General features: G+C 34.1%; 19 protein-coding genes across 20 annotated transcripts; 13 read left to right on the top strand and 6 right to left on the bottom strand.

Annotated features, from left to right (window-relative positions):
- The first annotated feature begins 1,040 nt into the window (after window positions 1–1,040).
- On the top strand, window positions 1,041–1,801 carry LOC120115211 (60S ribosomal protein L5-like). Its single transcript, XM_039135978.1, has 4 exons — window positions 1,041–1,055; window positions 1,189–1,323; window positions 1,438–1,649; window positions 1,696–1,801. The coding sequence occupies exons 1-4, from the start codon at window positions 1,041–1,043 to the stop codon at window positions 1,799–1,801; spliced, it is 468 nt and encodes a 155-aa protein (XP_038991909.1).
- A 1,345-nt stretch (window positions 1,802–3,146) lies between these two features.
- Window positions 3,147–5,124, top strand: LOC120115078 (mitogen-activated protein kinase homolog MMK1-like). Its single transcript, XM_039135834.1, has 6 exons — window positions 3,147–3,390; window positions 3,478–3,611; window positions 3,968–4,104; window positions 4,173–4,505; window positions 4,595–4,775; window positions 4,886–5,124. The coding sequence occupies exons 1-6, from the start codon at window positions 3,170–3,172 to the stop codon at window positions 5,059–5,061; spliced, it is 1,182 nt and encodes a 393-aa protein (XP_038991765.1). The 5' UTR covers window positions 3,147–3,169; the 3' UTR covers window positions 5,062–5,124.
- A 604-nt stretch (window positions 5,125–5,728) lies between these two features.
- Window positions 5,729–7,286, bottom strand: LOC120115210. Its single transcript, XM_039135977.1, has 2 exons — window positions 6,728–7,286; window positions 5,729–6,243 (listed from the first exon to the last, which is right to left on the bottom strand). The coding sequence occupies exons 1-2, from the start codon at window positions 7,284–7,286 to the stop codon at window positions 5,729–5,731; spliced, it is 1,074 nt and encodes a 357-aa protein (XP_038991908.1).
- Window positions 7,287–9,406: 2,120 nt separating this feature from the next.
- On the top strand, window positions 9,407–10,189 carry LOC120115209. The gene has a single exon (XM_039135976.1). It carries the CDS (start codon window positions 9,407–9,409, stop codon window positions 10,187–10,189), a length of 783 nt encoding a protein of 260 aa, XP_038991907.1.
- Window positions 10,190–13,795: 3,606 nt separating this feature from the next.
- On the top strand, window positions 13,796–14,758 carry LOC120115208. Its single transcript, XM_039135974.1, has one exon. The coding sequence runs from the start codon at window positions 13,796–13,798 to the stop codon at window positions 14,756–14,758; it is 963 nt and encodes a 320-aa protein (XP_038991905.1).
- A 5,781-nt stretch (window positions 14,759–20,539) lies between these two features.
- On the bottom strand, window positions 20,540–21,703 carry LOC120115207. The gene has a single exon (XM_039135973.1). It carries the CDS (start codon window positions 21,701–21,703, stop codon window positions 20,540–20,542), a length of 1,164 nt encoding a protein of 387 aa, XP_038991904.1.
- Window positions 21,704–38,472: 16,769 nt separating this feature from the next.
- LOC120115206 lies at window positions 38,473–39,444 on the top strand. The gene has a single exon (XM_039135972.1). It carries the CDS (start codon window positions 38,473–38,475, stop codon window positions 39,442–39,444), a length of 972 nt encoding a protein of 323 aa, XP_038991903.1.
- A 7,881-nt stretch (window positions 39,445–47,325) lies between these two features.
- On the bottom strand, window positions 47,326–47,981 carry LOC120115161 (BAG-associated GRAM protein 1-like). Its single transcript, XM_039135934.1, has 3 exons — window positions 47,827–47,981; window positions 47,634–47,695; window positions 47,326–47,541 (listed from the first exon to the last, which is right to left on the bottom strand). The coding sequence occupies exons 1-3, from the start codon at window positions 47,900–47,902 to the stop codon at window positions 47,419–47,421; spliced, it is 261 nt and encodes an 86-aa protein (XP_038991865.1). The 5' UTR covers window positions 47,903–47,981; the 3' UTR covers window positions 47,326–47,418.
- A 3,081-nt stretch (window positions 47,982–51,062) lies between these two features.
- Window positions 51,063–58,514, bottom strand: LOC120115157 (BAG-associated GRAM protein 1-like). Of its 2 annotated transcripts, none has more exons than XM_039135928.1 (18): window positions 58,124–58,514; window positions 57,183–57,233; window positions 57,009–57,106; window positions 56,077–56,152; window positions 55,042–55,170; window positions 54,895–54,941; window positions 54,621–54,744; window positions 54,377–54,493; window positions 54,066–54,095; window positions 53,817–53,916; window positions 53,205–53,311; window positions 52,510–52,653; window positions 52,321–52,425; window positions 51,952–52,098; window positions 51,730–51,783; window positions 51,517–51,580; window positions 51,324–51,385; window positions 51,063–51,231 (listed from the first exon to the last, which is right to left on the bottom strand). In XM_039135928.1, exons 1-18 carry the CDS (start codon window positions 58,322–58,324, stop codon window positions 51,109–51,111), a joined length of 1,779 nt encoding a protein of 592 aa, XP_038991859.1. In that variant the 5' UTR covers window positions 58,325–58,514; the 3' UTR covers window positions 51,063–51,108. The 2 variants fall into 2 exon arrangements, with proteins under 2 accessions (XP_038991859.1, XP_038991860.1); XM_039135929.1 differs by having other exon boundaries at window positions 51,064–51,231; window positions 57,183–57,252; window positions 58,124–58,250.
- Window positions 58,515–60,365: 1,851 nt separating this feature from the next.
- LOC120115204 lies at window positions 60,366–61,334 on the top strand. The gene has a single exon (XM_039135970.1). The coding sequence runs from the start codon at window positions 60,366–60,368 to the stop codon at window positions 61,332–61,334; it is 969 nt and encodes a 322-aa protein (XP_038991901.1).
- Window positions 61,335–70,067: 8,733 nt separating this feature from the next.
- LOC120115203 lies at window positions 70,068–71,036 on the top strand. Its single transcript, XM_039135969.1, has one exon. It carries the CDS (start codon window positions 70,068–70,070, stop codon window positions 71,034–71,036), a length of 969 nt encoding a protein of 322 aa, XP_038991900.1.
- Window positions 71,037–74,071: 3,035 nt separating this feature from the next.
- Window positions 74,072–79,094, top strand: LOC120115202. Its single transcript, XM_039135968.1, has 3 exons — window positions 74,072–74,465; window positions 78,141–78,279; window positions 79,076–79,094. The coding sequence occupies exons 1-3, from the start codon at window positions 74,072–74,074 to the stop codon at window positions 79,092–79,094; spliced, it is 552 nt and encodes a 183-aa protein (XP_038991899.1).
- Window positions 79,095–81,649: 2,555 nt separating this feature from the next.
- LOC120115158 lies at window positions 81,650–83,127 on the top strand. The gene is made up of 3 exons (XM_039135931.1): window positions 81,650–81,864; window positions 82,795–82,881; window positions 82,986–83,127. Exons 1-3 carry the CDS (start codon window positions 81,727–81,729, stop codon window positions 83,109–83,111), a joined length of 351 nt encoding a protein of 116 aa, XP_038991862.1. The 5' UTR covers window positions 81,650–81,726; the 3' UTR covers window positions 83,112–83,127.
- A 2,521-nt stretch (window positions 83,128–85,648) lies between these two features.
- Window positions 85,649–86,617, bottom strand: LOC120115201. The gene has a single exon (XM_039135967.1). The coding sequence runs from the start codon at window positions 86,615–86,617 to the stop codon at window positions 85,649–85,651; it is 969 nt and encodes a 322-aa protein (XP_038991898.1).
- Window positions 86,618–101,984: 15,367 nt separating this feature from the next.
- Window positions 101,985–102,947, top strand: LOC120115200. The gene has a single exon (XM_039135966.1). The coding sequence runs from the start codon at window positions 101,985–101,987 to the stop codon at window positions 102,945–102,947; it is 963 nt and encodes a 320-aa protein (XP_038991897.1).
- A 3,037-nt stretch (window positions 102,948–105,984) lies between these two features.
- On the top strand, window positions 105,985–106,359 carry LOC120115199. The gene has a single exon (XM_039135965.1). The coding sequence runs from the start codon at window positions 105,985–105,987 to the stop codon at window positions 106,357–106,359; it is 375 nt and encodes a 124-aa protein (XP_038991896.1).
- Window positions 106,360–108,906: 2,547 nt separating this feature from the next.
- LOC120115198 lies at window positions 108,907–110,331 on the bottom strand. The gene is made up of 3 exons (XM_039135964.1): window positions 109,767–110,331; window positions 109,307–109,722; window positions 108,907–109,239 (listed from the first exon to the last, which is right to left on the bottom strand). Exons 1-3 carry the CDS (start codon window positions 110,329–110,331, stop codon window positions 108,907–108,909), a joined length of 1,314 nt encoding a protein of 437 aa, XP_038991895.1.
- A 504-nt stretch (window positions 110,332–110,835) lies between these two features.
- LOC120115197 lies at window positions 110,836–113,397 on the top strand. Its single transcript, XM_039135962.1, has 5 exons — window positions 110,836–110,950; window positions 111,284–111,410; window positions 111,507–112,095; window positions 112,352–112,502; window positions 112,613–113,397. Exons 1-5 carry the CDS (start codon window positions 110,836–110,838, stop codon window positions 113,395–113,397), a joined length of 1,767 nt encoding a protein of 588 aa, XP_038991893.1.
- Window positions 113,398–117,605: 4,208 nt separating this feature from the next.
- On the top strand, window positions 117,606–118,577 carry LOC120115196. The gene has a single exon (XM_039135961.1). The coding sequence runs from the start codon at window positions 117,606–117,608 to the stop codon at window positions 118,575–118,577; it is 972 nt and encodes a 323-aa protein (XP_038991892.1).
- Window positions 118,578–125,670: the final 7,093 nt, after the last annotated feature.

Below are 125,670 nucleotides of genomic sequence, written 5' to 3'. Positions count from 1 at the left end.
TATATAGAGAAATGAGCCGAACAACTGATTATCGAAAAAATGCTATAGATGGATGTCTCATTCTTCTGCAGTCATGAGTGTGGTATCGCATGTCTTTTTTTATGTCCAATCGTGAAAAACCCGTTGGTCTTCATGTTATTATTGAGGTAATTTCAATACTGAGTTCATATATAAATAATTTTTTGAGTATATAATGAATTTTTTTTATACTGAATAGATGTTCATGTATAAGGAAAGATCATCGTGATATACCAGACAAATTGAAAGAAATTCGGCTACTCATTGATCAAAAGGCTGATACACGGGTATGTATTTAAATTTTATTACTTACCTTTAATTATCGTTATATAATTAAAATATTCTTTCGATAAGAATTATATATATTGTTTTATTTTCAATGGACTCCTTATGCTATTGAAGAAATGAGGCATTGCATCCCACCTCACTTGAGTGGCCCATTAGATGTATGGATGGCGGTGGTCCCTCTGATATGTTATGCTATTATCGAGTGCCATCCCATTGATCACGTGCTCCGCCAATTTGGGTTCCATACAATCTATTACTGAAGCACCTAAGAATCTCAACTATTTGCATAACATTGATAGACGGGGCAAAAAAGAGGTTAACTGGCTGATGAAGCACAACAAATGGGTAATGATTTGGGAGGATCGACGTTGACGTATTCCCTGTAGGGAGCTGATTTATATGGATCATTATTCAGTTGCAGATGACTATTATCAGTGGTTCAACACGAATGAGAAAGTGTTCCTACTTTTCGAGGAAGCATGAGGTAGGAGCATTCATCAGCGTCGAGAAAAGCGTCCACCGTCACAACATCATCGTCCTGTGGAAAGAGAGCAGGTCTTTCAGTTCATCCTCAGTTGCAGCACCAAAACCATCATAGCAGCTATCGTCTACCACGGTTTACATTCCACAGCTGTTTGAAATGCCACCGTAGCCTGGTCAAACGCCACCGCATCCATTTCAGATGCCACCACAGTCAGTTCAGATGCCTCCGCCATAGGGTTTTATGACACCTCATGGCAGATATTATGGTTCCATGCCTGTAGATCCAACATGGGCTTCATATGCTATTTATTTGGCGGGTGATCCTTCACCACAGACTCAAACATTTCCGACCCAATTTTCGCAAACGGAGTTAATATAATTTTCCTTTCATCTGGACAGGAAGCTTTGGATGTTGGTTTGGATATTCCTCATAGTGACAAGAGATTTGTAGGGTGCTCCAAGGATAGCAAGCAACTTGACGCTGAGGTCCATTGCAAGTACATTTTTGGTGGTCACGTTGCTTCATATACGAGGGTATAAAAAGCTGTCCATATCATTACTCATCTTTCATTGAATTTAATAATATAATTATCCATCCCTTTTCTTTGGCATAATTTATTGTTTTGTTATTTTGCATTTATTTTGTAGGCTTTGATGGAAGACGAACCAGAGAAGTACCAGTCTCACTTTAGTGAGTACATCAAGAGAGGAATCGAAGCAGATAACATTGAGTCCTTGTACAAGAAGGTTCACGCCGCAATAAGTGCTGACCCATCTGCTAAGAAGTCTGAAAAGGCTCCTCCTAAGCAGCACAAAAAGGTTGGTTTTCACATGCAGCCTGACTTGATCGGATGCTTGAAGTTCCATTATGCTTTGTCTTATTGGCTTCATGTTTTCTTATTGCAGGTTCAACTTGAAGGAGCTGACATATGAGGAAAGGAAAGCCAAGTTGATTGAACGATTAAAGCCGCTTAACGCCGCTGTCGGCGCTGATTCCGAAGATGAGGATTGAATGTAGAATGCTGATCTTGAAATACAGAATCGTTCCCCACTTCTATTTCGCTGTTGTTTTATGAAGAACTAATTACTCGGCTAAAGTTATTTTTTTGTTTAGGCCGAACTTATTTACTTGTCATTTCAGTTTTGCTTTAGGATTTTTGCGCTTTTAATAGTTTTTGATTAATATGAGAAGTTTTTATTTTCTCCCCCCCCCCCTCACACAAAATTTAGAGAGTTTCTTACACTGTCAAGTTAAATATAAACTAACGTAATCATATAGAAGACATTATTAAAATCATAGAAACTAATTTATATTAATATTTGGCTTAATAATGCCAAAATAAGTGTTGAAACTATACCACTTTTTACGAATAGGTGCCTAAAGTATTTTTTGACTCATCCCAGCACTTAACGTTATCATTTTAGGTGTTCGGACCGTCAATAACGTTAATTTCTTCCGTTAAGTGACATGAGTTATAATTTGGTGATTTTGGAATTTATTTTTTAAAAAAATATTATTATATTTATTAAAAACACTAATTTCTCTTAAATTATTAAAAAACTCTAAAATGTCTAAAACCCCTAAATCTTAACCTTAACTCGCCACCACTGCTCTTTCCAGTCACGACCACCGCTGTCAATGTAGTTGTTACCATCCTCCTAGTAGTATGTTGTCATAGTTGCTACTGACTGGCCGTCGGAATCGCGTGGGATTGTGATTTTATCTTAGGGTTTGCAAGAATAAAATGTCGATTCGCCGTCGATCGATCAATCATGATTTCATAGGGGTTTTGGTTGCCAGGGGAGCTGAGGTCGGGTGGAGCTTCGTCGATGGCAAAGGGCGATGGCCAACGTGAGTTTAGTAGTTGAAATAAAGATTTTCAAAGTTTTGGAGTTATTTCAAAATGTTTATGATTTTTTTAAATATATATAATTTGAATTTTTTAATTTTAAATAAATTTTTTAAAATTACCAGATTACGACATGTGTCACTTAACGAGAGAGATTACCATTAACGACTCGAACACCTAAAGTGATAATTATTGTAACGTTAGACATCAAAATAAGTCAAAAAATACTTTAAACACCTATTCATGAAAACGATATACTTTATACTCTTATTTTAGTATTAGCGTTAATATTTAGACAATCATTTAATGCACCACAATATTTTTATTATTTTAAGAATACTAGGAAAACCGACATGAAGAAAAATGCTAAAAAAGGAAAAAATAAACAGAAAACTGATGCCAAGAGACAGCATGCAATGCAAACTCACCAAAAATAAAACAGACCCATTGACCAATAAAATACTAGGTACCCTTCGAAACCATTCCACACACCCTGCAATTTGTTTATTCATTCTTCTCGTCTTGTTCAGATGACGATGGAAGGCGGTGGACAACCTCAGCCGGCGGACACCGACATGCCACACCACCAACAGCAGCAGCAAATGGCATTGGGGTTGGAGAATGTTCCTGCAATTCTTAGCCACGGCGGAAGGTTCTATCAATACAATATATTCGGTAACGTTTTTGAGGTGACTGCTAAATATAAACCTCCTATTATGCCTATCGGTAAAGGAGCCTACGGCATCGTATGGTAAACTCTTCTTCTTCTGGTTATTATTATTATTATTAGTCAGTTATTTGATTTGTTTTTGTAATTAATCAAGTGTTTTTGGGATAGTTCGGCATTGAATTCCGAGACGAATGAACAAGTGGCATTGAAGAAAATAGCCAATGCATTTGATAATAGAATTGATGCAAAGAGAACGCTTCGTGAGATCAAGTTGCTTCGTCACATGGATCACGAAAACGTCAGTGAGTTGTTTATATGGGTGCATTCAGTTTTTTGTAAAGATTTTCCCCCTTATTTTTCAAGGAAGATATCGATAACCCATTTCCATTTTGAGGCATTGATCTGTGACAGATATAGGTGCTTTAGTAATTTATTGAATCTGTGTTATTTCGTATACAAATAGCATCTGATGTAAAACATTGATGTTAGATCTTGCAGTGGCTGCATTGATCTGATCATTGGATATAACTAGCATCTATGTATATATGTGTTGTCCGATCGAAATTGGTTGATGAACTCTGTCATCATATTTGTGTTTGCTGTTGGTTTTTGCTTAAAGCTCATTGTGAATTAGTCTCATTTGCATCTTTCATTTCAGGTAATTGCATCAAGGATATAATCCCACCACCCAAGAGAGAATGCTTTAATGCTGTTTATATTGTGTATGAACTGATGGACACCGACCTGCATCAGATAATCCGTTCGAATCAAGCTTTATCGGAAGAGCATTGTCAGGTTGGAATGTTAACATTTTGATTGCTCTTTGATTGCATATGAGCTGATGTTTATTTTGTATTGTGCAGTACTTCCTCTATCAAATCTTACGCGGGCTGAAGTATATACATTCTGCAAATGTTCTGCACAGGGACTTAAAACCTAGCAACCTTCTCCTCAATGCAAACTGTGACTTGAAAATATGTGATTTCGGATTGGCTCGTGTCAACTGCGAAAGTGATTTTATGACGGAATATGTTGTTACAAGATGGTATCGTGCTCCTGAACTGCTGCTAAACTCTTCAGATTATACTGCAGCCATTGATGTGTGGTCAGTGGGTTGCATTTTTATGGAATTGCTGGATCGGAGGCCGTTATTTTCCGGAAGAGATCATGTGCATCAGCTCCGATTGCTTATAGAGGTAAATTCGTTTTGTCCTCCAACCGGTATAATATCATCTGAGATTCAAATAAATAAGTTGATAAGTAGGTAGAACACTTTACCTTGCAGCTGATTGGCACCCCATCAGAGTCTGAGCTGGGGTGTCTGAATGAAAACGCTAGGAGATACATCAAGCAACTTCCTCTTTATCGCCGACAATCTTTTACCGAAAAATTTCCGACCATCCACCCTTTAGCTATTGATCTTGTTGAAAAGATGTTGACATTTGATCCCAGACAACGGATTACCGGTGAGTTTGTTGCAAAAGATTAGCTAGCTCTCTATCGTGTGTAAAGTTTGCCAATGTATGCAAAACTGTCACTTTTAGGCTAATTTTCTTTTCCTTCCCGTATGATACAGTTGAGGATGCACTTGGTCATCCCTACCTAAGCTCACTGCATGACTTAAGTGATGAGCCGGTCTGCATGACCCCGTTTAACTTCGATTTCGAGCAGCATGCATTAACCGAGGAACAGATGAAGGAGCTAATATATCGGGAGGCGCTTGCACTCAACCCGGAATATATGCGACAGTGATGACTTCATATATGCCATTTACTCATTGTGGCTTTGATCATTATTGAATGATTGTTTTCTTCCTGTATATATGTTTCGTCCACAACAAGGTATTGAGATACCTTGATTTCTTGCTTTTATTATTTGTTTTACGAGTGTTGAATACGAATATGAATTCGATATGAATATATTTTATTTTATTTTCACTTGAAAGATCCTTGCAGCAAACGATAAAACCTTGTCCGAATTCTTTAAGGAACGTACAACAGAGCTATTGATAAACAAAACAAAACAATAACGTAACATTATAGAACACCTACATAACTTTTTTTTTGTTATTATTATTCTCATAATAAAAGTATATGAGATTTATTAATACATAAAAGGAAAACAGACATTAGGTTCCTACATTAAAGGAAATGGCAAGTTAGGTTCCATGAAAGGAACACTAATTTATTTTATGCAGTTGCAGGCAGAACTAGATCTCAATAGAGGGCAAATCTTTTTAACAGCTTTAAGTTATATATATAATTTTATTTTTATTATTTTTTTATTTCAAAAAATATAAATGATAACATTAAATATGCATAGTTCTATATTTATATGAAATAACAAGCTAAAAATTAAATTAAAGTAAATAATAAAAAATACGATTTTAAAAAGTGCAAAAGATATAACTATCACATAATCACAACAAAACACGCCATTCCTTCAAATCTTGAAATGCATCCACGAGCGATGTTATACTAAAGCTCCTTGCAATATCACTTTCAATGTCGATAAGCATGCAACTCTCAAAAAATTCATGCTCCATTTTGATGCGAAGTGTAGTCTTGATGATATTCATTGTAGAAAAATCTCTTTCAGCACTTGCTTTAGAAACTGGGAGAGTCAATAGAAGTTTTACCGTTCGGAATATATATGGATAAGTGTTCACTTTCCTAGTATCCACCAACCACTGGCATAGGTCAGAGATTGCTAACAATTTTCTTAGACATGAATTCCATGATAACTCCACCTCATAATGACGCAATTCTGTTCGTAAATGATTCTTTTCAACTTCCGTGAAATCCTCCGAATAGAATTTATTCACAAGATTGAAAATTTTGTCACTATCTCTTGACTCCAAAGCACAACCAAGAGTTAATAACTCTATCGACTTCTCATTAAATCTACTGTTTAACTCTTGTAGTTGAGCATCAGCTGTAGCATAAAAAATTTCTACTCGATAATGATGTTCAATTGTAAAATGATCTTGTTGGGCGACGAGCGCGACCTCCTCTTTTTCTATAAATAGAACTCATATATGGGATATCTATGTGGTGACTTTCACAAAATGAGACAACCTGCATAAAAAAAATATTCCATCCATCATCTCTAAATTTCTGCAAAAGTAGCTTTGAACTCTCAACAAGATATAGTGAATTCAAAATATCCTGAGATTTTCGTTGTAATGGTTGAGAAAGTGAATAAGTGATTTCTAATATTTTCTTCATAAGATGTAAAATGAAGACAAAATCGAAGTCAAAGTCTCTAATGTTGTCTCCTTTTCCATGTTCAGAAGATGTACTTCCTTTATCAATGAGTTTATATAGAACAACACAAGTGACACTAAACATTTTTATCAAGCTTGAAATTGATCTTAAGTAAGAACCCCATCGAGTATCACATGCCCTCTACAAATTACTTGTTTGATTCAAACCAGTTCCAATTTCAAGTTTTTCTTCTTCAATCAAATGATTTATCTCGTTAGAATAAGCATTTTTTAGTTCATCGATGCACTTATATGAGGCAAGAACAACATTGCTAATAAATGATAAATTGGAAAAAAATTGATAAACATGTATGACCTCTTTCGCTGCAGCTACTAGTGCCAACTGTAAAAGATGGGCAAAACAATGCACATAGTAAGCAAAAGGACACTCATTGCTAACTAATGTTTGTAACCCATTCCACTTTTCTCGCATGTTACTTGAACCGTCATAACCTTGGCCTCGAATATTCTTTATGTCAAAGCAATAACGAGAAAGAACGTAAAATATCTCATATTTTAAAGTCACTGCTAAAGTATTAGGAACATGAATAATGCTAAAAAAACGTTCCTTTACTAGACCGAAATTATCAACATACCGTAAAATAATAGCCATTTGTTGTTTTCTTGATACATCCCCTGCTTCATCAATAATAACACAAAATTTTTCTTCACCAATTTCTTCACGAATTGTTCTCCTAATTTTCTCCGTCATAATATGTAAAATCTCCTTTTGTATCTCAGGCGAAGTGTAAGAGGCATTTTTTTTATGAAATTTACTCAAGCATACGGTTTATGAAATTTACTCAAGGGTCGAGTTGCCTCAGCTCTAACAATAAGAGTTCATCCATTATGCCTTAACCAGCATCGAGATGTATTTGCCCTAGAGAGAGGGACTCTCTCATCGTTTCTATGAAGGCGAAGATGGCTCAATCAACCTGCACTGTTACTCTGGGAGCATGGTTACTGAATTCATTGTAATTATATCGGTGGGAGATTACTTGTTGATTAAATTTATTTAGGTAAGAAAATTTATGGAGCAAGGATTCTTAGTGATCGAGTTTGTTTTCTTTATAAATATAGAATATGTTATAGACTTTAGAATTACGAAAATTTATGGAGCAAGGATTCTTAGTGATCGAGTTTGTTTTCTTAGTGATGGAATATATTAAAGATATGTAAGCAGTGTTTTACTGTAACGAGAGATAGGGAAGATCCCTTGGAATATGAAAAACCGGGTTGGAATATATTCCACTTTGTCCATACTCTGCTTAACACGTCTGTTGTCATTAATACAAGTCTTCAAATGGGTGCTGGGTTTGTGAGAACGATTTTGGATTAATGCAATTCAAATTTTAATAATACATGTACATCAACCTCAATGTCACGTGTTTGTTGTTGGAATTTAATATAATAAATTAATGCTATTAAAAATATATATAATAATTTAATTTAATTATTTGTTTGCAAATATAAAAATGGTTGGAAAATAAGTAGTTCAAATCAAGGAGAATTAGTTCTTGGTGGTAAGCAGCTTTATATCGTTTAACTAAGATTTCTAGTTCGAATCCTTATATATGCAGAAAATCCTTGTTAGGATATTCACCTACCAAAGTCAAGTGTGCAATGCGGGTCGATCCAAATTAGTCAGAGCGAAGTCTTGGAATCGGTGGTACAAAAAAAAAGTTCAAACACATAAGTGGAAACAATTTTATGGATTTGTTTTGGCATCATACATCTACTTATAAATTTATAAATATATTTATTAAGCATTTTATGGTCTTAATGTTTTGAATTCTTTTATATTCAAAGTATTATAAATTTATAAAAGTTTTACAAGTTATAATTCGTTTTATATAAATTTCAACTTTTTACGTATTTATTGTTTTCCCACGACGCTATTCATTCATATTTTTAAAATTTATCATAGCGATTTGATTTTAAATATAAATTTATTCTATATACGAATGGAATTGTTGTATCTTTCCATCTAAAATCTAGTTAATTTCCAAGTCAATTTAATTTAATTCAATTGATATTATTATTATTATTATCAGTATGATATAAAAAAAATATAATATTAGATATATTTAAACATTCAAATATTTTTCTATTTATGGATATAATTTTTTTTGTTTAAAATATAATTAGATGCTCGTATTGATGTGAATAACTTAAATTGTTTCTTAATTATATTTAGATATAAAATTCGTATGTCTCGACTAATCACGTCAATACTTCACATAAATATAGATGATATGACCGAATGACAATGAAATAATGTTTAATATACGTACATGTATGGTATTAAAGTGTATGACATCTTTAGGGATGGTTGATATATATATGAAACTAAAACCATCTTTAGCGATGGTTGATATATATTATAATAGCATTGTGTAATCTCATTCCTTTTTTTTTCTATTTAGGTTTAGAGAAGTTTTTAATGAACCCTACCATGTCTTTATTTTGCATGTATTACAATTTAATCATACAAAACACCTTTAAAAACATGATATTGATATTTATATATAAGATATCAAATTGATAGTCTATAAATATTAAATTTATTACAGACCAAGCATGTGATGTACCGACGAAAGACTATTTTGCTTTTTGACAATTAAGATATGGATGAGTCATTAACACCATTAAAAGAAGAAAAAAAAAATAATGTTTCTTTCCATGTTTCGTCGTTTCTGACTGGACAAACCACATGTTCCACGAGAGGCAAAAATGGGCATCCATGTTTTGGCTATAAATATCATACCAAAATGGTGAAGCAGAATCACAACTACTTGCACCAACTTAGAAGAGTGAAAAAGAGAGTGAAAAATGGCATCCGAATTGACATTGGCATTGCCCAGGTTTGTGGCTCTGAAAGGAGACAATGGTCAGTATATGTGCGTTGGTGAATTCAAGGGGCGACCACATTTGCAGTTTACAGCCAGTGATATCAGTGATCCAAATGTAGCTATGGAAATCTTGGCTGCAAACGATGGGAACGTCCGCATCAGGCACATTTCTTCAGGTAAATTTTGGAATTTAGGTAACCCTGATTTTATTTTGGCAGATGCAGATAAAACTAGCGATTCCGACAACAACACCTTGTTTCGACCCTTCAAAGTTAACACCAAATCAATCGCTCTTGTAAACCTCGGCAACAATCGGTTCTGTAAGCGCTACACAGGCTCTTTGAAGAGCGGCTTCAATGCCATGATCGATATTACAGACTTTTTTGCTCGGCTAAAGGTGGAAGAGACTGTCACCAAGAGGGAGATTTCTAATATCAAATACCGCCTCGATAAATCCAGGGTCTACGACAATGAAACCGTAGTTTTGGTTGAGAATTCTGCAATCAACCGTGACCCCAATTCTAGCACTACCGTGGACTTGACGCTCAGCTATGAAGACGTCAAGTCTAATATATGGAAGACTAATCTTTCGCTCAAGTTGGAGGCGAAAGGGACCTTCGACATCACCAGCTTTCCGATCATCGTTGACGGTGGGAGGGTCCAATCACTCAATCAAGGACAACGAGGAAATGTTGGACGAGACCATGATTACGACCACAATAAAGAAAGTTGTGCACAAAGTTGTTGTGCCTCCCAACACTAAGGTGGTGCTGAGTTTGACTGCAACAAAGGGTAAGTGTGATGTTCCCTTCACATTCACGCAACGTGACACTCTGATCAACGGGGACACTTACACAACTGAAGTGGAAGATACCACTTACACTGTTTCTAACTACTACAACCTCCGATTTCAGACCAGAGAAGAACCGATTGACGCCTAGGGCATAACATAAGCACACACTGTCTGTTTGTGTGCATCTACTGGATAAATTAAATTAGTGCTCCTTTCATGGAACTTAATGTGTGTTTTCCTTTAATGCATTAATAAATCTCATGTACTTTTAATGTGGGTTTACCCCACAAACTACTACTATCATGAGAATAAATAAAAGAAATTGTGTGTGTTATGCAATCAACTGTTTTTTCTTTTGCATCTTTCCTTTATGTGTGTTATTAAATTTTTAATAAATTGAATTGAAAACTACAATCATTATTTCCTTTTTTTTTCTTATGTTGTTTCGCTCTTAATGAATTGAACTGAAAATTGAATTGAAACGAAGCATCTTAATCTATACTTTTTTTTTTATTTCTTTGATGTATATAAAGGTCAAGGAAATATGAGAAAGCACATCATGGATATGTTTCATATTGCTTCAAGACTTAAATCACTTAAGATTGTGTTTTTCTGAAAAATTATTTGTTCTTATGACTCAGTACCGCTTCCTATATAGTTTAATCAACTCAAATGGAAAAATGAACTCTAAATGAGTTCATTTTTCATTGTTTGCAAGAGGAAGAAATGTTGAAGCATAATAAGTTTGAAAGTACTAATTTTAAAAGTGTATATAAAAATAAAAGCAAAAATAAAATCAAAATATAGTTGTTAAGGGTCAAACTCAAAAGAGACAACAATATGTTAAAAATAATTTTTCTCTTTTGTAATAAATTAGGAGATCAAGTTACTATGGTTATTCTAAGTGATTTAAGGGTTATAAGTTTTATTATCTCATAACTATAAATATTTTTTAGGTGAGACTTATAAAATTATTTTTGAGGATGTTGAGTTTGGAGAGAGAAATATAGATTTGAGGCATTACTTTTGACATGGAACTGGATTTTAACGCGATTCATATTATCACTTTTGATGATATTCATGTGTTTTTATATGTCGTCATCAAAAAAATAATCTAGGACCTCAACAGGATACAACAACCTCAAAGAACAAGTATCATTAAGAAGATCCACGAGATGAAAGAAATGCTATTTAAATGATTATGTTTTATTTCTCTAAGAAATAATGATGATAGTGGAATGATGGAGGATGATCTAATTAACTTTTGTCGTGTTATAAAAGTTCCTACACTCAAAAGTCGATTAATTTCATGTAAGAAGAGTAAAATTCTTTACAATATAATGTTTGAGAACTTGTCTTGTAACATCCTAAATACTGGGTTAGTGACCAGAATGTAAGATTTTGAAGCTTTGTGATCAATTTCTGATAAATTGAAAAGTTCAGGGATTATTTGAAATTTCTTAGTGTAGGATTGAATAGAAAAGTTTGGAAGTGGAAAGGGCATAATGATCATTTGATAAGGAAATAAATTTAAAATTCATAGTGGGGTATTATATATACAAGTGGGAAAAGGAAAGAAAGAGTTAAAGATATCCAGAAAATTCCTCATCTTTCTTCCTCCTCTCCGTCGTGATTTCATGTCTATGGTAAGGGATCTTTAAGTTTGTTATTTCTTGTAGATTTTGAGTGGTTTTGATGAATGAACTAGTTTAACTAATGAACTAACTTTATTCAATGAACTAGATGCATGAATGAAGTAGCTTACTAAATGATCTAAATATGCATAAATGAACTACTTCCCTAAATGAACTAGATGCTTTGAATGCAATGCATACTTAATGAACAACACACTTATGAAATGCAATGAATGTCACGCAACTAATAAAACTCATGCAAATTCATGCAATGAATGATATCATATGACAAGTATATCCTAAGAGGTAAATACAAACATATGATAAAATATAGTGCATAAATGAGTAGGTATAGGATGAAGTCAGGTAGAACTCCCTTTAAATCAACCTTGATGAACTTCAATGATTTAATCAGATCAAGACGAAAGGTAGGGCTGATTGGGATCACATCATGCAGTGTGACCCAAAAATTTTAAAATTGATTAAAATGTTAAACATCTCTGATGGAATACATTCAAGATATGTAAGCAGTGTTTTACTGTAACGAGAGATATGGAAGATCCCTTGGAATATATTCGGCTTTGTCCATACTCTGCTTAACTCGTCTGTTGTCATTAATACGAGTCTTCAAAGGGGTGCTGAGTTTGTGAGACAACGATTTTAGATTAATGCAATTCAAATTTTAATAATACATATACAACAAATCTCAATGTCACGTGTATGTGGTTGGAATTTAATATAATAAATTAATGCTATTAAAAATATATATACTAAATTAATTTAATTATTTGTTTACAAATATCAAAATGGTTGGAAATTAAGTAGTTCAAATCAACGAGAATTTGTAAATATATTTATTAAGCATTTTATGTTCTTAATGTTTTGTATTCTTTTATATTCAAAGTATTATAAATTTATAAAAGTTTTACAAGTTATAATTCGTTTTATATAAATTTCAACTTTTTACGTATTTATTGTTTTCCCACGACGCTATTCATTCATTTTTTTAAAATTTATCATAACGATTTTATTTTAATTATAAATTTATTCTATATACGAATGGAATTGTTGTATCTTTCCATCTAAAATCTAGTTAATTTCCAAGTCAATTAAATTTAATTAAATTGATATTATTATTATTATTATTATTAGTATGATATAAAAAATACAATATTAGATATATTTAAACATTCAAATATTTTTCTATTTATGGATATAATTCTTTTTGTTTGATATATGATTTGATGGTCGGATTGATGTGAATAACTTAAATTGTTTCTTAATTATATTTAGATATAAAATTTGTATGTCTCGACTAATCACATCAATACTTTACATAAATATAGACACCGAATGACAATGAAGTAATGTTTAATATGCGTACATGTATGATATTAAAGTGTACGACATCTTTAGCAATGGTTGATATATATATATATATGAAACTAAAACCATTCTTTAGCGATGGTTGATATATATACTATTCGGAATTATAATAGCATCGTGTAGGCGCACTCCTTTTCTTCCATTTAAATTTAGAGTGGTTTTTAATGAAGTCCTACCGATGTTTTTATTTTGCATGTATTACAATTTAATCATACAAAACACCTTTACAAAAAAAATGATATTGATAATTATATATAAGATATCAAATTGATAGCATCTATAAACATCAAATTTATTACATACCAAGCATGTGATGTACCGACAAAAGACTATTTTGCTTTTTGACAATTAAGGTATGGATGAGTTATTAACACCATTAAAAGGAGAAAAAAATAATCTTTCTTTCCATGTTTCGTCGTTTCTGACCGGACAAACCACATGTTCCTCGAGAGGCAAAAATGGGCATCCATGTTTTGGCTATAAATATCATACCAAAATGGTGAAGCAGAATCACAACTACTTACACCAACTTAGAAGAGTGAAAAAGAGAGTGAAAATGGCATCCGAATTGACATTGGCATTGCCCAGGTTTGTGGCTCTGAAAGGGGACAATGGTCAGTATATGTGCGTTGGTGAATTCAAGGGGCGACCACATTTGCAGTTTACAGCCAGTGATATCGGTGATCCAAATGTAGCTATGGAAATCCTGACCGCAAACGATGGGAACGTCCGCATCAGGCACATTTCTTCAGGTAAATTTTGGAATTTGGGTAACCCTGATTTTATTTTGGCAGATGCAGATAAAACTAGCGATTCCGACAACAACACCTTGTTTCGACCCTTCAAAGTTAACACCAAATCAATCGCTCTTGTAAACCTCGGCAACAATCGGTTCTGTAAGCGCTACACAGGCTCTTTGAAGAGCGGCTTCAATGCCATGATCGATATTACAGACTTTTTTGCTCGGCTAAAGGTGGAAGAGACTGTCACCAAGAGGGAGATTTCTAATATAAAATACCGCCTCGATAAATCCAGGGTCTACGACAATGAAACCGTAGTTTTGGTTGAGAATTCTGCAATCAACCGTGACCCCAATTCTAGCACTACCGTGGACTTGACGCTCAGCTATGAAGACGTCAAGTCTAATATATGGAAGACTAATCTTTCGCTCAAGTTGGAGGCGAAAGGGACCTTCGACATCACCAGCTTTCCGATCATCGTTGACGGTGGGAGGATCCAATCACTCAATCAAGGACAACGAGGAAATGAGTTGGACGAGACCATGATTACGACCACAATAAAGAAAGTTGTGCACAAAGTTGTTGTGCCTCCCAACACTAAGGTGGTGCTGAGTTTGACTGCAACAAAGGGTAAGTGTGATGTTCCCTTCACATTCACGCAACGTGACACTCTGATAAACGGGGACACTTACACAACTGAAGTGGAAGATACCACTTACACTGTTTCTAATTACTACAACCTCCGATTTCAGACCAGAGAAGAACCGATTGACGCCTAGGGCATAACATAAGCACACACTGTCTTTGTGTGCATCTACTGGATTAAATAAATTAGTACTTCTTTCATGGAACTTAATGTGTGTTTTCCTTTTACGTATTAATAAATCTCATGTACCTTTAATGTGGGTTTACCCCACAAAACTACTTCTATCATGAGAATAAATAAAAGAAATTATGTGTGTTATGCAATCAACTGTTTTTTCTTTTGCATCTTTCCTTTATGTGTGTTATTAAATTTTTAATAAATTGAATTGAAAACTCTAATCATTATTTCCTTTTTTTTTTCTTATGTTGTTTCGCTCTTAATGAATTGAACTGAAAATTGAATTTAAACGAAGCATCTTAATCTACTTCACTATTAATCTTTCTTATGACATTACTTTTTTTTTATTTCTTTGATGTATATAAAGGTCAACGAAATATGAGAAAGCACATCATGGATACGTTTCATATTGATTCAAGACTTAAATCACTTAAGATTGTATTTTTCTGAAAAATTATTTGTTCTTATGACTCAGTACCGCTTCCTACAGAGTTTAATCAACTCAAATGGAAAAATGAACTCTAAATGAGTTCATTTTTCATTGTATGCAAGAGGAAGAAATGTTGAAGCATAATAAGTTTAAAAGTACTAATTTTAAAAGTGTATATAAAAATAAAAGCAAAAATAAAATCAAAATATAGTTGTTAAGTGTCCAACTCAAAAGTGAAAACAATATGTTAAAAAGGATTTTTCTCTTTTGTAATAAATTAAGACATTAAGCTACTACTTTGGTTATTCTAAGTGATTTAAGGGTTATAAGTTTTATTATCTCATAACTATAAATATTTTTTAGGTGAGACTTATAACATTATTTTTTAGGATGTTGAGTTTGGAGAGAGAAATATAGGTTTGAGGCACTACTTTTGAGGTGGAACTTGATTATAACGCGATTCATATTATCATTTTTGATGATATTCGTGTGTTCATATATGTCTTCATCAAGAAATTAATCTAGGACTTCAACAAGATACAACAACCTCAAAGATCAAGTGTCATTAAGAAGATCCATGAGATGAGAGAAATGCTATTTAAATGATTATATTTTATTTCTCTAAGAAATAATGTTGATAGTGGAATGAAGGAGGATGATCTAATTAACTTTTGTCGTGTTATAAAAGTTCCTACACTCAAAAGTCGATTAATTTCATGAAAGAAGAGTAAAATTCTTTACAATATAATGTTTGAGAACTTGTCTCATGTGAATGTACAAGGTTGATTGGTTGCAAATGGATATTTAAAACCAAGATGGATGTAAATGTTAATGTTGATAGGTATAAGGCATGCATTGTATCTAAAGGATATACTTAGAAAGAAGACATCAATTTCGTAGAGATTTTTTCTTTGATTTCGTTGAAAGACTTTTTCAGGATAATCATGATACTTGTTGCTCATATTTAATCTTGAGTTACATAAGTTAGATTTCATAATTGTTTTTCTCAATGATAACATTGATTAGATGATTTATATTGTGCAATTAGACAATTATATCTAATGATAAAAATCAATTTTATGCAAATTAGAGAAATCCATTTATGAGCTTAAGTATGACTCTGTTAAATGATATAACAAAATTTTATTAAGTGACTATTTCGTTTGATTTTGAGATAAATTTTGTTAACGATTGTGTATACCTCAAGTTCAGTGGAAGTAAATCAGCATATACCCTTGTTATCAAAGGAAACAAGTTTAGTTTTAATCAATGCCTTAAGAATGATTTTGAACTAAGAAAATGTAAATATATTTCATATACTTACTAAATAAATAAAGAGCTTAATGTATATTCAGGTTTGTACACATTTAAACATAACATATGATTTTAGGATATTAAGTAGATATTTAAACAATTTATGTATGGATTGTTAGATAGCAGTCAAATTAATTCGTACGATACATTTAAGAACAAAAATATTATACGCTCACATATCGAAGATCTTTCTATTAATAAATCTCATGTGCTTTTACTATGGGTTTACCCTAAAAACTACTTCAATCATGAGAATAATAATAATAATAATAATAATAATAATAATAATAATAATAATAATAAATTATGTGTGTTATGCAACCAACTTCTTTTATTTTCAAACATAATTCTCCGCTGGAGATATATATATGGCCCTACACCAAAAAGATTTTAAATTGGGCTCGATCGAACCACTTTTCTAATTTTAGGGCCTTAAAGTGGTCAAATTGAAACTATCTTATAATTAAATGATCCTTCTTGCAATTTACCCCTAATATATAGTATAATGTATAGAAAGAAATCCTACATCAACGCTTACTCCAAGAATGGCAAACCGTATATGTATTAAATTCCAACAACAAGCACGTGACATCGAGATTGACGTATATGCATTATATAATATGTGTTTGAACTACTCGTTTTAATCACCAACCATTTTGATATTTGTATACAAATAATTAAATTAATTTAGTGTATATACTTAATTTATTAAATTAAATTCCAACAACAAACACGTGACATTGAGATTGATGTACATATATTATTAAAATTTGAATTGCATTAATCCAAAATCGTTGTGTCCCACAAACTCAGCACCCCTTTGAAGACTTGTAATAAAGATAACACACGAGTTAAGCAGAGGAAGGATAAAGTCGAATATATTCCAACTGGGTTTTATGTATTCCAAGGGATCTTCCATCAGGGTTGTTTAACATTTTAATCAATTTTAAAATATTTAGAGACCACCTGGAATAGGGATTCTTACAAGAAGATATTTTTTTTTTAGTGTTGCTTATATCCTTCCCTGGATTGGCTGTTGGTTTCATCATGTATACAATAGAAATCGGCAAAGCCGAGCTTGTTTCCCTAACCCAAGATGCCAAGATCCCAAACAATTTCCTATCATTCCTATAAAACACATCTCTAAAATATAAACCCCGATAATTACAGAAATCACAAAAAAAATTGTATCCCTCTAAAAAGAACTTCGAGACCACTTGGAATAGGGATTCTTACAAGAAGATAATTGTTTAGTGTTACTTATATCCTGAGAAACACAATTAAAATATAACTTATGTAATTCAGGATTAAATATGAGCAACATATATCATGATTATCCTGAAAAAGTTTTTCAACAAGACTAAAGAAAAAGTCTCTACAAAATTGATGTTTTTCCCCCTACATATATCATTTAGATACAAGATATGCCTTATACCTATCAACATTAACATTTATATCCATCTTGGTTTTAAATATCTATTTGCAACCAAATAGCTTTATACATTCAACTAAGGAGACAAGTTCTCAAACATTATATTGTAAAGAATTTTATTATTCTTACATGAAAGTAATCCATTTTTGAGTGTAGGAACTTTTATAACACGAGATATTTTGATGTATATGGGTAGAAAGGTTAAAATATAAATTTTTTATTATTTTAATTTTAATTTATATGATTATCTAAAGGATTATCAAAATTTTGTATATTTTAGGGGTAAAGGTGTTGTTTTACCATGTCCTAATTTTAAAACATTGTAAGAATCAATTTACTTTGATGATTAAATGAATTGTTGATGTTCTTAGAGGACAGGGTGATTAAACGTTTATTGTCAAATGGTTTGAGAGTATTTAGAACATATACTACTTTGTAATCACCTAAGTTAATAAAAAAATTAAAATATTGTATGTATCAACTTGCCTCAGTGGTTGAAGGAATCGTTGATTTTCCTAAAAATCACATGTTCGAACACTAGCGATTGCAGTAGGGTGTTCGTAGTCAAATAATTTGAAAGCCTTTTAATTAATTTTGTTTTAAAAGCATTACACCATGGACACAAACCATACTCCAAGGAATTAGATGAGATTTTGTCCTTTTATAGACACATTTCAACTTTATGGACCAAAAGAAAACTCGCTTGAACCCAACCCGCTGAAGAATAACAACAGTACCACAACCCCAAAAGACGACAATCTATAACGATTCTTACTAACCATAGTGAAGGCTTCAAATTTCCTCAAACCGCACAAATTCTTCAATGATGTCTTCCTCATTTCCCTCAAACCGAATCGCTATATTTCTCCCGAGTTCTATTGTCTTTTTAGTTTCTCGGATCAAAACATTCCTTCTATTAGACAGGTCCGATTCCAAAAACAAATTCCCAGAAATATTTATCATGTTATCTCCGATGCCTTTCGATTTGCTTCTCTTGATCGCACAATCTCTCTTTTTTCTCCTGTTTCGAAAGTATCTTATCTTGAATCTCAAGCATAGAGTCGTATTTCTTAACTAGTCTTGATTTTAACTGGAATTGAGGGACCCTTCTTCCAGGCCTAGAAACATCGACGACAAACATCCAAATGGAGAATCATCCAACAAACACAAAATCCGACAGTGCATTTGTTTCCAGTGCAACCAAGGCAACATACAACACAAACAGAGGATTCCACGGAATGAAACTGGACTTAAGACGGACATATAAATAAGGTTGGCGTGAATACACATGCCTTCTTCTTGACAAAGTGGCCCTAAACCCAACATATTGGCCTTTAACAACAGTTACATTTAGCTTATTTTGAGTATTAGTTTCTTATTTATCACTCCATCATTTTGAGAATATTATAGATCGTTTTAAATTTCTCATGGAGTAAAATATAAAATCATAATTTTATTATTCAAACTTTTGATCCTACCAATAATTAATATAACCTATAGTTTTAAAATTTTCATTATTTCTCAACAGTTTCCGTGACAACTCCTCTCAAATAGACACTGGGCTAAAGCACGGCTCAAACTCGGACACACTGACTTTAAAAAGCCCTTTCCCCACCTTCATGTCGAATCTATCTTCCACTCGACTTGGATAATCCGTGGTAATTTAAAGTAAAACCTTTTCGAATGAACTCGAGATCAAGGTCTTGTCATCGATAGAGATAAATTCACCCTATTTTCTTGCTATATTTCGGAATGTTTTTTTGGCTTAATGCAAATGTCAAGATTCCTTTACAAGACAACCATGCCCAACGGCTCCGTCTCCTCCGACCTGACTTCCACCTGCGCAAACCACTTTTTACAACGAGTTTTACTTTATCCTTGCTCATTTTATCTTAAAAAATGATTAAAATAGCATACCCACCTCATCCCATGATTGTTGGACCTTGAATACCATCTATATGAATTTTGTTTACAAGGTCTTTTATGAAATTCTTGCGCCACCTATAATTCAATATGTTTACACGAATTTATTTAGTATAATTGAATAAGTACGCAACACACACAAATGACGACCCTACAAGCTCATTACCACTCAATGTTTCCACTGAGGAAACATTAATTTATTTAGTTTAGTTTAATAAGTACGCAAGACACACAAATGACAAACCTACAATCTTATTAGCACACAATGCTTCCACTGAGGAAACATAAATTTATTTAGTTTAATTTAACGAGTACGCAAGCAAACACGAGCCTTGAAGTTCCTCTCTTGTTCCTTGGTTCAAGAGGTAAGTGGTTCTTCTTTGACAATGAAGTCTGTGTTGTAGTAATTAGAACCTTTGAAAGTGTTACCTTTTACCACAGTTGTCACAACTTCCCCATTATAAAGAGCGTCCTTTTGAGTGTACGTGAAGGGCACATCGCACTTGCCTTTGGTCATCACCATATACACCGTCACCTTCGTCATCGGAGGCACAGTAACTTTGTGTGTCACTTCCAAGACAGTGCTGGTGGTGGTCGTCTCTCCCCATTCGAATACCGATTCAGCACTAGCTGTTATTTCAATGTTCACCGTCCGCGATGATCGGAATTCCGAATTCAAAGGAGGCTTTTGCTTCAAGACTTAGAGAAACATGACTTTCCCAAGTACTAGTCTTGGTGTCTGTATACTGAAGCTTCACCTCCTGCGTGTTGGATTCTTTTGAATGGTTAATAGCGGTACTCCTGGCCACTATTTCGACTTTTTCGTCGTAAATCCGAGAATTTTCAGTCAGGTACGTGATATTTTCGATCTTCCTAGACAACACAGGCTCTTCCACCTTGAGGTAGGTCTCTTTGGTAGCAGATGGGATGCCTGCATTAAGACAGCTTGACTTTCCCTCGGTTGTGAGGCGCTTGCAGAACATATTGTTGCCCAAGTTGAGAAGAGCAATTGTCTTGCTATCAACTTTGAAGGGACGAAACAGAGTGTCCTTATCGTTACCAACCGTGTCATCGGAATCGACCCAAATCCAGTTTGGTCTACGCCTCCAATATTTTTTTGAATTAATCGGCTTGATGCGGATGATTCCATTCGGAGTATAGAAAATCTCCATTGCTGCAGATGCATCACCAATATCCTCACCCGAAAACTGTAAATACGGGTAACCTTCGATCTCAATAAGGAGCAGGTACTTATCATTGTTTCCTTTAAATGCCACGAACTTAGGAAGGATCACCAACCAGTCCCAATCAATAACTCTGAAGATATCATTGCCATCGGAGTCAACTTTAGTACTGTTGGCCAACACGCCTGCACTAACATCCGATGAAGGGTTCAAGCGTAGGCATAAGTAGCATCCAGATTGAACATGAACAAATCGGTACGTTTTATTAACGGCGTCTTCCTCCACGGGCTTGAACAACGTGCACGACTCCTTGGATTGGTCTTCTTCCTTCTTCTCCGCGGTTACGGTGATCCAGTACTGCTCGTCCGGCTTCCCGGAGATGGAATCGTCTTCCGTTTGCTCCAAGTAATTGTTGGTAGCACAGCTTCTTATGTGCACAAGTCCACCTTTAGCCGATTCCACTTCGAATTTTGCATCCGAGCTAACAACCAAAGGTTCTGAAAACTTGGCGTACCCGCTGTAAAGATCATTCTCTTTTTTGAAGCTAGGGCATGCTTTACCGGGGATCTGAGCACGATACACCTTGGCAATGCCATTCGAATCAGGATTAGTACGCATACATAAATGAACCAGAAGGACCCAAAATATAATAATACCAATCATTCAAAAACATTAAATTTACATAGCATTCAACAGTAAATATGGACCAGGAAATAAACACACCAAGTGTAAATGGCTGAAATGTAAATGCCTGAAATTTAAAGGACATAAATTAAAGTACATAAAATTAAAGGACAGAAATGTAAATAACAGAAAATAAAAGCAATAATGTAAAAACAGAAAATGAAAGGACTGAAATATAAATATGAGAAAATAAAAGGCATAAATGTAAATAACAGGAAAAATAAAGTACGAAAATGTAAATAACAGAAATGTAAATCGAATAAAAGTTAGTGGTTAGTAAGTTAGAAGTTAGCAATTATTTAAAATTTTATTCGAACCATAAATATTGGGGATCTTAACCTAAAGCAATTTACCACAAGGTTATAGAATGATTCGAATGTGTAAATAAAATAAATAAAAAAGTTAGTGAGTTAATAGTTAGTATGTTAGCAATTAGTGGATAAACGGTTAATAGTTAATAAATTAATAAGTTAGAAATTTAGTGATTAAAATAAAATAAAATAAAATAAAATACAACAAATAAACTCAAAATAAATAACATAAAAAACGAACGGCGCAAGCTGAGATGTTGACCATGACAGAGGAGCGACCAGGGCCGTTGTTCATTCTCCATATCCGAAGGCTACAAATTAGCGGCGTTGGGAAGTAGGGTGAAACCCTAAACACACTACATGTTGAGTCAAAAAACTGATGGGCCTCAGCGTTTGGTTTTATATTGGGTTTTGCTTGGGTAAGTTCAAACGGGTTATTAAGATGTGAAGGTCGGATTGTAACTTGGGTTGTAAAATAGGTTTCTGGGTAGCTGGAAATGTATTGGGTTTAAATTATTTGTAAATCTATTATGTTGGGTAATTGGTATTTAATTTGGTATCCAATGAAGGTTTCAAAATTGAATTTTAATTTGGATTCCAACTTTGAAATAAATGGTCACCCAAACGTAATTAATCAAGCATTTAAACTAGGGATGGCAAACAGGTACAATTTCGTGAATTCTGTATTGTACCCCCTCCAATTGGGGCGAAGATGGGTATAACTTTAGTGGGTAGTGGGAGGGTGTGGATTTAGAAAGTGATACCCGTCGCGGGTAGTGGGAGGGTGATGAGTTTGAGACCTTACCCGTGCTGCATCCACCCGCCCCACATCCGCCCGCCACTAAATACCCATTAAATTTTGGATCATTATGAATTTAGGTATAATTTTAGAGACTAATTTATAAATCTTAATATTGTATAAGATATATGCTGTCAGGCGGGTCTAGCCGGGTACGTCTCCAGCTGAGTAGTGGGTGTGGGGATATATTTGAAAAATGTACCCGCGTGGACATGTGTGGATTTGAAAAATTTTACCCATCATGAATGGTGGGCAGGTGATGGATTTAAAAATATTATGTGGGTATAGGAATGGGGGAGGGGGTATCCGCACCCGACTCGCCCATTTACCATCCCTATTTTGAACCCATGCTCAAACTTCCCATCGCCTTAATGCCTATGACTTTAAAATGCTCTTCAATCTAATTCACCCCTCCTTAATTAATTAATGCACAAACACCCAAAAATTTTCTTCAATCATGCTCGACCCAATTTGAATAGGGCAAAATTAGGATATTACAACCGGACCTCTAATAATTTTTCCATACGGTATATTACTTTTTTCATATTTTGCAAATGATTATTGATGAATGATGAAGACAACAACAACCAGTAAAAATGGGCGTTTTCTCGAAATATCACCTATACCCTATATATTTCCCTGTCAGACATCCTTCAGACTATATTACAGTAAAGCGCGTCCCCTACAGTGCGCTTTACGCTGATATGGCACCACGTGGGGTAAGGCGTGCCCCCTGAAGCTCGCTTTATGCTGAGTTGGGATATACGTGCCTAAAGCGCGGCCCCTGGGGCGCGCCTTACGCCATGTAGGGCTAGAGCGCGGGGCAGGGGGCCGCGTTTTTCAATTATCACATGCTCAATTATCAGACATGCATAATGCAAGGCGCGGTACAGGGACATCACCTTGCATAATTTGTCGGAACTTCTCGGCTTTAAAGCATCCTCTCTCGGCTATAAATAGTCCTCTCCCTGTAAACTCTCTCACAATTCACTCTCAATCGAGAAATTAATACAACAATCCTTTCAACCAGTAAATAACACCTGGCAATCATCTTATATTTGATTCAGAAGTTCGTTCGATCTTTTGTTATAAGGTAATTTTGTTATAGTATTTTTTTTATTATACTTATTGTTTATTATGATTATTTGAAAAAAATATTATAGTAATTATTTTCAATTAATTTCTGTGCCAGTTCAAGGGGAAAGCGGGAGCATACGTCGAAATATTTTTGCAGTGCAGGTAATAATATAAAATTATATTATTTAAATTATTTACGTTTATGTGTAAAAATTTTATTGTGTTATATTTTCGTTCATATATTATTTATTTAAGCAGGTTTGTTTCAGTTGTTTTTTTGCAGATATAATATTGTCGCACTTTTAAACTCTAAGAATGGCGTGACTTTCGGCTATTGTTTATTATGATGGAGAAATTCGAGAAGATGAAACCGGCGTTGTTTTCGTATCAAATGAGCATGTTAAAATATCATTCAAGAGAAACATAACTCTTGAGGAGCTGATAACGAAGATTTCGAGGAAGGTTCATGTTGGAAGTAGTAGAAGAATGTTGTCGTTGCAGTACAGATTTCCAACATCATTGTTGTCATTAACTTATACAGTGTTCGAACTATCGAACAATGATGATGTTGAAATGATGGCTGATTCTCAAAGTAATTATTCAGACACCGATATTGAGATGTATGCAAAGTTTGTTCAAGTGTGTGCTGTTCGGGGTTAGTCATTAAGCTCCCATTATGAGCTGGCTGAACAAGTTGATCAAGTTGACAGCCCGACTACAGTAATGTGTAATGATTTTAATGCCATAATGGGAAATTCTCATCATGGTGCCGTCACATCAATTTTAATGGGGAGACATTCATCCGTAATTCCTTACGATATGTACCGAGGTGGGTCCACGAACAATCCATATGGTAACATCACGTCCAGTTCAAGGGGAAGGCATTCATCTGCAAATTTCTTTGACCTTAATATGGAGATGCCATCGACGCAACAATCTGTGCAGTTTCTATTTGACACGATGGCTTCAAGCCCCAAAGGGAGGCATTCAACTGCGAGCTTTTTCGATATCAATGTCGATATGCCTTCTAGTTCAAGGGGAAGACGTGCTAGTAGTAGGTTCTTCGACCTGAATGTGGAGAGCATGGAGGAACCATCATCTCCACCAGAAGAATCGCTTCATGATCCTGGTGTGGATGATGCTAAGACTAGACTATTCATTCACCCATAATCATCGAAATTCAACTCCGATGATGATATAGATGAAGTTCCCTCAAATATGGCACAAGCTGACCCTCCAGTACACATGTATGAAGCTGATTATGGTGCAATGTATGGGCAATAATTTGCTAATATGCCTCATCTCGGTAACTATGAATATTACTCATCAATAAATAATGGTGAGTTATCTTTAGGCATGGAGTTTTCAAGTAAAGAAGAAGCGATGATGGCTATAAAAAATTACAATATCCGTAATTCAGTTCAATCGAGAGTCGACTGGTCTACGATAGAAAAATATGTATGCTACTATGCCCGACGCGAAAACAGATGCAATTGGATGGTTCGCGTATCGAAGATGAAGAGGAAAAACAACAGATGAGAACTAACAGTATACAACGGTCCTCACACATGTTGTGCTGGAGGGGTCAACCAAAATCATCCCAACTTGAACTCTGAAGTGATATGCCAAGCCATCATGCCCATGGTAAAAGCAAGCTCTCATATAGCTGTTGCTGTGTTGATTTCAGCTATACAATCACAATATGAGTACACTGTCTCTTATAAAAAAGCTTGGTTGACAAAACAAAATGTCATTCTTAAACTTCACGGCGAATGTGATGTATCTTACAACGAACTTCCAGGCTGATTTAGGCTGGTGCGGAGGTTGAATCCTGGGACAATTGTGGACTTTGAAACCTCCTATGCATACCATAATGATCGAGTTCTTCGCGATCAATGCCAATTCTACCGAGTTTTTTGGACTTACCAACAGTGCATTAATGCTATAAAATATTGCAAGCTTGTGGTCCAGAACGACGAGACTTTCTTGTATGGAAAATACAAACAAGTTTTATTATTGGCAGTTGTCCAAGATGACAATCGCAACATTCTTCCAGTTGTTTTTTCTCTTGTTGAAGGAGAAGATACAGATTCTTGGGCTTTTTTCCTCCGAAACTTACATGCACATGTTATCAATGGGGAAAAAATATGTGTCATTTCAGATCGAAGAGCTAAGATCAAAGCAGCAATGGAGTCTTTGGGTCCAATGTGGCAACCACCCTTTGTCCAACATAGGTATTGTCTTCGACACATTGCTGCGAACTACCATGGAAGGTACAAGAAGAATGATGAGCGTCAATTAATTATGTGCATGGGTAAGTGAAACTGATGTAGTTTGTTTTCTTTCGATCATTTTAATTTTGCAAAGAAAACAAGTTAGTAAGTTATACATTTTTTGATCAGGTTACGAACAACTTCCTCAAATGTTTGAATAAATGCTTCAAGATTTGTGGGTGAAAAACGAGGAAGGATACGATTACATCAGCCTCATCGATAAAGAAATGTGGACGAACGCATATAATGGTGGATATCGATATGGACACATGACAACCAACTTGGCTGAGGCAATCAATTCAACCTTAAAGGGTGCATGTCACTTACCTATAGCGACTTTGGTGAAAACTATATATTTTTCGTTTGGGGGTGCTTTTTGCAAAGCTCGGGGGACAAGCTCAAACCTGGATGCAAGACGGTCATGTCTATCACCCTAGATTAGTTGCAGATCTACAAAAAGAATTGATGCATCAAATGGAATGTCTGTAACAAGCTTCTCTAGAAGACATGAAATGTTTCGTGTCACAGAGTTATCGCGACCTCTTCAAGGGATTGAAGGTGTGTCATTAAGAGTAAATCTACGGGACAGAATGTGCGACTGCGGGGGGGTTTTCAAGTTCTGAAGTATCCATGCTCTCATGTGATAGCAGATTGCTCGCATACACGTCAAGACTATAATTGTTTTGTGGATATTGTATACCTACTATCTGAAGTTTTTAAGGTACACGAATTTGAGTTCCCCCCCATAGGTAATGACAAAGACCTTGATGAGGTTCAGGATTGGCTTCCGATTGTACCAAATCTGACTTTATTGAGGGAGTGTGGTCGTCCAAAATCCAATCGAATTCATTGTGATATGGATATTCGAGAAAGATCTAGACAAAACAGAAGATGTGGGCATTGTAAAAACCCAGGACACATTAGAAAAACATGTCCACTTCTGCTGTCATCAAGTAGCAATTGATGAGGAACTGATGTAGTTATTTATCAAATAAGAATTCTTGTACTTTAATTTGCATTTACTTCAAGTTAATGTCATTCGATAACCGCTGATGAAGATTAAAAAAACGATACAAGAATGTGATTATAATAAAAGAGATAATAAGTGACAAATTGAAGAAAGTTATTGAACACAATTATTAAATTTTATCAAACTAATAACAATTTGGTATTTGAATATAATTTTAAATACAACAAACTTACAATAAGTATTAAATGGTAAATGATAAACAAATTACAATAACTGATATTAAATGGTAATAAACAAAATTAACCAAAATACATTAATAAAAAGTCCAACAAATTTAACAAAATAAATTAAAAATAAATCCAACCAAATTAACAAAATTAAGTAAGTATTAAATGATAAATAATAAAAAAATTACAATAAAAAAGTCCAATAAACAACTAATACAAATATAATAAAAAAACAAAATCTATCGATGCTTGCGACGCGAATGTGTTCCGCAGGGCGGTGGCTGTCGATCTCGAGGAGGATTTCTTCGTATCACTGGTTGTGACTCCTCGCTGTCATCACCATCATCATCGTCGTCATCCTGAGCAACTACATTAGGTTGATAAGGAGCTGATAACGATGAAGCACCTCCATAGAATAAGGACCCTGGAGGTGTATGACTGACTATCCCACCGGCCTGCAAAAACTGGGAAAACTCATAAAACCCAGACATCGCTGAGTGTGAAAACTGTACAGGAGGTGTCTGTGCTGCGACCATGGGTGATGAGGTTGAACCTGTCAAAATGTGGGCATATAAACCCCAAGTCGGATCTGCAAATATAGACCCATAATATCCTCCAGGAGGGGTCATAAAACTCTGTGACGGTGGCGGCAGCAGGGTCATAAAACCAGGTGACGGTGGCGGCGGTGGCATCAGGTAAGGGAACGACGGTGGCATCAGGTAAGGGAATGACGGTGGCGGCATCACATATGGTTGCGGTTTGTAAGTCGCTGTAGACGGTGGCTGCTGTGAAGGTTCTGCTGGTGCAGCTAAGAATGAACCGGAAGCACCTGCTCTCTATCCACGAGTCGGGGGACGGTGGTGTTATGTCGGTGAACGTCTCTGTCGACGTCGTTGAAAGGTCCACCGTCGTGAATACTCGGAAAGCAGAAACAGTTTCCCTTTACTGTTGAATCACTCATAATAACCATCAACAACCATCAAGAGGTCATAAAAAATGGGCTCTCTACGGGGAAGGCATCGATGTCGATCCTCCCACAATACGACCCACTCATGATACCTCACCAGCCAATCTGTATCGATCTTGCCGCGTCTATCTGTGCTATGTAACTCGTCCATATTCTGAGGTACTTCCGAAATTGGTTGAAAATAATCAAATTGTCGAAGCACGCGATCATTAGAGTGCCACTCGACGATCACATAACATATCAAAAGGACCATTGCCATCAAAAGATCTGATGGGCCCCTCAACTCAGGTGGGATCACCATCCTCACATCATCATTAGAATGTGGCACCCATTTAAACTAAAACAAATATATATAATTTTTATTAAAATAATAATCTAATTATATATCAAAATTATATTCTAATTATATAACTATAATCTAAAATCGATTTTTAAACATTAAAATGCATACATGTGTGCCAGCCTTCTGATCGATTAGCACCCTAATTTTTTCTAAATCATCATGTAGCTCCTGATGATTTTTCGTATCAGTAGACCACCTATTCAAGGAAAAAAATTTATTATACACTGTATAAAATGATTAATATATGAAATCAGTTTTATAATTACCTCAATAGTAGCGGAAATACGAATGTGTTCTTGACAACGGGACATAAAAAGGGCAATCGATACCATGCCCAAGACTGCAGCACTAAGAGACATCCGATGATAGCATTTTTCCTGTAATAAGTGGCTCGACACATCTCCCTGTACAGGAAAGCCAAAACTGCCGAGCTCCAACTGAGTGATCCAGCCAGATGAAAGTCGCCAAGATGTCGCAACCACATACAGTGAACTTGGTTGCGCAATTTGTCCGACATCAGCAACCCTCCTATCAGCTGCAGTATGCATGCCCGTGCATACATTTTAACTTCATCATCAGAGGCGTCCTCGCTCAACTCCTGAAAATTGGCATCTAACCAATTTAACGGTATCCGACCACCGTTAAAACTTTCTGGGACATGTCCTAGATACTCCCGGCACAAAGCAGTCCATGAACCGTGCGCCATCCCTGATATCACATCTCCATCCACCGGAAGCCCCAGGTGCATAGAAACATCCTCAAGTGTAATCGTGCACTTTCCGCACGAAAGATGGAATGTGTGGGTCTCCGGCCTCCACCGCTCCACTAAAGCAGCAATAAGGTATGGTTCTATCTTACAATGACCCTCATATATACCTATGTGACCGAATCCAACCTCTACTAAATACGGCAAGACACAACTAGGTATCACTAACTTAAGGTTCCTAATAAAAGGATCTAATACACGATCCATCTCCAAAAATTAAATAATTACAAAAATTAATTTTTAAACTAATAATCATGTATTAAATAAATAAATAAATTATTACTAATAATTTAAATTAAATTAAAACGTTAAAATGTTACTGTATCAGCAAAATGTCGCGATATATGATTTACATCCAAGCGAAGTAGACTGCCTTCCATTTTATATATGCAAAAAAATTGATTAAATAAAATATTAAAAAATTTAAATACTTAAATAAATTAAAAACAAAATATTAAATATAATAAAATATACCTTAACCAGTTATAAGAGAATATAAGAGTATTTGAGAGAAGTTGAGAGGATTTGGTGTGATGAAAGTGATTGAGAATGAGGATATTTATAGGGAGGGGTGGGGGGTGTGAACGTCCGGGGTAGGTGGGTAATTAAACCTAAAGCGCGCCACAGGAGGCTCGCCTTTCTGACGTGTGTCAGATTTAAAGGTAAAGCGCGATCCCTGCCCCGCGCTATACCCCTACGTGGCGCAAGATCAGCGTAAAGCGCGCTGCAGGGGGCACGCCTTACTGCAAAGAGTGTTAGATCGAAAAAAATAGTCTGAAGGGGTGCATGACAGAGAAATATATAGGGTATAGGTGATATTTAGGGAAAAAGGCCGTAAAAATGACAGAAAAAAGATTATATTATAGGTAAATTAAAAATATAAAATAATGTTATATTAATAAAATTTTATAAAACCAAAATTCATATATATTTTCCTATGTATTAAAATTTCGGTATCGTTTTAAAACTTATCTCATAATTAAATAGTTGACGCTGACTCGTTAATGGACCACAGTAAATGACTAAAATGTGTCAAAATAGTAGATATATTCATATATGACTATCCGACAATATTCTCAAGAATTTTCAAAAACAAAAAAGGATGCACCCCTCTATAATTCGATAATTAAAATTTATCATCCGATAAGGATGCTCTAGTCTATCCTTCAGGTACTCTTCCACTTCACAGATCCAACCCAATCTAATTCAACAGTTTAATTCAATCTAATCTGGCTTCGATCAATTCGATTCGAGCGATTCAATGCAAGGTATGAGATTTGCAAACAGCTCACTGAAAAGGATAAATTAATCTAGAAATGTCTGGTCATACAAAAGTAAAAATTAATTGTTAAATTATAATAAAAAGATAATAAATTTATTATTGACTAAATAAAACTATTTTTGAAAAATGAGAAATCCCCCGACCACAAGTAACGAGTTTTATATCCTCTTCTCACTCGGAGTGATTGTAAAAGACCGAAAGCTAAAGGGTGATTCGGGACCACGTTCTAGAGCAACGAAACTTCTCACGTGCAAAATTAATATTTTTGTAAATATAAAAACGTTTATAACAATAAGAACTACTAAAATGCTTTTTCTTAGAAAAAATGATTAAATTTTTGTTCTGATTAAAGTATTCTAGATTTTTAATATTTTTAAATAATTTTTAAATTATATTTTTATTTTTTTAACCATTGAAATCGATGGATATATTCTGATTTATTATTTTATAACATCCGAAATTTTTAAAAATTTTATTACATATGTTTATTCTTTATGAAGTCCCTACACTAACCTTCGTGGATATTAATTGCTTCATGAAACTTTCAAATATTTGCAACACACTACCTTTAATTATAATCTTTAGTTCGCAAGATATTTCTTCACTGAAGGAGTATACCTTATCTATCATATAAGTGGTTTTTGTTAATAAAGTAAATTATCTGATAATAATAATAATAATTTGATAAAATATATCTATTAATATTTAGATAATTTTATACTTTATCAATTGAATAATAAAATTTTTCTATGATTTAATGAAACATATCGATAATATAATATTTTATCTTAAAAAATAACTAAAACAAGATGAAATTCTAAATTAAACTCAATTAAAATTTGGGTAAACTACACGGGTGACCACTAAACTATTGCCCCCTTTCATTTTGAATATCAACGTTTTGATTTCGTTAATCAGACCACCCAACTATTTAAATACTTTAATCAACCCACAAACCGTTAATTTTTATTGGAGAAGGTGAGGTTTTGGTTAATAAAATTGGGTATAATTATCATTTGGTCCTCAATATTTACATATTCTACTAATTTAGTCCTAATTTTAATCTAATTTAAAAAATTAACCCTCTAATGTAGAGGTGCCACATGTCAACTGATTATTGTGACACATTTCTAAGTTAACTAATATATTTGTGTGTGAAATATAATTTATTTGTTAGATTTGTTTCAATAATTTAATAAACGGGTGTGCGAAATAATATGAAATAAAATATATAAAAGAGCTTGCAATCTAATGACAAATGAAGGATTTAGTTCAGTGGTCAAATCTCCGAGGCAACACTTCTTTTAGAATTTGTTTTTTCTTACATAGTGAAGACACGTGTCACAATAATCTATTGACACTTGGCACCTTCGGATTGGAGGATTATTTTTAAAATTAAATCAAAATCAAGACTAAATTGATAGAATATGTAGGTACTACGGACCAAATGTATAATTATATTAATTTTATTAATTGACACATCACCATCTTTGTTAAAAATTAACGACCAATGGTTTGATTGAAGTATTTAAATAGTTGGGTGATCTTATTTACGAATCAAAACGTCAATGGTCAAAATGAAAAGAGGCAATAGTTGAGTGATCACCTTATAGTTTACCCTTCGAATTTAAAATAATTATCGATTAATGTTTTACGAGTTTTTGAATCGAATTATATGTGAAAATATTAATTTAATATTATAAACTAAGAAAATGAATGGAGATATATTTCTATAAAACGATACAACATATTTAATTTGAATTAGAAGATTAATAGATAAAATATTAGTGATTGTATCAAAATAAATATCGAATTGATAGCATCAACAAGTATTAAATTTATCCTCGATAAGTCTGAGGTATACCGACAAAATAAAACATACTAAAAGAATCTTATAATAAGATTCTACTTATTTAATTTAGATTAATCAATTAATGAGGCAGATACAAATAATTGTTATCGCACTCTTTTTTTTACCTAGATAAAAATTAGTTCGACATTTTTGAAGTGATGATGGGAGTCACTATCGAACTTTGGGTTAAGTAGGTCGGTACATAAAAATGTCTTTTAAAACAATTTTAAGAAAAATCATTTAAAAAGATAAAATGGGTTTTTGTATTACCATAAATTCGTTTTTAAGGCTCGAGAGTCGATTATGTGTGGGGAAGGATTAGCACCTCCACAACGCCCAAAATTGATACCTGATCACTTATACGTTGTTGTGACAGTGGAATTTGTGGATTCGAGTCAAAATTTAAAATATTATCCTTTTATTGAAAATTTATCAATTTATTTTGAATTATTTAGTTAAAATCTTACATTATACATGAATCAAATATAAACTAAAATATTAAAATAACATAAAAACAAACACTATCATAATTAAAATAAAATAATTGTTATTTCGTTTTTTTATCAAAAGCATACTCGATTATTTTCAAGTTCGCTTTCGTTTGAATGTTTTATTTAATCGTGTTACTTCTAGCAATTTACACTTTTCACGTCCATTCTACAAAAATGTGTTCTAGAAAATTAATACGGGCATGTGTAAAACTAGAAATCATTATTAATTAATCTAAGGACGCTTCACCATTTTTATGAAATATTTAAAACACGTATATCGTATTGATATTAACAAAACATGGATACAAAATAAATAGAATTAATGCACAAAATTAGAATTAAACTAGAATTATAGGTTCCTATTAGTAAAAGTTCATTCTTATTCCACATAACAATCATATTAACCAGTGACCATAACAAGTATTCAATAAACCTAGGTGATCCTAAAGCATAAATATTTCTATTCTAACACACAACAAACCAAAGATCGAAGAGTATTGAACTCAAAATGTAAAGGATCAAATCAGGCATTTGGCCAATCATAATAAAGCATGGATAGTGACTAGAATGCAAACAGAGCGAAACTTTGAAGTTCAAATTCAAAATAAGTCAAACATTCATTTAGTGACTAAACTGCAGTGTTACAAACTACAGATGGCTGAAAATGAGGTTAACCAAAGCGCTAAAACCCACAAATTTCCCTTTAAACGACGTCGTTTAACGATGGGTATAAAAGCCAAAATCAGGCCAAAAATGGCCATAGCCTTCTCACTTTAAATGCTTTATGACGCTCAGATTTATGTTTATGTTTTCTTTAAAATATGGATTATCTCAGATGATGCCACTTGTGATGTTCTCAAATCTCAGATGTCATTCTATCGACCAACTATAATGTTTGATTCTTCAAGCGAGCATCCTCCTTGTTCTCTTTGAGTTCCTCTTAGTCGTTGGTGCATGTCTCTATATACGATTACTTGATTGAAAACTTTTTTCTCCCTTTGAAAAATTTCCACTTAAATACTCAATTATGGATCGACATCTTTGCATTATGCCATGATGATGTGATGCAAAAAGGTGAAAATGACATAAAAACAAGAAATAAGTTAGTACAAGTAAGGTAATTGATGAAGGTAAAAAATGTTATTTAGAGATGATTTTAGCACCTACTTTATCATGGTATCTACCCAACATGCTTTTATTAAATAACAAAATGATTTTAGCATATTATACGCATGCTTTCATTCAGAAAGAAATTTACCCTATAAATTAAAAACAAGGGGCGAAGGTTTAGAGTTGTTTCTCCCTTGTGACCACCTATTTCGGTACATACTAATGGATAGAGGTTTAGTATGGCTTTACCTAGGGTGACCAGTCTATGGTTCACTATATGCATGATTTCACCTCTAGAGGAAAAGGTACTCGAATTATCCTTGATGTTGGTGCCCCTTGAGCTGCAGGACCCTCGATTCTCACCCATTACAGGCTTTAAATAGAACGAGTTTAATTCAAGGAGATCCACCTCCTTATACCCATACAAGGAAATGAATTCTCACTGAGGTACAAGATGTGTATCTCAGAGGCTAGTAACTATAGCTCATACGAGGAATAAATTCACCTCGAAAGCATAGTGTTCACCCCTACTTAATCGGGACAGAGCTCGAGTATAGAGCTTATGTCATGCTAGTGCACATAATGTGTGTAAGAAGGAACTCATAAACCTTCGATCAAACACAAAACAAGGATAAATACTTCCAGAAAACAATATCCAATGAAGATGCAAACATGAATTCAAACATTAATATAACTATTTACAGGAAGAATAAAAAACAAACTAATCAATGTTCAATGAAAATGACTACAAGCTAATTTTGGACTCGAATCCACAATTTATATCACTAAGATAACATACAAGCGACCAACTGTCTGACTCTCTAACTTGTCCCCAGCGGAGTCGCCAAGCTATCAACACCATGTTTTACCAAGATAAAAATTAGTTCAACATTTTTGAAGTGATGATGGGAGTCACCATTGATCTTTGGGTTAGGTAGGTTGAATACCTAAAAATGTCTTTTAAAACAATTTTAAGAAAAAAAACATTTAAAAGACAAAATGGGTATCCATATTACAAGAAAATTATTTTTAAGGGATAGAGAGTCAGTTACGTGTGGGGAAGGATTATCACCTCCACAACGCCCAAAATTGGAACCTTATTGCTTATATGTTTTCGTGACAGTGGAATTTGTGGATTCGAGTCAAAATTTAAAATATTATCCTTTTATTGAAAATTGATCAATTTATTTTGAAATATTTAGTTAAAACCTCCATTAAACATGAATCAAATATAAACTAAAATATTAAAATAACATAAAAATAAACATTATCATAATGAAAATAAGATAATCATTATTTCATTTTTATCAAAAGCATACTCGATTATTTTCAAGTTCGCTTTCGTTCGAATGTTGTATTGAATCGTGTTACTTCTAGCAAGTTACACTTTCACACCCGTTCTACAAAAATATGTTCTTAAAAATTAATACGAGCATGTGTAAAAATTAGTAATCATTATTAATTAATCTAAGGACATTTTACCAATTTTATTGTAATACTTAAAACACATATATCATATTGATATTAACAAAACATGGATACAAAATAAATAGAATTAATGCACTAAATTAGAATTAAACTAGAACTATAGGGTCATATTAGTAAAAGTTCATTCTTATTCCACATAGCAATCATATTATCAGTGACCAGAACAAATATTCAATAAACCTAGGAGGTCTTAAAGCATAAATATCTCTATTTTAACACACAACAAACAAAGATCGAAGAGTATTGAACTCAAAATATAAAGGATCAAATCAGGCATTATGCCAAACATAATAAAGCATGGATGGTGACTAGAATGCAAACAGAGCGAAGCTTTTAAGTTCGAATTCAAAATAAACCAAACATTCATTTAGTGACTGAAATGCAATGTTACAAACTACGGATGGCTGAAACGGGGTTAACCCATGCACTAAAATACGCAAATCCCCCTAAACGGCGTCGTTTGATGTTGGATATAAAAGCCCAAAATTAGGCAAAAAATGGTCATATCCTTCTTATTTGCTTGCTTCTCTGTTTTTTAACAAAGAAAGAAAAAAAATCTCTCACTCTCTCTTCCCTCTCTCTGTCGCGGGACAAACATCTCCCTCCGGCCACCTTCGACGGTGGTCGAAAATCCTAAAAACACCTAACAATGGCCTTCACCTTCTCTTTCACTTGTACCCCTTTAGGACCAAACCCCCAAGTTCTATGACCATAGAGACCTAACCGAGATCTAAAAACATTCAATATTTTTTTTGGCTTTACAAACTGATCTGGGTTAATCCTTAATTTTTAATTAGTTTCTAATTTCAATTTAAATTTATTTCTCCAATCAAATTATGACACATGTCACAATCTTGTGATTATAATTTGAATATTAACAATAATATAAATATATATTATCATTAATTAAAATATAATATATACTATAATTTTGAAATATTAAATTATTTTTTAATGATTTCATATATATATATATATATTAATCATTAAAAAATAAATATGAAAATAAATAAATTTTGTTTAAAAATATTAAAATCTTAAATCAATTATAAATAAACTATTAGATTTATTTTAAAGATTTAAGTGTTGTCATATTCTCAATTATCTAAATAATATGAAACATTAATTATATCATATTATTTATTAACTATATTATTTCAATTATATTTCCCTGACATCGCAATAATTTCATAATTAATAAAATTATCTGACTTCGCCATGAGCACTCCCCAACATAAGTTGCGAACTCATGTATATCAAAGTATGTATAGGAGAGGAAGAAGTTGATTGTGAAAATATGTTTGAATTCATATTTTATTCAATTGACAAATGACATTTTTTCTCACATCTAGGTTTTTATCTTTTGTACATTTTACAGTTTAGTCACTCTCTTTACTTCTTCAAAGTCCTATCACTAGGGGTGTTCAAAACCGAGTACCTGAAATTTTCGGGTATCAAAATTTTGGCTTGTATCTCAGCCCATTACATCCGGGTACCTTATTTTCGGGTCACAGATACCCGTTTTTTTAATTTTTAGAATTATATTATTTTTAAAAATATATAGAAAATTTCTAAAAATTAAAATTTAAAGGACTATAATATATAATTCACACCTAAAGTTTAAAAAATTCAAATTACATAATTGAAAAAAAATATTAAAATTAAAACAAAAATTATAATTAAATTTCAAATGTTTCAAAGTTAAAATAATTATTTTAAAAAAATAATTTAGAATGTTAATGTGAAATAATTTAAGAAATTAAGAATTTAAATGTTATGGTGGAAAAATTTAAGAAATTAGGAATCTAGAATGTTAGAGTGAAATAATTTGAGAATTATAAATAAAAATTTAATATAAAATAAAAATAATATATATATATATATATCTAATAAACCGAGTACCATATGTCGGTACCCGGTTAAACAACATTTTGTTATATTAAATTGAAATTAGGACCTAATTAAAAATTAATAATTAAAGTTAATCTTGGTGATCAAATTGATTAATTCTAAAATCTATATGATTTAATCTACAAATTTAATACATGACTAGAATAAAAGATTTTAAAGTTGATGTTCAAATTAAGGCATTAGACAAATTAAAAAAAAAATCAGGATCAAACTAGATTAAATGAAAATCCAAGGAAACAAATCATATATAAGTAGTGACCAAAATAGAAGAAAAGAAAACAGGGTGCCAACACCGCAAATACGTAACTTTACAAGAACCCACACCCTAATTATATCATTTTTTTATTGGCCATGTAAACACCTCCGTTGAATGTTAACGTCGTGGCCATTTTGAACTCATTTAAATAGTTCAGTGGTATATTCAGTTATCATTTATGTAGTTTACCCTTCTTCTTTTTTTGCCCTCCAGTTTTTAGGTTTTGTCATGCCTAATCTGGATCGACTTAGGTGGCACAGCTGACTTTGGTGGGTAAGTTTCCCGGTTGAGATTTTTCTGCATACACAAATACTTGAACCTGAGACCTTGCTTAAGTGATATCAAGCTGCTTACCACTTAAACCAACTCTGTTGGTAACATAAGTAATTATTTTAATATTGATTGATATTAAATTTTGAGTTGAGTGATGTACAGTTTTTTTATATAATAAAATTATGATATGGTGTAAACTGGGCAAACCACATGTTCCACGAGAGGCAAAAATGGACATCCATGTTTTGGCTATAAATATCATACAGAAATGGTGAAGCAGAACCACAACAAAACTTAGAAGAGTGAAATGGCATCCGAAATGACATTGGCACTGCCCAGGTTCGTGGCTTTCAAAGCAGCAGACAGTGGGCTGTATCTCTGTGTTCGTCAATTCCGGGGCCGGCCTCATTTGCAGTTTACGGCCAATGATATCAATGATCCAACCGTGACTATGGAAATCTTGGCCGCAAGCGGAGGAAACGTCCGCATCAGGCACACTTCTTCAGGTAAATTATGGAATTTGGGTGACCCCGATTTTATTTTGGCAGATGCGGATGGCACCAGTGACGCCGACGACAACAGAGCCACCTTGTTTCGACCCTTCAAACTTAACAGCAAATCAATCGGTCTTCTAAACCTGTCCAACAATCAGTTCTGCAGGCGCTTCACACAAACTTTGATCAGCGGCTTGAATGCAAACAGCCTGTTTACTACCTTGGTTGCTCGCCTAATGGTGGAAGAGCCTGTCACCAAGAGGGACATTTCTACTATCAAATACAACCTCCATCAATCCCGTGTCTACGACAATGAAACCGTCGTTTTGGTTGAGAATTCTGCCATCAACCGTAACCCGAATTTGAGCACTACCGTAGACTTGACGCTCAGTTATAAAGACGTCTGGTCTAATATATGGAAGACTAATCTTTTGCTGAAGTTGGATGCGAAAGCGACATTCCGCGTCGAAAGCTTTCCGATCATCGTCAACGGCGGGAAGGTCGAATCATTCAATCAATTACAAGAACTAAATGAGTTGGATGAGACCTTGATAACCATCACAATAAAGGAAGTTGCACATAGAGTTGTTGTGCCTCCCATGACTAAGGTGGTGGTGAGATTGATTGCAACCAAGGGTACGGCTGATGTTCCCTTCACCTTCACACAAACCGATACTCTTATCAACGGGGACTCTTACACAACTGAAGTGGAAGATGCCACTTACACTGTTTCTAATTACTACAACCTCGAATTTAAGACCGAACAAGTGCCGGTTGACGCCTAATGCCTCTGGGGCATCTATTGAATTAAATAAATTAGTGTTCCTTAGAACCTAATGTGTGTTTATTATGTATTAATAAATCTCGTGCTATGTACTTTTATTATGGGGATTACCCAAAAATGTACTGGTATGAGAATAAATTAAAAAGAAAGTTTATGCGAGTGTTATCCAACCAGCTTCTTTATTTTGCATCTTTCCTTTATAGGTTCTTTGTTTTATAATGTCACATTACATTTTAGTGATATTTATCAAGCGAGACGTAACATTATCCATTTAGGAAGATTGCTATTCGATCAGATAAATTCAAACTGAATACAAGGGTCATAGTCTAAATGTGTTGTGCTCTCCAAACCGTGCCTTCTTAAGCAAATACAACATCTTCATTTTATATGACGAGTTTTATTTTTCAAATATATTTTATGGAACTTATCATCTTCATGTGACAAGTTTCAACTATACTGTAATAAATGATTTAAATCTCAAAATAAATTTAAAGGTGTCTTATTTTACTCATTAATTATTCCACCTGCACTGTTTGCCTAAGTTTACCACCTATCAACGAATTTTTGAGTTAATGAAAATGAAATAATTTTTTTTTGTTAAAGGAAGAGCTCAATTGGATACACTTTAATTCATACAAGTTTAAATTGAGGCACGAACATACTTACCTCAGTGGTTAAGATTATTCTTAGAAGTTACAGGTTCAAGCACTATCGATTACGACAGGATGACTGAGAGTTCATTATCAATTTGTTGAAAGAATTAGAATAAATATTATTTTATAATCACCCCAGCTTAATAAAAAAAATAATTTTGAAAGATATTAAGGTTGTGTGTATAGGTGTAAGCCCCCTCTCTTATTGTCAGGATTTTGGTATCTACTTCAGAATAAATTATGAAATTAATACTTTATTAAAAAAAATCGCTCAGCAATGTATGGTTTTTATTGAAGACTGACAATCCTACAAGATCACTTTTTTCTCATTAAAAAATCCCATCAAATAGAAGGTAAAAAGAGTACATAATGATGATTTGTAATTCTTATCGGTGTTTCAATAGTTTGATCTCCTACTGTGGTTCGTTTGTCGATGTATTCAGATATGTTCATATCTACTTTTTATTCGATTTTTTAAATGTGTTTTTGACATTTTTTTGTATGTTCCATATATATTCTCAAGTGATTAATTTCTTTTGTAACCTTATTATGTTTTGTTATAATTTTAAATACATTTTTTATAAAAGCAACTAATTTTAATCAAAATAGGAAATATGTCAAATTAAAATAATTAGAGACAATTTCCTATAATCATTGACACAAAACTAATAACTTAAAATTACATAAGGACCATACAAGGAAAGATTAAAATCTAACCAATAAATTCAAACATAAATAGATACAAACATATCTGATCGCATCTACGAATGAACCACAAAAGAGGATCAAGCTATTCAAAGACCAAACAAACTGAAAATCAGACTCGAGTGACGTGAAAAACTATTCACGAACGCAATATAGGTATCCAAATCCTATCCAAGGGTCCAAAGCATGGAAGATCAACAAGATATTAGATAAGCGTCATCTTGATCAGTCGTGGTGATGTCAAATCAATCATTGGAAAAAGATAAATGAAATAAGGCCAAGCCACCGGAAAAACATGTCAAAAGACAAAAGATAATGTGTCATAAAGACAATTGAAATCGTGTCATAAAGGTAGATGAAAATGTGTCATAAAGACATACTTATTGAAGATTAAAAAACAAAAGAAAATAGAGATGTGATATAAGAAAAAGAAAAAGATAATAAAGAATACCGACCGTCGACAATTAACATTAAAGTTGGTGTCATCACTAATCAACAAAGACGAAAAAAAGAGATAAATGTTACACCAATAAAAAGAAAATTAGATTTTTATGAAAAATAAGATTTTTAATGAAAAATAAGATTTTTATGAAAAATAAGATTTTTCTGTTTATATATATATATAAACATATAATAAAGAGGTGAAAGGACAATTTAATAATCTTCTTATTATAGAAAGTACATGTTCCGTAAATTAAATGTCTCCTAATTATAAATAATAATTTTGTGTTTGTGAAAGGAGATGAGGTAGCTTTCTGTAAACTATGTCAAAAGATAAAAGATAATGTGTCATAAAGATAATTAAAAATTTGTTATAATAGTGGATAAAAACGTGTTATAAAGATAGACTTATTGAACATTAAAAAATAAAAGAAAATAGAGATGTGATATAAGAAAAGAAAAGGATGCCATAAAGGTAGATGAAATCGTATTATAAAGGTAGATGAAAATGTGTCATAAAGACATGTTTATTGAAGATTAAAAAACAAAAGAAAATAGAGATGTGATATAAGAAAAGAAAAAATAATAAAGACAAAAAAAAGAGATAAATGTTACACCAATAAAAAAAAATTACTTTTTTTATGAAAAATAATTTTTTTTCTATTTTTATATATAAAAAAACATACAATAAAGAGGTGAAAGGACAATTTAATAATCTTCTTATTATAATAAGTATATGTTTTGTAAATTAAATGTCTCCTAAATATAAATAATAATTTTGTGTTTGTGAAAGGAGATGAGGTAGCTTTCTCTAAAACGTGTCTCGGAATCACACTTCTTTTTACAATCACTCATGCGGTATATTACCTTTTCATATTTTGCAAATGATTATTGATGAATGTTGAAGACAACAACAACATGTAGAGGTGCGCAAAAAATTCGAATATCCGATTTTGTCTAAAAAATATCCGAAATCGGATTTTGGAAAAACCGGTTTTTTTTAAACCGGATCGAATATTTAAAAACTGGATAGTATAACCGGTTTGGGAAAAAATTGAACGATCGGTTTTTTTACCGGATTAAAAACTGGTTTTTTTCAAACCGGATAAAAAAACCGGTTTTTTATCCGGAAAAAAAATCCAGGTTTTTTAAAAAAACTGGATTTTTATCCGAAAAAATCCGGTTTTTTTTTAAAAAACCGGTTTTTTTGCAAACCGAAACCGGTTACACCGGTTACACCATCCGGCCCTCCAAACCGATTAAGATCCGATCCGGTTTTTTTTAAATCCGGTTTTTGGGTTGGGAGAAAAAACCGGATCGGTTTTTATCCGATCTGGATCGGATTAAAATCCGGCTTCTGTGCATCTCTAACAACCAGTAAAAATGACACAAATAAGATTATATTATAGGTAAATTAAAAAATATAAAATAATGTTATATTAATACAATTTTATAAAACCAAAATTCATATATATTTTCTTATATATTAAAATTTCAGTATTGTTTTAAAACTTATCTCATAATTAATTAATGGATGCTGACTCGTTAATGGACCACAATAAATGATTAAAATGTGTCAAAATAGTAGATATATGCATATATGACTATCCGACCATTCAACAATGTTCTCAATAATTTTCAAAAAAAGAAAAACAATGTTGTCAAGATTTTATCAATTTGGACCACAAGAAGGGATAGTTGAGGTTTTCTGTATTATTAATTAGCTGCTCTAAACCTTCTCAAATATAATAATATTGATAAGAAATGCAATATATTATCATTTTTATAAATTCGGATTAAGTATAAGATAGTATCTATTCAAGAATTCCGCTCAATTCTTTGTGTAACTAATATCCCTAAATTCGACCTAGACGTTACGACCAGATCTCAAAGATCACACTGACAAAAAATCTTCAAATCATAACATCTTAAGATAACATTACATTACATAAATTCATAAGATGATTGATGTCAAAATAAAGTTTAATATCTCACATAAAGAATATCCCCAAAAGTTCAAATACATGATTATTCAAAACTTGATTAAAGAAATTTAAAATAAAATAAAAGTTCGGTAATAATCATATTGTGCTGAATAAAAAAAATCGCTAGTTTATCATTCAAGTATCAAAACGATCCCAACAGTCGAGAGAATCTGAAAGGAAGGAAAACTAAGGATGTGAGCTACAGAGCTTAGTGTGTCCTGTAAGTGCGAGTCAAACAACACACGATATAACAAACAATTAATTACACAAATGCCGATCATACAAGTTAACACAAATTACATAGAGTTATTACAGCAAAAGTCATACAGATGCGACTATATGTTTTTCTATTTATTAAAATCATTTTGTCAAATTCCGATTTTCAGGGCCAAATTTAGAATGATTTGAAAATTTAATACCGATTTATAGTTTATCTAAAGTAGAAGGGTTTTTAACATAATTAGCCCATGAGTTGTTTAAAAACAACTTTCCCTCTTTTTCCAGTCGTACAACCTCCTCCCCCAATTTTATTTCTTTCTTTTTTCTCTCTTTATTTCTTTCTCAAGCATTCATTGTTTTGGATTTTCTTTGATTCATCGCAAACCGAGTGGAGGTGTGCGACACCTCCAGTACCAGTGTGTTCGTCTCATCGATCTCGTTCGTCCGATCTTTGGTTCATTGTTTGTTGCCGGCATTATCGTTTTCGGGGAAGGAAAAGATTCGGGTTTTATTAAAAACCCCATCTCCGTCGATCGTTTTGAGAAATCGACACTTGTAAGTGACTCCCCGAAGTTTAAAATAATTTTATTCAATTTTTTCATATTTTTCCAGCCACCGTAGGTAGCCCCACACATCGTCGTGCGCGTGTGGGAATGTTTTGGAGGGTTTGAACCGCTGAATCAGTCTGCTTGGACCAGTCTGCCTGAATTGGTTTTGACCCATTGACTTTGAATCGATTCGACCAGTTGACTTTGACTGTTAAATTTTTTGTTTACTGTTGACTTTGATCGTTGACTTTTTTTTGAATACCTTTATCCTGACGATTTTCGATGTCATGAGTTCGTTTCTGCAGTCCGTTTTGCCAAATTCTGACTTGAAAGCATTGTTTTTACATATTTTAATACTTTACAATATAATTATGTTAAGTAAATTTTAGTACCAGTTTGTTCATCTCATCGACCTTGTTCGTTTGGTGTCTTTGGTTCATCGTTCGTCACCAACGTTAGTGCTTTCGAAGGAGGAAAAGATTCGGGTTTCATTAAAAACCCCATCTCTGTAGATCGTTTTAAGAAACTGACAACTTGTAAGTGACTCTCCGTAGTTTAAAATAGTTTTCTATAATTTTTTTCATATTTTTCCGATCGTTTAGCTAGCCCAAGCGCATCGTGCGAATTTGGGACTATTCTGGGCGGTTTGAACCGCTGGACCGGTCTGCCTAAACCGATTCTGACTTGTTGACTTTGAGTCGACCTGACCAAGTGACTTTAACTGCTGAATTTTCCGTTGATTATTGACTTTGACCGTTGACTTTTTTTGAATTACCTCTATCCTAACATATTTGACGTCATGAGTTAATTCTGCAGTCTGTTTTGCCAAATTCTGACCCAAAGGCCTTATTTTTACATATTTTAGTACTTTACAATATAGTTATGTTAAGTAAATTCTGAACTTTATGAACTTAATATATAATATTAATATTACATGGCTTTATATATCATTAGTATATCATCTCAGCTTAACTCCGCTTAGTTCCGAGATATGCATGCATGCATGTTCTATTGATCGTGGGAGACGTAAGACCTAGCCAATATTGATTATCTCTTATAGGTGTGTTCTCTAGACCTATTCAATACTTTTGTCGTATTATACTATTAAGTTATATGTATTGTTTGTAAGCATGTTCATAGTGGTTACAATTAACTGAGGCATTTCTAATTTATGAATTACGAGACATCATTCATGATCTGCATATTGATGCATTACTAATTTTGCATGGGCTTAGTCCCCGTCCTGATTCTGCATGGGAGCTCGTTCCTCGTTCTGATTCTGCATGGGCTTAGTCCCCATCCTGATTCTGCATAGGCTTAGTCCTCGTCCTGATTCTGCATAGAACCTCGTTCCCCGTCATGACATCTACATGGGACCTCGTTCCCCATTTTGTCATCTGTATGAGATTATATCCCCGTTCTATTTTTGTTGGGATACTCTACAGAGGGCTAAATCCTCATTCTGATTTTTATTTCGGCTGGAAACCTCTACGAATGGCTAAATCCTCATTTTGATTTCTGTTTCTGCTGGAATCCTCTATGAAAGGCTAAATCCTCATTTTGATTTTTGTATTCAGTTTTGGAATTCTCCTTGTAAGATAATATTCATAATCTATTGTTTCGGAACGAAATGTAAGATTGTGAGTTTCTGTTGGGACATTATGCTAGTAAGATATCCTAATTTTAATATTGTTTGATTATTATTTTGTTATTATTTTATTCTTGAATTTTCTGCGTTGTTAATATTACCTGATTAAATCTAAAGGAGACTCTGAGCTTTGTAACTCACTTTTTGTTTCTATCTTTCTTTTTCAAATTATCCATATAGGACCAGTTCGGCTATTGGATGTGTGGTATCGATTATATAATGTATGGGGTTTAATATTTATTTCTCAACCTTTTTAAAATGTGGCATGTGTTTATTTCTGATTTGTATTCGGTAAATATTTTCAAAATGACTTATTAATGTTTTTCGTTTGTGGATCATTTATGAGATAAACATGGCCTCCTTGATTCAGTTGTAACTGTTAGGTTGGGTCTATAGGGTTACACATTTTAAATAAATTCATAAATTTGTGCACATTTTCTTAAAAATATAAATTAGTTGAAAATCATTCGAAATCAAAGACAGACAGGGACAAAGCCAGGATTCTAACTTAAGGTGGTCAAAATATAATTAATTAGAGAAAATGAGGGGAGCAAAGTATAATTAACCATAAAAATGAGGGGGCAAAATCAAAATAAACTGAAATTTGGAGCCCTAATTTCATATTTTCCCATACATTTTTTTAATAATAAAAATTTTGAGGGTAGTGGCCCCCAAACCTAAGGTAACTTTGTCCCTAAAAACAGATCCAACAAGAAAAAAATTAGCTGACTCTATTCCAATATTTAATGGGGTAAAGGGGAGGTAGGGTAGTAGGTTGCCCCCAACGCTAGGTTGAGAGCAACTTTTGTGGAAGAACTCCGAAAATTAGGAATTGCCCATCGTGGGACTCGATCTCACGAGCACAACGTTAAGAGCCTTGCGCACTACCAACTGAGCTGGACAGGCAATTCTGAAAACAGATCCAACAAGAAGTTAGTTAAAAGAGAGGCTTTGGTCAAACTCTCTCTAAAATCTTTGAGATCTCTCGCTTGTTTCTTTTTTTCATCTTTTTTATCATGTGACAACACTAGTCTTAAGGTTAGGGTTGGTTGTCACCCGTTGATCTTCTTTAATTTTTTTCTTTATATTTTAGGTTTTAATAAATTTATTTTTTTATGTTAGGTATTTCTCTGGTTTTATAACAAGATTTTCTTTGTCTTTTAGCATGCTTTTTATTTTTTCTATCAATAGTTGATCGTGATTTAATTTTCTCGAGATTATTTAACATCATCTCCACTGATTATGATATTGTTTATTTAGTATGCTACTGATCTTCTTGGTTTGGACCCTCATATTAGATTTGAATTCATGATTTACGTTTGGAGATAGTTATCTCACGACACTCAACTATGATTTACGATTGTCAATGATCTTTCAATAATTTCATCTACAGTTGTGACTCATTTATCGATACAGTTGAATTTGCTTGTATCGATTTTTAACTTTTTGAATGAGTTTAACTTTTTTTTCTTGTATAATCCTTATATGATCCCTAATTACGAGTTTAATTTACACTTATATTTATAAACTTCCATTATAATTTTAGATATTTCCTCATTTAAAAAAATAAAACTAATGACTTCTATTTGCATAAAAAAGACAGCTTCTATTACGAGAATAAATTAAAAAAAAAAGGTTATTACATTTTACACCACTAGGCCTTTGGGGTAAAAAACTCGGTACCTCTACATGACTTACGCTACTTATATTAAAGGGAAGAAAAAAATAGATTATACAATAAAATTACAGGAAATAAATTATACCCCAACTTTAATGCTAGCTGGTAACTTGTATGACCGGGGGTGAGGACGATGAGTTATCGGTCTCGCCACCAGTGACCGTATTCGATTTGATATACGAGCGGGCAACATCCAGCATGACCTCTACCTCTTTCTTGTACTACACGTAACGAAGGTAAAAATATTAAAATGAAACATGATTATGATCGGCAAAGAGCATGGTTCGAGTGTTCCAATTAGAGCTATACTAACCTCGTTGATGGCGCCCGACTTGATTTTCGACTGCATCACGCACCATTTCTTAAAATGTGCACCTGCGAAAAATGTCATATTGGTCTAAATTGGAAATCAAGCAAAGGAAATACAAATCTCTTCATTTCTGGTTCTTCCTTCGTATGTAGTCAAAAAAGCGTTGTAAAGAGATGAAAGCCAACAGAAAACTTACCCACTTTTATATCTAACACGGACGAATTTTCACCATTGTTCTCCATACACCACCGGCAATGTACCTGATACATCATAAATGAAATACTCTCTAATAAATCTAGAAGTTCAGAGACAAATGTATGACAACGTAAATAGTTCTTCCTTTAAGTTAGAACAGCCACCGGAACTGAAAACACTAGCGTCCTAATCGTAAGATTCACCATTGCTTTGTTTTTTTCCTCCATACTTTTTGGTTTCTTTTCTCTTCAAGAACCAAAAAAAAGTTAGGATCTTTAAGAAATTCAAGACTCCATTGTGAATTCTAAGGTAAGATTCACCATCTTCATCCTTCAAGCTTTCATTCAAACCCACTTTGGTAAGTTTTGGCCAAGTTTCACAAACCCAGGTTTAGTGGGGGTTTATGAGATTATAAGTTTTGGTTCGTTTTATGGGTTTTGACTGGTAAGAAAATGTTCTTGGCTTCTCCCTAAGGTTAAAAATGAGCTAACAACTCATTAAAATTATTTTGAATAGTTCAAGAGCAAGGAGAGACCTCCAAGGCTAGAGGCAAGGAAAAACTTACCCTTGGGGTGATTCAAAGGTGTTTTCAGTCACCTAAACTCAAGGTAACACGATTCTGACTTGTCCATACCACATGTAGTTCATTGTATATGCATTATGGTTTGTTTAGTTCATGAAGCATGCTAGAGTAATTTCTATGAAAATATTTGTATTTGTGTGTTGCAAGCATGAAAATTAGTACCTTTTGACCTCTAAGACACTAGATAAAACGTTAAACATGTTTTCTAGTCTTAGGGGAATTGTTGGGTTGATTTTTTGGGTGGTTCACAGGCTTAAGTAAGTCATTCCCAGAAAAAAGGATCGATCCCTAGACCAAAGGGATAGATCCCAAAGTTTCTGTCCAAGAAAGGATCAGTCCCTTTTCAAAAGGATCGATCCCTCAGGAAAAAAATCGATACCTCGACCAAAAGTATCGATCCAAAACTTTTTGTTGTGCATAGGATCGATCCTTCGGGGAAAAAGATCGATCCCTTGAAAGAAATGATCGATCTCTTCGTTGTTTTGCTCTATGAAAAAGGGTGAAATTGCATTCTTTAAGGGTCTGAAGTATTGAGAAATGTGGTCGTGACCTCAGCATGTTTGAATGAGTTCAATTTTGTCCATTAATTAATTTGCTTAAATACTTAAAGCCTTAATTTGGATATCATCGATAATGAACAACTAGACTAATAACATTACAAAATAAAGTGACATAAAACTAGCCTTTGTTAGATGCTCGGGACACGACTAGGAAACCTGAGTTACTCTAGTATTATGATGTTTGTCTGTTATGTTATGTTATGTTGATATCCTGATATCTTTTGTTTGGGTATGCATCTGATGCACGTAAATTTTGGGTCGTACCGATACGAATTTTGATGCACGTAAATTCTGAAATTGTACCTTATGCTCGATTAAGTAAGAGATGTGAGCTTTCGATGTACGTAAATTATGGACCTCCCCCGACCTCTAGAGGATCCGAGGTAGACTAAGGGCTTTAAGTTCCGATGCACATAAATTCTAGTTCTCACCTAAAGCTATCATGTTCTAGATAAGCTAGTGTGTTGTCTGATATGCACGTAATTCTTCTGACCACATTACTTGGCCTATCTCATGTTTGATATGTACTTATGCATGTTTATGACTCTGCATACCAACATGTTCATGTAGCGAATGCATGTAGTATCATTTAGTTATTTTTGTTGCACTGAGCTTTTGAGCTCATCGTATGAAATGCATTTTCGTACGCATGCTTGTTGAGGGGATCGCTGAAGAGGCTTTAACATTTTACATTCCAGACCAGAAGCTTAGCAAAGTATGATTTGAATTTATTTTAGATGACTTGTATTCAGTATAGACCTTGTATAATAATGTCATAACTCTATTCTGGATTTTTAAACTCTATGGTTATGTTGACTCATATATTTTGCCAACATTGGATTTGATTTCTGTTGCAAGTGTGATTTATTCTGATGTTAAAAATTGTTTTCAAATAAATTTTTGGGTTGACCATTTCGATGGTTCCGTATGGCATCGTAATCCATATATATTTGGTTCGGACTGAGTTAGGGTGTTACATTTAGTGATATTAGAGCATCTAGGTTTAGTCATTCCTAAGACCCGCGAGTCAGAGTCAGTAAGTGTCTGTGTGAGTACATGACCCTAGAGTGTCAATGGTACTTAAGATTTTGGAATGGCGATAGTGACCTCTCTTTTCCCTTATATTGCAGAGATCCGATATGGCTGATGATGATGTCCCTAGTTGAGAGGGCCAATAGGAGATTCGCACCTCCCTGGCTAGAGATTTTGGTGATGAGGTACCCCCGATTCTGAGTAGGGGATACCTACAGATGCAGGAGTCGATGAGGTGACCTTTTTCCGCAATCTAACCTCGACCCTTAGGCAGATCGTTCAAGATATTCTGAATCTGTCTGCTATGCCACCTCCCTCATCTGTACCCCTACTTCAATCGATCGCGGTGCCTCAAGAGTCTCCGATTGAAAGACTTCATCATTATAAGACGACCGATTTTTATGGATCTGGAGACAATGACCACATCTCCGCATACCAATAGCTTTGGGAGACGCTTCGTACTCTTCGTCAGTTGCACCTCACTCCCGAGGGCAATTTGGAGTGCATCACTGCCCTTCTAAAGGGTGACACAATTGACTGGTAGGAGAGTGTGGAGTTCGCGATGGAGCCAGAGAGACCCAACTAGGAGTACTTCTTGTCCGATTTCCATGAGAAATACATCGGGAGCTCATGTCGATGAATTGTTTGACCAGTTTTTGCACCTGACCCAGGAGGACAGAATCATACTCGAGCATGAGAAAGAGTTTCTCAGGCTTAGCAAGTACGCACCCGAGCTTATTTCGACTGAGGTTCACCACTGTAGAAGGTTTAGAGATGGCCTTCATTTGTATATTCAGACTCAGTTAGCAGTCAATCCCCCTCGCATATTTGCAAATTTGTCTCGCCATGCAAAGGCAATAGAGAGGATTTTGAACAAAAAGTTAAAAAAAATACAGCTTCTATTACGAGAATAAATTAAAAAAAAAAGGTTTGTGGGTACCTTCAACCTGCTACTATGAAAAAGGTTATTACATTTTACACCACTAGGCCTTTGGGGGTAAAAAACTCGGTACCTCTACATGACTTACGCTACTTATATTAAAGGGAAGAAAAAAAAAGAGATTATACAATAAAATTACAGGAAATAAATTATACCCCAACTTTAATGCTAGCTGGTAACTTGTATGACCGGGGGTGAGGACGATGAGTTATCGGTCTCGCCACCGGTGACCGTATGCGATTTGATATACGAGCGGGCAACATCCAGCATGACCTCTACCTCTTTCTTGTACTACACGTAACGAAGGTAAAAACATTAAAATGAAACATGATTATGATCGGCAAAGAGCATGGTTCGAGTGTTCCAATTAGAGCTATACTAACCTCGTTGATGGCGCCCGACTTGATTTTCGACTGCATCACGCACCATTTCTTAAAATGTGCACCTGCGAAAAATGTCATATTGGTCTAAATTGGAAATCAAGCAAAGGAAATACAAATCTCTTCATTTCTGGTTCTTCCTTCGTATGTGGTCAAAAAAGCGTTGTAAAGAGATGAAAGCCAACAGAAAACTTACCCACTTTTATATCTAACACGGACGAATTTTCACCATTGTTCTCCATACACCACCGGCAATGTACCTGATACATCATAAATGAAATACTCTCTAATAAATCTAGAAGTTCAGAGACAAATGTATGACAACGTAAATAGTTCTTCCTTTAAGTTAGAACAGCCACCGGAACTGAAAACACTAGCGTCCTAATCGTAATATCCAACTAATACTTACCTCGAAGTAGGTGCCGAATGGAACATCATGTGCCTGCTGTACAGTTTCAAAAACCTTGAAGAAGAAAGAAAATTGACTAAATTAAATTAAATGGGAAACAGTAGAATCAACGAAACCAAACAGAGAAAGATGCAAAATGCAATGACTTTTTAACAAAGAAATTGAGATGAGTCTAAGTTCATTAAATTAGAATTGACGAAATGGACGACAACGAGGTCGTACAAGCTTTTTCTTATCTGGTGATAAAACAGAATGTTGATATTCTGACATGGCAGTGTCTGGAGGACACATTGGACTGTTACAAATGGTTCTGAACGTAATCTCTCTCACTAGGCCATCATATTCGTCAGCGGCATGCCACTGTCCCATCTGAAAGTAACAGAGGAATATTAAATTCGAATTAAAGAATCGAAAACATAGGAGATGATTTAAGCATCCCAATATTTTCCCGTCAATTTCCAGTTAAAAACTCGTCAATCGGATTTTACAAAATCAGTATAGTCACTTTTAAAACTTGTGCATTATAAGAGCAGAATAACGCTAAAGGTTAATAGAATAAGCATGGAGGAATACTAAATGACCTTCGCTTACCGAAAGATTGGTATCCTTCCGTACCGAACGATACTCGTTAGTAAAACTAGAGCCGTCACTTAATAATATATTAAAGAACTGCTCAGCGGTGCATGGAAATACATCCTGCAGGAATAATTCACGAATCATAAATATACCGAGTCACAACATAATAAAACAGGAAAAGGCAGGAAAAGATGCGATGCATACGTTGAAGATACCAGCAAGAACTTCTTCTTTGATGAAAGCTTTCGATTTTTCAGGTTTAGATGCATTATCTTTGGGAGCCGTAGCTTTCCTTCTACTACCTCTAATAGAGGTGCTATGTGCTCGCAACGCAGATTCTGCCCTTTCCTACACGCCAACAAAATAAATGAAATAACAATTTCCTTGAATTGATAAATCGGTTTAAAAGGATATAATTTAAGCATAAATACACGCAAACAAGGGAAAAGATAAAAAAACAAAGGCATTAGTACAAATCAAAAGGTCTCCTTTTTCTCCTACCAGTATACACATCACCATAAATTATCCACACGACATTTCATATTTTCTACCTAGTGCAATACTTTGAAGAAATTGCTGCACAGCTACATTGGGTCTAAAAAGAAAAGGGACGGTCAACATTACTTCAATCAAGTTTATCGGGGTTTCCTTATGCACATACCTATGAAAAGGATCTCTGTGTTGGTCCTCCAAAATCATTACAGCCAAAGCAAACAAATTTGAGAAGAAAACAATCGGTTAAAATCATATTTGTAAAAAATATTATGTTTCTAAGGATGAGACTAATGTTTCTCATTGTATCAAACTAACAATAATCAGGACTACAGTTCAACAAAAGTTAAAAGAAAATGAAAGAATCAAAGAATAATTCATAGAGCATTGAGCATGGAAAAGAAAACCTTCTTTTCAGCTTCCAACATTGCATGGTAGTTATTTGCCGCACGCTGTAAAGCTCTTAGTGCATGATTCCTGTTCCAAAATGATGCAAATTTATACCTGACTCTACCTGAAAAAAAAATAACAGTAACATAAACAATCTTTACAGAACTCGTGCTAAAACCAACTCTCGCCCTTGCAAAATCAATTCTTCCTAATGATGTAAATAAACAAAATTTGATCTATAAGGGAACGATCTATGAATGCATAGATGAAGACATCAACCTGTACAAACGACCATAAATCCACATAATTTTCACAATAAGGAGTTCATTCAGAATGTAAAACCTTGCTTTATTAAGACCAAAAGAAAGAAAAGGATTTTTATTTCTACCAGGCAAATTTTTATGCCGTTCAATAAAAAATTAAGGAAAAAATCCCAATATGAAAAATGAAAATCAGCTAAATGCCAGTATACTGGTCAAAAAAGTATCCCCATAAAGCAACCAAAACCTCGCATTTGGTAAACTCGAGTTGGTACCAATAAATCAACGGTGCTCTTCTAGTTGAAATTACTAAAAGATATAAATCCCTCAAGCTTCCAAGAAATCAGGATAAAGAATATAGTTGCTCACCATCGGAGCTCCCCAATGGTGGTACACCATGCCCACCAGCACCCATCCGAAGAATAATTGTAATGGCAGGATTAATGAATGCATGCTGACTTCTACGAATCTGCAAAAACCAAATAAAATTATAAGCACGGAAACATAAAAAAAATATTCCATCATGGTCAAGACAATGCATGTAAGCATTTATAAAGTAATTCTTTTTAATGTCACAGAACTAAATTGAAGAAGTACAATTAGAAGAAGAAAGTTTACCTCGTCTATATCCCCCAATGGTATCACCACCTGCCATGTAAACAAATATTGTTAAGATTTGAAACACTGAGCATGTCCTTTCAGTTTATAATACCACAGAAGGTGTCAACTCTATACATTTTTTACCATCTCTACATGGTTTACTTGTTTTCCCTTCAACTAAGGGAAACGAGGAGATTTTATGTGAAGTTCACGTCTCAGGATTCTACTACTAGTAAACTCACCACTACCTTCAGCATATCTTTTGACAGGGTTACCAACACTCAATAGGCAAAACCTTCATAAATTATACAGCAATATGGCAATCTAACCTTCATTTGTTTGGAGAACACATTAGAATGGAAACAGATATGCCATGCGGAGACATACATACGACCATGGTACAAGAATGATCTCTCAAGTGCACATGAGTAACTATGCTCCACAACCTGAAAGAAACTGTCTGTTATCTAAAGTGCAGCTTGAAGTGATGAAATGGGATTGCCAAGAACTCCTACCTGTTAGTTTAATCATATAATGCTTAATTTAGTTAGATATACAGTTCAGGAAACTTGCCTCATCCGGAAGGAGGTTAAATATTGTTTGTAAAGGCCCTGGCTTTTGATGAACCACCGTAGGTCCCTGTTTATCTGAAGATATCCTTCTTCGAGAATTAGTTCCAGTATATCCATTTATACCCCTGTCAGTAGAATCAAACTATTCAACGACATATAGTGAATAAAAATAACTCCACCAGGAAGTATATATCATTAAGTGGGTTCAACCTAGGAAAAACGCTTAACACAAATATTCAATTTAAGACAGAGATACTGAAAGCTGCAAAATATACCTGGAACAATTCCCAGGGAGTTTTATAGTTTTAATATCTAGACAAACCTGAAAATCAGTGAAGCCTTTTATTGATCGTTATAAGTAGAAATATTGTAAAAGAGCCAGAAGATTGTGATAAATCTGGAACTTGGGAATAAAATATCACCTGTCCTGATGTGCTATCTAAGGTATGCCACACTGCATTACTTTGACCTTCACTGTCAACTGAAACAGTAACTGACCCGAGAACTGCACTCTTCCAAATTATATCCCAGTCATATATTGTCACATTTATCTGCAGGAGTAAGAAGGATTGTGTTAGACACTGTGTCACAAAAGAAAATAAAAAGGACTGTTAATTGAGGTCTCTCCATTTATTTGATTTTCTTGCAAATACACCCTTGATTGAATAACTCTCACTTATTTTTCAATAATTATGCAAGCCAATATTCAAATTACAATAAATAAAGTTCCCTAGATCACAATGCCAAGAATTAGGAGAGGAATACTGGCAGTTATATTATTTGGAAAATTCTTGATACCTGGCTTTGAAAAGAGAAAACATAACCACAATTTGTAGAAGCAACTAAAAGTAAAATTTGTACAACCAAGGATCAAAGTATGAATCCAATTGAAAATAACTCCTTTGATTCATAAAGGATGATTAAAGAATTTCAAAAAATAGCATGGTTGATATTCAATATATAAAAGTCCTATAAAGAAAAGGTTAAAGGGTGTTACTTGTAGAGATTAGATAAAAACAAAAAGAGAGAAAGAGGTGATCTTTCATCACTGGTAAGAGACTAAGCACATGAGCGCCCACGTAAAATGAAGATCAAAGAATATAAAAGAATGAAGAGGGCATTTTTTTAAACAAATCCACAGTCTCTCTCCAAAACTTGGAAGAAAAATCAATCGAACCATCACAAATATATATAGGACAAAACCATAGTTCAAAAGCTGCTATAGATCTGGCAGTCCAACCAAAAGAACTCTCACTAGTCACTTCACCTCAAGAATGAAAAAAATGTAAATCAAAGAAAGAAGATTACTACAATGCTGTTTGTTAGTGAAAGTATTTAACCAAAAGCACACAAGTCGAAATGGATCCACAGGGTGTATACAGCATAATGTTCCAAGAAGAAAGCAAAATGAAACATGTCGAATACCCATCTAAAACAATAAAAATCATAAAGTAAACCTGGACAGGAAGCTGATCTACAGAGAAATTGAACTCCTCTCCCCACATGGGGTTTCTTGAACCAGGGACCATTGAACTGCAACAGTAAGATGAGTAAATTCATTGGAACTTTACATCTATTATAAGAACTAAAAAAAGCCGAGGACTTATAAGGAAGTGAAAGGTGTATATCTCGTCATTTACTACTTTCTAGACAGGCATGGTGGAAAAGAACTGGCATGGTTATCCAGTCCAACTATATAATTTAAATAAGGCAAAAGGGTAACTTTTGCCCCTGCAGTAGACCCAGTTTATCACTTTCGCCCCCATCGTATTTTCGCATCAATTTATCCCTCGAAGTTGCTCGATTGCATCATTCTATAACCCTAACCCTAACTTAAAACCCTAAATCATAATCTATAAACCCTAAACCATAACCCTATTACCTCTAAACATTAACTTAGGGTTTATAATTTAGGGTTTTAAGTTAGAGGAAGGGTATAGAATGATGCAATTAAACAATTTTGAGAGCTAAATTGATGTGAAAATACGATAGGGGCGAAAATGATAAATTTGGTTTACTACAGAGGCAAAGGTGACTCTTAAGCCTTTTAATAATTTACCAAAACTGCTAGACTCATAAATTTAGTAACAATTTTGAAAGGTAAAGTTAACAAATAAGTTTGAAAATCCTTATGATCGAAAGGGGCAAAACTAAATTTAGTAATCTACTAAGGCCAAAATAGACCGAAGTACAAGGTGAGATGGGAATAACATGGAAAGGACAAAAAGAAAGGTAAAATGTTGCTTTCCCCTGCAAGTGCTTCGCACGTATGTTACTTGTATAGCTGACTGACAATCACGAAAATCTTAATCTTATATAACCAATTTTGCTAAATTGTTAGATGTCATCAACCTTTGGAAACTTGCACTGAGGACGAACAAAAACTAACCTGAATCTCTTTTCAGAACCACAAGTAATGATAGCATAAGGATCTGATGTTCCATTCAAGTTAGCACCAATGAGATTCTTAGCTGCCAGCAATTCAACCTTAAAACAAGAGCAAACGCAATCTCATTTTGGGTTCAAAACAAGACGCACTACATGAAATAAACTCCCAAGGTACCTTGACTAGATATGGAGAATTAGTTTGAAGATCTCCCTTAGACTGGACTATCTACAAAATAAGTGCACAACTGCATGTCAAAGAAGTGAAAAATTACTCCATGAAAAGAGCACATGCTCCGTTTTGTACTGTAATAGTGTGAGGTTGACAATGTTCAGATTTCCAGAGATGGGATTTAGTACAAAACAGATTTGCCCTCCATCAAAAGAAACCCCAATTTATGGAAGTTCTATTGACAGATGTAGTAAACATAAACTTCTGGCAAACTTGCTTAGAGAATTCACATGAAGAAACAAGTGGCCCCCAGTCTCTTCTTCAGTTTTGCACAAAAACATGTAGCGGAATGTACATTAACAACCCTAGTTATTTGTTTACACAGAGCGCCCAACATATAAAATATGGCAAACCGAGTAATTAACAAGAAATTAGGCACACACAAAAACAATATGAATCAACTGTCACAGACATCAATATATGTTGTCTTCTTGCGAATTTTACCAGGAAAAAATAATAACCAGCATAACAAGAAGAAATTAAGCAACATTGTGATCACACTGCAGAATTGTACTCTACTAGAAACCATATTGCCTACAAATAGTCTGTAAAGTTCCACACAAATGAGAATAAGAATGATAAGGAAACCCGATGAAAATTCACAGAAAAAGAACCTTTTTTCACCTAAAAACAAGCTACACACGATATAAATCAAATAATAAAGGGAATTAAAAGAACTTACTAACAAAATAAGGAAACATAGATTGAACATGTGTGTTAGAGGCACATTACTTCAAGAAATCAATAACAAGAAAGGCTTTAAATTTACATTAATACATAAAAAAGGAAAGAGTTCAAGACAGATACGAAAGAAATAAAAGAAGTTTACATGAAAATTCACAGAAACGAAACATCAAAATTCACTTTTAAAAAGTCAAAGAATTGACCTTGTCTTTATCGTCAAGAACTCCATCAGAGGTATTGTCCAAAAGCAGCGATCGATCACCGCCGTCGCCATCTCCGATTTGTAATGCAAAAAACCAATAAGAAACGATCACGAATACCGACGCCGCCGCCGACACTTTGATCTCCCACCATGACGGCACCAAATACTGAACCACCACCGCCGTTTCAATCGTCAGACACATACTTCGATCTAAAAAAATTACTCTTTCTTAATTTCAGTAATCACTGTCTATACGAGACCAAATTACAAACACTTCAATCAACATGTTGATTAAAATTCAAAAGGATTTAATATTAGGGTTTTAAATTTGTAATTTTCTTTTAAAAAAATTATTGGTTTTGGGAGTCAAAGATGGAGACTTTTGGACTGGATAAAATGACTTGAATTTGTAATCTGGATTTTATGGATTTGTTTTGGCATCATACATCTACTTATAAATTTATAAATATATTTATTAAGCATTTTATGTTCTTAATGTTTTGTATTCTTTTATATTCAAAGTATTATAAATTTATAAAAGTTTTACAAGTTATAATTCGTTTTATATAAATTTCAACTTTTTAAGTATTTATTGTTTTTTTTTTTTTGATAATTTTAATTTTATTATCAAAGTTGCAGAATTTTGCTACATAAAAATCCCATCACTTGGACAATGGGAAACCTATTTACGACAAAATTAATGGTCTACACCCCAACTATTACAGATGTAAGTATTGATACTATCTACTCTATTTATATTCCTTCCCCTTAACTGGATACATATGATCTCCTTAATTGAACTCAGAATTTCATTCTCGCTTCTTTTGCTTCCTCGGTACAGTCTTATATTTCTTTCCTCCCATACGGAATAGATTAAAGCGCACCAAGCTAGTTTCAAGGTAGTAGTGAGGAGGGACTTTCCTTTCCAAGCACTACCGGCCCAGTCTATCATGCTTATCCAAGGTAAAGCAGGGGTGTTTAAGCCCGAGAGGTTCAGAATAGTCTTCCATAAGGAAACTACCATAGAGCATTCACTAAATAGATGGTTTCTTGTCTCCATTGCATCGTTGCAGATTATGCAGGAAACATCGGTAACGATTCCCATTCGTCGCAGTCTCTCCCTAGTTGGGAGTCTATCCAGGAGAGCCATCCATGTTATAATGCTATGTTTCGGGACGTGTAGAGGAAACCATATCAATTTGTGCCATGAGACTTTATCTCCTTTCACCCGCAATTCTTTCCAGAAAGCTGTTATCTTTGTAGCTCATTTAGATAAAACAGGGATTGCAGATGCCCTTAGTTTAAGTAAGCGCCTGATACACCAACTGGGGTTTGTTTTCCCACACGCTATTCATTCATATTTTTAAAATTTATCATAACGATTTGATTTTAAATATAAATTTATTCTATATACGAATGAAATTGTTGTATCTTTCCATCTAAAATCTAGTTAATTTCTAAGTCAATTAAATTTAATTCAATTGATATTATTATTATTATTATTATCAGTATGATATAAAAAAATACAATATTAGATGTATTTAAACATTCAAATATTTTTCTATTTATGGATATAATTTTTTTTGTTTGAAATATAATTAGATGCTCATATTGATGTGAATAACTTAAATTGTTTCTTAATTATATTTAGATATAAAATTCGTATGTCTCGACTAATCACGTCAATACTTTACATAAATATAGATGATATGACCGAATGACAATGAAATAATGTTTAATATACGTACATGTATGATATTAAAGTGTATGACATCTTTAGCGATGGTTGATATATGTACTATTCGGAATTATAATAGCATCGTGTAGGCACACACTTTTTCCTCCATCTAGGTTTAAAGAGGTTTTTAATGAAACCCTACCGATATTTTTGTTTTGCATGTGTTACAATTAAATTATACAAAACGCCTTTAAAAAATGATATTGATAATTATATATAAGATATCAAATTGATAGCATCTATAAATATCAAATTTATTACAAACCAAGCATGTGATGTACCGACAGAAGACTATTTTGCTTTTTGACAATTAAGATATGGATGAGTTATTAACACCATTAAAAGAAGAAAAAAATAATGTTTCTTTCATGTTTCGTCGTTTCTGACTGGACAAACCACATGTTCCACGAGAGGCAAAAATGGGCATCCATGTTTCGGCTATAAATATCATACCAAAATGGTGAAGCAGAATCACAACTACTTACACCAACTTAGAAGAGTGAAAATGGCATCCGAAATGACATTGGTATTGCCCAGGTTTGTGGCTCTGAAAGGAGACAATGGTCAGTATATGTGCGTTGTTGAATTCAATGGGCGACCACATTTGCAGTTTACAGCCAGTGATATCAGTGATCCAAATGTAGCTATGGAAATCTTGCCTGCAAACGATGGGAACGTCGGCATCAGGCATATTTCTTCAGGTAAATTTTGGAATTTGGGTTACAATGATTATATTTTGGCAGATGCAGATAAAACTAGCGATTCCGACAACAACACCTTGTTTCGACCCTTCAAAGTTAACACCAAATCAATTGCTTTTATAAACCTCGGCAACAATCAGTTCTGTAAGCGCTACAGTACAGGCTCTTTGATGATCAGCGACTTCAAAGCAAACATCGATATTACAGACTTTTTTGCTCGGCTAAAGGTGGAAGAGACTGTCACCAAGAGGGAGATTTCTAATATCAAATACCGCCTCGATAAATCCAGGGTCTACGACAATGAAACCGTAGTTTTGGTTGAGAATCCTATAATCAACCGTAACCCCAATTCGAGCACTCCAGTGGCCTTGACGCTCAGCTATGAAGATGTCAAGTCTAATATATGGAAGACTAATCTTTCGCTCAAGTTGGAGGCGAAAGGGACCTTCGACATCACCAGCTTTCCGATCATCGTTGACGGTGGGAGGGTCCAATCACTCAATCAAGGACAAAGAGGAAATGAGTTGGACGAGACCATGATTACGACCACAATAAAGAAAGTTGTGCACAAATTTGATGTGCCTCCCAACACTAAGGTGGTGCTGAGTTTGACTGCAACAATGGGCAAGTGTGATGTTCCCTTCACATTCACGCAACGTGACACTCTGATCAACGGGAACACTTACACAACTGAAGTGGAAGATGCCACTTACACTGTTTCTAATTACTACAACCTCCAATTTCAGACCAGAGAAGAACCGATTGACGCCTAGCTAGGGCATAACATAAGCACACACTGTCTGTTTGTGTGCATCTACTGGATAAAATAAATTAGTGCTCCTTTCATGGAACTTAATGTGTGTTTTCCTTTTATGTATTAATAAATCTCATGTACTTTTAATGTGGGTTTACCCCACAAACTACTTCTATCATGAGAATAAATAAAAGAAATTATGTGTGTTATGCAATCAACTGTTTTTTCTTTTGCATCTTTCCTTCACAGGTTCTTTGTCCTAAAATAAAACAGTAAACGCTAACCACAGCAATTACCACCATGCTTTAACCATGTTGTCTTTTTACATATCAGATTTGGCAAAATAATCAGCTAAATTATTATACTTTGTCATCAAATAATTGAAACGAGTTTTCTATTAATTTTTAATAAATTGAATTGAAAACTCTAATAATTATTTCCTTTTTTTTCCTTATGTTGTTTCGCTCTTAATGAATTGAACTGAAAATTGAATTGAAACGAAGCATCTTAATCTGCTTCACTATTAAATTTTCTTATGACATTACCTTTTTTTTATTTCTTTGATGTATATAAAGTATAAAGGTCAAGAAAATATGAGGAAGAACATCATGGATATGTTTCATATTGCCTCAAGACTTAAAACACTTAAGATTGAGTTTTTCTGAAAAATTATTTGCTCTTATGATTCAGTACCGCTTCCTATAGAGTTTAATCAACTCAAATGGATAAATGAACTCTAAATTAGTTCATTTTTCATTGTATGCAAGAGGATGAAATATTTTGACGCATAATAAATTTGAAAGTACTAATTTGAAAAGTGTATATAAAAGTGAAAGCAAAAATAAAATCAAAATACAGTTGTTAAGGGTCCAACTCAAAAGAGACAACAATATGTTAAAAAAGATTTTTCTCTTTTGTAATAAATTAGGACATTAAGCTAATGCTTTGATTATTCTGAGTGATTTAAGGGTTATAAGTTTTATTATCTCGTAACTAACAATATTTTTTTGGTGAGACTTATAACATTATTTTTGAGGATGTTAAGTTTGAATAGAGAAATATAGGTTTGAGGCATTATTTTTGAGGTGGAACTGGATTATAACGCGATTCATATTATCATTTGTGATGATATTCATGTGTTCATACATATCGTCATCAAGAAATTAATCTAGGACCTCAACAAGAAACAACAACCTCAAAGAACAAGTGTCATTAAGAAGATCCACGAGATGAGAGAAATGTTATATTTAAATGATTATGTTTTATTTCTCTAAGAAATAATGATGATAGTAGATGATGGAGGATGATCTAATAAACTTTTGTCGTGTTATAAAAGTTCCTACACTCAAAAGTCGATTAATTTCATGTAAGAAGAGTAAAATTCTTTACAAGATAATGTTTAAGAACTTGTCTCATTACTTGAATGTGCAAAGCTGATTGGTTGTAAATAGATTTCATATACTTAATAAATAAAGAGCTTAATGTATATTCAGGTTTGTACACATTTAGACACAACATATAATTTTAGGATATTAAGTAGATATTTAAACAATTTGGGTATGAATCGTTGGATATCAGCCAAATTGATTCATACGATACATTTAAGAACAAAATATTATATGCTCACATATCGAATATCTATCTATTAATAAATCTCATGTACTTTTACTATGGGTTTACCCAAAAACTACTTCTATCATGAGAATAATAATAATAATAAATTATGTGTGTTATGCAACCAACTTCTTTTATTTTCAAACTTATTTCTCCGCTGGATATATATATATGTAACCCCCTAGACCCGGCCTATGCGTTTCGACTAAGTCTAGTGGATCACATTATGATTCTTAAAGACATTTTCTGAAACCGTTATTCAATCAATGTAAAATCACATTATAAATGACATGAAATTATAATAAATTATATTATCAAAACCCAACTTGTAAATATAATACCAATAAGTAATAAATTAATTTAAAACAGGTCTTCAAAATCAAAATCACGATAAACCGAACAGTAATAGCAAAAGTGTCATCATCATAAAATACGATACTTTAAAATAAGGTCCATGTCACCAAAATAAAGTCAACTTGCAAGATAAAATATTACAATCAGGTATACTTCAAGAGATATGTTGATCCTCCAAGTGCTCGTACCGAAGTATCTAACCAACATTATCTGAAAGGGGGAAAAACATTTTCGAAAGGTGAGCTAGGCTCAGTGTGTCCCAATATTACCTTAAAATCACAATAGGTACATTAAACAAATCATAGTCCAGTAAATCTCATAAATTCATAAAAGAGTTTAACTTTTGAAAATCATAGTTTAAACTCTTTTCTTGTACACCATCAGTAGTTCCCAAAACTATTTTCCATATAGCTTACTTTAAGCACACAGCAAAAAGAAAGTCAACCTAAGGATAAGCTTTAGAGCTTGTATCCTTAAGCCCGTAAGTCCAAGTCCATATAGCTTACCCTAAGCACACAGTAAGGGAAGCCAACCTAATGTATCTTGGGGCCCCAAGAGTCACATTAGGCCTGTTCTGTTTATTAGCTTGATCAGAGCTATACTATTGTAATTCAATCCAAAAGTTCAATTGCACCGTGACACAAATTCCATAAATCATCACATTAAATTGGTGCATCAATAAAACAGTAACCAAAGAACTCAATGTACCTCATATTAAAACCAATAAAACAGTTCAGTATAAGTAGGGAACACACCTCGATAATAGGTTCAAATAGTAGATCTACTGATTGCTGGTCTCACCACGCTCTGTTACAGTTTTCAAACCTAATTTATAATAACACTATATTACTAATGGGTAACATAAATAAATCTTTAAAATCATAAAATTTACGGGTCTTACGGTTGAATACTGGCACACGTGGTTTAACTGATCTAGAAGAGCTGGGTCGAGCTGTCGAACGATCCGGAGAGTCTCTTGTACCTTCAAACAATAATAATTTATCAGCCCCAAATCTTACTTAATTGTTCAAAGCTAAAATTCTTAACTATATAAGCATTTTCTGGGTTTGACTTTCAATTTGGAGGGTTTCGAGTCTGAATTTGGCCAAACGGATTGCGGAATCGGAATCAGGACGTCGAAAAACATAAAGTATGACTTTTCAAAAATTTAAATTCTTGGTCAAAGTCAAAGTTAACCACTTTGACCGTCGATATGGAGGCCTTCGGGTTCGAATTTGGCAAAACGGACTGTGAAAATGGATTCGGCACGTCGAAAACTATCAGGATAAGTATACTCGAAAAAGATTTACGATCGTTTAAGGGTCGGTCAAAGCCATTTAAGGTTCTGGTCAAAGAAAGTCAATGGTCAACGGTCAACGGTCGGGTCGGTCGGGTCAAACCGGTTCAGACCGGTCAAACCGGTTTGCAGCAGCTCACTCTCCCTACGGCGGCGCGTGCGGCGCGTGGGGCCTCCTCCGGGGCTCTAAAAATTACGGAAAAATTTCTAAAAATTATTTTGAGCGATTTCGAGATACTTACAACGATCGGTTCAAATTTTTGAACGGCAGAGAGCTCGAATCTCAACTCGGCCGAATCTTTGACTGCTCCACCTCCTCACGCGCCGCCGTCGACGGCGAACAAGGTTGACACCGGCGGACTCGAAACGGCACAAGGAACACGATGGTGCAGGAGGTGTCGTAAATGGAGCAACGATCGGCGGTGAATTTAAGATTTTCCCGGCGATAGAGCTAACAAAAACGTCGAGACTTTGACTGTAAATTCCCGACGTTTGGCAGCGTTTCGTTTCAATTAAATTGAAGGATTTGTTCCACGCTCGATGTTGAACACAACGGTGGTTTTAAAACGACGACCAGAATTCGGACGGCGTCGGAATCGGGGTTGGAAATGGCGTAGGGGAAAGGAAAATTGGGAGCATTTTGGTTCTGAAAATCAGAACCAAATGCACGCTTATAATCACCCAAAGCTGCCGACAGTTTTAGGGTAAATTCAGGGTTTGGTCCCTAGATTTCCTTTACTTCTAAAATGGCATATAAACTTTCATAAATTTTAATTTAGTATCCAAAACTATTCACCAATTTTCACAATTAACCTCCAATTTCAATTAAATATTATTTTGTAAATATTAGGGTTGTTACAATTCTCCCCCTCTACAAGAAATTTCGTCCTCGAAATTTACCTTATGAGAACAGTTGAGGAAACTGAGCCTACATTGACTCCAATGTCTCCCAAGTAGCTTCTGAGAGGCCTCGGTTACTCCATTGAACTTTGACCATTGGAATACGCCTATTCCGAAGAACTCGCTCATCTCTTTCTAAGATCTGGATAGGCTCCTCCTCATATGACAAATCAGGTCTCAGCTCTACATCCTCAACCTGAATGATGTGATCTAGATCTGGATGATATCGCCTCAACATTGATACATGAAAGACATCATGTATACGACTGAGTTGGGAAGGCAACTCAAGCTGATATGCAACAGGTCCTACCTTCTTCAAGATACGAAATGGTCCAATAAATCTTGGACTCAATTTACCCTTACGCCCAAATCTCAGTACTTTCTTCCACGGTGATACCTTTAAAAAGACCTGATCACCAACCTCAAATTGTATATCTTTCCTTCTCTGATCTGCATAAGACTTCTGCCTATCAAATGCCTCTTTCAAACAGTCACAGATCAATCTGACTATTTCTTTCGTCTCTCGCACTAACTCAGGTCCCAAAGTCTTCCTATCACGCAACTCAGTCCAACAGATCGGAGTGCGACATTTACGCCCATAGAATGCTTCGTAAGGTGCCATACGAATGCTGGTCTGATAGCTGTTATTGTAAGCAAATTCAGCCAACGGCAAAAAGTTCTCCCAGCTACCATGAAAATCGATTACGCAACCCCGCAACATATCCTCCAGTATCTGAATCACTCTCTCAGATTGACCATCAGTTTGTGGATGAAAGGATGTACTATAATCCAATCTTGTTCCCAAAGCCGTATGTAGCGCCTTCCAAAATCTCGAAGTAAATCTCAGATTAATTTCTTGATGACGACATGTATGAACACATAAATATCATCAACAGTGATAATACAAATCGCGTTATAATCCAGTTCCACCTCAAAAGTAATGCCTCAAACCTATATTTCTCTCTCTAAGCTCAACATCCTCAAAAATAATGTTATAAGTCTCACCTAAAAAACATTTCTAGTTATGAGATAATAAAACTTATAACCCTTAAATCACTTAGAAAACCAAAGTTGTAGCTTAATGTCCTAATTTATTACAAAAGAGAAAAATCATTTTTAACATATTGTTGTCTTTTTTGAGTTGGACCCTTAACAACTGTATTTTGATTTTATTTTTGCTTTTATTTTTATATACACTTTAAAATTAGTACTTCCAAATTTATATGCTTCAACATTTCTTCCTTTTACATACAATAAAAAATGAACTCATTTAGAGTTAATTTCTCCATTTGAGTTGATTAAACTCTAAAGGAAGCGATACTAAATCATAAGAACAAATATTTTTTTTCAGAAAAACTCAATCTTAAGTACGTGCTTTAAGTCTTGAAGCAATATGAAACATATCCATGATGTGTTTCCTCATATTTCATCAACCTTTATACTTTATATACATCAAAGAAATAAAAAAACGTGATGTCATAAGAAAAATTAATAGTGAAGCAGATTAAGATGCTTCGTATGGATGTCTTCGGGCTTATTTTGCATCCACTGTACGTGAATTTTATAATAAATAGAATTATTAATGCGCTGAGAAAACAAAATATAAATAATAAAACTATACCTATTTTTCTCTGTCTTTATTATATTACAAAACCTAAACATGTGTTTTAGTTTAAACGTAAGTTTCATGCATACGTCTTTATTATATTATCAAATGAAAACTTCTTTATCTAATATTATCAATTGTATTCATCGTTTTCGTTAGGATCAATAGTTGTTAATAAAAAAATTATAATATCTAAACGTGAGAATAAATGAAGTATTAAATGAATAATTTATCTTTATGATTAAAAATATTGATGATTTTAATATTTTTACATTTAAATTAATAAAATTAGCTGAGACTTATACACTCATAATTTGGACTTGAGTTTGAACACTTAAAAACCCAAGTTGGGACCATTGCCGGCACCGTCAATACCTCTTCTGACATCAATGCTTAGCTTTAATTTATTTAAAACTTCAAATGAAAACATTTTTTTAATATCGTTCATATTCATTGTTTCATCATCATCAATAATTGTTAATAAAAATTAATATAACACATGGAATGATTGTAAAATCCAAGGAAGCACGTTTTCCGCGCCTTGTTTTCGTTGTTTTTTCATTAACGGTTAAGGCTTTTTTTCTAGAGAGAAGACCAGAATTCAATTTGACGCAGGTTAGTGAAGATGTAAATTTAAGAGAAAATTGAAAAGTAGAAAACATAATTTGATTGAAAGTAAGGAGTCTATTCTATTTTGTGTTGATTGAATAGGTTTTTTACTATGTAATTTTTTTCGTAATCAGGTAATTATCCTCGTAAATAGATACTAACTATTAGGGTTAGATGTCAAGTTATTCATGGAGATTCCTCTTATATTATTCTATTTTCAACATTAGTGTAAATTTTCATCTTTTGTCAGTGATTTAACTCGAAAGGATTTTTCAAGTAAAATCTTAGTTTTATTTTATTGTGTGATCATTATGTTTGTCATTATCTTTTAAAAAAATTGATATGAGAGCGCATATGTTGCTTGTTTCGATCATGATAATGACATCCTTGAAGCATAAATGAAGAAAAACACAGAAGCAAAGAGGTCGTTCAAGAAGGCTCAACAAGAAGACAGATTTTCAAATGTGTTGCTTTCGGTATCAGTCTTTAAAAATGGTAAAAGAACAATTCGACGTCAAAAGCATTCCGATCATCGGTGATGGTGGGAAGGTCGAATTGTTCGAACTGGACCAACGACAGATTGAGTTGGATGAGGCCAGGATAATCTACCGAGGGCTATCGGGTACGAATTACGTGGTTTGAATCCGATTTCCATGTCACAGACAAATCTACTGAGGCGGGGGTTATTTTCACGTCCCGAGTATTTCTTCTCCAAATGATCAGAGGGATATTATTGCCGGACAAATCCGATAATTTGGCGCACACCTAGTATCTACGATATTTGGACAACTTCGATGTGTGCTGGAATACTAGTTGGGGCTCGACGATTTTGCCCTTTCTTTACCGGAAGCTTTGCAAGGCAGCAACTGTCCAGCGTGGTCGAAAAGCCGATGTAGCAGACTGTCTGTTACTGCTGTAGACACCCGTTTTCGTCTGAAGTTATTTTACGGTTCTTATTAATAGTATGATGTAATATGATATATATATATAATATAATATATAGTTCTTTTTTAAAATATATAGTTTTGAACATATATATAGTATATATCATTTTTGAAAAAAATATAGTTTTTTAAAAATATATAAGTATATGTACATATTTAATTATTATATATAATATATTATTATTATTATATTATTAATTTATTTTACTTTGTTTTGTTGGTCCAATCCAAGTCTGGTCCAGTCCAAAAGAATCCAACAAGGGTCCAAATACAAAATCCAACCGAAGCCTGACCCAACAAGCATGGTTACTCTGGGAGCATGGTTACTGAATTCATTGCAATTATATCAGTTGGAGATTACTTGATGATTAAATTTATTTAGGTAAGAAATTTTATGGAGCAAGGATTCTTAGTGATCGAATTTGTTTTCTTTATAAATATAGAATATGTTTTAGACTTTAGAATTACGAAAAAAAATTATTTTAGGGGATGTAATTCCTTTTGTGATTTCTGTAATTATCGGGGTTTATATTTCAGAGATGTGTTTTATAGGAATGATAGGAAATTGTTTGGGATCTTACATCTTGGGTTAGTGAAACAAGTTTGGCTTTGCTGATTTCTATTGTATACATGATGAAACCAACAGCCAATCCAGGGAAGGATATAAGCAGCACTAAAAAACTATCTTCTTGTAAGGATCCCTATTCCAGGTGGCCTCCAAAAATTTTAAAATTGATTAAAATGTTAAGCATCCCTGATGGAATATATTCAAGATATGTAAGCAGTGTTTTACTGTAACGAGAGATATGGAAGATCCCTTGGAATATGAAAAACCCAGTTGGAATATATTCGACTTTGTCCATCCTCTGCTTAACTCGTCTGTTACCATTAATACAAGTCTTCAAAGGGGTGCTGAGTGGATTAATGCAATTCAAATTTTAATAATATATGTACATCAACCTCAATGTCACGTGTTTGTTGTTGGAATTTAATATAATAAATTAATGCTATTAAAAATATATATACTAAATTAATTTAATTATTTGTATACAAATATCAAAACGGTTGGAAAACAAGTAGTTCAAATAAACGAGAATTAGTTTTTCGTGGTAAGCAGTTTGATATCGCTTAAACAAAATTTCTAGTTCAAATCATTGTATATGCAGAAAATCCCTGCTGGGAGATCTACCCACCAAAGTTAATTTAATATATATACTATTTTAATCTTGACAATTAAGATATGGATGAGTTATTAACACCATTAAAAGAAGAAAAAAATAATGTTTCTTTCATGTTTCGTCGTTTCTGACTGGACAAACCACATGTTCCACGAGAGGCAAAAATGGGCATCCATGTTTCGGCTATAAATATCATACCAAAATGGTGAAGCAGAATCACAACTACTTACACCAACTTAGAAGAGTGAAAATGGCATCCGAATTGACATTGGTATTGCCCAGGTTTGTGGCTCTGAAAGGAGACAATGGTCAGTATATGTGCGTTGTTGAATTCAATAGGCGACCACATTTGCAGTTTACAGCCAGTGATATCAGTGATCCAAATGTAGCTATGGAAATCTTGCCTGCAAACGATGGGAAAATCCGCATCAGGCACATTTCTTCAGGTAAATTTTGGAATTTGGGTAACCCTGATTTTATTTTGGCAGATGCAGATAAAACTAGCGATTCCGACAACAACACCTTGTTTCGACCCTTCAATGTTAACACCAAATCAATCGCTTTCCTAAACCTCGGCAACAATAAGTTCTGTAAGCGCTACAGTGCAGGCTCTTTGATGATCAGCGACTTCAAAGCAAGCATCGATATTACAGACTTTTTTGCTCGGCTAAAGGTGGAAGAGACTGTCACCAAGAGGGAGATTTTTAATATCAAATACCGCCTCGATAAATCCAGGGTCTACGACAATGAAACCGTAGTCTTGGTTGAGAAACCTGTAATCAGCCGTAACCCCAATTCGAGCACTCCCGTGGAATTGACGCTCAGCTATGAAGATGTCAAGTCTAATATATGGAAGACTAATCTTTCGCTCAAGTTGGAGGCGAAAGGGACCTTCGACGTCACCAGCTTTCCGATCATCATTGTCGATGGGAGGGTCCAATCACTCAATCAAGAACAAAGAGGAAATGAGTTGGACGAGACCATGATTACGACCACAATAAAGAAAGTTGTGCACAAATTTGATTTGCCCCCCAACACTAAGGTGGTGCTGAGTTTGACTGCAACAAAGGGCAAGTGTGATGTTCCCTTCACATTCACGCAACGTGACACTCTGATCAACGGGAACACTTACACAACTGAAGTGGAAGATGCCACTTACACTGTTTCTAATTACTACAACCTCCAATTTCAGACCAGAGAAGAACCGATTGACGCCTAGGGCATAACATAAGCACACACTGTCTGTTTGTGTGCAACTACTGGATAAAATAAATTAGTGCTCCTTTCATGGAACTTAATGTGTGTTTTCCTTTTATGTATTAATAAATCTCATGTACTTTTAATGTGGGTTTACCCCACAAACTACTTCTATCATGAGAATAAATAAAAGAAATTATGTGTGTTATGCAATCAACTGTTTTTTCTTTTGCATCTTTCCTTTATGTGTGTTATTCAATTTTTAATAAATTGAATTGAAAACTCTAATCATTATTTCCTTTTCTTTTTCTTATGTTGTTTCGCTCTTAATGAATTGAACTGAAAATTGAATTGAAACAAGCATCTTAATCTGCTTCACTATTAATCTTTCTTATGACATTATTATTTTTTATTTCTTTGATGTATATAAAGGTCAAGGAAATATGAGAAAGCACATCATGAATATGTTTCATATTGCTTCAAGACTTAAATCACTTAAGATTGTGTTTTTCTGAAAAATTATTTGTTCTTATGACTCAATACCGCTTCCTATAGAGTTTAATCAACTCAAAATGGAAAAATGAACTTTAAATGAGTTCATTTTTCATTGTATTCAAGAGGAATAAATGTTGAAGCATAATAAGTTTGAAAGTACTAATTTTAAAAGTGTATATAAAAATAAAAGCAAAAATAAAATCAAAATACATTTGTTAAGGGTCCAACTCAAAAGAGAAAACAATATGTTAAAAAGGATTTTTCTCTTTTGTAATAAATTAGGACATTAAGCCACTACTTTGGTTATTCTAAGTGATTTAAGGGTTATAAGTTTTATTATCTCATAACTAGAAATATTTTTTAGGTGAGACTTATAACATTATTTTTGAGGATGTTGAGTTTGGAGAGAGAAATATAGGTTTGAGGCATTACTTTTGAGGTGGAACTGGATTATAACGCGATTCGTATTATCATTTTTGATGATATTCGTGTGTTCATACATGTCGTCATCAAGAAATTAATCTAGGACCTCAACAAGATACAATAAACTCAAAGAACAAGTGTCATTAAGAAGATCCACGAGATGAGAGAAATGTTATTTAAATGATTATGTTTTATTTCTCTAAGAAATAATGATGATAGTGGAATGATGAATGATGATCTAATTAACTTTTGTCGTGTTATAAAAGTTTCTACACTCAAAAGTCGATTAATTTCATGTAAGAAGAGTAAAATTCTTTACAAGATAATGTTTAAGAACTTGTCTCATTACGTGAATGTACAAAGTAGATTGGCTGCAAATGGATATTTAAAACCAAGATGGATGTAAATGTTAATGTTGATAGGTATAAGGCATGCATTGTATCTAAAGGATATACTTAGAAAGAAGACATCAATTTTGTAGAGATTTTTTCTTTGGTTTCGTTGAAAGATTTTTTTCAGGATAATCATGATACTTGTTGCTCATATTTAATCTTGAGTTATATAAGTTAGATTTCACAATTGTATTTCTCAATGATAACATTGATTAGATGATTTATTTAGTGCAATTAGACAATTATATCTAATGATAAAAATTAATTATATATAAATTAGGGAAATCCATTTATGAGCTTAAGTATGACTTTGTTCAATGATATAACAAAATTTTATTAAGTGATTATTTCGTTTGATTTTGAGATAAATCTTGTTAACGATTGTGTATACCTCAAGTTCAGTGGAAGTAAATCAGCATATACCATTGTTATCAAAGGAAACAAGTTTAGTTTTAATCAATGCCTTAAGAATGATTTTGAACTAAGAAAATGTAAATAGATTTCATATACTTACTAAATAAATAAAGAGCTTAATGTATGTTCAGGTTTGTACACATTTAGACATAACATATGATTTTAGGATGTTAAGTAGATATTTAAACAATTTGAGTATGGATCGTTGGATAGCAGTCAAATTGATTCGTACGATACATTTAAGAACAAAAATATTATATGTTCACATATCGAAGATCTATCTATTAATAAACCTCATGTACTTTTACTATGGGTTTACCCAAAAACTACTTCAATCATGAGAATAATAATAAAAAAATCATGTGTTTTATGCAACCAACTTCTTTTATTTTCAAACATAATTCTCCGCTGGATATATATATATATATATATATATATGGTCCTACACCAAAGAGATTTTAAATTGGACTCGATCGAACCACTTTTCTAATTTTAGGGCGTTAAAGTGGTCAAATTGAAACTATCTTATAATTAAATGATCCTTCTTGTAATTTATCCCTAATATATAGTATAATGTATAGAAAGAAATCCTACATCAACGCTTACTCCAAGAATGGCAAACCGTATATGTATTAAATTCCAACAACAAGCACGTGACATCGAGATTGACGTATATGCATTATATTATATGTGTTTGAACTAATTTTAATCACCAACCATTTTGATATTTGTATACAAATAATTAAATTAATTTAGTGTATATATTTTTAATAGCATCAATTTATTATATTAAATTCCAACAACAAACACGTGACATTGAGATTGATGTACATATATTATTAAAATTTGAATTGCATTAATCCAAAATCGTTGTCTCACAAACTCAACACCCCTTTGAAGACTTGTAATAAAGATAACAGATGAGTTAAGCAGATGAAGGATAAAGTCGAATATATTGCATTACGTCGAATATATTAGTTTTTTTAGTGTTGTTTATATCCTGAGAAATACAATTAAAATCTAACTTATGTAATTCAGGATAAAGTCGAATACATTGCATTACGTCGAATATATTCAGGATTTCTGGCAATTCGAACCTGAAACTAATGTCAGCTGGGGTTTTAGACGGATTTTAAAGTTTAGGCATACTGCATTTCCTCTTATTTCTACTGGTTCGCTGCAGACTAAGGAAATATGGGATAGCATCTGGTTACAAGGGCAGAAAGTTTCTTGGCATCGTCTCATTTGGTACCCTATTCATATACCGAAACACAGCCTAATCACTTGGATGGCCATTTTGAACAGGTTACCAACCAAAGATCGATTACAAAAAATGGGAGTTTCCACATATGGTCTCTGTGTTAACTGCAATTCTCATCAAGAAACTAGAAACCACCTATTTTCTAACTGCTCCATGGCTGCTCGTCTATGGAATTCTATCTTAAATCTGAACGGGATGAATCAGAATTTTTCGACATGGGAAGGAATGGTATCTCGTGCTTGCTTAACTTGGAAGGGGAAGTCTCTACTCACCACCATTTTGAAGATCTCGTGGAATGCGTTTATCTATTACCTATGGCAGGAACGGAATCAGAGAATATTTCAGGCTCGTTTTCGGGATGTTGTTGTTATTCTTAAAGACATCATTGATACTGTTGGTATTCGACTTAGGGACAAAGTTATTAACAGACTAGATAATACCAACTCTAACCTCAGTAATGCTTGGGGTATAGTCTAACCAATCATTGATTTGTAATTAAGCTTTTATTTCTTTTGTTGATTGGTTGTTTGGTTGTAGCATGACTTTGCTATTTTGGGTAATAAAAATCTGAATTATCCAAAAAAAAAAATCATAATTATTTTGAAAAAGTTTTTCAACAAGACTAAAAAGAAGTTTACAAAATTGATGTCTTTTTTTTTTTACATATATCATTTAGATACAAGACATGCTTTATACCTATTAACAATTAACATTTACATCCATCTTGGTTTTTAAATATCTATTTGCAACCATTCAGCTTTGTACATTCACGTAATGAGACAAGTTCTCAAACATTATCTTGTAAAGAATTTTATTATTCTTACATGAAAGTAATCCACTTTTAAGTGTAGGAACTTTTATAACACGAGATATTTTGATGTATATGGGTAGAAAGGTTAGAATATAATTTTTAATATTTTAATTTTTATTTATATGATTATCTAAAGGATTATCAAAATTTTATATATTTTAGGGGTAAAGGTGTAGTTTTACCATGTCCTAATTTTAAAACATTGCATGAATCAATTTACTTCGGTGATTAAATGAATTGTTTATATTCTTAGAGGATAGGGTGATTAAACGTTCATTGTCAAATGATTTGAGAGTATTTAGAACAGATACTACTTTGTAATCACCTAACCTTAATAGAGTGTGAAGTCGTACTTACGAGACTCATTAAAAACTTCTCTAACCTAATTGGGAGAAAAGAGTACTACATAAATAGAACACTACCACCCACGAAGACAACTCAGTGAACAAATAACACCACCACCAAAATGTAGCAATAAACATCCAACAAACACAAAATTCCAGTGCATTTGTTTCCAGTGCAACCAAGGCAACTTACAACACAAACAGAGGATTCCACGGAATGAAACTGGACTTAGGACGGACATATAAATAAGGTTGGCATGAATACACATGCCTTCTTGACAAAGTTTTCGAATAACTCAAAGATCCTAGTACCTAAGTGGCCTCTAAACCCAACATATTGGCCTTTAACAACAGTTACATTTAGCTTATTTTGATTATTAGTTTCTTATTTATCACTCCATCATTTTGAGAATATTATAGATCGTTTTAAATGTCTCATAGAGTAAAATATAAAATCATAATTTTATTATTCAAACTTTTGATCCTACCAATAATTAATATAACTTATAGTTTAAAATTTTCATCATTTCTCAACAGTTTCCGTGACAACTCCTCTCAAATAGATACTGGGCTAAAGCACGACTCAAACTCGGACACACTGACTTTAAAAAGCCCTTTCCCCACCTTCATGTCGAATCTATCTTCCACTCGACTTGGATAATCCGTGGTAATTTAAAGTAAAACCTTTTCGAATGAACTCGAGATCAAGGTTTGTCATCGATAGAGATAAATTCACCCTATTTTCTTGCTATATTTCGGAATTTTTTTTGGCTTAATGCAAATGTCAAGATTCCTTTACAAGACAACCATGCCCAACGGCTCCGACACTCTATCTCCTCCGACCAGACTTCCACCATCGCAAACCACTTTGTACAACGGGTTTTACTTTATCCTTGCTCATTTTATCTTAAAAAATGATTAAAACCGCTAACCACATCATCTCATGATTGTTGGACCTTGAATACCATCTATATGCATTTTGTTTACAAGGTCTTTTATGAAATTCTTGCGCCACCTATAATTCAATATGTTTGGAGACATTGATTAGAAAATAATAATATTTAGATCAACAACTTATATACATCGTGTAAGGGCTTCAGTGTTGGTTGTTTGAAGCTGTATTGCTAGCGTTTATTGGTTAGATTCGCTTTTCCTAGTTAAGAGTACTATTTTCCTCCATCTAGGTTTAGGAAAGTTTTTAACGAGGCCTATAATTTAGGTTTGTTTAATAAAATATTCTTCCAGAAAATAAGCAACTTATATACAATACAAGAGCATTTATATAATCTGTTAGGTATGACTCATAAATATACCGGTAAAGAGGACAGGGGATGGAGCGGGGTGAGCGAAGCTCGTTAAAAATTCTTGTGTTCTTTCATTTTCTTTACCCGATTCTTCAACATAATCCGATATTTTTGTTGTTTTGAGCGGTATCTCTCATGCTTTATCTAGTGATTTTAAAAGATACTAAGATCGCTTGTATAGGGTAAGCCTATCAACTTAGATTTTCATATCGTTCTTCAACAAAAGTTAACTTTTCCTTAAAAAATAATAATAAGATAACAAACAGTGCTTCCGTATGAAGGAAACACGAATTTATTTAGTATAATTGAATAAGAACGCAACACACACAAATGACGAAATACCTAGATGATAAATTATGGAATTACCCTTAAGAGTCAAAAATAGCCCGGATTGACCCTGATTGAGAAAGTACCTTGAGAATTCGTATTTAATATGATAAATTACTGATTTAACTATTAAGTTCCTATTTTGTTCGGAAGATTTCTAATAAACAGTTTGTAACCTCTGAGAAGACACTAGACTCAAAATTTCTGATTTATGAGCATACACCCGAAGACTAACTTATCGAAAGTACTCTTATTGTCAGAATTGTTTGAAATGACTGAAATAAATGATAAGTTTGAATTAAATGTAAAGACTGAGCGGAATGAAATGATTGAAATACCCCTGAAATGTAAAATGACCCAAAATACCCTAAGCTCTTGAATGACTGAATACCCTTAAGCTCTGAAATAAATAAATCTACCTCGAATACCAGAATGATCTAAATATCCTCATGACTTAGATTAAGCAATGCCTTTGGGTAACTTCTGAAGATACTGGTGAAGTTTTAAATGCTGTAGCGCCCTTGAGGTTATAGAGTACGACCTAAGTAGATCGATCATCCCTAATACTGTTACATTACGGGAAGTAAATAAATACCGCTTAAATACATGTTCGTCTTCTCATGACTAGTCCAAAGATGGTTCTGAAGGTGATCATTTCGATTCTATAGTGCAGTCAGTTTTAAGAAATGAATATTCGTAAGTTTCTCTATCTACATAATTGATAAGTGTCACCTTTACTGGGAATTGTACAGTGCGATTGGAATTGAAAACCTGTTAAGATGCTTGAAATCTAGAATTCTGTAAATCGTTGCATACCCTTATTAAATTGATTTATCAAATTTCTCAGGAATTGAATAACTAAAATGCCCTTATAAGCCTAATTGATGGAATTACTTTGGGAATGTCTGAATCCTAAATAAAATTTTGATGCAATAACTCCTGAATACCTTGCTGATATATCTGAATACTATGATATTGATAAATCACTTCCTTAATGGCTGATGAATCCGCTAGCTATCAAACCTCCTTTTCATAAGGACCTCGTTTCTAAAATTCAATCAGTTTGCAGAAGTTTCGTGTTTCCCCCGCTTGATAATTGCTAAGTACCTCTGAAAAATATATGGATCCTCTAGTGTGTTCCTTATGTGCCATATAATTGTTTTACCTGCTTTAAACTGCGATTTTCCGAAATTACGGATTTATTGATGTATTGATTTATTGTTTATGAACTATGGCTACATGATATGTGTTCTCTGGTTATATAATCGTTCCTGATTTATGGATCATGGAATCTATTGTTTACTGTATGAACCAATTATTGTGATACTGTCTGGGTAAGATTATGGAGTATGTAGGTTCAGCTCTGATCAAGCTGGTAATTCCTCATGCAGGTTCAGTAATGATCAAGATGGTAATTCCTTATGGACCTAAGGCGACCCTTGGGTGGGCTTCTGGGCCCAATGAGCCTAGTGGTAAGACCTTATGGACCCCAAGGTACTCCCTCAGGGTGGCTCATCTGTTGTGTACATTGAGTAAGTCCTTATGGGCCCGAGGGCACACCTCTTAGGTGGGCACCTACGCTTCAGCTAGGGTAAGACCTTATGGACCCAAGGAGCTCCCTTAGGTTGGCACCTACGCCCAATGGACCTAAGGTAAGTCCTTATGGATGCAGTTCTGGGGAATTGCATATCGGTGTTCGTTGGAGGGTATTACTGTGGTTTTAAAATATGTTTTAAACTAATAATGTTTTTAAAGGATTTGTAAACATTTCTCTGTTTTGTTGGAACACACTAGACTCCCCAATGCAATCTTCTGAATCTGTCTCTCTCTGAATACTTCCTTCAGACCGTAAATTCATGTTTGTAACTGAAGACTTAGCTAATGGAATATAAATTCACCACTAGAATATGATGACTGTCCCGCTAAGGAATTTATGCTTTACCTTATACTCGATGACCTATTGCATTCATCTGGTAGTTCTGTATTACTGAGCTTCTCAAAGCTCACTCTTACTCACCATTTCAGGTTAAATGAATCGATCCAGTGCAGCTATCAACTTTAGTTTTGGGAGTTTTTTCGACTTTGCTTGCAGAGTACGATACAATGTGTAATTAGGGGACATGTAGGTCACATTTGATTTTTTTTTATATACTGAGTCTGAAACTTGTATGATTTTAATTTTGTTTGTAATATATGAATAGTTTTTTGAACTTGTATTTTATTTATAAATTGTTTTATGATTTTACATGTTTTAACAAAATTTTTAATTTTTCCTGGACTTTTATTGTAGGTCGCTCTGGTTGCCCTAATGTGACACCTCAGATCGGATCTGGTCACCCGCATCGGTATGAGGGTGTTACAGTTTGTTTGAAAGTGAAGGGAACATCACACTTACCCTTGGTTGCAATCAAGCTCACCACCACCTTATTCATCGGAGGCACAACTCTACGGAAAGCTTTCTTTATTGTGGTGCTTATCTTGGTGTCATCCAACTCATTCTGTCGTTGGTCTAGTTCGATTATTTCGACCTCCCACCATCACCAATGATTGGAATGCTCTCGACGTCGAAACTGCCTTTTGTTCCCAACTTTAGGGAAAGATTAGTTTTCCATAAAGTAGACTTGACATCTTCATAGCTGAGACTCAAGTCCACGGTAGTGCTCGAATTTTTGTCAGTGTTGATAGCCGATTTCTCTGCCAAAACCACAGTTTCACTGTCGTAGACACTGTATTTATCCAGGTTGTATTTGATTTCGGAAATCACCCTCTTGGTGACAGGCTCTTCCACCCTTAGTCGAGCCCACAAGTTGGTTAAACCCTCGTTTGCGTGAAGGGCGCTCGAGATTTCCGAAACCTGTGAATAGCGGGTACAAAATAGATCGTTGGCGGAGCTCAGAAGAGCTATGGATTGGCTGTCAACTTTGAAGGGGCGAAACAAGGTGTTGGGGTTGTCGTTGCTGGCGGCATCGGCATCTGCAAAAATGAAATTGGTGTCACCCAAACTCAAATATTTACCTGATGAAGTTTGCTTGAAACTGACATTTCTGTCGTTTGCAACGATAACCTCCACAGTGACCGTCGGATATCCGAGTTCAGTAGCTACATACCGCATATAGGGTCGGTCGTTTAGTGGGCTGAGACACAGATAGTCAGATACAGATCGTTATCTCCTTTCAGTGCCACGAACCTCGGCAATGTCAATCTCGATGCGGATGCCATTTTCACTACCTCTCTTTCTTCACTCGTTGTGTTTATGCTTTGGAAAATCCCTGGCTAGCTAAGGTATTTATAGCTGAAACATGGACTCTCTCTTTTGCCTCTCGTCAAACATGTTGTTTGTCTAGTTACAAGCAAAGCCAAACATTAGAGTAATATTATTTTAAGATTAATTAATTAATGTTGTCTAATTAAATAAAAGCTTCTAGGGCATATTCATTTCCTCACCGTCCGTTACAAGGATTACAATTAAGGACACTTAATTTGAATTGCTTGTACCTTGGGGGTTCATCTATTTAAATTATCAAGATCACGTCGTTTAACTTATACCAGGCCGAGTTTTGGCCTTTTAAATAAATGAATCCCCTTCATCTTTTTCAATAATAAATTCTTAGAGGACATATTCCACGTTTTATTTCTCTTACAATAATATCGTCTACTACGTAGCATATCTTCGAGATATCTTCACTGTACAACCAAAGCCGAGATGTCTCATCTCTGACCAAGAGTATTAAGGTGCTTCTACTAAACTTTATCTAAAAGGGCATCTCAGTTATCTCTTCATTAATGACCAGAAGGGTCTAGATACATCCGTTACAGATAAGTAATGTCGAGATGCCTCTGCCCTTTTACTACAGAAACATCGAGATGCCTCTACACGTCCAGCAGTCACATAAAAAAATGGTCGAGAAGCCTATATGAGGGCGTAGAGTTGCCTCCACCCACTAGCAAAACTGTTATGTAGCGGCGTTTTTTTTAAATAAAACGCCACAAAATTTGAATAAAAAGCGGCGCAACAAAACAAAGACATTAGCGATGTTTTTACTAAAAACGCCGCGATTGACTCAAAAGGCGGCGTTTTTGTAATAAACGCCGCAATAGTCATGCACTTTAGTGGCGTTTTAGATAAACGCCGCAATAATCATGCACTTTAGTGGCGTTTTTGAAATAAACGCCGCAATAATCATGCAATTTAATGGCGTTTTTTATAAACGCCGCAATAGTCATGCACTTTAATGGCGTTTTTGTAATAAACGCCGTAATAATCATGCACCTTAGCGGCGTTTTTATAAACGCCGCAATAATCATGCACTTTAGTGCGTGTTTCTAATAAACGCCGCAATAATCATACACTTTAGCGGCATTTTGGTAATAAACGCTGCTATAGTCATGCACCTAACGCCATAATTGTACAATCCTTTTAACCCATCGGGTTCCAAATCCCTAATTTTTCATTCCCATTTTTTCTAATTTTCCTCTAACGCCCAGCCATCACAGTGAAGCCACCACCGTGCAGCCATCACCACAACCGCAACATCACGCTGCCGTTCTCGGTTTTCGGTCACCAACAGGTTTGTCTTTCTTCTGCTTCACACTTTGAAAACCCAAATCAATGTCGGGCTCCCTTGTTCCTGAGGCTATTTTCTATTTGGGGGGAAGCCGAAGCCAACAGTTATATTTCAAATTACATGTTCAAGAAAGAAAGAGATTCAAAATTGTTTGTTTTAATCGATACTAAAACAACACAAGGATTTAACGCTGAAGCGAAGAAAATCAAGCAAAAGGGAAACACCAACTGCGGACAAGGTAGTGACCGTACTTTCATCGGCGTAGAAAGATACGCCCTTAAAGAAACTGACACATATAAAGAAGGGGGAGAACAAGGACGATCCGGTGGATGAGAGTCATTTGAGATCTATTTTTTGTTTGAAAAAGATCATCGACATGAAGCGCGTTGAGGAGACCGATGATTGCTTTATTCTTGATTTTAACCCTTTCAACCCCGTTGACGTTGCCAAGCTCTCCGCCGTCAATGATGGCGATGTTGATGAAGAACTCTCCGTGGTCGCCGAGCGTGGCCAGGTTTTTGTTATTTAAACTCATTTTTTCTCTAATATATTTGCTGAGGAAATTCACACTTTTTAAAAAGTAAAACTTGCTTGGAATTGGACCAAAGGCTTCAAAATTAGTTTAATTCAGCTCTCTGGGTATTGTTATTTTCCCGGAAAATTGACACTGAAGGAATCAAAATAGAATTTTGATTTAACTTCAATTCATTGTACAGAGGAAATTCACAGTTTTTAGACTTGAATTGAACAAGAAGTTGAAAATTAGTTTAATCTAATTCTGTTATTTTAATTGGGTTATGAGAAGTTCTGATTGCATTTCTTAGCTCGATTTGCTTTTACTTTTTTAAAATAAAAAATGTTTAGGCATTTCCCCCGGGTAGAATTTTGTTTATGGGTTTGTCGTATGCATTTTTTTGATGAGAATAGTTCTCAAGTCTTTTTGTGATTATGTTGATTTCGTAAGCTTAGCTTCTAAAATAATTTTAAGCCTGCACAACACTTTACTCCTAGAACATCCTAATGCTTTTATATGATTTTTCCCCCAGGAAACAGACAGCTTCAAAAACAGAGAAAAGTTCCAAATTTGGCATTTGATTCCAGTTCATGCCTTAATGATACTAGAGACCAGGATCAGGTGCGCTGGTTTCATTGTTTCTGTGATTTTACAGTACGATTTACAGTTACATACTCTGCAGCTTTACGTTCTCCCGAGTATTTATTTTAATGCAAAATATGGTTCTGGTTGTTATAGTTAATGTTTGATTTCGATTGGAGATCGTAGAAGAAATCAACTGGAACCCCAATGAAGAAATCAAACACGGATCTGCTGCTGAAATTCCTTGAGCAACCAGATTTGGTAGTGCTATTTTCCTGGAAATTGTACCAAAAAGCAACGATCTTTAGTTTTTTTGTTATTTTAATTCTGTTCTTGATGTTGTTTTAGGTGGCCTGCAGAGATTATCCACATTCAAGGCATCTTTGTCTGCAATTTCCATTTGATACTACACCTCATGACAAACACTGTGATTTGGTATGCAAAGAGATAATCTTTTACTTATTGGCGGATTAACTTCTAGGATGATTGGGATTGAGATGAGAGGAAATTGTAATGAATTTTGTTTGGATTTGATGCAGTGTTACTGTTATATATGCGATTCGGCTGCTCCATGTGAGTGTTGGACGACACATTTCCATGCGGCGGAGCATGTGGCGGATTGGCGATCACAAAGGCTAGTGAAGATTCGGCCTAGAACGCTGTGAAGAAACTCTCTGGAAATCCAATCTGAAACTCATGCTTAGAGTTGGGTTTTTGCTAATCAAACAGTTGAATTTGTTGTTTCAAAAGAGTACATGATTTGTTGAAATTTATAAATTCGTAAATTTCAAATTGATACATGTTTATTTCTACTTTATTTAACTCTAGTTACATCCTCTTTCTCTTTTCTTCTTAAATGCTTTCGTAGAAATTTTTAATGCACACATCTTTGGATAATGTATAGATACCATGATTACTTAACATTTGGTTAGAGCATACCTTAGCGGTTTGTGAATAAAATGTCACGACAAGTCATGACTATTAACGGCGTTTGGGTGAAAAATGCCACTATATATCATTACTATTACAAACGCCGCTAAATAACCTAACCTATTGCGGCGTTTGTAAAATAAACACTGCTAAAAAGCATAACTTTTAGCGGCGTTTGTTTTAAAAACGCTGCTAATTGACCTAACCTATCTACAAACGCCGCTAAAAAGCATAACCTTTAGTGGCGTTTACGTTCACAAACGCCGCAAACTTTTGCGGAGTTTATTTTAGCGGCGTTTGTTTTTGCGCCAGAAGGGTTTTTAGCGGCGCTTAAAAACACCGTTATATGACTAAAAAACTCCGCTAAAAACCTATTTTGCTGTAGTGACCCCAAGCATACAATTATGAAATTTACTCAAGGGGTCGAGTTGCCTCTACTCTAACAATAAAAGTTCCTCCATTATGCCTTAACCAACATCGAGATGTATTTGCCCTAGAGAAAGGGACTCTCTCATCGTTTCTATGAAGGCGAAGATGCCTCAATCAACCTGCACTGTTACTCTGGGAGCATGGTTACTGAATTCATTGCAATTATATCAGTTGGAGATTACATGGTGATTAAATTTATTTAGGTAAGAAATTTTATGGAGTAAGGATTCTTAGTGATCGAGTTTGTTTTCTTTATAAATATATAATATGTTTTAGACTTTAGAATTACGAAAAAAATTTATTTTAGAGGAATGCAATTCTTTTTGTGATTTCTATAATTATCGGGGTTTATATTTCAGAGATGTGTTTTATAGGAATGATGGGAAATTGTTTTGGATCTTACATCTAGGGTTGGTGAAACAAGTTTGGCTTTGCTGATTTCTATTGTATACATGATGAAACCAACAGCCAATCCAGGGAAGGATATAAGCAACACTAAAAAACTATCTTCTTGTAAGGATCTCTATTCCAGGTGGCCTCCAAAAATTTTAAAATTGATTAAAATGTTAAGCATCCCTGATGGAATATATTCAAGATATGTACGCAGTGTTTTACTGTAACGAGAGATATGGAAGATCCCTTGGAATATGAAAAACCCAGTTGGAATATATTCGACTTTGTCCATCCTCTGCTTAACTCGTCTGTTACCATTAATACAAGTCTTCAAAGGGGTGCTGAGTTTGTGAGACGACGATTTTGGATTAATGCAATTCAAATTTTAATAATATATGTACATCAACCTTAATGTCACGTGTTTGTTGTTGAAATTTAATATAATAAATTAATGCTATTAAAAATATATACTAAATTAATTTAATTATTTGTATACAAATATCAAAATGGTTGGAAAATAAGTAGTTCAAATCAACGAGAATTAACGAAATCGTGGTAAGCATTTTGATATCGCTTAAACAAGATTTCTAGTTCAAATCCTTGTATATGCAGAAAATCCCTGCTGAGAGATTTACCTACCAAAGTTAAGTATGCAATGCGGTTCGAACCAAATTAATCAGAACGAAGTCTTGGAACCGGTAGTACAACCCAAAAAATAAGTAGTTCAAACACATAAGTGGAAACAATTTTATGAGACCCTTAACAACTGTATTTTGATTTTATTTTTGCTTTTATTTTTATATACACTTTTAAAATTAGTACTTTCAAACTTATTATGCTTCAACATTTATTCCTCTTGCATAAAATGAAAAATGAACTCATTTAAACTTCATTTTTCTATTTGAGTTGATTAAACTCTATAGGAAGCGGTAGTGAGTCATAAGAACAAATAATTTTTCAGAAAAACACAATCTTAAGTGATTTAAGTCTTGAAACAATATGAAACATATCCATGATGTGTTTTCTCATATTTCCTTGACCTTTATATACGTCAAAGAAATAAAAAAGGTAATGTCATAAGAAAGATTAATAGTGAAGCAGATTAAGATGCTTCGTTTCAATTCAATTTTCAGTTCAATTCATTAAGAGCGAAACAACATAAGAAAAAAAAAAGGAAATAATGATTAGAGTTTTCAATTCAATTTATTAAAAATTGAATAACACACATAAAGGAAAGAAGCAAAAGAAAAAACAGTTGATTGCATAACACACATAATTTCTTTTATTTATTCTCATGATAGAAGTAGTTTGTGGGGTAAACCCACATTAAAAGTACATGAGATTTATTAATACATAAAAGGAAAACACACATTAAGTTCCATGAAAGGAGCACTAATTTATTTTATCCAGTAGTTGCACACAAACAGACAGTGTGTGCTTATGTTATGCCCTAGGCGTCAATCGGTTCTTCTCTGGTCTGAAATTGGAGGTTGTAGTAATTAGAAACAGTGTAAGTGGCATCTTCCACTTCAGTTGTGTAAGTGTTCCCGTTGATCAGAGTGTCACGTTGCGTGAATGTGAAGGGAACATCACACTTGCCCTTTGTTGCAGTCAAACTCAGCACCACCTTAGTGTTGGGGGGCAAATCAAATTTGTGCACAACTTTCTTTATTGTGGTCGTAATCATGGTCTCGTCCAACTCATTTCCTCTTTGTTCTTGATTGAGTGATTGGACCCTCCCATCGACAATGATGATCGGAAAGCTGGTGACGTCGAAGGTCCCTTTCGCCTCCAACTTGAGCGAAAGATTAGTCTTCCATATATTAGACTTGACATCTTCATAGCTGAGCGTCAATTCCACGGGAGTGCTCGAATTGGGGTTACGGCTGATTACAGGTTTCTCAACCAAGACTACGGTTTCATTGTCGTAGACCCTGGATTTATCGAGGCGGTATTTGATATTAAAAATCTCCCTCTTGGTGACAGTCTCTTCCACCTTTAGCCGAGCAAAAAAGTCTGTAATATCGATGCTTGCTTTGAAGTCGCTGATCATCAAAGAGCCTGCACTGTAGCGCTTACAGAACTGATTGTTGCCGTGGTTTATAAAAGCGATTGATTTGGTGTTAACTTTGATGGGTCGAAACAAGGTGTTGTTGTCGGAATCGCTAGTTTTATCTGCATCTGCCAAAATAAAATCATTGTAACCCAAATTCCAAAATTTACCTGAAGAAATATGCCTGATGCGGACGTTCCCATCGTTTGCAGGCAAGATTTCCATAGCTACATTTGGATCACTGATATCACTTGCTGTAAACTGCAAATGTTGTCGCCCCTGGATTTCACCAACGCACATATACTGACCATTGTCTCCTTTCAGAGCCACAAACCTGGGCAATGCCAATGTCAATTCCGATGCCATTTTCACTCTCTTTTTCACTCTTCTAAGTTGGTGTAAGTAGTTGTGATTCTGCTTCACCATTTTGGTATGATATTTATAGCCAAACCATGGATGCCCATTTTTGCCTCTCGTGGAACATGTGGTTTGTCCAGTCAGAAACGACGAAACATGGAAAGAAACATTATTTTTTTTCTTCTTTTCCGCTGTCTATTTCAATTGGTTGGGGGCACTTTATCATTTATAGAGAGAGAAAGAAACATGGTACAATTGCTTTTCGGTTTGGTTAACGTGGGAAAAGTTGAGTAAAGAACTAAAGTTGATGAATAAAAAGATGGATAAATTATTGATTTATTTATCCAATTATTTTTATGGTTTTTTTGGTCATCCAATGATCTTTTTTTCTTTAAAATTATACATAAACTTACATTTTCATTTCATTTCAGTCACTTACCATTAAAAATTAATGTAATATTGATATACCATCATAAAATAATATCACGTCATCATTTATTTTTTTAAATATCACATTAGCATTTTTGTTTATTTCTTAACAATAGAGGACCAAAGTGAAACAAAAATTTAAGTTTATATATAATTTTGAAGAAAAAATAATAGAGTAACCAAAATGGAACTGCAAGAATAACTAGGTGACTAAATATGTAATTTATCCTAAAAAGAAGGGTAAATATATATTAGATGTCATCAAATTATATTTAAATGGTTATTTTTATTATTAAACTTTTAAAATTTATAAATTGCTCATTAAATTTGTTAAATTATTATAAAATAATCCCTATAATATATTAATAAATTACCAAAGATCGATAGATACTAATTTTATATTATTTTAATAAAATATAATGATAATTTTTTACAACTTTTGAAAAAAAAATATTATTTTATGTTTTAAAATTCACTGGCCAATATATGCATTTTGATATAAGTCCATATATGTAAGTTTTAATAATTTTGTTTTAATAATATTTCTTTTATATATATATATTATGAAAAGTTTTAATCTCAGATAAGAAATTGTTTAGGAAAACAAACAATGTAATTATGTTTATATTATACTAATTTGAATTGACCCGCATTGCACACTTGATTTTGGTGGGTGAATCTCCCAACAGTGATTTTCTGTATATACAAGGATTCGAAATAGAAATCTTGCTTAAGCGATATCGAGCTGTTTACCATGAAAAACTAATTCTCGTTGATTTGAACTACTTATTTTCCAACCATTTTGATATTTGTATACAAATAATTAAATTAATTTAGTATAAATATTTTTAATTTGAACTACTTATTTTCCAACCATTTTGATATTTGTATACAAATAATTAAATTAATTTAGTATAAATATTTTTAATAACATCAATTTATTATATTAAATTCCAACCACAAACACGTGACATTGAGGTTGATGTACATGTATTATTAAAATTTGAATTGCATTAATCCAAAATCGTCGTCTCACAAACTCAACACCCATTTGAAGACTTGTATTAATGATAACAGACGAGTTAAGCAGAGGATGGACAAAGTCGAATATAACAATTACCACCCTGTTTTAAAGACAACATGTCTTTAGAGATTAACTTTCAACAAGTAACATGCTGATCAGACTTGCAAAGTTCCTCAACCTTCCATAACTCTTAGTCAGAATCTATATCCTCTCATTAACAGCCTCTGAATAAATAGAGATTAGTTTCCAGCAAACACAAAACCTTAATATGCATTTTCTTAGTTAACCTCAAAATACTTCTCTGCTTTAAAGGGTCATTACAACCCCGAACATTCCACGTTATAATCATCTCAAGGAGGAAGAAACACCACCCTTATACCCACCTTTACCATTCTTTTTTTCTATTCGTACCGCCACCTTTATCCTTGGTTTTCAACAAATGCATTAATTTCGCAACCCCCTCAGCCGCAGCACATGATTTTTTAGGAGAAATCACCGTATCCACATGAGCTCCACTCGGCTCAGACAACAAAGCAAATCTATTGGGACTATGGACCTGAACAACATCCACATCAAGACCCTCCCTAACCGTCTTAACAACACCCCCAAACCAACTTCATTTACCTAGGTAATAGGACCAAAAGACCCCAAACCTACCAAATTATCATCAACAACACGCACAGTGACCATTTCTTCATTAGGAGTAGCAGAACCATTGGCCATAACTGCTCCCCCCCCCCAAATTAACAACATTAACCTGAGTAGAACAATTGCTACTCGAACCAAACTCCACAGCATGCCCATCTCTAGCATTAGCCAAAACTACAACCATAGTCTTCTTCCCCTTAGCATCATCTCCATCAACTAAATTCACAACCTTCTTCTTAGGACATGAATCACCCGAATGACCAAGTATGCAACAAGCATCACACCTTGGAGGCAATGGGAGCAGTTCCTCTCGGAGTTTATATAAAAGTACATTAGGCAAACTCACACTGATGACCTGATGGAGCAGTTCCTACGTCTGACTCAGGGTGATCGTTCAGTGATTGAATATGAGTGAGAGCTTCTCTAGCTTAGCAAATATGTCTTAGAATTGATTCCGACAGAGAAGCACCGATATTGCAGGTTTAGAGAGGGCCTTCGCTGCTACATCCCAACACACCTAGCAGTCGATCCACCCAGGGTATTGCTTAGCTGACCCACCAGGACAAGGTGATGGAGAGGGTTCTGGATAGGCAGGCCAGACAGACCGGTGAGATTGCGGGAGAGACTAAGAGATCCCCTGAACTAACGAGGCCATTTCAAACTCCAGCTAAGAGGGCTAGAGATAGTCAGGGTTTGTCGAGACCTCCAACAGCACAATCGAGGAGGTTTGGGCAGAGTTCTAGTCATGGAGGTAGGTCAAATTCCAAGAGGAGACCACTGAACTTAGCCTCCGAGGGTGACGCTAGTGGGTCGACCAGAGTCTTCACTCACCCTATTTATGCTCAGTATGGGAGGAGTCACCCAGGGACGTGCTAACAAGGTTCGAGGGGTTGTTATAGTTATGGCTCCCTAGTCCACTTCATCAGAGACTACCTAGGAGCTCAGGGTGTAATGTTCATGGTGACTCAAAGATCAGAACCGTCAGTATAGAGGGGCTGAAGGTCGGCTAGAGGTGGCAGTACAACATCTAAGTAGCAGAGCTGTGGGATGGCTAGATCGGTGGCTGAAACAGAGCCGAGAGTGGCCTCCAAACAGTATATAGTGCGAGCTCGAGAGGAGGTTGACGCGGTAGGCGTCATATCAAGTACCTGTACAGTCTTCTCCTTACTAGTTACTGTATTGATAGACCCCGATTCCACTCACTCTTACAACTAATCAGACTTAGTCCAAGAAATAGAAATCCCAGCAGAGAAACTAGAGATAGATGTTCCAGTCTCAAGCCCACTAAGTTTAGACATCCTGGTGGATAAAATTTTCAGACGATGCCGAGTGAGGATTCAAGATCAGAATTTTCCAACGGACTTGATAGAGTTACCCTTCAAGGAGTTCGACTTGATCTTGGGGATGGATTGATTAACCGAGCACGATGCCAATTTGAGGTGTAAAGCCAGACAACTTATGCTCAAAGCAGTCGATGAAACCAAGTTGGTGATGACCAGTGAGAGATCCTGCTAGACTAGGATAACATCATTTTTGAAAGCCCAGAGAATGATTGACCATGGGTGTAAGGCCTTCTTGTCTCACGTGGTCGACACCCGAATTTCAGCACCTACACTCGAGGATATTTGAACAGTGCAAGATTTTCCTGATGTGCTCCCAGAAGAGTTCTCGGGTTTACCACCCCAGCGTGAGTTGGAGTTTGGCATTCAGGTAATGCCAGGTTCAACTCCGGTGTCCATTTCCCCCTATTGCATGACACCGACTAAACTAAAGGAGTTAATGGATCAGATTTAGGAATTTTTAGAGAAAGGCTTCATCTGATCGAGCATCTCTCCTTAGGGAGTGCTAGTCTTATTCGTTAAGAAGAAAGATGGGTCGATGAGATTGTGCATTGACTATAGGTAGTTGAATAAGTTAACCATCAGGAATCATTATCCACTCCCCAATATAGATGACCTCTTTGACCAACTTAGAGGAACGTGCATCTTTTCAAAGATTAACCTACGATCAGGATACTATCTGTTGAAAGTCAACGATAAAAATGTGGCAAAGACAACTTTCAAAACAATATATGGTCATTATGAGTTCTTATTGATGTCGTGTCAGAGGATGGCATTAGAGTCGACCCTCAAAATTCAGGCTCTAGTTGAGTGGGAGCCACCTAAGAATGTGTTAGAGATACGCAGTTTTCTCGGGTTAGTCGGGTACTATCGTCGGTTTGTTCATGGCTTCTCGATGATAGTAGCCTCGTTAGCCAAACTGCTTCAGAAATGAGTCCCCTTCATTTGGAATGAGAAGCGACAAAAGAGCTTCAAATAGTTGAAGGTCATATTGACCCAAGACCTAATGTTGACCCAACTAGAGTCAGGTAAAGACTTCACAGTTTACAACGATGCTTCATTGAATGGACTTGGATGTGTTCTAATGTAGGAGTGTAAAGTTTTACTTACGCATCCCATCAGCTTAAGCCTTGCGAGCGTAATTACCCTACTCATAACCTGGAGCTAACAGCAGTGGTGTTTGCTTTGAAGATTTGGCGACACTATTTTTTCGGTGAGAAATGTCACATCTTCACCGACCACAAGAGCCTCAAGTATCTTTTCACTCAGAAGGAGTTGAACCTTAGATAACGTAGATGGGTTGAGCTGCTTAAGGACTACAAATGTGTGATAGATTATCATCTGGGAAAGGGAAATGTGGTGACAGTCGCCTTGAGTAGGAAATCAATTACTGAGTTACGATCTCTCCTAGCACGTGTGAGTTTGTCCAGTGATGGTGGATTATTAATCAAGTTATGAGTCAAGCTATAGTTGGTAGGAGAGGTCAAGAGGATATAGAGTTCAGATGATCGTTTGAGAGCTCAGATCGAACAGATTCGGTAGGGTGAAGCCTTAAGTTTTGAGCTTCGTGATGGAGTTGTGTTATACTTCAGAGGCTGGTTGTGCGTACCCGCAGGTGCTCAGTTGTGCAATAAAATTCTCTACGAAGCACATTACAATCCACTCTTTGTACACCTAGACAATAACAAGATATTTTAGGAGCTTCACCGATTGTTATTTTGGCCAGGTATGAAAAGGGAGATGTCAGAGTTTTTCCCTAGATGTATAGTGTACCAGCAGGTTAAGGCGGAACATCATATTCCCTCAGGTTTGCTTTAGCCCATTTAGATTCCTGAGTGGAAATATGTCATGGTGACCATGGACTTTGTGACCAGGTTACCAATGACCAGATAAAGACATGACGTAGTTTGGGTCATAGTAGACCGTCTATCCAAATTAGCCCATTTCCTCCGGTTAGGATGAACTATATCTTAGAGAGGTTAGCTCAGTTGTACATCCGTGAGATAGTGAGGTTGCATGGTGTTGAAAACATTTTGATGTTTCGATATAAAAAATTAAGATAAATGCATTTTAAGATTTTATAAAAGATTTTCTAAGTATATTCGATATAATTATTTGAATATTAAAATATTACTCCAAGTCTTTCAAAGTTCAATTTCAATCCTTACTAAAGTGTAAAGTTGTGTTTTATACTTAAAATATTTTTGAAACAATTTTCGCAAAGTATTTCGAACCAAAAACGAGCCTAAAATCAATTTTTCAAAGGAGTGTACCGATGCACCAATCAATGCATCGATGCACCATTGAATAAATTGAACATCGAATGCATATTATGCATCGATGCACTGCCATGCATCGATGCACTCAGGTTTTTATGAAAACATCGAATGCATTTTATGCATCGATACATACCATGCATCGATGCACTCAGGCGTGTTTAAAATATCGAATGCATTTTATGCATCGATGCACACTTAGTACACTGATGCACTAAGTGTTCCAACGGTCGAAATATTTGAATTTTACACTTGATGCATCGATGCACCTTGAATATGCATCGATGCACTCACGCTCCCAACTGATTTTATTAATTGTTTTCATACTTAAACGGCTCCATTGACTCCACTAATCATCCCCAACGTTCAGAATCAATTGAAGGAGTATTTAAACAAGCTTAGAAGCCATTGATCAAGATAAAAAAAACAACAATCATCAAGAAACAAGAGAGAATTAAAGAGAAAGCATCGAACCTCAAATTTGAGCAATTTCAAGCCTATTTCATTCAATATTCATTTTTGCTTTCAAGAACACTTGTTGTGCTCAATTATATTTATTCTTGAGTGTTCTTTCTTTGTTCTAGAATTGTACAAACACATTTGGCTTGTGAGGTTTTTCATTAAGTTTGCAAATTTGTAATCTTCTCTTTGAGAAAGAGTGTTCTCAAGAATTGGGGTATATTCTTGAGGGTGTTGTAAGGTTATTTCTTTGGCCTCAAAAGAAAGAACAAATTAGTGAATTTGTTGGAAAATCCTTAGTGTGGATAGCTAAGGTAGTGGACGTAGACTTTGTTTGAGAAAGTCGAACCACTGTAAATCACTGTGCAATTACTTTCATTTTTATGCAAAAGCTTCCACCAAAATTTTAATTGCCAATTCACCCCCTCTTGGCTATAGTCGTCGATCGATTAACTCAACACATGGTGTACCTACTTTCAACATTTCAGATAGAGACCCTCGATTTACTACCCACTTTTGGAAAGCCCTTCATGAGTCCCTAGGCACCTGACTACACTTCAGTACAGTTTTCCACCCTAAGACATATGGCCAGTCAAAGCGAGTTATGCAGATCCTTAAGGACATGCTCAGATGTACTATCATCGATCTAGATGGTAGTTGGGATGACCATTTGTCGTTAGTGGAGTTTGCCTACAACAATAGTTTTCAGTCGACCATTCAGATGGCTCCATATGAGACCTTATATGGGCGCAAATGTATAACTCTATTATATTGGACAGAGCTCAGTGAGAGTAAGATAGTGGGGCCAGATTTAATCAGAGAGATAGAGGATAAAGTTTGACTAATCTATAATCTACTAAAGGAAGCTTCGGATAGGTAGAGGTCTTACGCGGATTTCAAGCATAATGACATTGAGTTCGTAGTTGGGGACAAGGTATTCCTCAAATTTTCCCCATGGAAGAAAGTACTCCACTTCGGGCGTAGAGGAAAGTTGACCCCTCGCTTTATAGGACCTTACGAGTTACTCGATAGAGTTGAACTAGTGGCTTACAGGTTAGCCTTACCACCAGAATTAGAGCGCATTCATAATGTGTTCCATGTATCTATAATTAGGAGATATCGTTCATATCCTTCTCACATCGTACCCCTAGAGCAAATAGAGGCCATCTCAGACATGACCTATTTTGAGGAGCCAGTAATAATCTTAGCAAGGTTAGTAAAAGAGTTGATGAACAAGAGGATTCATTTGGTAAAGGTGCTATGGAGGAACCATAGAGTCGAGGAGGTAACTATAATTATGAGAATAAATAAAAAAAGTTTATTTGGGTGTTAAGCAACCAACTTCTTTGTTTTGCATAATTCCTTTATAGACTATGTTTGTAACAACCCGATTTTCAAAATAATATTTAATTGAAATTGGAGGGTTTAATTGTGAAAATTGGCGAAAATTGGGACTAAATTGAAAGATTTTAAAACTTGGAGCTTGTTTTAGAGTTAAAGAAAATTCAGGGACCAAGCCCTGAATTTATCCTTGGAGTGTCGGCAGACATTTGTTATTTATGCATGATTTCTGTTTTGAAAAACAGAAATCAATTTCACAAATCCTTCCTCACGCACACAACTTCCAAACTCGATCTCGACGCCGTCCAAATTCCGATCGTTGTTTTGAAACCACCGTTGTGTTCATCATCGAGCGAGGAGCAAACCCTTCAAATTAATTGAAGTGAAACGCGGCCAAACGTCGGGAATTTACAGTCAAAGTATCGTCGTTTTTGTTAGCTCTATCGCCGGAAAAATCTTAAATTCACCGCCGATCGTTGCTCCGTTTACGACACCTCCTGCACCATCGTGTTCCTTGTGCCGTTTCGAGTCCGCCGGTGTCAGCCTTGTTCGCCGTCGACGGCGGCGCGTGAGGAGGTGAAGCAGTCAAAGATTCGGCCGGGTTGAGATTCGAGCTCTCCGCCGTTCAAAAATTTGAACCGATCTTTGTAAGTATCTTGAAATCGCTCAAAATAATTTTTAGAAATTTTTCCGGAATAAGCATCACTAAAAAACTATCTTCTTGTAAGGATCCCTATTCCAGGTGCCCTCCAAAAATTTTAAAATTGATTAAAATGTTAAGCATCCCTATTCCTTTATAGGCTTTGTTTACGCTGGTGATCAAAATGTATTGTTATATATGATTTTGAAAAAGAAAATAACTGGATGATTAAAACAAAATCATAGAAATATGTGGGTGTCTCTATGCTTCAACATCTTCCTCCATACGCAACTATACCATGACTTAGGTTGTAAATTCAAAATACTTGGCGTACCCTTTTAAGGGTATTTGGTTCATAAAATATAAGATTATTTATGAGAATAGAACTCTTGGAATATATAATTTCTTATGTTTTTTGGTACAATATAAAATTTCTTATGTTAAGATATAAGATTACCTAATTAAAAATATAATAAAATATTCATATGAAGAAAATTTCTTATTTTAAGAATATTATGATCCAAAAAGAAAAGAATTGTGCATTATCTCGGATACTAATTAGAATTACACTCCATAATTAGAATATTATGATCCAAAACAACCCAATGTATTAAGTTCAGTGAGGAAATTGAAAAGATTTAAAATACAGTGAGTGAAATAGGAGAGATAGTAAAATTCAATTACCAAATTTATTACAAAACCAAAGTTGTAGCTTAATGTCCTAATTTATTACAAAAGAGAAAAATCATTTTTAACATATTATTGTCTTTTTTGAGTTGGACCCTTAACAACTGTATTTTGATTTTATTTTTGCTTTTATTTTTATATACACTTTAAAATTAGTACTTCCAAATTTATATGCTTCAACATTTCTTCCTCTTACATACAATAAAAAATGAACTCATTTAGAGTTAATTTCTCCATTTGAGTTGATTAAACTCTAAAGGAAGCGATACTAAATCATAAGAACAAATATTTTTTTTCAGAAAAACTCAATCTTAAGTACGTGCTTTAAGTCTTGAAGCAATATGAAACATATCCATGATGTGTTTCCTCATATTTCATCAACCTTTATACTTTATATACATCAAAGAAATAAAAAACGTAATGTCATAAGAAAAATTAATAGTGAAGCAGATTAAGATGCTTCGTATGGATGTCTTCGGGCTTATTTTGCATCCACTGTACGTGAATTTTATAATAAATAGAATTATTAATGCGCTGAGAAAACAAAATATAAATAATAAAACTATACCTATTTTTCTCTGTCTTTATTATATTACAAAACCTAAACATGTGTTTTAGTTTAAACGTAAGTTTCATGCATACGTCTTTATTATATTATCAAATGAAAACTTCTTTATCTAATATTATCAATTGTATTCATCGTTTTCGTTAGGATCAATAGTTGTTAATAAAAAAATTATAATATCTAAACGTGAGAATAAATGAAGTATTAAATGAATAATTTATCTTTATGATTAAAAATATTGATGATTTTAATATTTTTACATTTAAATTAATAAAATTAGCTGAGACTTATACACTCATAATTTGGACTTGAGTTTGAACACTTAAAAACCCAAGTTGTGACCATTGCCGGCACCGTCAATACCTCTTCTGACATCAATGCTTAGCTTTAATTTATTTAAAACTTCAAATGAAAACATTTTTTTAATATCGTTCATATTCATTGTTTCATCATCATCAATAATTGTTAATAAAAATTAATATAACACATGGAATGATTGTAAAATCCAAGGAAGCACGTTTTCCGCGCCTTGTTTTCGTTGTTTTTTCATTAACGGTTAAGGCTTTTTTTCTAGAGAGAAGACCAGAATTCAATTTGACGCAGGTTAGTGAAGATGTAAATTTAAGAGAAAATTGAAAAGTAGAAAACATAATTTGATTGAAAGTAAGGAGTCTATTCTATTTTGTGTTGATTGAATAGGTTTTTTACTATGTAATTTTTTTTCGTAATCAGGTAATTATCCTCGTAAATAGATACTAACTATTAGGGTTAGATGTCAAGTTATTCATGGAGATTCCTCTTATATTATTCTATTTTCAACATTAGTGTAAATTTTCATCTTTTGTCAGTGATTTAACTCGAAAGGATTTTTCAAGTAAAATCTTAGTTTTATTTTATTGTGTGATCATTATGTTTGTCATTATCTTTTAAAAAAATTGATATGAGAGTGCCTATGTTGCCTGTTTCGATCATGATACTGACATCCTTGAAGCATAAACGAAGAAAAACACAGAAGCAAAGATGTCGTTCAAGAAGGCTCAACAAGAAGACATATTTTCAAATGTGTTGCTTTCGGTATCGATCTTTAAAAACCGTAAAAGAGCAATTCGACGTCAAAAGCATTCCGATCATCGGAGATGGTGGAAAGGTCAAATTGTTCGAACTGGACCAACGACAGATTGAGTTGGATGAGGCCAGGATAATCTACCGAGGGCTAACGGGTACGAATTACGTGGTTTAAATCCGAATTCCAAGTCACGGACGAATCTACCGAGGCGGGGGTTGTTTTCACGTCCCGAGCATTTCTTCTCCAAATGATCAGAGGGATATTATTATCGGACAAATCCGATAATTTGGTGCACACCCATTATCTACGATATTTGGACAACTTCGCTGTGTGCCGGAATACCAGTTGGGGCTCGACGATTTTGACATTTGACCATTGGAATACGCCTCGGTTACTCCATTGAACTTTGACCATTGGAATACGCCTATTCCGAAGAACTCGCTCATCTCTTTCTAAGATCTGGATAGGCTCCTCCTCATATGACAAATCAGGTCTCAGCTCTACATCCTCAACCTGAATGATGTGATCTAGATCTGGATGATATCGCCTCAACATTGATACATGAAAGACATCATGTATACGACTGAGTTGGGAAGGCAACTCAAGCTGATATGCAACAGGTCCTACCTTCTTCAAGATACGAAATGGTCCAATAAATCTTGGACTCAATTTACCCTTACGCCCAAATCTCAGTACTTTCTTCCACGGTGATACCTTTAAAAAGACCTGATCACCAACCTCAAATTGTATATCTTTCCTTCTCTGATCTGCATAAGACTTCTGCCTATCAAATGCCTCTTTCAAACAGTCACGGATCAATCTGACTATTTCTTTCGTCTCTCGCACTAACTCAGGTCCCAAAGTCTTCCTATCACGCAACTCAGTCCAACAGATCGGAGTGCGACATTTACGCCCATAGAATGCTTCGTAAGGTGCCATACGAATGCTGGTCTGATAGCTGTTATTGTAAGCAAATTCAGCCAACGGCAAAAAGTTCTCCCAGCTACCATGAAAATCGATTACGCAACCCCGCAACATATCCTCCAGTATCTGAATCACTCTCTCAGATTGACCATCAGTTTGTGGATGAAAGGATGTACTATAATCCAATCTTGTTCCCAAAGCCGTATGTAGCGCCTTCCAAAATCTCGAAGTAAATCTCAGATTAATTTCTTGATGACGACATGTATGAACACATAAATATCATCAACAGTGATAATACAAATCGCGTTATAATCCAGTTCCACCTCAAAAGTAATGCCTCAAACCTATATTTCTCTCTCTAAGCTCAACATCCTCAAAAATAATGTTATAAGTCTCACCTAAAAAACATTTCTAGTTATGAGATAATAAAACTTATAACCCTTAAATCACTTAGAAAACCAAAGTTGTAGCTTAATGTCCTAATTTATTACAAAAGAGAAAAATCATTTTTAACATATTGTTGTCTTTTTTGAGTTGGACCCTTAACAACTGTATTTTGATTTTATTTTTGCTTTTATTTTTATATACACTTTAAAATTAGTACTTCCAAATTTATATGCTTCAACATTTCTTCCTTTTACATACAATAAAAAATGAACTCATTTAGAGTTAATTTCTCCATTTGAGTTGATTAAACTCTAAAGGAAGCGATACTAAATCATAAGAACAAATATTTTTTTCAGAAAAACTCAATCTTAAGTACGTGCTTTAAGTCTTGAAGCAATATGAAACATATCCATGATGTGTTTCCTCATATTTCATCAACCTTTATACTTTATATACATCAAAGAAATAAAAAAACGTGATGTCATAAGAAAAATTAATAGTGAAGCAGATTAAGATGCTTCGTATGGATGTCTTCGGGCTTATTTTGCATCCACTGTACGTGAATTTTATAATAAATAGAATTATTAATGCGCTGAGAAAACAAAATATAAATAATAAAACTATACCTATTTTTCTCTGTCTTTATTATATTACAAAACCTAAACATGTGTTTTAGTTTAAACGTAAGTTTCATGCATACGTCTTTATTATATTATCAAATGAAAACTTCTTTATCTAATATTATCAATTGTATTCATCGTTTTCGTTAGGATCAATAGTTGTTAATAAAAAAATTATAATATCTAAACGTGAGAATAAATGAAGTATTAAATGAATAATTTATCTTTATGATTAAAAATATTGATGATTTTAATATTTTTACATTTAAATTAATAAAATTAGCTGAGACTTATACACTCATAATTTGGACTTGAGTTTGAACACTTAAAAACCCAAGTTGGGACCATTGCCGGCACCGTCAATACCTCTTCTGACATCAATGCTTAGCTTTAATTTATTTAAAACTTCAAATGAAAACATTTTTTTAATATCGTTCATATTCATTGTTTCATCATCATCAATAATTGTTAATAAAAATTAATATAACACATGGAATGATTGTAAAATCCAAGGAAGCACGTTTTCCGCGCCTTGTTTTCGTTGTTTTTTCATTAACGGTTAAGGCTTTTTTTCTAGAGAGAAGACCAGAATTCAATTTGACGCAGGTTAGTGAAGATGTAAATTTAAGAGAAAATTGAAAAGTAGAAAACATAATTTGATTGAAAGTAAGGAGTCTATTCTATTTTGTGTTGATTGAATAGGTTTTTTACTATGTAATTTTTTTCGTAATCAGGTAATTATCCTCGTAAATAGATACTAACTATTAGGGTTAGATGTCAAGTTATTCATGGAGATTCCTCTTATATTATTCTATTTTCAACATTAGTGTAAATTTTCATCTTTTGTCAGTGATTTAACTCGAAAGGATTTTTCAAGTAAAATCTTAGTTTTATTTTATTGTGTGATCATTATGTTTGTCATTATCTTTTAAAAAATTGATATGAGAGCGCATATGTTGCTTGTTTCGATCATGATAATGACATCCTTGAAGCATAAATGAAGAAAAACACAGAAGCAAAGAGGTCGTTCAAGAAGGCTCAACAAGAAGACAGATTTTCAAATGTGTTGCTTTCGGTATCAGTCTTTAAAAATGGTAAAAGAACAATTCGACGTCAAAAGCATTCCGATCATCGGTGATGGTGGGAAGGTCGAATTGTTCGAACTGGACCAACGACAGATTGAGTTGGATGAGGCCAGGATAATCTACCGAGGGCTATCGGGTACGAATTACGTGGTTTGAATCCGATTTCCATGTCACAGACAAATCTACTGAGGCGGGGGTTATTTTCACGTCCCGAGTATTTCTTCTCCAAATGATCAGAGGGATATTATTGCCGGACAAATCCGATAATTTGGCGCACACCTAGTATCTACGATATTTGGACAACTTCGATGTGTGCTGGAATACTAGTTGGGGCTCGACGATTTTGCCCTTTCTTTACCGGAAGCTTTGCAAGGCAGCAACTGTCCAGCGTGGTCGAAAAGCCGATGTAGCAGACTGTCTGTTACTGCTGTAGACACCCGTTTTCGTCTGAAGTTATTTTACGGTTCTTATTAATAGTATGATGTAATATGATATATATATATATAATATATAGTTCTTTTTTAAAATATATAGTTTTGAACATATATATAGTATATATCATTTTTGAAAAAAAATATAGTTTTTTAAAAATATATAAGTATATGTACATATTTAATTATTATATATAATATATTATTATTATTATATTATTAATTTATTTTACTTTGTTTTGTTGGTCCAATCCAAGTCTGGTCCAGTCCAAAAGAATCCAACAAGGGTCCAAATACAAAATCCAACCGAAGCCTGACCCAACAAGCATGGTTACTCTGGGAGCATGGTTACTGAATTCATTGCAATTATATCAGTTGGAGATTACTTGATGATTAAATTTATTTAGGTAAGAAATTTTATGGAGCAAGGATTCTTAGTGATCGAATTTGTTTTCTTTATAAATATAGAATATGTTTTAGACTTTAGAATTACGAAAAAAAATTATTTTAGGGGATGTAATTCCTTTTGTGATTTCTGTAATTATCGGGGTTTATATTTCAGAGATGTGTTTTATAGGAATGATAGGAAATTGTTTGGGATCTTACATCTTGGGTTAGTGAAACAAGTTTGGCTTTGCTGATTTCTATTGTATACATGATGAAACCAACAGCCAATCCAGGGAAGGATATAAGCAGCACTAAAAAACTATCTTCTTGTAAGGATCCCTATTCCAGGTGGCCTCCAAAAATTTTAAAATTGATTAAAATGTTAAGCATCCCTGATGGAATATATTCAAGATATGTAAGCAGTGTTTTACTGTAACGAGAGATATGGAAGATCCCTTGGAATATGAAAAACCCAGTTGGAATATATTCGACTTTGTCCATCCTCTGCTTAACTCGTCTGTTACCATTAATACAAGTCTTCAAAGGGGTGCTGAGTGGATTAATGCAATTCAAATTTTAATAATATATGTACATCAACCTCAATGTCACGTGTTTGTTGTTGGAATTTAATATAATAAATTAATGCTATTAAAAATATATATAATAATTTAATTTAATTATTTGTTTGCAAATATCAAAACGGTTGGAAAACAAGTAGTTCAAATAAACGAGAATTAGTTTTTCGTGGTAAGCAGTTTGATATCGCTTAAACAAAATTTCTAGTTCAAATCATTGTATATGCAGAAAATCCCTGCTGGGAGATCTACCCACCAAAGTTAATTTAATATATATACTATTTTAATCTTGACAATTAAGATATGGATGAGTTATTAACACCATTAAAAGAAGAAGAAAAATAATGTTTCTTTCATGTTTCGTCGTTTCTGACTGGACAAACCACATGTTCCACGAGAGGCAAAAATGGGCATCCATGTTTCGGCTATAAATATCATACCAAAATGGTGAAGCAGAATCACAACTACTTACACCAACTTAGAAGAGTGAAAATGGCATCCGAATTGACATTGGTATTGCCCAGGTTTGTGGCTCTGAAAGGAGACAATGGTCAGTATATGTGCGTTGTTGAATTCAATAGGCGACCACATTTGCAGTTTACAGCCAGTGATATCAGTGATCCAAATGTAGCTATGGAAATCTTGCCTGCAAACGATGGGAAAATCCGCATCAGGCACATTTCTTCAGGTAAATTTTGGAATTTGGGTAACCCTGATTTTATTTTGGCAGATGCAGATAAAACTAGCGATTCCGACAACAACACCTTGTTTCGACCCTTCAATGTTAACACCAAATCAATCGCTTTCCTAAACCTCGGCAACAATAAGTTCTGTAAGCGCTACACAGGCTCTTTGACGAGCGGCTTCAATGCAATGACCGATATTACAGACTTTTTTGCTCGGCTAAAGGTGGAAGAGACTGTCACCAAGAGGGAGATTTCTAATATCAAATACCGCCTCGATAAATCCAGGGTCTACGACAATGAAACCGTAGTTTTGGTTGAGAAATCTGCAATCAACAGTGACCCCAATTCGAGCACTACGGAGGACTTGACGCTCAGCTATGAAGATGTCAAGTCTAATATATGGAAGACTAATCTTTCGCTCAAGTTGGAGGCGAAAGGGACCTTCGACATCACCAGCTTTCCGATCATCGTTGACGGTGGGAGGGTCCAATCACTCAATCAAGGACAACGAGGAAATGAGTTGGACGGGACCATGATTACGACCACAAGAAAGAAAGTTGTGCACAAAGTTGTTGTGCCTCCCAACACTAAGGTGGTGCTGAGTTTGACTACAACAAAGGGTAAGTGTGATGTTCCCTTCACATTCACGCAACGTGACACTCTGATCAACGGGAACACTTACACAACTGAAGTGGAAGATGCCACTTACACTGTTTCTAATTACTACAACCTCCAATTTCAGACCAGAGAAGAACCGATTGACGCCTAGCTAGGGCATAACATAAGCACACACTGTCTGTTTGTGTGCATCTACTGGATAAAATAAATTAGTGCTCCTTTCATGGAACTTAATGTGTGTTTTCCTTTTATGTATTAATAAATCTCATGTACTTTTAATGTGGGTTTACCCCACAAACTACTTCTATCATGAGAATAAATAAAAGAAATTATGTGTGTTATGCAATCAACTGTTTTTTCTTTTGCATCTTTCCTTTATGTGTGTTATTCAATTTTTAATAAATTGAATTGAAAACTCTAATCATTATTTCCTTTTCTTTTTCTTATGTTGTTTCGCTCTTAATGAATTGAACTGAAAATTGAATTGAAACAAGCATCTTAATCTGCTTCACCATTAATCTTTCTTATGACATTATTATTTTTTATTTCTTTGATGTATATAAAGGTCAAGGAAATATGAGAAAGCACATCATGAATATGTTTCATATTGCTTCAAGACTTAAATCACTTAAGATTGTGTTTTTCTGAAAAATTATTTGTTCTTATGACTCAATACCGCTTCCTATAGAGTTTAATCAACTCAAATGGAAAAATGAACTTTAAATGAGTTCATTTTTCATTGTATTCAAGAGGAATAAATGTTGAAGCATAATAAGTTTGAAAGTACTAATTTTAAAAGTGTATATAAAAATAAAAGCAAAAATAAAATCAAAATACATTTGTTAAGGGTCCAACTCAAAAGAGAAAACAATATGTTAAAAAGGATTTTTCTCTTTTGTAATAAATTAGGACATTAAGCCACTACTTTGGTTATTCTAAGTGATTTAAGGGTTATAAGTTTTATTATCTCATAACTAGAAATATTTTTTAGGTGAGACTTATAACATTATTTTTGAGGATGTTGAGTTTGGAGAGAGAAATATAGGTTTGAGGCATTACTTTTGAGGTGGAACTGGATTATAACGCGATTCGTATTATCATTTTTGATGATATTCGTGTGTTCATACATGTCGTCATCAAGAAATTAATCTAGGACCTCAACAAGATACAATAAACTCAAAGAACAAGTGTCATTAAGAAGATCCACGAGATGAGAGAAATGTTATTTAAATGATTATGTTTTATTTCTCTAAGAAATAATGATGATAGTGGAATGATGAATGATGATCTAATTAACTTTTGTCGTGTTATAAAAGTTTCTACACTCAAAAGTCGATTAATTTCATGTAAGAAGAGTAAAATTCTTTACAAGATAATGTTTAAGAACTTGTCTCATTACGTGAATGTACAAAGTAGATTGGCTGCAAATGGATATTTAAAACCAAGATGGATGTAAATGTTAATGTTGATAGGTATAAGGCATGCATTGTATCTAAAGGATATACTTAGAAAGAAGACATCAATTTTGTAGAGATTTTTTCTTTGGTTTCGTTGAAAGATTTTTTCAGGATAATCATGATACTTGTTGCTCATATTTAATCTTGAGTTATATAAGTTAGATTTCACAATTGTATTTCTCAATGATAACATTGATTAGATGATTTATTTAGTGCAATTAGACAATTATATCTAATGATAAAAATTAATTATATATAAATTAGGGAAATCCATTTATGAGCTTAAGTATGACTTTGTTCAATGATATAACAAAATTTTATTAAGTGATTATTTCGTTTGATTTTGAGATAAATCTTGTTAACGATTGTGTATACCTCAAGTTCAGTGGAAGTAAATCAGCATATACCATTGTTATCAAAGGAAACAAGTTTAGTTTTAATCAATGCCTTAAGAATGATTTTGAACTAAGAAAATGTAAATAGATTTCATATACTTACTAAATAAATAAAGAGCTTAATGTATGTTCAGGTTTGTACACATTTAGACATAACATATGATTTTAGGATGTTAAGTAGATATTTAAACAATTTGAGTATGGATCGTTGGATAGCAGTCAAATTGATTCGTACGATACATTTAAGAACAAAAATATTATATGTTCACATATCGAAGATCTATCTATTAATAAACCTCATGTACTTTTACTATGGGTTTACCCAAAAACTACTTCAATCATGAGAATAATAATAAAAAAATCATGTGTTTTATGCAACCAACTTCTTTTATTTTCAAACATAATTCTCCGCTGGATATATATATATATATATATATATATGGTCCTACACCAAAGAGATTTTAAATTGGACTCGATCGAACCACTTTTCTAATTTTAGGGCGTTAAAGTGGTCAAATTGAAACTATCTTATAATTAAATGATCCTTCTTGTAATTTATCCCTAATATATAGTATAATGTATAGAAAGAAATCCTACATCAACGCTTACTCCAAGAATGGCAAACCGTATATGTATTAAATTCCAACAACAAGCACGTGACATCGAGATTGACGTATATGCATTATATTATATGTGTTTGAACTAATTTTAATCACCAACCATTTTGATATTTGTATACAAATAATTAAATTAATTTAGTGTATATATTTTTAATAGCATCAATTTATTATATTAAATTCCAACAACAAACACGTGACATTGAGATTGATGTACATATATTATTAAAATTTGAATTGCATTAATCCAAAATCGTTGTCTCACAAACTCAGCACCCCTTTGAAGACTTGTAATAAAGATAACAGATGAGTTAAGCAGATGAAGGATAAAGTCGAATATATTGCATTACGTCGAATATATTAGTTTTTTTAGTGTTGTTTATATCCTGAGAAATACAATTAAAATCTAACTTATGTAATTCAGGATAAAGTCGAATACATTGCATTACGTCGAATATATTCAGGATTTCTGGCAATTCGAACCTGAAACTAATGTCAGCTGGGGTTTTAGACGGATTTTAAAGTTTAGGCATACTGCATTTCCTCTTATTTCTACTGGTTCGCTGCAGACTAAGGAAATATGGGATAGCATCCGGTTACAAGGGCAGAAAGTTTCTTGGCATCGTCTCATTTGGTACCCTATTCATATACCGAAACACAGCCTAATCACTTGGATGGCCATTTTGAACAGGTTACCAACCAAAGATCGATTACAAAAAATGGGAGTTTCCACAGATGGTCTCTGTGTTAACTGCAATTCTCATCAAGAAACTAGAAACCACCTATTTTCTAACTGCTCCATGGCTGCTCGTCTATGGAATTCTATCTTAAATCTGAACGGGATGAATCAGAATTTTTCGACATGGGAAGGAATGGTATCTCGTGCTTGCTTAACTTGGAAGGGGAAGTCTCTACTCACCACCATTTTGAAGATCTCGTGGAATGCGTTTATCTATTACCTATGGCAGGAACGGAATCAGAGAATATTTCAGGCTCGTTTTCGGGATGTTGTTGTTATTCTTAAAGACATCATTGATACTGTTGGTATTCGACTTAGGGACAAAGTTATTAACAGACTAGAATACCAACTCTAACCTCAGTAATGCTTGGGGTATAGTCTAACCAATCATTGATTTGTAATTAAGCTTTTGTTTCTTTTGTTGATTGGTTGTTTGGTTGTAGCATGACTTTGCTATTTTGGGTAATAAAAATCTGAATTATCCAAAAAAAAAATCATAATTATTTTGAAAAAGTTTTTCAACAAGACTAAAAAGAAGTTTACAAAATTGATGTCTTTTTTTTTTACATATATCATTTAGATACAAGACATGCTTTATACCTATTAACAATTAACATTTACATCCATCTTGGTTTTTAAATATCTATTTGCAACCATTCAGCTTTGTACATTCACGTAATGAGACAAGTTCTCAAACATTATCTTGTAAAGAATTTTATTATTCTTACATGAAAGTAATCCACTTTTAAGTGTAGGAACTTTTATAACACGAGATATTTTGATGTATATGGGTAGAAAGGTTAGAATATAATTTTTAATATTTTAATTTTTATTTATATGATTATCTAAAGGATTATCAAAATTTATATATTTAGGGGTAAAGGTGTAGTTTTACCATGTCCTAATTTTAAAACATTGCATGAATCAATTTACTTCGGTGATTAAATGAATTGTTTATATTCTTAGAGGATAGGGTGATTAAACGTTCATTGTCAAATGATTTGAGAGTATTTAGAACAGATACTACTTTGTAATCACCTAACCTTAATAGAGTGTGAAGTCGTACTTACGAGACTCATTAAAAACTTCTCTAACCTAATTGGGAGAAAAGAGTACTACATAATAGAACACTACCACCCACGAAGACAACTCAGTGAACAAATAACACCACCACCAAAATGTAGCAATAAACATCCAACAAACACAAAATTCCAGTGCATTTGTTTCCAGTGCAACCAAGGCAACTTACAACACAAACAGAGGATTCCACGGAATGAAACTGGACTTAGGACGGACATATAAATAAGGTTGGCATGAATACACATGCCTTCTTGACAAAGTTTTCGAATAACTCAAAGATCCTAGTACCTAAGTGGCCTCTAAACCCAACATATTGGCCTTTAACAACAGTTACATTTAGCTTATTTTGATTATTAGTTTCTTATTTATCACTCCATCATTTTGAGAATATTATAGATCGTTTTAAATGTCTCATAGAGTAAAATATAAAATCATAATTTTATTATTCAAACTTTTGATCCTACCAATAATTAATATAACTTATAGTTTAAAATTTTCATCATTTCTCAACAGTTTCCGTGACAACTCCTCTCAAATAGATACTGGGCTAAAGCACGACTCAACTCGGACACACTGACTTTAAAAAGCCCTTTCCCCACCTTCATGTCGAATCTATCTTCCACTCGACTTGGATAATCCGTGGTAATTTAAAGTAAAACCTTTTCGAATGAACTCGAGATCAAGGTTTGTCATCGATAGAGATAAATTCACCCTATTTTCTTGCTATATTTCGGAATTTTTTTGGCTTAATGCAAATGTCAAGATTCCTTTACAAGACAACCATGCCCAACGGCTCCGACACTCTATCTCCTCCGACCAGACTTCCACCATCGCAAACCACTTTGTACAACGGGTTTTACTTTATCCTTGCTCATTTTATCTTAAAAAATGATTAAAACCGCTAACCACATCATCTCATGATTGTTGGACCTTGAATACCATCTATATGCATTTTGTTTACAAGGTCTTTTATGAAATTCTTGCGCCACCTATAATTCAATATGTTTGGAGACATTGATTAGAAAATAATAATATTTAGATCAACAACTTATATACATCGTGTAAGGGCTTCAGTGTTGGTTGTTTGAAGCTGTATTGCTAGCGTTTATTGGTTAGATTCGCTTTTCCTAGTTAAGAGTACTATTTTCCTCCATCTAGGTTTAGGAAAGTTTTTAACGAGGCCTATAATTTAGGTTTGTTTAATAAAATATTCTTCCAGAAAATAAGCAACTTATATACAATACAAGAGCATTTATATAATCTGTTAGGTATGACTCATAAATATACCGGTAAAGAGGACAGGGGATGGAGCGGGGTGAGCGAAGCTCGTTAAAAATTCTTGTGTTCTTTCATTTTCTTTACCCGATTCTTCAACATAATCCGATATTTTTGTTGTTTTGAGCGGTATCTCTCATGCTTTATCTAGTGATTTTAAAAGATACTAAGATCGCTTGTATAGGGTAAGCCTATCAACTTAGATTTTCATATCGTTCTTCAACAAAAGTTAACTTTTCCTTAAAATAATAATAATAAGATAACAAGTACTTCCATATGAAGGAAACACGAATTTATTTAGTATAATTGAATAAGTACGCAACACACACAAATGACGACCCTACAAGCTCATTACCACTCAATGTTTCCACTGAGGAAACATTAATTTATTTAGTTTAGTTTAATAAGTACGCAAGACACACAAATGACAGACCTACAAGCTTATTAGCACACAATGCTTCCACTGAGGAAACATGAATTTATTTAGTTTAATTTAACGAGTACGCAAGCAAACACGAGCCTTGAAGTTCCTCTCTTGTTCCTCGGTTCAAGAGGTAAGTGGTTCTTCTTTGACATTGAAGTCTGTGTTGTAGTAATTAGAACCTTTGTAAGTGTTACCTTTGACCACAGTTGTCACAACTTCCCCATTATAAAGAGCGTCCTTTTGAGTGTACGTGAAGGGCACATCGCACTTGCTTCTGGTCATCACCATATACATCGTCACCTTCGTCATCGGAGGCACAGTAACTTTGTGTGTCACTTCCAAGACAGTTCTGGTGGTGGTCGTCTCTCCCCATTCGAATACCGATTCAGCGCTAGCTGTTATTTCAATGTTCACCGTCCGCGATGATCGGAATTCCGAATTCGAAGGAGGCTTTTGCTTCAAGACTTAGAGAAACATGACTTTCCCAAGTACTAGTCTTGGTGTCTGTATACTGAAGCTTCACCTCCTGCGTGTTGGATTCTTTTGAATGGTTAATAGCGGTACTCCTGGCCACTATTTCGACTTTTTTGTTGTAAATACGAGAATTTTCAGTCAGGTACGTGATATTTTCGATCTTCCTCGACAACACAGGCTCTTCCACCTTGAGGTAGGTCTCTTTGGTAGCAGATGGGATGCCTGCATTAAGATAGCTTGTCTTTCCCTCGGTTTTGAGGCGCTTGCAGAACGTATTGTTGCCCAAGTTGAGAAGAGCAATTGTCTTGCTATCAACTTTGAAGGGACGAAACAGAGTGTCCTTATCGTTACCAACCGTGTCATCGGAATCGACCGAAATCCAGTTCGGGCTACGCCTCCAATATTTTTTCGAATTAATCGCCTTGATGCGGATGATTCCATTCGGAGTATAGAAAATCTCCATTGCTGCAGATGCATCACCAATATCCTCACCCGAAAACTGTAAATACGGGTAACCTCGATCTCAATAAGGCGCAGGTACTTATCATTGTTTCCTTTAAATGCCACGAACTTAGGAAGGATCACCAACCAGTCCCAATCAATAACTCTGAAGATATCATTGCCATCGGAGTCAACTTTAGTGCTGTTGGCCAACACGCCTGCACTAACATCCGATGAAGGGTTCAAGCGTAGGCATAAGTAGCATCCAGATTGAACATGAACAAATCGGTACGTTTTATTAACGGCGTCTTCCTCCATGGGCTTGAACAACGTGCACGACTCCTTGGATTGGTCTTCTTCCTTCTTCTCCGCGGTTACGGTGATCCAGTACTGCTCGTCCGGCTTCCCGGAGATGGAATCGTCTTCCGTTCGCTCCAAGTAATTGTTGGTAGCACAGTTTCTTATGTGCACAAGTCCACCTTTAGCCGATTCCACTTCGAATTTTGCATCCGAGCTAACAACCAAAGGTTCTGAAAACTCGGCGTACCCGCTGTAAAGATCATTCTCTTTTTTGAAGCTAAGGTATGCTTTGGCAGCCGGGGATCTGAGCACGATAAACCTTGGCAATGCCATTCGAATCAGGATTAGTACGCATACATAAATGAACCAGAAGGACCCAAAATATAATAATACCAATCATTCAAAAACATTAAATTTACATAGCATTCAACAGTAAATATGGACCAGGAAATAAACACATCAAGTGTAAATGGCTGAAATGTAAATGCCAGAAATTTAAAGGACATGAATTAAAGTACATAAAATTAAAGGACAGAAATGTAAATAACAGAAAAATAAAAGCAAAAATGTAAAAACAGAAAATGAAAGGACTGAAATATAAATATGAGAAAATAAAAGGCATAAATGTAAATAACAGGAAAAATAAAGTACTGAAATGTAAATAACAAAAAAATAAATGTGTAAATATAAATGGCGCACGTTTTCGACGCTCTCAAGGCGCACGTTAGCAGGACTAATGGAGCCTGAGTCCTCTAGTCGCGTCACCGGAATTCTCGTCGCCAATCATCTGTACTCTCCTATCTTCTCTCTTTTCTGTTCATCATTTCATCTCTTTCTATGGATTGGAGGAAGCTTTTCAGATGTCAAGAAGATCAAAAGTTAACCTATTTTCCCCCTAAATCGTCTGAAAATTCTCCGATTGTCTGCCCGCCACCAGAGGTCTTCGAGACAGGTATTGCAGACTGGAAATCATCCTTAGTAGGTCAATTCCTTGGGGCCGCACCAAATTTCTCTGCTTTGCAAAGGATCATCGCCAACCTGTGGAACAATCAATCGAAAGGGGCACGAGTCTAGGTCAGTCACGTTGGAAATAACCTTTACGTTTTTTCCTTTATTTCTTAAACTGAAAGAGATTGGGTCCTTAAAAATGGACTATGGCACATCATTAACAAGCCTCTAATTTTAAGGAAATGGGAGTCTAATATGCAAAGATTAGATTTTGATTTAGCTCGATTGTCTATCTGGATACACCTTTATAATGTTCCTCTTGAATTGTATACTCAAGCTGGCCTTAGCTACATTTCTAGGGCTCTAGGAACTCCAATCTCTATGGACAATGTCACTGCTTCTAAAATTAGACTTCATTATGCTAAGGTCTGTGTAGAGATAGGAGCCAAAGAGGACATTCCTGAGTCTATTAAAGTGGAACTAGCTAATGGTCAAACCACTCTTATATATGTTGAAGTTCCCTGATTTCCGAGTAGATGTAGTAAATGTGTCTCATTCAGACATTCAGACAAAAATTGCCCTGCTAAACAACCAACAACTCCTTCCACATCGAAAATTTGGAGAAAAAAGACTGTATCTGCTACTAACTTAGAAGCTAAGATTTCTGTTAGTCATGAAGAATTGCAAAACCTAGAGCAAGACTCCTCTCCCTCAAAGGAACAGTCTGATCCTAAGGACATTCATACAGTAGAAGCTTCAGTTAGTCAGCCTGTCCTAACTGAACAATCCTCCAAGGTTGATTCTTCAGTTCCTCATATCATTCCTGCTATTGAAGGAAATTCTTCTTCAACACATCATTTACCCCACAGTGGTGAATCAGTCCAAGAAGGAAATCTTCCTCTGTCTCAATCTCCTTCTGACAAGGATCAAGAGCCTATCTCTATTCCTAAAAGAGGTAGAGGCAGACCCATTAAGGTCAAATCTAAAGTAGCTCTTAAGGGATCAGCTAACAGATTTAAAATCCTTAATGTTGTTGATGAAAACTCACCTATTGCTGAGGTTCAAGTTAAGAAAACTAGATCTGCTGCATCAGGAGTAGCAAACCTTCTTAAGGAACTTAAAGCAAAAAAGAAGGAACAAATTGTTAAAGTAAAAACCCCTTCCAATAGAGAAAAAAGGGGAACCTCAAACTCTCCTTCCCAATAATAATTTGCTTTTATAACATCAGATGATTAAACAATCCTCAAAAGTAAATAAAAGTTCTCCAAAGGGCCAACCTTTATAAAGTAGATATCCTTTGCTTGATGGAGACTCGTATTAAGTCTGATAATTCTGCCCACATCTTACATTCTAAATTTGAGAGCTGGAACGTTTTCACTAATTATGAATTTGCCTCTAATGGAAGAATTTGGCTGCTCTGGAAAAAAAGGAATTGATATCTGCTTCTGTAATTCTTCTGACCAAAGTATTACTGTCAAATGCCACTTCAATAGTACCCCTTTCATCATCACTGCTATCTATGGTAGTAACAATGGCACTACTAGAAGACACCTCTGGTAGCATCTTAGAGAACTTAATTCCCAATTTAATTATCTCCCTTGGATTCTTGGAGGAGACTTTAACTCCTTTCTTCACTACAAAGAAAGCTCTGACTCTGATGTTTTAGGACCTTATCTATCTACTGATATGAAAGACCTCCTTGAAGTGGTTCAAGACCTTCTCCTTCAGGACCACCCATTTTTTGGCCCTTCCTTTACTTGGAGTAACAAGCAAAAAGATGCCTTCTTAGCAAGGAAACTTGATAGAGTTCTTATAAACTCTCACTGGGCCAATTCCTTCAATAAGTCTTTTATTGAATTTTTTGCCCCAGGACCCTCTGATCACTGCATGACACTTGTATGGTTGAACAAAGAAGCCCACACCAACCGTCCCAAACCTTTCAAGTTTTTCAACTTTTGGTCCAATCATCATTCTTTCCTTGATGAAGTGAGACTATCTTGGCAGCAACCTATTCATGGTAACCCTATACAAGCTTTTTTTCTTAAACTTAAACGACTTAAGCCTTGTTTACAAGCTTTGAGTAAGAACTCCTACAATAATTTATCTGCTAGAGTCAAACTCAAGAAAACAGAGCTGGAACAAGTCCAAATTTCTACTCTTAAAGGAACCGGCCCCCTTGATATGGATCTGTCTGTTCAAAATGAGCTTGCTGCTCTTGAGGAAGCTGAAAATCTATTTTTAAAGAAAAAATCCAAAGTTAAGTGGCTTAAAGAGGGAGACAAGTGTACAAAGTACTTCCATTCAATCATTGCAACGAAAAACAAAAATGACACCATTAGGGTCCTAATTAATGCTCAAGGAAAAAGGCTGAAATCTTTTGAAGATATGGCTTCTGAAGTCCTTGATTTCTTCAAGCATCAATTAGGTTTTGCTTATCCTAATTTACAGTAAGCCGACCCTCAATTCTTGAAAAGTCTGCTCCAATTCTACTTGCCTACTGAGCTTTCTTCAGACTTAGTCAAAATTGTTAGAAATGAGGAGATCAAAGAAGCCATATTTAGTCAAGGAAATGAAAAATCCCCAGACCCAGATGGATTTACTCCTCTTTTTTTCAAAAAAACTTGGTCTGTGGTAGGTGATGATGTTACCAAAGCTATCAGGTTTTTATTTGAAGAAGCTTTCATCCTGCATGCTTTTAATTATACAATTATAGCTTTGATTCCTAAGCTTCATAATCCCAGCACTGTCAAGGATTACAGACCTATCTCATGTTGCTCAGTGGTGTACAAAACCATCTCCAAAATCCTTGTTAAAAGACTGACCACACTGCTTCCTGAAATTATTACTCCTAACTAGTCTGCTTTTGTTCGCAGAAGATCAATAATTGACAACACTCTTCTAGCTCAGGAACTAGTAAAAGGATATGGAAGAAAGCAAATCTCTCCTAGGTGTGCTCTAAAAATTGACCTCCAAAAAGTATTTGATTCTCTCCATTGGGATTTCATCTCAGCTACCCTTAAAGTCATTGGTCTCCCAAGTATCTTCTTAAGGTGGATTGAATAATATCGGGTCGAATATCGGGGTAAAGTTCGGGGATTTTTTTGGGTTCAGGTTCGGGGACGGGGCAAGGTATCCCGGCCCCGCCTCGCCCCGATTATATATATATATATATATATATATATTTTATATTTTTTATATTAATTATTAAAGTAAAATTTGGTTGATTTATTGATAAATTTCTCAATGTAGGGAGCTACCAAAGAAAGTGACAAAAGTGGCACGACGATTTTGGATGACTTTATTTGACTTAATATTACGTATGCATCTTCGTTGTATGATTTGAATATCGGAACAAGTTTGTATTTTAATTATGTATGTGTTTTATTTTGAAGTTTAGACAATTATTTAGAATTGGGTTTGAATTTGTGACTGTAGTTTGACTTGTAAATCATGTAGATTAATTTTCCAGTTTTTTGTGATCGTTTTTTCTATTTTTTTATGAAAACTACGCTCGGTTTTTTTCGGGATCGGGTCGAGTTCGGGTACAACATTTCGGGTAGGGTTTGGGGACGGGGCAAAAAAAATCCCCGATGGGAAACGGACGGGGACGGGGATTCATTTCGGGGACGGGGACGGGGGAGCAAAACCCGCCCCGAACCCCCGTTGCCATTCCTAGCTGGAAATGTATTGGGTTTAAATTATTTGTAATCTATTATGTTGGGTAATTGTTATTTAATTTGGTATCCAATGAAAGGGTTTCAAAATTGAATTTTAATTTGGATCCCAACTTTGAAATAAATGGTCACCCAAACATAATTAATCAAGCATTTGAACCCATGCTCAAACTTCCCATCGCCCTAATGCCCATGACTTTAAAATGCTCTTCAATCTAATTCACCCCTCCTTAATTAATTAATGCACAAACGCCCTAAATCTTTCTTCAATCATGCTCGACCCAATTTGAATCGGACAAAATTAGGATATTACAACCGGACCTCTAATAATTTTTCCATGCGGTATATTACTTTTTTCATATTTTGCAAATGATTATTGATGAATGATGAAGACAACAACAACCAGTAAAAATGACACAAAAAAGATTATATTATAGGTAAATCAAAAATATAAAATAATGTTATATTAATAAAATTTTATAAAACCAAAATTCATATATATTTTCGTATATATATATATATATATTAAAATTTCAGTATTGTTTTAAAACTTATCTCATAATTAAATAGTTGATGCTGACTCGTTAATGGACCACAATAAATGATTAAAATGTGTCAAAATAGTATATATATTCATATATGACTATCCGACAATATTCTCAAGAATTTTCAAAAAGATAAAAAAGAAAAACAACGTTGTCAAATTCTTTTATCAATTTAGACCAAATATTAATCGAGAAATGTAATCTATTATCATTTTTATAAATTCGAGTTAATTATAAGATAATATCTATTCAAGAATTCGGATCAATCATTTATGTAACTAATCTCTTTGAATTCGGTCTAGGCGTTACGACTGACAAAAATTCTTCAAATCATAACATCTTAAAATAACATCTCATAAATTCATAAGACATTCATGCCAAAATGAAGTTTAATATCTCACATAAAGAATATCTCCGAAAGTAAAATACATAATACTTCAAAACTTTAATAAAGAATTTTTTTTTTTAAAATAATAAAAGTTTGGTGATAATCGTATTGTGTTGAATGAAAAACATCACTTGTCGATCCTCCAAGTACTAGAACAATCCTAACGATCGAGAGAATCTGAAAGAAAGGCAAACTAAGAAGGTGAGCTACAATCCACAGTAATTAGGTGAGGATGCACCAACCTATAAATCGATAATTGTACTCATCCGATAAGGACACACCAATCTGTAATTCGGTGGTGATTGGACTTTAACATCCGATAAGGATGCACCGGTCTGTAATTTAGTAATGAGAATTTACCATCAGAAAAGGATACACCAGTCTATAATTCGATAATTAAAATTTATCATCCGATTCCACTTCACAAATCCAACCCAATCTAATTCAACAGTTTAATTTAATCTAATCTGGCTTTAAGATCAACTCGTCTAGTTCAACTCATTCGATTCGAGCGATTCAATGCAAGGTATGAGATTTGCAAACAGCTCACTGAAAAGGATAAATTAATCTAAAAATGTCTGGTCATACAAAAGTAAAAATTAATTGTTAAATTATAATACAAAGATAATAAATGTATTATTGACTAAATAAAACTATTTTTGAAAAATGAGAAATCCCCCAACCACAAGTAACGAGTTGTATATCTTCTTCTCACTTGGAGTGATTGTAAAAGACTGAAAGCTAAAGGGTGATTCGGGACCACGTTCTAGAGCAACAAAACTTCTCACGTGCAAAATTAATATTTTTGTAAATATAAAAACGTTTATAATAATAAGAACTAATAAAATGCTTTTTCTTAGCAAAAAAATAAATTTTATTCTGATTAAAGTATTTTAGATTTTTAATATTTTATAAATAATTTTTAAATTATATTTTTATAATTTTTGTTTTTTTAGCCATTGAAATCGATGGATATATTTTAATTTATTATTTTATAACATCCGAAAATTTTAAAATTTTATTACATATGTTTATTCTTTATGAAGTCCCTACACTAACCTTTGTGGATATTAATTGCTTCATGAAACTTTCAAATATTTGCATCACACTACCTTTAATTGTTATCTATAGTTCGCAAGATATTTCTTCACTGAAGGAGTATACCTTATCTATCATATATAAGCGGCTTTTGATAATAAACCAGGTACCAGGTATGTGGGTACTCGGTTAAACAACATTTTGTTATATTAAATTGAAATTAAGACCTAATTAAAAATTAATAATTAAAGTTAATTTTGGTGATCAAATTGATTAATTCTAAAATCTAGGGGATTTAATCTACAAATTTAATACATGGTTATAATAAAAGATTTTAAAGTTGATGCTCAAATTAAGGCATTAGACAAATTAAAAACAAAATCATGATCAAATTAGATTAAATGAAAATCCAAGGAAACAAATCATATACAAGTAGTGACCAAAATAGAAGAAAAGAAAACAAGGTGTCATCACCGCAAATATGTAACTTTACAAGGACCCACGCCCTAATTATACTAATTTTTTATTGGTAAACACCTCCATTAAATATTAACGTCGTGGCCATTTTGAACTCATTTAAATAGTTCAGTGGTTCAGTGGTATATTCAGTTATCATTTATGTAGTTTTTTTTTTTTTGCCCTCTATTTTTAAGGTTTCGTCCTGTCTAATCTGGATCGACTCAGGTGGCACAACTGACTTTGGTGGGTAAGTCTCCCGGTTGAGATTTTTATGCATACACAAATACTTGAACCTGAGACCTTGCTTAAGCGATATCAAGTTGCTTACCACTTGAACCAACTCTATTGGTAACATAAGTAATTATTTTAATATTGATTGATATTAAATTTTGAGTTGAGTGATGTACAGTTTTTTTATATAATAAAATTATGATATGGTGTAAACTGGGCAAACCACATGTTCCACGAGAGGCAAAAATGGACATCCATGTTTTGGCTATAAATATCATACAGAAATGGTGAAGCAGAACCACAACAAAACTTAGAAGAGTGAAAATGGAATCCGAAATGACATTGGCATTGCCCAGGTTCGTGGCTATCAAAGCAGCAGACAGTGGTCTGTATCTCTGTGTTCGTCAATTCCGGGGCCGGCCTCATTTGCAGTTTACGGCCAATGATATCAGTGATCCAACCGTGACTATGGAAATCTTGGCCGCAAGCGGAGGAAACGTCCGCATCAGGCACACTTCTTCAGGTAAATTATGGAATTTGGGTGACCCCGATTTTATTTTGGCAGATGCGGATGGCACCAGTGACGCCGACGACAACAGAGCCACCTTGTTTCGACCCTTCAAACTTAACAGCAAATCAATCGGTCTTCTAAACCTGTCCAACAATCAGTTCTGCAGGCGCTTCACACAAACTTTGATCAGCGGCTTGAATGCAAACAGCCTGTTTACTACCTTGGTTGCTCGCCTAATGGTGGAAGAGCCTGTCACCAAGAGGGACATTTCTACTATCAAATACAACCTCCATCAATCCCGTGTCTACGACAATGAAACCGTCGTTTTGGTTGAGAATTCTGCCATCAACCGTAACCCGAATTTGAGCACTACCGTAGACTTGACGCTCAGTTATAAAGACGTCTGGTCTAATATATGGAAGACTAATCTTTTGCTGAAGTTGGATGCGAAAGCGACATTCCGCGTCGAAAGCTTTCCGATCATCGTCAACGGCGGGAAGGTCGAATCATTCAATCAATTACAAGAACTAAATGAGTTGGATGAGACCTTGATAACCATCACAATAAAGGAAGTTGCACATAGAGTTGTTGTGCCTCCCATGACTAAGGTGGTGGTGAGATTGATTGCAACCAAGGGTACGGCTGATGTTCCCTTCACCTTCACACAAACCGATACTCTTATCAACGGGGACTCTTACACAACTGAAGTGGAAGATGCCACTTACACTGTTTCTAATTACTACAACCTCGAATTTAAGACCGAACAAGTGCCGGTTGACGCCTAATGCCTCTGGGGCATCTATTGAATTAAATAAATTAGTGTTCCTTAGAACCTAATGTGTGTTTATTATGTATTAATAAATCTCGTGCTATGTACTTTTATTATGGGGATTACCCAAAATGTACTAGTATGAGAATAAATTAAAAAGAAAGTTTATGCGAGTGTTATCCAACCAGCTTCTTTATTTTGCATCTTTCCTTTATAGGTTCTTTGTTTTATAATGTCACATTACATTTTAGTGATATTTATCAAGCGAGACGTAACATTATCCATTTAGGAAGATTGCTATTCGATCAGATAAATTCAAACTGAATACAAGGGTCATAGTCTAAATGTGTTATGCTCTCCAAACCGTGCCTTCTTAAACAAATACAACATCTTCATTTTATATGACGAGTTTTATTTTTCAAATATATTTTATGAAACTTATCATCTTCATGTGACAAGTTTCAACTATACTGTAATAAATGATTTAAATCTCAAAATAAATTTAAAGGTGTCTTATTTTACTCATTAATTATTCCACCTGCACTGTTTGCCTAAGTTTACCACCTATCAACGAATTTTTGAGTTAATGAAAATGAAATAATTTTTTTTTGTTAAAGGAAGAGCTGAATTGGATACACTTTAATTCATACAAGTTCATATCTATTTTTTATTCAATTTTTTTAAATGTGTTTTTGACATTTTTTTTGTATGTTCCTTATATATTCTCAAGTGATTAATTTCTTTTGTAACCTTATTATGTTTTGTTATAATTTTAAATACATTTTTTATAAAAGTAACTAATTTTAATCAAAATAGGAAATATGTCAAATTAAAATAATTAGAGACAATTTCCTATAATCATTGACACAAAACTAATAACTTAAAATTACATAAGGACCATACAAGGAAAGATTAAAATCTAACCAATAAATTCAAACATAAATAGATACAAACATATCTGATCGCATCTACGAATGAACCAAAAAAGAGGATCAAGCTATTCAAAGACCAAAATCAGACTCGAGTGACGTGAAAAACTATTCACGAACGCAATATAGGTATCCAAATCCTATCCAAGGGTCCAAAGCATGGAAGATTAACAAGATATCAGATAAGCGTCATCTTGATCAGTCGTGGTGATGTCAAATCAATCATTGGAAAAAGATAAATGAAATAAGGCCAAGCCACCGGAAAAACATGTCAAAAGACAAAAGATAATGTGTCATAAAGACAATTGAAAACGTGTCATAAAGGTAGATGAAAATGTGTCATAAAGACATACTTATTGAAGATTAAAAAACAAAAGAAAATAGAGATGTGATATAAGAAAAAGAAAAAGATAATAAAGAATACCGACCGTCGACAACTAACATTAAAGTTGGTGTCATCACTAATCAACAAAGACGAAAAAAAGAGATAAATGTTACACCAATAAAAAGAAAATTAGATTTTTATGAAAAATAAGATTTTTATGAAAAATAAGATTTTTATGAAAAATAAGATTTTTCTATTTATATATATATATAAACATATAATAAAGAGGTGAAAGGACAATTTAATAATCTTCTTATTATAGTAAGTACATGTTCCGTAAATTAAATGTCTCCTAATTATAAATAATAATTTTGTGTTTGTGAAAGGAGATGAGGTAGCTTTCTGTAAACTATGTCAAAAGATAAAAGATAATGTGTCATAAAAATAATTAAAAACTTGTTATAATAGTGGATAAAAACGTGTCATAAAGATAGACTTATTGAACATTAAAAAACAAAAGAAAATAGAGATGTGATATAAGAAAAGAAAAGGATGCCATAAAGGTAGATGAAATCGTATTATAAAGGTAGATGAAAATGTGTCATAAAGACATGCTTATTGAAGATTAAAAAACAAAAGAAAATAGAGATGTGATATAAGAAAAGAAAAAATAATAAAGACGAAAAAAAGAGATAAATGTTACACCAATAAAAGAAAATTACTTTTTTATGAAAAATAATTTTTTTCTATTTTTATATATAAAAAACATACAATAAAGAGGTGAAAGGACAATTTAATAATCTTCTTATTATAATAAGTATATGTTTTGTAAATTAAATGTCTCCTAAATATAAATAATAATTTTGTGTTTGTGAAAGGAGATGAGGTAGCTTTCTCTAAAACGTGTCTCGGAATCACACTTCTTTTTACAATCACTCATGCGGTATATTACCTTTTCATATTTTGCAAATGATTATTGATGAATGTTGAAGACGACAACAACAACCTGTAGAGGTGCGCAAAAAATTTAAATATTCGATTTTGTCTAAAAAATATCCGAAATTGGATTTTGAAAAGATCGGTTTTTTTAAACCGGATCGAATATTTAAAAATCGGATAGTATAACCGGTTTGAGAAAAAATTGAACGACCGATTTTTTTATCAGATTAAAAACCGATTTTTTATCCGGAAAAAAATCCGGTTTTTTAAAAAAACTGGATTTTTATCCGAAAAAATCCAGTTTTTTTAAAAAAAACCGGTTTTTTTGCAAACCGAAACCGGTTACACCATCTGGCCCTCCAAACCGGTTAAGATCCGATCCAGTTTTTTTAAAATCCAGTTTTTTGGTTGGGAGAAAAAACCGGATCGGTTTTTATCCGATCCGGATCGGATTGAAATCCGGCTTCTGTGCATCTCTAACAACCAGTAAAAATGACACAAATAAGATTATATTATAGGTAAATTAAAAAATATAAAATAATGTTATATTAATAAAATTTTATAAAACCAAAATTCATATATATTTTCTTATATATTAAAATTTCAGTATTGTTTTAAAACTTATCTCATAATTAATTAATGGATGCTGACTCATTAATGGACCACAATAAATGATTAAAATGTGTCAAAATAGTAGATATATGCATATATGACTATCCGACCATTCAACAATGTTCTCAATAATTTTCAAAAAAAGAAAAACAATGTTGTCAATATTTTATCAATTTGGACCACAAGAAGGGATAGTTGAGGTTTTCTGTATTATTAATTAGCTGCTCTAAACCTTCTCAAATATAATAATATTGATAAGAAATGTAATATATTATCATTTTTATAAATTCGGATTAAGTATAAGATAGTATCTATTCAAGAATTCCGCTCAATTCTTTATGTAACTAATATCCCTAAATTCGACCTAGACGTTACGACCAGATCTCAAAGATCACACTGACAAAAAATCTTCAAATCATAACATCTTAAGATAACATTACATTACATAAATTCATAAGATGATTGATGTCAAAATAAAGTTTAATATCTCACATAAAGAATATCCCCAAAAGTTCAAATACATGATTATTCAAAACTTGATTAAAGAAATTTAAAATAAAATAAAAGTTCGGTAATAATCATATTGTGCTGAATAAAAAAAATCGCTAGTTTATCATTCAAGTATCAAAACGATCCCAACAGTCGAGAGAATCTGAAAGGAAGGAAAACTAAGGATGTGAGCTACAGAGCTTAGTGTGTCCTGTAAGTGCGAGTCAAACAACACACGATATAACAAACAATTAATTACACAAATGCCGATCATACAAGTTAACACAAATTACATAGAGTTATTACAGCAAAAGTCATACAGATGCGACTATATGTTTTTCTATTTATTAAAATCATTTTGTCAAATTCCGATTTTCAGGGCCAAATTTAGAATGATTTGAAAATTTAATACCGATTTATAGTTTATCTAAAGTAGAAGGGTTTTTAACATAATTAGCCCATGAGTTGTTTAAAAACAACTTTCCCTCTTTTTCCAGTCGTACAACCTCCTCCCCCAATTTTATTTCTTTCTTTTTTCTCTCTTTATTTCTTTCTCAAGCATTCATTGTTTTGGATTTTCTTTGATTCATCGCAAACCGAGTGGAGGTGTGCGACACCTCCAGTACCAGTGTGTTCGTCTCATCGATCTCGTTCGTCCCGATCTTTGGTTCATTGTTTGTTGCCGGCATTATCGTTTTCGGGGAAGGAAAAGATTCGGGTTTTATTAAAAACCCCATCTCCGTCGATCGTTTTGAGAAATCGACACTTGTAAGTGACTCCCCGAAGTTTAAAATAATTTTATTCAATTTTTTCATATTTTTCCAGCCACCGTAGGTAGCCCCACACATCGTCGTGCGCGTGTGGGAATGTTTTGGAGGGTTTGAACCGCTGAATCAGTCTGCTTGGACCAGTCTGCCTGAATTGGTTTTGACCCATTGACTTTGAATCGATTCGACCAGTTGACTTTGACTGTTAAATTTTTTGTTTACTGTTGACTTTGATCGTTGACTTTTTTTTGAATACCTTTATCCTGACGATTTTCGATGTCATGAGTTCGTTTCTGCAGTCCGTTTTGCCAAATTCTGACTTGAAAGCATTGTTTTTACATATTTTAATACTTTACAATATAATTATGTTAAGTAAATTTTAGTACCAGTTTGTTCATCTCATCGACCTTGTTCGTTTTGGTGTCTTTGGTTCATCGTTCGTCACCAACGTTAGTGCTTTCGAAGGAGGAAAAGATTCGGGTTTCATTAAAAACCCCATCTCTGTAGATCGTTTTAAGAAACTGACAACTTGTAAGTGACTCTCCGTAGTTTAAAATAGTTTTCTGTAATTTTTTTCATATTTTTCCGATCGTTTAGCTAGCCCAAGCGCATCGTGCGAATTTGGGACTATTCTGGGCGGTTTGAACCGCTGGACCGGTCTGCCTAAACCGATTCTGACTTGTTGACTTTGAGTCGACCTGACCAAGTGACTTTAACTGCTGAATTTTCCGTTGATTATTGACTTTGACCGTTGACTTTTTTTGAATTACCTCTATCCTAACATATTTTGACGTCATGAGTTAATTCTGCAGTCTGTTTTGCCAAATTCTGACCCAAAGGCCTTATTTTTACATATTTTAGTACTTTACAATATAGTTATGTTAAGTAAATTCTGAACTTTATGAACTTAATATATAATATTATATTCTAAAGGTGGTTACATGGCTTTATATCATTCTATAGTAACTCTGAATCATCTTTGTTCAGCTTAGCTCTACTCCGCACGTTATATTCGAGATATGCATTCTTGTTCCGCATGACCTTGTTCTATTGATCGTGGGAGACGTAAGACCTAGCCAATATTGATTATCTCTTATAGGTGTGTTCTCTAGACCTATTCAATACTTTTGTCGTATTATACTATTAAGTTATATGTATTGTTTGTAAGCATGTTCATAGTGGTTACAATTAACTGAGGCATTTCTAATTTATGAATTACGAGACATCATTCATGATCTGCATATTGATGCATTACTAATTTTGCATGGGCTTAGTCCCCGTCCTGATTCTGCATGGGAGCTCGTTCCTCGTTCTGATTCTGCATGGGCTTAGTCCCCATCCTGATTCTGCATAGGCTTAGTCCTCGTCCTGATTCTGCATAGAACCTCGTTCCCCGTCATGACATCTACATGGGACCTCGTTCCCCATTTTGTCATCTGTATGAGATTATATCCCCGTTCTATTTTTGTTGGGATACTCTACAGAGGGCTAAATCCTCATTCTGATTTTTATTTCGGCTGGAAACCTCTACGAATGGCTAAATCCTCATTTTGATTTCTGTTTCTGCTGGAATCCTCTATGAAAGGCTAAATCCTCATTTTGATTTTTGTATTCAGTTTTGGAATTCTCCTTGTAAGATAATATTCATAATCTATTGTTTCGGAACGAAATGTAAGATTGTGAGTTTCTGTTGGGACATTATGCTAGTAAGATATCCTAATTTTAATATTGTTTGATTATTATTTTGTTTATTATTTTATTCTTGAATTTTCTGCGTTGTTAATATTACCTGATTAAATCTAAAGGAGACTCTGAGCTTTGTAACTCACTTTTTGTTTCTATCTTTCTTTTTCAAATTATCCATATATAGGACCAGTTCGGCTATTGGATGTGTGGTATCGATTATATAATGTATGGGGTTTAATATTTATTTCTCAACCTTTTTAAAATGTGGCATGTGTTTATTTCTGATTTGTATTCGGTAAATATTTTCAAAATGACTTATTAATGTTTTTCGTTTGTGGATCATTTATGAGATAAACATGGCCTCCTTGATTCAGTTGTAACTGTTAGGTTGGGTCTATAGGGTTACACATTTTAAATAAATTCATAAATTTGTGCACATTTTCTTAAAAATATAAATTAGTTGAAAATCATTCGAAATCAAAGACAGACAGGGACAAAGCCAGGATTCTAACTTAAGGTGGTCAAAATATAATTAATTAGAGAAAATGAGGGGAGCAAAGTATAATTAACCATAAAAATGAGGGGGCAAAATCAAAATAAACTGAAATTTGGAGCCCTAATTTTGTATTTTCCCATACATTTTTTAATAAAAAAATTTTGAGGGTAGTGGCCCCCAAACCTAAGGTAACTTTGTCCCTAAAAACAGATCCAACAAGAAAAAAATTAGCTGACTCTATTCCAATATTTAATGGGGTAAGGGGGAGGTAGGGTAGTAAGTTGCCCCCAACGCTAGGTTGAGAGCAACTTTCGTGGAAGAACTCCGACAATTAGGAATTGCCCATCGTGGGACTCGATCTCACGAGCACAAGGTTAAGAGCCTTGCGCACTACCAACTGAGCTGGACAGGCAATTCTGAAAACAGATCCAACAAGAAGTTAGTTAAAAGAGAGGCTTTGGTCAAACTCTCTCTAAAATCTTTGAGATCTCTCGCTTGTTTCTTTTTTTCATCTTTTTTATCATGTGACAACACTAGTCTTAAGGTTAGGGTTGGTTGTCACCCGTTGATCTTCTTTAATTTTTTTCTTTATATTTTAGGTTTTAATAAATTTATTTTTTTATGTTAGGTATTTCTCTGGTTTTATAACAAGATTTTCTTTGTCTTTTAGCATGCTTTTTATTTTTTCTATCAATAGTTTGATCGTGATTTAATTTTCTCGAGATTATATTTAACATCATCTCCACTGATTATGATATTGTTTATTTAGTATGCTACTGATCTTCTTGCTTTAGACCCTCATATTAGATTTGAATTCATGATTTACATTTGGAGATAGTTATCTCACGACACTCAACTATGATTTA

This window comes from Hibiscus syriacus, unplaced genomic scaffold, assembly GCF_006381635.1.
Source record: "Hibiscus syriacus cultivar Baekdansim isolate YM2019G1 unplaced genomic scaffold, ASM638163v2 tig00110258_pilon, whole genome shotgun sequence".
Lineage (NCBI taxonomy): Eukaryota > Viridiplantae > Streptophyta > Magnoliopsida > Malvales > Malvaceae > Hibiscus > Hibiscus syriacus.
The sequence above is the reverse complement of the archived record's forward strand: the minus strand, read 5'-3'. Positions and strand labels throughout refer to the sequence as shown.

Coding starts and splice junctions, on each gene's coding strand:
- LOC120115201 (XM_039135967.1), bottom strand. CDS start 86,617: ATGGCATCGGAATTGACATTGGCATTGCCCAGGTTTGTGGCTCTGAAA.
- LOC120115199 (XM_039135965.1), top strand. CDS start 105,985: ATGGGAGTTTCCACAGATGGTCTCTGTGTTAACTGCAATTCTCATCAA.
- LOC120115200 (XM_039135966.1), top strand. CDS start 101,985: ATGGCATCCGAATTGACATTGGTATTGCCCAGGTTTGTGGCTCTGAAA.
- LOC120115158 (XM_039135931.1), top strand. CDS start 81,727: ATGAAGCGCGTTGAGGAGACCGATGATTGCTTTATTCTTGATTTTAAC. Junction 81,865..82,794: donor TGGTCGCCGAGCGTGGCCAG/GTTTTTGTTATT, acceptor ATGTTGTTTTAG/GTGGCCTGCAGAGATTATCC. Junction 82,882..82,985: donor ATGACAAACACTGTGATTTG/GTATGCAAAGAG, acceptor GATTTGATGCAG/TGTTACTGTTATATATGCGA.
- LOC120115078 (XM_039135834.1), top strand. CDS start 3,170: ATGACGATGGAAGGCGGTGGACAACCTCAGCCGGCGGACACCGACATG. Junction 3,391..3,477: donor GGAGCCTACGGCATCGTATG/GTAAACTCTTCT, acceptor TTTTTGGGATAG/TTCGGCATTGAATTCCGAGA. Junction 3,612..3,967: donor CATGGATCACGAAAACGTCA/GTGAGTTGTTTA, acceptor CTTTCATTTCAG/GTAATTGCATCAAGGATATA.
- LOC120115203 (XM_039135969.1), top strand. CDS start 70,068: ATGGCATCCGAATTGACATTGGTATTGCCCAGGTTTGTGGCTCTGAAA.
- LOC120115161 (XM_039135934.1), bottom strand. CDS start 47,902: ATGATGTATCAGGTACATTGCCGGTGGTGTATGGAGAACAATGGTGAA. Junction 47,696..47,826: donor CGTGTTAGATATAAAAGTGG/GTAAGTTTTCTG, acceptor CATTTTTCGCAG/GTGCACATTTTAAGAAATGG. Junction 47,542..47,633: donor AGTCGGGCGCCATCAACGAG/GTTAGTATAGCT, acceptor CGTTACGTGTAG/TACAAGAAAGAGGTAGAGGT.
- LOC120115206 (XM_039135972.1), top strand. CDS start 38,473: ATGGCATCCGAAATGACATTGGCACTGCCCAGGTTCGTGGCTTTCAAA.
- LOC120115198 (XM_039135964.1), bottom strand. CDS start 110,331: ATGGCATTGCCAAGGTTTATCGTGCTCAGATCCCCGGCTGCCAAAGCA. Junction 109,723..109,766: donor TATTGAGATCGAGGTTACCC/GTATTTACAGTT, acceptor ATGCATCTGCAG/CAATGGAGATTTTCTATACT. Junction 109,240..109,306: donor AAGAATCCAACACGCAGGAG/GTGAAGCTTCAG, acceptor TAAGTCTTGAAG/CAAAAGCCTCCTTCGAATTC.
- LOC120115197 (XM_039135962.1), top strand. CDS start 110,836: ATGGATTGGAGGAAGCTTTTCAGATGTCAAGAAGATCAAAAGTTAACC. Junction 110,951..111,283: donor ACCAGAGGTCTTCGAGACAG/GTATTGCAGACT, acceptor TGTATACTCAAG/CTGGCCTTAGCTACATTTCT. Junction 112,503..112,612: donor ACTACTAGAAGACACCTCTG/GTAGCATCTTAG, acceptor CTGATGTTTTAG/GACCTTATCTATCTACTGAT.
- LOC120115207 (XM_039135973.1), bottom strand. CDS start 21,703: ATGCGTACTAATCCTGATTCGAATGGCATTGCCAAGGTGTATCGTGCT.
- LOC120115209 (XM_039135976.1), top strand. CDS start 9,407: ATGGCATCCGAATTGACATTGGCATTGCCCAGGTTTGTGGCTCTGAAA.
- LOC120115211 (XM_039135978.1), top strand. Junction 1,324..1,437: donor ACGTTGCTTCATATACGAGG/GTATAAAAAGCT, acceptor TTTATTTTGTAG/GCTTTGATGGAAGACGAACC. Junction 1,650..1,695: donor GACTTGATCGGATGCTTGAA/GTTCCATTATGC, acceptor TTCTTATTGCAG/GTTCAACTTGAAGGAGCTGA.
- LOC120115157 (XM_039135928.1), bottom strand. CDS start 58,324: ATGTGTCTGACGATTGAAACGGCGGTGGTGGTTCAGTATTTGGTGCCG. Junction 52,099..52,320: donor GGAAGGATACCAATCTTTCG/GTAAGCGAAGGT, acceptor TGTTACTTTCAG/ATGGGACAGTGGCATGCCGC. Junction 51,232..51,323: donor AGTCGGGCGCCATCAACGAG/GTTAGTATAGCT, acceptor CGTTACGTGTAG/TACAAGAAAGAGGTAGAGGT.
- LOC120115210 (XM_039135977.1), bottom strand. CDS start 7,286: ATGACGGAGAAAATTAGGAGAACAATTCGTGAAGAAATTGGTGAAGAA. Junction 6,244..6,727: donor AACTGGTTTGAATCAAACAA/GTAATTTGTAGA, acceptor TTTATGCTACAG/CTGATGCTCAACTACAAGAG.
- LOC120115196 (XM_039135961.1), top strand. CDS start 117,606: ATGGAATCCGAAATGACATTGGCATTGCCCAGGTTCGTGGCTATCAAA.
- LOC120115202 (XM_039135968.1), top strand. CDS start 74,072: ATGGGAGTTTCCACATATGGTCTCTGTGTTAACTGCAATTCTCATCAA. Junction 74,466..78,140: donor TAACCTCAGTAATGCTTGGG/GTATAGTCTAAC, acceptor TGGAGTATGTAG/GTTCAGCTCTGATCAAGCTG.
- LOC120115204 (XM_039135970.1), top strand. CDS start 60,366: ATGGCATCCGAAATGACATTGGTATTGCCCAGGTTTGTGGCTCTGAAA.
- LOC120115208 (XM_039135974.1), top strand. CDS start 13,796: ATGGCATCCGAATTGACATTGGCATTGCCCAGGTTTGTGGCTCTGAAA.